The following is a 121,896-nucleotide window of genomic DNA, read 5'->3' on the forward strand; positions in this document are numbered from 1 at the left end:
TTTAGCATTTATTAAGACCATCATATAATTTTACTCTTTAGATTTTATTAACATAATCACTTATATTCATGGGTGAATAAATGTTGAACCATTCTTGAATGAATTCCTAGTATGAACCTTCCATATTTTTTACCGTACTTGGAATATTTCAGGTTTTCTTTGATATTCATAAATGAGATTATTCCAGTTTTCTTATTTGGGGCAATTCTTATTGGGTTTTGGTGTCAATATTTTTTTTGCTTTATTGAAAAGATTTTAGAAGCTTTTTTCTTGGGTTCTTAGAACAATGTAAGTTACACTGAAATTATCTATACTTTAAAAGTTTGATAAAATTTTCCGGTAGAACCCTCTACGTCTGATGATAATTTTGGACAGTAGCTCCTCAACAACCCCACTTGTTAATTCTTAAGTCAGTTTTTGCAGATTATATTTTCCTAGAAAATTATGCATTTTAAGTAGGTTTTCTCTTTTTTTCTCATCTAGATTTCAGCAAAGTAGCCATTTATTTTATTCTTTCTTGTCTGTTAATGTATTCACATCTTTAAGACTTTAACTCTCCTCTGAGTAGTGCTCATGCTGAATCCTGTAGGAAGGATGCACAGTGTTTCTACGATCGTTTGTATACAGTCTTCAATTTCAATTTGCTCTCTGATTCAAGAGTTGTTTGAAAGATTTGCAAGAGGTGAGTTTTGTTTTGTTTTAATTTCTGTATTTTGGGGACTTCACTTTTCTAGTTTTGCCATTAAGTTCTAATTTTGTAGTATTATGATAAAGTTTTATCTGTACTATTTCTAAATTTTTGAAAGTTACTGATGTTTTCCTTGTGACCCAACATATGGTCAATTTTTGTGAATGTTTCACTGAATAGGATGGAACTGGAGATGCATCTCTGTTTTCAGAGGACAGAGTTCAATATGTATATATATCCATTTTTCACATCATGGTTTAGAGTACAGACTCTGGAATGAGACTGACAGGATCCAAATCCCAGATTCACTACTGTGATCTTATGCAAATTACTCAATTTCTCTGTGCCTCAGCTTCTTCATCTGTAAAATGACTGCAATGATAACATTTACCTCTTAGGGTTGTGGCGAGGATTACATGGGTTAATCCGCACAAAACATTTAGAACAGTGTCTGGAATGAAATAAGTACCATATACGTATTAGCTATTATAATTATTTAGATCTGCCTTGTTAATTATTTAGTTCTTCTAGAACAATACTGTCCAAATGAAATATAATACAAGTCGCATGTGCAATTTTAAACTATATAGTAGCCACATTAAGAAAGTAAGGAAAAAACGTAAAATTAGTTTTAATAATATATTTTATTTAATCCAATATATCAAAAATATCACCATTGCAACTTGTAAGCAATGTATAGAATTTATTAATGACGTATTTTACCTTCTTTGTTTTGTACTGTCTTGGAAATCTGGCATGTTTTGCACGGCACACTTCCATTTGGACTAGCCGCATGTCAAGTACTCCATAGCCGCTTATAGCTGGTGGCTACTGTATTGGGTGACACAAATCTAGCAACTGATTTTTAGTATACTTGGTATACCATGAGCTGAGGAAGGTGAAAATAAGTGTCTTATATAATTTATATATTAACAATATTAATATATTCTGTGTATTTCTCCTTGAATCTCTTCTACTGTTTGTTTCATAAATGTTGATGCTCTGTAATTTGGTGCAAAAATATTCGTAATCATTGTATTTTCATTGTGAACTGCAGCCTTTAGGATTAAAATTGGCCTGTCTTTATCTCTTTTTGTACCTTTTGCCTTGAATTTAATTTTGTGTGATACTAGATTTATGACCAATGTTTTCTCTTTGTTTGCATTTGCCTAGTATATCTTTGCCCATTTTTAAGTTTTTCAACCATCTGAATCATTATAAGTCTCTTGTACACATCATAGAACTGGATTTTTCTTTGTTGTCATTCTGAGAATCTTTTTTCTTTTAATAGTTGAGTTTAGCCTATTTACATTTATATGACAGATATGTTTGACCTTAGTTCTATCTTATTATATTAGGTTCTGTTTTCTGTTTTTATAACTTTTAAAAGTCATATAGGGTCTCTGCTTTGGTTTTCATATTTATTCTGATATTTAGAAAGATTTAGAGTTTTGTTCCAATGTTTACTTTTATAACTATGTAGAATTGCTTTCACCTTATGTTTCTTTAAAAAGAATTACTGAGAAAAGTGATCCAAAACCTGGAAATAAGACAAAAAATGGCTGCATGTCCTTTTGAGGGGGTGTCCTAAAGCAATGGCTGACAAGCCTGCCTAAGGGTCATCTGACTTTCTGGAGTAGTGATTCTCAAGTGCAGTACTCAACTAGCAGCATCAGCACCGGCATCACCTGGGGATTTGTTAGAAATGCAAGTTCTCAGGCCCCACCCCAGACCAACAAATCAGGAACTCTGTGGATGGCACCCAGCAATCTGTGTTTGAGCAAGACGTGCAAACGATTCTGTTGCACAGGCAGTGGTTCTCAGCTGGTGGCAATTTGGCCTCATGGAGGACATTTAGAAATATCTGGAGACATTTTTCATTGTTACAACTTAAGCAGGAAGAGGGAGTGCTACTGACATCTAGTGGGCAGAGACCAGGGATGCTGTCAAATACTCTAAAATATACAGGACAGCCCCCACCCCTTTCCAACAAAAAATTATCCAGACCCAAATGTCAACAGTGCAGAGGTTAAAAAAGCTCTCTTCTAGGAGAATTTAACTCTGTTTGGTATTCTCTTTATTTTGAATTCGGGCCCAGATGCTAACTTGAAAAGAACTTGATAAGATGCAAATAATTTTTATCTAGTAGAGATGCAAATTATTTCTGTGCAGTAGAGAAGATAACCCAAAGGTTATGGTTTAATCGCCCAGTAAGATATTGTGTTAGTTATCTATTGTCTAGTGAAATACCCTAAAACTTAGTCACTTAAAACAACATTAAGCATTTATTATTGTCGTGGTTTCTGTGGATCAGGAATTCTTTAGTTTAATTCTTGGAGAAATTCTTAGAGAAACGATTTTTATACGCTTTGTAACACTCTTGTTGGTTGGGTTTTTTTTTTGAGTGAGAGATCTTCTGAGTTTGTTTAACTGTCCTTTTTCCCTCTAGTATGCCCTGGGTTTTTGTTTTTGTTTTTCTTTTTTTTTTAAAGATTTTATTTTTTTCTTTTTTCTCCCCAAAGCCCCCGGGTACATAGTTGTATATATTCTTCGTTGTGGGTCCTTCTAGTTGTGGCATGGCTGGATGAGTGGTGCCGTGTCCACGCCCAGGATTCGAACCTATGAAACACTGGGCCACCTGCAGCGGAGCGTGCGAACTTAACCACTCGGCCACGGGGCCGGCCCCATGGGTTTTTGTTTTCTTAACTCTGTTTTAATTTTGAGTTTTTATCCAAAATTTACGGGAAGTTCGTGTAGGGAAGGACCAGGCTAGAGTCCAGGCCAGGTGAAATTAGTTTTATAACTTACATTTTGCATGTGAGTTCAGTTTGCCTTTACATCCTGGTAGGGATTGGAAACTTGGGATTTTTTTTTTTTTTTTTTTTAATCACAAAGCCTCTGTTGCACTCTGCTATCCTGCAGACTGATCGCTTCTTGCAAATACTCGGCATTTGTGTGTTCTCCCCCTTCTGCTTCCAGGAAGAGCCTGTCACCAGCTGGTATGTCTGTTCCTTCTGTTGTAAACAAAGGATTGAGGATCGGACTGCAGACTGTGCCCCCTTGCTCTAAGAAGGGTATTTGTTGCTGCTTGTTTTTCGTTTATTTGTTTTTATTGGAGCCATTGAATCCTAGCTACTGTAGCAACGCCTCTCCATGTCCTCCTAAATCCTCTCCCATCAATCTTTGATGCTTTTGGCTCTCTGTCCTTTTCTGGGCCTAGGATTTCAGATCGCCCCTCGTTTCTCTGTAAATGAAACTTGTTTTTTGTTTTTCTTCTCGTCGCTTTTTAAATGACTCCCAGAAAGAGCGGTAATGAATTCTTTTTTCCTCAACTTTTTTTTCACTACAAACCTTCAGAGAAGTTTAAGAAAGAGTACAGTGCATATCCATGCACTCTTTTCCTGGCTTCAACAATTGTTAACATGTTGCCATATTTGCTTTCTCCCTCTACACAGACTTGTTTTCTTTCACTGAACCATTTGAAAGTAAATCGCACATATTGATACTTCATCCCTAACTACGGAGCAGGCATCTCCTAAAACTAAACACACCCTCCTACCTCCTACGTAACCGTGAAATCATTGTCACACTAGCACTTCATTAACATTCATTCAACGCGTCATTTAATATATCGTTCGTATTTAAATTTCCCCGATGGACCCCCAAAGTGTCTGCTCTGTTTATTTTTTGATTCCGAATCCAATTAAGGTTTACCACTTTTCATTTGGTTGTTGTGTTTCATTAAATCTCTTTTGATCCAGAACTACCCCTGCTCTCCTTTTTCTGTTTTTTATGACATTTTATTTTTTAAGTGTTCAGGCCAGCTGCCTTGTAGAACGCCCCCAAGTGAGGCTTTCCTTATGCTATTGTGTATAAACTGCAAGTCACTTAGGTTCTGAATGGATGTGGATTCCAACATGCTTGCCAGTAACATTTTTAAAAGAAAATAGTAAATGTTTTTGTTTGAAGTCCAAGTACTCTCGAGACTTCAGCAGGCAGTTTTTGGACGCAGCCTGGAGGAAGCTATTTCCTGATAAGCCTTAAATTCCAAGTGGTTTCCTATCATCATCACCTTCAATAGTTGTAAAATACATTCTGGCTGTCAAATAAATGGCGTATTTTTTATTTTAAAAAAGTTAATTTTTGTTTTTCTCTTTCTTCCTAGGTAAACTAAATTCTTTCAAGAGCTAGCCTCTTAAGCACACTTGTGGTTTGACCTATTTTTCTTTAAACTCATTTGCATTTTACCCATTTGCTTTCCTAATCTCGCCTACCTATTTTCAAACAGCGAGAATGGCCAATGTTAGAAAACAGACCAGACCTAACCCTACACACACAGAGTGCCAGGAAGAAGAAAACCTCTTTGGAATATTTTTCATTTATACTTCTTTGTTTAAATAATTCTTTTTTTGACACAAAACATAGTTAAGTCTTGTGTTCAGAGCCTCCAAACTACACAGCCGTGTAACACATATAGTCTGGGATCTTGAAGACCAATTTTAGGGAAGAACCCTGCTTAATTGCAGACTCATATTAACCTACTTATAAGGTTTTTACAAAGTACTTTTACATATATTATTCGACTTGATCTTTACAACAACTCTATGAAGTAGTTGAGGAAGGTGGTGAAATCTCTTTTTCAAATAAGGAAACTGAGGCTCAAATAGATGTACATGACTTGCCCAGGATCTCATGACCATAACTGGCAGAGATGAGATTTAAAGCTGGTTGCAGATTGCGTGCCAAAGATATATTATGGTAATTTCATTTGCCTGGATTTACCTCCTCGGTCATCCTCGAGTCTTGTGTATTTTGGCAAAATCAATTTGTTTATTTTAGGAATAGTTAAGCTTCCTACTATTAATGACATCTCCCCTCTGTAGGAGTCCTGCCTACGTTGTTAGACAGTGAACCCCTCTGACCTTTGGAGACACTCTGCTACCACGGAAATCTGGGGACATTATTGCTTCAGGAGGCAGCCCTTAATACAGCATTCAAATACCAATTAGGGCCACCCTCTGGTTTAGGCAGATCTTAAAAAGCATCAATCCAATTTACACATCCTTCACTGAAGACACAATCGCATCATCTAATGTACCCTCTTCTGGTACCTAATAATATTCACTGTTAAGCGTTTGGTTTTGCCTTTGCTTTTCACCTAAAAATGTGACCATGATCATCAAACCTATAAAACAAAAGTCTGGAGGAATCAGCTCTAACAGTTCTTTCTGCTCCACCATGGGTTTGCCTATTTTGTTTATTTTACTGATTGTGGGAAATTGATAGATTGGAAACATCGGAGTCGCCATTGGTTATGAGTAAGTGATATAATCAAAATTATAAAGCAGCTTATTATGGACTAAAATTCCTCTTCTGCAAAGTAATAATGGTAGTGTGTGTATATACATGTATATATCTCTCTCTATATACACACATACACACATTTATAGTTTATATACATATATACACACACATGTTTGTTTTATTTGTGTGTGTATTTTTCACTCAAGTTACACTTAGTGTCTTTGTAACAGGAAAGCTGACGATATAAAACTTTTCGTATATATGAAAACTCAAAAACAATCCCAACTAAGTGGCAAGTGCAATCATTGTTTTGAGAAGAAAAAGAACAGTCCAACATTTATTAAGAAGCTTCTTCGTGAATTTTCTTAAAATTAGAAAAAAAACACAAGAAAAGTTTCTTATAGTCAAATTGCCATTTTTTGTTTTTAATTTTGTTAACATGTATTTCCTCACATTTATGGATAGGATAGTGTACATACATAGAACCAGCACTTGGGGATGGCTGTTTGCCTTCCACCGTGCTTGCAAATGGTAACTGTGTTCTCTTATTTTCTAGCTTAATCACAGCTCCCTCAATGAATAACTTCATTGAATTTGCAATATCTCTGCAAACTGATCTCTGAATCTGCATGGCACAGTTAAGCCAGTTCTAGCAAATTTGGAACTGTATCTTAAAGAACTGTCTCACCTTACCACCCACAGGCTCTCAGCTCCTGAGAGCAGAAACCAAGTGTTGCTTGTCTTTGTGCATCTAGCACAGAACCTGCCCAAAGCAGGTGCTCAGCAAGTATTTGCTGAGCGGAACTGTCCTCAACTACCTAATGGAAAAAGAGAAGAAAGGCATTTCTTCACTGGACTGGCAAGTAGAAATGAATTCAGCCTTACCTGAAATAGACACACAAACTCCCAGAGGCGGACCAGCGCACCTCTGAGGGTATGGTTTCTGACCGGTCACTTGGGAGCATCATGCCCCTCACCCACAGGCTCAATTCCATCTCTGTTTTTGAACATCGTGGTCCAAGTTCTGTCTCCTCTCATAATGTAAGAAACAGATCCATGTCTAGTTATTTTGAGTCAATGGAAGATATTTAAAATATTGATACTTTAAAAGTTTAAATGAAATGTTAATCAAAGGTGGTTTGTGATGATTTGCTTTCTATGACTATTTTTTAATTACAGATGGCAATTTCTTAGGAAAAGCACAGGGGATTCTCATTCACAACCCAAAGTTTTCTTTTCTTTTCTTTCTAAGATCTTATTTTTCTCCCAAAGCCCCCTGGTACATAATTGTGTATTTTCAGTTGTGAGTCCTTCTAGTTGTGGCATGTGGGATGCCACCTCAGCATAGCTTGATGAGCGGTGCTGTGTCCGCACCCAGGATTCGAACTGACAAAACCCCCGGCCACCGAAGCAGAGCATGAACTTAACCACTCAGCCATAGGGCCAGCCCCCAAAGTTTTCTTTTTTAACAAACAAAATTCTTAAATCTATTTTGAGTTTCTAAAAATTGCTGGTGGTTTTGCATTTCACTAAGCGGTTTGTTTGATGGTTTGTTTTCCTCCTAAATTTTATTTCCAAAGGCTTGAACTGATTTTTTAAATTTCTAGTGACATTTCTTAACAGTAGTCTTAATAGAAGACTTAAGAAAGATAGCTAAACCTAGTCAGATGGGGCCAGTATAGTTAGTTATCCCCCATGGCAATCATAAATATTAGGAGAGTTTTCACGGCTGTGTCATAGCTTCCTAGTGATGCAGAATTGGTAAGACTTATGTGATATATAAACGTGTGACTTGTTACACATCATAATAGCAACTGTATGGTAAGAACCATGTAAACAGCTTCTCCTTGTAGAGATCATCATTAGAAGAACCACTGCACTCCAGGATCTTAAGAGCTTCCTTGTCCTTCAAAAAAATGCTAAGTCCTGGTCCCATCCAAAAAGCACGTGAAAAGACTTTTAAATTGACTCCTTGTTAAACTCCCTCCCAAAAGTTTATAAAAATACTGAAATAATATTCTCACAAAAAAAGCAAAGTCTGAGTTTAGAGAATGAGTATCAAGCACATGCACAAAAGCTTTCATTTGACCCGTATACAAATGGCTCTAGAGAAAGATACATGAGAAAATTGCCAACTACAGAACACGATCTTCGCGGCACCTGACTCAGGGCAGGGGAGAACGAAATAAATAGTTCATAGGGTAGATAAATCTTCTGTCCCTTAGTCCTGTTAGGGAGACCCCACGGTGGCACAAGGCAGTAAACTTCCAGATAAGTTCCTGAGAGTTGAAGTGTTCTTCAGAGTTTCTTATCTTGCTTCTTCTAAATGCCAACGTTATTGCCTTCAGTATCCTCAGCCTGAAGTCAGCCATCCTGCAATATGAATCAGAATCTGTTGTATGGCTGGGTCTCATTGAACAAAATAAAAATATTCCTAGAAAGTAGTTTATCAGATAAATTCGAGGAAATATCTCAAATGATCCATACCTTGTACTCTCAACATTTAGAGGGAATTAAAAGATTGTGTAGTCCACCCATCCCATGAAATCTTAAAGACGTCCATGCAGAGTCCAACAAGGATGCTTACTATAGTGCTCCCTAAAGGGTGACCCACAAAACGTTGGTCTCTGAAATGTTCTTTGTTGAAGTTTCCCTCTTAGAAATCCACATTGTAAATTAGTATAAGGGCACTGAGAAAATTTGTAAGGGAAAAAGATATATATCTCTCTATGTATAGCTATAGAGAGAGATATACATGAACATATTCAACTTTGTTTAGTCCAGCATTTTCTAGCCCTTCTATGATATTTGTTGATTATATTTAATTTAGCAGAAGATAACAGAAAACAAAGAAACATTATAACAGAAATATACATATTCTTACTGCCAAGAGATTAATTCTGACCTGTCCCTGCCATCCAAGGGGCTGAATGGTCATTGGTGAAATCATATCCACCACCACAGAAAACGTTTACACCCTTATATTTTAAAATGAGTGCAAATCCTGGAACTCTGCCAAAGGAAATGTACAGATTACAAACACAGTCTTTTCTGTCTATCAGTTTTACTTATAGGACTCATAAACATCATCTGATCCTAAATAATAAAATGTGTAGATCATGTCTCCTAGGCCATTCATTGATCTTGCCTGGCAGAAAAATTCTTAAATTTGAAAACTCCTTTGCCTACATATTCATCTCTTGGTATAATTTTGTCACGTTTTTTCCTTCTTGCTTTTTTCCCAAGCCAGAGTAAATGTCTTCTCATTTGTTACTGATATCGATGAAAGTGAGACTGTATCCTCTATGCATTTTACATAAGAACATTCTGCTTTCTTTAATTAGCACAAATAAAATTAAATATTAGTGTTCAATGAATATCTCTATGATTTATGAGATGAGAAAATTGAAAGGGTAAGCGAACACCTGAATATAAAGATCCAGCTTTCAAAGAATAAAATTAAGTTAAATTTTTAAAAACCCAGATCTTGTTTCTATTTCCTTATAGAGATTGGAGAGCAGGAAATCCTACCCATGTAAGTGATTGTCCTACGCCTAACAGGCTGTGAATTTCTCCAATCCCAGGAGCAAGGTTTCCGTAACTTGAACGGTGCTCAGCCAATAGAAGTGAACTCACGGCTAGTTCCACTATTTGTTAAACAAAAGCAGGTACTGCTCTGAATTCAAAGATGGCGCATGAGGTGGGAACCATCCTGAGAGCTCCATCCTGAAGGGGGCATCCTATGTGAATATACTAAAAACCATTGAATTCTATACTTTAAATGGGTAAATTTTATAGTATATAAATTATATCTCAATAAAGCTGCTTTTAAAAGTTGGTGTTATAAGAAAGAAAAAAAAAAAAGGCTCAGCAGGAACTCATAATAACCTCCATAAGACTGAAGATAATGTATGGCCTCCTTATTGTCTTCAGTGAGGAAGGAACTTGAGGAATTTTGGTGAAAGGTCATGGGAGTTTTTCTCATCATGGGAAACTATGGAGAGAGACCGTGTGTTTAGGTCTCCTGAAGAGTGGAATGTGGAGGACCACCCATAAGAATAAAGAGCACTGACTTGATCCAATGGGATCTCTGCCTAACCCAATATTCTGTTTATGAGAATGATTCAGTAGGGAAGCAATGGCTGCCCTCCATGACATTGCTTTAAAGGTTAGGAATATGACACCAATTTCCCTAAATCCTTTTTTCTTAATACACGATGGACTATTGACAAATTTATCTAAGTCCATCTTGAATCAATTTACATTTTCAGCTTGTTCTAACAATTCCATATGCTTCCAATTCACTTTGGATGATTTGAGTGAAATTTCTGTGTAGAGGCAGAACCTGGCTTGTAGAACCTTGAGGTCCCCACGTCTCTGATTCTTACCACTCCCTTCTCCATGATGCTGTCAGAAACCTCTTTTTTCAGTAGGGGCAAGAGTTTCCAACTCTCCTTCTCTGTCTGTAAGTCTTTTGCTTCCACTGCCTCCCCTGGGTTTGAGTCCTGATTCTACCTTGGAAAACTAAGCTGATCAGTATAGTGTATGGGTATATTGGATACATGCCATAGACATGGGTCCCTAGATATCATTTCAGCACACAGACATGGCAACCCTTACTAAATTTTAGAACCTATCTGGTTCAATTTTATCCATGATGAAACTGAGGTCCAAGGAGGAGAAATCATTTGCCCAGGGTCACAAAATTAGGCAACAGCAAGACTAAAAGTGATGTGTCTTGATTTCCAATTTCAAAACTAACAGGCTGCCTCCCAGACTCACTCATGCTCATCTCAGCCCCTCAGCCTCCCACTTCTGATTTTATCACTGGTTGGATCCAGCACTGACCTCACCATCCTGTCTGGTCGCACCCATGTCTGCTTCATCCTGGTGGGGTTCGAACTCGGTGCCCCTGTCAACAACATCCACACCAGCCTGCACCCTGGGCTTCTCATTTTCCCACTTGGCAAAGCCTTTGTCCTTAGCTGCTTTGTTATGGAACTTGGATTTCATTTTGGGGAAGGTGTGGGACCCTGAGTCCCCCCAGCCAGCCTCAGACCATACAGGCTCGGTCTGGGTAGCCTGGCTCGTGGTGGCCCGCTGCAGCCTCACAGAAATCTTGCGAGAAGAGCCTGTAACCAGTGTGATGGCTCTGCTGTCCAGGTCTCGGTGTCCAGCAGCAACACCAGGGAACTCGAACACTTCATCCTGCACTGGAAGGGGAAAGATTGTTGTGATTATTGTGATTCTTCGACATCTGACTGCTTTATGGCAAACCATCAAAGTTGGCGCAAACAAATGGAGTTTGACAAGCAAGATCCTGGAAGAACAGACAAGAGGCAGAACTAAATTGGTTGCAGGTGAGTTGCCCATTAGTGAGCCCTGAAAGCAGAGGGAAACAAGCTTGACTCAAGGGTTTTCCACCTCTGCTCACCCTGAAGAAGGTCTTGGTGTTCATAATGACTCTGGGTTCAGCTCCAGAACCCAACCAAGGTCCAGGTGTGGGAAGGTGAGCAGAGAGAAATCGTGGTAGGAGAGAAAGTAAAGAACATTACCTGGGGGCAATGAGGGGCTTCCAGGCAGCGAGCCAGGACTACTGCCCAAGGAGGGCACCCGGGCAAATCTCCTGCAGGCCAGAACCAGGAGGTCTTTGCACTGTTTGTGACAATTGGCTCCACAGTCTGAAAAACCCAGAGTATCACAGATGATTAGTGGGAACCACATGCATTTGGTGCAGACTGGTCTTCCAGGGTGGCGCTTGAGCTGTCAGCCTCCCCTCCCCCATCTTCATTTCTGTGTTGAATCTGAGTCTGGCTCAGGCACACAGAGTGTGTCTAGCAGCTGGAAAAGGGCCAGTGGGTCACTCTTGCCTTCCTGGCATTCCTAAAGTCTCACATTTGTTCAGCTTCTTCCTCTACACAATTCATTGAAGCGCTGGGGAGCAAACGAGCAGGGGCTAGCCTGAGTGGGGAGTTGCCTTTGCCCAAAACTAAATGCAAGTCATAAAGGACTGGGGTTCTTTCCTAGGCCAAGACAGATTCCCCCAAAGAGGCCCCTGAGCCGGAATGAGGGCAAGAAGCCCCAGCTTCTAGTCTCTCCCAGGACCAACTCTTGTCTCTTTTACAGTGATCGTTTACAGCGAGATGTCCCTCCAAGCAGTATTTGTCTGCACTTTTCATTCTTCTTCATTTCCCAAAACCTTTTCTAGGGCAAGTGACAGTATCTTTTGCTTCCTTTCTTTGCACAGACACAGAAAACAAGGTGGGCACATGCTCAATAAACATGTTCCAGATTTGACTATGGCTTTGAAATGGCATGCGGCAGATTCCATGCCATTTCCCATTAGGATGCTTTAGTTAAGAAAGAATATTAGTTACTACTTGGGGTAAAAAATTTTGGCCACTTTGGAAGATAGCAACACAATTATTTCATATGACGAGGGCCCTGCATTTCCCTTAGGCTCACTGAACAGATATGATCATTTTAAAGAGTATACTTCTCTCTTACCATCAAAGAGAAGAACCATTCTAATTATTTCCAATACCCATTTTTTCCCCAAATGGTCTTGTGTCAAATGGTCTTATAAAGACATCATGGAAAGATCAAATTTTAATACGTTCAGTGTATTTTAATTAGTTTTTTCACTCCATGTGCCTTTAAGAGAAAATATCATATGTACAAAGATGATCCAAGGGTTTAATTGATTTTTATCTTCATAAAATTGTGTGTGTGTGTGTGTATGTGGGTGGGTGGGTCTTTTAGGAGATAAGAGACAGAAACCAGAATAAAACTAATGACTTATGGCTGAGTAGTAAGATATCGCAATATCTTTGCTGCTTGAAAGTAAAAATCCAAAGTTAGACGAAGATAACTGATACAGAGAACTAAAGGGGAAGTTTTTTTGAGCAGTAAAAGGTGATTTCCATCAAGGTTCAGGAAAGCTCTCTGTTCCTGCAAAACGAGGGCCAAATACTGACAGAGGGCTGGAGAGAAAAAGGCATCACAAGGGTATAACATTAGTCTGAAGGCATTCTGGGATTAAGATGTTTCTTTTTGTAGTTTATTCTATTTTTCAAGAGCATTATCCGATTCTTCAAAGAACCGGTATAGACAGTATGCATAAAATATCCAGGAATTTTTTAAATTAAACACCAATAAAGTATAATAATCATATATGTGCAAGTAGCAACACATTCCTAAATGCCTGTTAATATGCATGTGTATTGCATTTATCAAATATATAGTTACTCAATTGTTTATAAATTTCAATTAAATGAGGGAGACATATGAACGAATTCATTGAAAGCGATAAAAATAAGTTTTCAGGTTTCTTTTCTCATCATCTGTGATTCAGTAGAGAAAGGAAGAGCTATATGAGAGCGGAAAGAAACGCGTATATATTACAGAAATGAGTGTGTGTTTTTTTGTCCCTTGAAGGGTATAGTTCTTGTATACAGCATTTTAGTTAGGCCTGTCCTGCTTCAGAATTCCCACCATAACCATATGCTCATGATTAGCAAGACATCTTAGAGATGGGGGCTCACGTATGCAGGTTGATAAGGGTGGTTTGCTTGCTCTTGTAACAAGCTAAAAAACTCCAGTCTGGGCTCTCCAGAATTCCAGGGAGTCCTTTCCTGGACTCATTAACTCTTCAGATGCCAGTGGCCCAAAAGACCCACGTTCTCCATGATGCCAAGAGTTTTCGGAGTTTCACCAGACAAGTTTGATGCCTGCCCCAAATGTCACATTTTTAAATTTTAACCAAGTAACATTTATTTACCTTTGCATTTGTATCCTTGCTTGATTATGCCCCAGAGCTGTAACAAAAGACAAAGGAATGTCAGGGAATCTGAAGAAAAAATCTGGAAAGAAAACAAGGCCACAGAGAAGGAAATCCTGGGAAGCGTGATGACTGGTAGAGCACAAACAGGATGTAACTGCTCCTGACACCCTTCCTGTCAGATAGCAGAACCCTCTCCCAGCCCCCACCCCAGCTGGGGCAATAACAGGAGTTATGCTTCCCTTTTCTTTCTGGGAGCCAAAGGGAGCTGGGATGGGAAACCGATGCTGGTGCATTTACTGGACTTTGGCATAATATGCTCTCAGGGAACTTTATGGGGGAGATTGTCACTCTATCTTTGGAAGCCCCCAGCACCCTCTGCCTTCTTTTTCATCACACTAGCTGCTCTTGACACCCCCTACAGGAAATTTAGCAACCTAAGCAACACACATCCCACTAAAGCATTTCGATTTTGCTAGGTTATTTTCTGAGGAGCATTTGTACCTTGAAGGAATACAGAAGAGAATAAGATCCGCTATTTATTCATGTATTCATTCTCCGTATTTGCTCCGTGTTTGGCCTGTGCCAAGGCTGTGGGAGATGCAGAAAAGGCAGAGATTCTGCCAACCAAGTAGGAAGCAGGCTGTAGGAAAGTGACAAACGACTCAGGAGAGATGAGAGGGCCTACAGTTCCAGGAGGGAGCTTTTGCCCAGCAGTTCAGGGGCATCATCCTGGTGGTGGTGTCTTTGCCCACCTGACACACATCAACTCCATAAAGAAGGGGCCTTCCCATGTTCTTTCTCGTGCCTCCCACAGCACTTGCACATGGGTACCAGGGACACCAGAAACATGCGTTAACAAATATTGATGCATTAAATGGGCTGAGCTCAAGCTGGAGAAGCTCCATTCCTAACCTTTTAGTGTTTAGGTTAGGTGGCTGATATCTACTTAATAAAATGATTTGAAAGAAACAGGGCCCATGGCCTACTGAGGCTGATGGGGGTGTGTTCACAATGTATTATAGGGGAACAATGTCCTGAGTGTCATCATGGCCCAATGAGAAGAGTGAATAGCTGCCAATGTGAAGTGACTCAAGGGCATTAGGAAGGCTACCCCTTGCCTTCTTTTTGACAAGGAAATTCCACCAGCGGAGAATGATTCCGCTGAGCCTTAGAAGTTACTTGGTCCTTCAGAATACATTATTAAGATGCAAATGTCTCCTGGAACAGGGCATTATTTTGCTTTTGGGACAGGAAGGATTATTAAGACAACTAACTGGAAGCAAGTCGTCAGGTGCCTAGGATGACTGGAAGAGGGATGGGGAGGAGTGAACACAGAAAAGGGAAGTGGGTGGTCAGGACAATCACGTGTTCAGAACTATAAGGATCTTTAAGATCATCTAGTTTGCTTCTCTTTTATACAAGGTGAGTGTGATGATCCAGGGAATTAAATAATTTGCAAGGTCTCACATCTGGGAAACTTTGTAGTGTTAAGAAATTGTTTTCTCAGGGAGCCCTTAGTAGTAGTCATAACAATAATCATAATGGCTAATGATTATTGAACTCTCGCTATGTGAGAGGCACAGTTTTAAGCTCTTTATGTGTATTAACTCATTTAATGTTCACAATATCCTTATGGGATAGGTAATAATAATTTTCTCATTTTTACAGATGAGGAGACTAAGCTACAGAGAAGTGAAGTCACTTGGCAAGGTCTCATAGCTAGTAAGTAGGGGAAGGAGAATGTGTCACTTGAGGGAAAGACAAGAAGCCATTGCCCTGGGTGTTTTGTGTGTGAGCAAAAGCTACTGATCTAGGAAAAGAAAGGATAAGATTTAAGAAGAAGCATCCTAATATCTGGATATGGCACGTTATTAGCATAGCTGCAGGAACTGCTGAAAAAGATATAGTCGAGATGAGTGGTAGGTATCAGGAGGGGAGATCAGCGCATCCATCGCTTGCTAATGATTACTTAATAACTTGGAGATGACTCTAGGCAGGAAGAGGCTTTGGGTCAGCGTGCCAGCCAAGGACAGGAGACGGTGACCTCATGTAGCTGGTACGCAGGAGTACTTCCCACAGTCCTTTGATTTGAGACCTCAAGCTACCGTCAGATTTGGAGCAAATGTTTGTGGTATAAGGAGCACCGGACTGGGAGTCAGGAGACCCGGATATGAGTCATGGTCCTGCTGCTAATGATCCATGTGAACTTAAAGAAGTCACTTAACTTCTCCAGACCTCAAGTAAGGGAATTAGCAAAACTCTTTCAGTTCTGGAATTCTAATTCTAAAATAAATACATTTCAACTAGTGTCTGTTTGCCCTCCTTACCCTTAAGATGGAATTTATTTCAAAAGCAGGTGGTCCAGGCACTGAAAAATGGTTCCTCTACATTCTCCCACAATTCCCTCCAAGAACACATCTACTGAGTTAAATTTATAAATCCCTTTAAAAACCAATGGACTTTAAAAAAATGTGTGAGTAAAGATCAAATCAAATTGTACCAATGAAATGAAATATATTTTGAAAAAATAAAAAGGGCTATCAAAACTTTAAATGAGTTAATTTCAATTAAACTCCAAAAGTATCAAGGAATACTAAAAAAAAGGAAACATTTACTCTGAGCTATGTGGCATGCAATACGTCTGCTATCATTTAATCACCACAACAACATGACAGGTAAGTTTTAACCCCCTTTTACAGATAGGAAAACAACCACTCACAGGTGGTCAAGAACTTGGTCAAAGACATAGAGTTAATAAGGGGCAGAATTGAGATTCAAAGCTAGGGTTCCAGACTGCAAGTCCAGAGCTTTCTACCTCATCACAGCTGCCTCAAGAATGTAGTGCCAGCAAATCTGCTCTCATGAGTTGGGGAGAGGAGTGTGGAAGCCCCTGAGAAAGACTACCTTTCTGCTTCTACAGAACCAGTGACTCCATAGAAGGAAGAGACCTCCAGAAGGGCTGGAGAGCAGAGATAAGATCTTGAGATATGATAAGGGCCCTCCAGCTCTCACACCACACCAAAGGACAGATGTCTCAACCTGACTTTTGGCTGAGCAGTGCCATGGCCCAACAGATTCACTGGACCCCAGTCTGAGGGAGAGAGTTACACATGGCCCCATCCCACTTCAGCATTTTTCAGGTCTAGATACATCCAAAAGTTCCCATTGGAAGTGAGAAACAAGAAAAAGGAGATGTATTCGTTGTATGATAAAGTGGTCAAGTGATGCAGTCCAGAGGCAAAGCTGCTAGAAGAAGAACCTCTCCTTCCCCGGGGTGGGCGAAAGGAGCTAGTTAGGCTGGCCTTGCCCTTGACGACATCAGCTGTTGTGACTACCTGAGGCCATTTTTGAGGTAACCACTGCCTCTTATTTACCCATGCTCAGAGGAGTGTGTGCTTGAACACAAACCCCTGCCTTTGGGTCCGTCACAGCCAGTTCTTCAAGCATAGTATGGGAAAAATGTAATTTAGTGGTAGCATATAATATCAGCTATGAATTCAGTATGGGTCACCAGTGAGCCATGACTCCCGAACGAAGCTAACAGAGCTGAGCTCTGGTATCTTAACAGAGGAGCAACAGTCATACTCACCTGGCTGCTGGGCCACCCTCAACTAGAGTACCACAATTTCCATTTTATATAACTTGCGTGTCAACTAGAAGATGTTCAGGGCCCAAGAGTATTTGTTTAATATGAGCACCAAAGCCGGATTTAGTTGTCAAAGAATTACCAAGTGTGGGGAAATGAAGTGTACAATCTTCATTTGTTGCAGTGATGCAGGCAGAGCACAGGATTCAGAGTCAGAACACCTGTGTTTGAGTCCCAGCCCTGGTTCATTATTGGCTGTGAAATCCTGGGAAACTTGAGTTATCCTCTCTGGACCTCTCCATCTTCATAGGCAAATGGGGAGAGCCACATGCCCACCTCAGGGACTAGTTATGAGGATTAATTACACTAACGTCCATGGAAGTACTTCCTTACCGTCAAGTGCCAAGTAAATGTTATTACTATAACCATCTCCTCCCCAGAAAGACTTTTTTTTTCCTTTTTGAGTTATGAATTATTGAGCCATGCTATGATGGATTTCTAGTTACTGACACCATATGAAATAAGAATTGGGAGGAACTGGCTAAGATGAATACTCCCCTTAAATGTACTCATTTATGAGTATTAGCGATGAAGGCCAGGGGCCATTGGGTGGAACCTTTCCTGGCAGGGATTAACAGACACTCCGCTCTCGAGTTATCAGGCCTCATCAACCTTCCCTGTCTTCACCAGCCCTACATTCCTAGAAAGAATAGAGCTAACCCCGCAGATTTTGCTTTTGCTTTTCATTTAATTTTTAATTTCAAGGAGCCATCCTGTTTTGTTTCTGATCTAAGGCAGGCGCTGGACTCCGTTAGTGTCTCATTTTCCTATCTTCTCAGAATGATACACAAATAACTCCATACAAGAGAAAACAATGGAAAACAGACTTACAAATCCTGCACAGTGTTCGCAGAAGGTTGGCTTGAGATAGGTCATCTCCTGAAAATTATGGACAAATCCTGGTCCCATTTTACAGTGCAGTTGGGACTTAGCTCTCAGGAAGTAAGCCATCATTTCATCTTTACTTATTAGGCCATCCCTGTGAAAAGAATCCAAGAAGCGAGGGATCTTTGAATACCATATTGCTAAGTAGTTGCCACGCTTTAATCATCCACCTCCCCAACCTTTGTGGCCAAAAGCAGGTGGGGAATATTCACATCTCTGTCACATCTGAAAGGAAGAGAGGACCTCAAAGGACAGCTTTAAGTGCCAAAGTCATTCTTAGTAAGCAGAAGGTGTGCGTGTGTGGAGACCACATCCTTCTGTGCCAATTCAGAACTCCTTATATCTCATCTGTCCTCTCTTGGGGTGCTCCTGTTTCGAAGGCAGTCATGCTCCCATCCCCCGTTCTCCAGCCTCCACCGGACACTGCTCCTACTAGGTTTTGCTCCATCTCTTTACCCACTCCTTCCTCTGTCTATAAATACACTCAGGACTTCCCCTCTTAAAAAATGTCTTTCCTCATTCTTTCTGCCATCTCCAACACTTGTCTTTTCTCTCTTCCTTCTCTTACTCCCAAAGTTTTCGAAAAGAGTAGTTATGAGACGTTGTTTCCATTTCCTTCAATTACTCTTTACTCCATATAATCAGGTTTCTAGCCCTACCGTTCTATTGAACCTGTCACAATGACATCCTCATGGCCTTTTCTCATTCTTTGAACTTGCTGACCTCCTGGCAGCATGTGACCTGGGGACAGGTTTCCTCCTTTTTGACACTCTCTCCTGCATGGACACCTGTGATTCCATGCAGCCCTGGTTTCCCTCTCGCCTCTCAGGCTCCTCCTTCTCCAGCTCTTCTGCAGAACCCACTTCTTCGTTTCAGCTTCTACTTGTGGGGAGAGGAGTCCCCGAAGCTGCATTCCTCAGGCCCCACGCTCATGTTCCTCTAAACTTTCCCATCAGAATTTGCTCACACTCCTGGGACTCCAGCTTACACAGCTGGGCTGAAGACCTAACAGCTCATATCTCCTGCCCTGACTGTTCTGACTCTTGGTACCGCATCGTCAACAACTTGCTAGAATCTCTTCCTGGATGGTTCACTGTCCTTTCAAAACCAACATAGCTAAACTGTCTGAAAAGAAATCATGGGAGCTACGAATACTCCAAATTTCGTTTTTAGAAAAATTATAGATATTTACATATCTGCTTGGATAATCTCAGTTCTAGCTAAAGAACCAGCAGAGAAAAGAAATGAAGACTAGGAAGTGATTTTAAGTCCACGTCCTATGTGTATGCCACTGACAGAAGCAAAGTAAGGGAAGAAGTGGGTAGTTTGCAGGCAATTTAAATTTTATTTTCTAAGGGAATTTTATGTTTCTAATAATTTAATTTGTTTAAGAAGTTTTCTTTGTTCTAGATACACAATGAAGATGAATTAAGGTTTTAAGACATTTATGATGTCTTTCCTTGATGTGTTGAATTGCTTACCGATTTTATTTTTAAAAAATCCTCACACCAACAAAAATTTAGTGGATTTTAGTGTGATATAATTTGGATATTTCACCAATATGAAAATCCAGCATTTCATTACAGTTGATTTCTAAACTAGGAACTAATTAAAAATTAAGCAATCAAATTATTAATGTCAGGGTTTCTTGGCAAAAACTTTTTTTAATCATTATTTTTTAATGAGCTGGGTTTTAGCTTCTAAAGCCATTTAATTTTTCAGGAATCATTTGAAGCTAAAGAGAAACATATACAACCTTTGACTAGCAAAGAAAAAAACAAAGCATGGCCATCTCTTAGCTATCTGCAGCCATCACCTGCTCTCCTAAAGACCATGAGTAACATAAAATAATCTTACTTACTTGATGAGTTTTAAGATTGCCTTCAGGCCCGCTGGTGCTGAGGACTCTACCAGGCTAGATCTAACTATATTTCTCCTCTATTCTTTTTTCATGGCGGTTTTGGGCTTGATGAACTAGCTAAGCAGTGGAAGTAATATGGGAAATGGAGAGCCAGGTTAACTTGCAAATGAGTACTTGTACCCAACACTGATGAGGCGGTCTGCCTTGTGAGTCCATCCAAATAGTCATGTCAGTGAGCACCAAGGAAACATCAGTGAAAAGTTACTTTTGGCTCGTCAACACACTAAGACTGAAGCAGTCAAGATGTAAACTAAAGATTCCCCTGCTTTCCTCTGAAAATCATTTTCTGCTTCAGGACAGTTGCATTAAAATGTAACAAAATGAAAACTTACTGATCTTTGTCCAGCACACAGAAGGAATCCAAGAAGGGAAAATTGGCAGCTATACTTTCAAAGTCCTCTTGGGAGATGTACCCATCATGGTCATGGTCATAGTTTCTAAACACAGACTGAAAAGGAAAGACAAATATTTATTGAATGACTATTGGTGAGTCAGGCTCTGAACTCATGATTGAGAAAGCAATGATAACTAGCATATTATTCTTTCTATCAAGGGGCTTAGAATCTAGTGAGAGATAATGAAATCAAGAAGCCTCTATGGTATAATAAGATAAGTGCGATGCTGAGGACAAAAACAGAGTGCACTGCGGGGAGAGGGGAAGGAGATTTTAAAAGGTTTCCTGGAGAAAGTGAGGTCTAAACTGAAACCTCAGGGTTGAGCAGGAGTTAGGCTTGTGGAATTCACAAAAGCCAATACTACAACAATAGGAAATGCAGCTTTAAAATGTTTATCTCAAAAATTAAAGCATACGTTAAATGCAATTCCAATCAAATTCCAGTGGGAATTTGTTGTAAATGAACAAACTGACTCTAAAGTTAAAAAAGAGGTGACCATGTTGAGAAGAGCCTAACACTGTTTAAGGTGAGAAGTAATGAGGGAGAATGAGCCCTATAGGAAATCAAACAACCTACAAAACTACATTAATCAAAACATGGCATTGTAACTTACTGCAGAGAGTAAAGTCCAGAAACAGATCCCTGTGTATATAGGAATTCAGAATATCAGAGAGTATCTTTTCAAATCCACAGGGAATTTATGGATTCTCCAATAATTGCTTTTGAGTTAAATGGCTAATAATCTGACAAAATTAATTGCCGCTGAAATAAAGTCTAGATGCATTAAATATTTTAACGTAAAGCAATAAAGCTGTAAAAGTACCAAAGGTAAATAGATAAAAGTATTTTTCATGCTTTATCATCTTTCAGTGAGAAAGGCCTTTCTTAGCATATCAAAGTCAGATGTCACAAACAAAAACATTTTATTACAATAAAATGTAAAATATCTGAATCAAAAAAGCTCAATTAACAAACTTAAAGAAAAATAGAGAAAATTATTTGCAACATATACGAGAACAAAGACACAAAAGGAAAATAGGCGATCACTGAGGTAAAAATGCAAATGACCGATACACTCACGGAAAGATGCTCAGCTCTGCTAATAATTATAGAAGTGCAAGGGAAACTTTTTATTTTTTACCTCTCAGACTGGAAAACATTAAGATAATTGATAATTTCCTAGAGTACGTGAAACTAGGCCCTCTCATATCAAGTTGGTGAAGTAAACAGCCGCAATCTTTCTGGAGGCCAATCAGTGCTTACTCTCTGACTCAGCAACTCCACTTCTAGGAATTGTCCTGAGGAAGTAACTGAACAAGGCTTCTCAAAGGCGTACACGTGTATACGCATGTGTGTGTCTGTATATGTATGTGCGGGGAGAATAAAGTCACATAAGTTCATTTACAAATCATCAGTGGTTATCCCTAGAGAGTTGAATTACCAAGGCCTGAAAGTAAAACTTTTCATTTTCTGTATTTTATGTAATGTTTGATTATGTACAATGATTCGGGCTTTCTTTATAATCAGAGAAAAATAAAACAGATTTTTCCACTGCTCTCTACTAAGTTGGGTTTTCAAAATGGTTTGTAAGTTCTCCCTTCAAACACATGTATGCAAACATATATTTGACCTAGAGTCCAGTTAGAATGAATCTTTCTCTCTTTTTCCTATGGTTTCTGTCTATTCTATCTATATTGCCCTAGGTCACAAGCTGCTTTAGGAGTATTTGGGGAAGTTGGAAAAATATAAATGAACAAATTACTTAATTAAAAATATGGTTGTTTAGCACCCATTGTAAGTTTATCCATAGATAACAGAATTGTGCAAAGTCACAAAGCATTACATTTTTTTGCAAGTCCAATATTAATACTTATCTACCATTAAAATTAACTGTTATGGAGTGCCTACTATTTATAGTCTAATATCCATATTTATACTGAGAGTACAATATTTTTTGTGGAATAATAGTTAGTATGAAAATTCACAATAGAACCTAGTCTTTCATTTAATTAAACCAACAGTAGGCAATTTATTAAACTGGGCCAACCTTCCCCATGAAATTGGAATTTGAGAGAAGAGAAGAGAAAAGAGGTAAGGAGAGAGGGAGAGAGAATGAGAGAGCAGGACGGAGGGAGGGAGGGAGGGAGAGACAGACTTCCCATGTGGAGCAAAGAAAGTCTGTCTGCAGAATGGAGTAAGCATTCAGAGCAAAGCAGAGACGAGAGTAGGAGAAAGAATAGCTGTGTCTTCCATTTCCTGACTCCAGACCTTCCTGAGCTACAACTCCATCCACCCTGGATCCTTTACCCACCTTCCCTGGTTCCAGGTTGGGTCTGTTACTACTGTATCATCATGTGGCCTCCACTGGACCTTATGGCTTTCTTAGCCCCTTCCCTCAACTTTCTAATCTTTCCTTCCTGCCTCAGATACTCCGCATAACGTTTCTTTCAGCACCGCATAGTTTCCTGGACGAACCAAGATGTAGAACATTCTTTCTTTTTCTTTAAACACCTTTTCCTATCAAAAAGCACATTATATCCCAAAAACTTGATCCTATGGCATCAAAGTATGTTCCAATCCATTACAGTAGATGTTTAATCAAGGATCACAGTTTCTAGTACCTAAGATGTCTCCATTTTTCCCACATTGGCACCTCTACTCTTCTTTCTATATGGAAATTCTGACAGAGCCTTGCCCTTCATTAAGTGATGTCTCTGACCTAAATGGCATTGTGCTACTGTGTCACAGACCCCCAAATATGTATAGCCAGAGAAACTACCCAACCTACAGGATCTTTTCCTACCCTCAAGTAACCAATTGTTCAGGCATTTTATTGTGACCTATGTGGGTTTTTAATGAGTAGATTCTAATCCACGAACAGTCCTTAGGTTGAGGGACAATGACAGAGGTGTCAAATGCCTGGGAAAACTAGGAGTTAGAAGTAGATGAGAGTATTTGGGCAAGTGAGAACAGACTGACATGAAGGGGAAAGGGGGCCTTTCTGGGAGATTCTCCTCCAGAGCCCAACGCCAGGTAGACCTAAGTATCTGCTGAATTGTTCCTACCTCCAGAGGGCTGTTTTCACGGACTCCATCTGATTCCTGGACAACCAGAGAGTATCTGGAAAATATTCATAGAGGAAGGGGTCTTCTAGCCCTCACTCTTTACTCTCCCTCAACCACTTACCTCAACTAATTTCCTTATGTGCTTGTTGATGACCGTGGGGTCTGGCTTTGGCATCACTCCTGATGCCCACTCCAGGGGCACCACGGGCTTGGTGGGCGTCGTAGGGGAGGTAGGCTGCTGATAGAAAACACACACATTTTTCAACTTTTTCTGGAGCCTTGAGTAATTAGGACCAGGGACATTGAGAAAGAAACATAAGTTTTTTTATATTAATAATACCATTAAAGACTTATGTTTATGTAGCACTTAAATGTTTTGAAAACAAACGCTGATGGAATGTTTGTCAGTGGAATATTCTGTCAGTGGAATCTAATCTGTAACCGAATACATGCTTGGATTGTGCATTTTGTTTAGCAGCAGCCTAGGTTCTATTATTTTAAATGGAAAAAAATATATTGCTCTCCTAGCCCATCCAAAAATCCTACCCAAGTTCCTCAAATATTACTAAAACATTCTCAAACATGTATACATACATACATACAATTCAGACATATTTTTGTATAATACAACATATATAAAACATTACTTATGCAATTCTTTAATACTTGGTGTTCGTGATAATTTAGTAGACGTGTGCAGTAGATGGGTCCCAGTGCACGGCCAAGTTTATGTCCTGATGCCAGCATCTCTCTTGATATGCTTAATCACTTCTGACTGTTTGGCTAATCATTAGGTCTTTCTAGCCCTCTTAGGTGAACATGCTTTCTCCACAGGTTTTTCCAGGTTCTTGCAAGACATTTTCACTTAATAATGAGAAGGAGATGGCGGCGATAATGCATAACATCTTTACACAACACAAGCATGAAACACAGCCCTATCAGGAGACCAGCCAAGAATGCTGTGCACTTTGCATCCTCCCCCTGGGACCCTCAGACAACGTAAATATTCTTGCTGGCGCATGCATTCAAACCTGTATTAGCAGGGTTTTTTCACTTGATACTGAATTGGGAATAAACATTTTTGCAAGAGGAACTGAGGAGTAACTGTACTGATTTAAGCCCCTAACCACGTTGTGAGGTAGGTGTTTCTGGTCTCCCGTGGGTTACCAACAGGAGCAAAAATTACCTTGTGTCTGGCTTGGTCACCCACACACTGACACACTCACACAATCACTTGCACACACACCTGCACACATCATGGCTCTTTCTATCAAGCTTTTCATCTTGTTGATCTGATAAAGGATAAACCCACAGTTCCCAAACCATACAGCTAGGTGCCCTGCCTGAAGGATTGCAGCGAACTCAGAGCGCACCAAAAGGTGCTTCGAATGTCCAAGGGAAACAGAGCGCTACTCACTATCTGTCGGACACCACACGAACTATCAGCTTGAAGTAGTTCGCAATTCACCCATTAGATCGTGCTACATTTCTTTCAACGATACCATATCTTTACAAAGCAAAAAACTCAATGTGGAACAAGAAATAAGAGCAGCAGAACAAAATTTAATTCCAGAATTTAAGAAACCGTACAGTGCCCAACAGGTACACACATCCTTTAGTAAGTAATTGTGGTTACTTAGGAATGAAATAAAAACTTTTTTTCAATGTATGTGTGTTATTTTTTTCAAATGGGCGCTAAGTCATTAGAACATAAAAAATTTGCTAAGTTGCTTGAATCTAACTGTTCTATAAGTGGAACCGTTAGGTATTTCTTCTGACCTAGAGGTGAAAAAACACAATTTAATTAAGCCTTTTTGGTTAGAAATTCATGCTCAGGTTTTCATTTGGAAGTAGGAGTGTGAAAAATCTGACACGTGAAGTAAAACGCAAAGAAGAGCGAGTGAGGCACTGAGGGTACCACGAACAGAAAAAGGCGGAGAAGCTCCAGGACTAACTATTCAGGTTAGAGAAGTCGACACCCACTGTAAGCACAGTGAGGTGACAGGTTCTCGGTAACGTCATCCTGACTAGATATTGTTCCCTAGTATCAGCACATGTCGATTACTAAGCACAGGGGCCGGTCAGTGGCGCAGCGGTTAAGTGCGCACGCTCCGCTTTGAAGGCCCGGGGTTCACTGGTTCGGATCCCGGGTGCGGACATAGCACTGCTTGGCACACCATGCTGTGGTAGGCATCCCACATATAAAGTAGAGGAAGATGGGCATGGATGTTAGCTCAGGGCCAGTCTTCCTCAGCAAAAAGAGGAGGATTGGCAGCAGTTAGCTCAGGGCTAATCTTCCTCAAAAAAAAAAAAATACTAAGCACAAACTAGGATAACATTTCCCTTAGAGAAAAGACAGAAAGAGATTGCGAAATGCGTTTTAACAGACTCATAGGATTTTAGCACTTTGAAGGGGCTTCTAAAGCTTCTGCATTTACAAATGATAAAAAGACTTTCCATGTTTGATGGAAATGTCTGCTAAAATTGGCAGCAATTTATCTTGAAAATAAACTAAGGTAAATCTAAAGAGCACAAAGCAGGCAAGCATGATAAATGGGCTGTTCCTCCCCTGTTCCTGATACAAGGGTGCTGGGAAAATGATGGGCAGCGCGGCCAGGCAGGAAAAGCACAGACGCTGAACACAGACAGGCCTGAGGCCGAATCCCACCTCTCCCACTACTGGCTGTGTGGCCCGTGTGAGACACTTTTGCTCACCAGACTCAGTTCCTTAACATATGAAAGAGATGACACATATATGATGCCCTGCCAGGCATCTAAAAACCAACTGGTATCAATTCAGGTGCCTGGTTATGGTTAAAGGAGTCTGCAGGTGGAAACGCTGCGTGCGCATATACAGCACAGCTTACTGCACCACGGCCAGGTTCCTCACACCAAAGCTGCAAAATGAGGGTGGAGCTTAGGCATTCCTGTTTTTTCGGTAACTTTACCTTTCTCTAGCTCTGTCTTAGCCATGCTAACTTTGAAGTGTCTGGTCCCCACTCCTCACTTTGTCTGTGCTGTATCTTCTGCAATGTCCCCAGGAGATGGGCCTCTGGGGACTGGCAGGGAGGTGCATGTGCTGATGGAACCACCACACTCACCATTTTAAAAATGGATGCTACCAGGTCCACTGACTCAGACTCAAGTGCATGCCCTCCTGGCACCAGAGAACAGCTCTTGCAGTCATTCTGCCTCTTTCAGTCTGAGGGTTCAGAATCACAGCAGGTATTAACAGATGGACAGACTTAGGGTCTATAGTCACTGGCAACATTCCACAGAGTCCAACTGGTAAGAAGGTAATGCATGAGACCTTTATAAGAAAACTGATCTCAGGATATGAGTACAAGAAGTGAGCACAGGGGCCGGCCTGGTGGTACAGCGGTTAAGCGCACATGTTCCGCTTCTCTGCAGCCCAGGGTTCGCCAGCCTGGATCCCGGGTGCAGACATGGCACGGCTTGGCAAGCCATGCTGTGGTAGGCATCCCACATATAAAGCAGAGGAAGATGGGCACTGATGTTAGCTCAGGGCCAGTCTTCCTCCATAAAAAGAGGAGGTTTGGCGGCTGATGTTAGCTCAGAGCTAATCTTCCTCAAAAAAAATTAAATTAAATTAAATTAAAAAAAAAGAAGTGAACATGGACACTTTTTCCTTCAACATGCAAACCTCATCCTCACTGTAAATTTCAAATTCACCCAGGTATTTTTTAATTAGTGCAAAACATATCTAAGATACAGTCCACTTGCTAAAACTAATGAGCAGTGTACATTCAGTAAAACAATGTTCTCAATCTCATTATAGAATGTTTCTTTACTAAGAGTCAGCCATCAATTAAGTGAGACACTAGTTAATGTGATATTGAAATTCTGAGCTGAGTCAATCATTAGAAGAGGAATTTGTGAATTATGATGAGAGTATTTAAAATTCATTAAATCTAGTTTTATATTGAAGGGGATTTTTTTAAAAGCCTGGAAGCGTCTAAAACATCTTTAACGTTAAGATAAGCTGTGGTTTGTTGTTTTTGGTCCTATATGCAGGTGAGAACTCACCTTCAATCTCTAGATCACAAAGCACCATTGTAATGGGCAATTACTGTAAACGACAAACTGTTGTGTTTGGCACTGATCCTTAGAGAGGAAACAATACCTACCGATTTAGAATTTCTAGGCTCCAGCACCAGTGACAGTTTGTAAATATCGTCTTCTGTGTGATAGAGGTCCAGAGAAAGCTACAAGAAATTAGAATGGATAAATAATTATGTTGGATCACATTTATTTATTTATTTACATTGCTGAAATATTTTTCAAATTGAATGTTTAAGCCCAGTGTCTAATAATTTGAGCGAATGTAGAACAGTAAAAAGATGGCATGCAGGTGTGGAAAATGAAATTTTAAAAAGAAAAGGTTAAACCTTGTGTGGTCATCAGCATCAACAAGAACCATTGACTCAATGCCTCAATAATATTTATTGAGCAGCTATGAAGCGCTGAGCTGGAGATGAGGGATCCTTGATATTTACAGGCTTGAAGCAGGGGCAGAGATGTAAAATAAGACTGGTAAATGCAATAAATGCTGTCTTAGAGGCTTGATCAAAGAATTCTAGAAACAAAGGAGTAATTAATAGATTTCTATTATTTTAGGGCATTGTGCTAAGTCCATGTGATAGAAAATGGTATAAAATCATTTCCTGCCCTCAAGGGCCTGACGGTTTATTTGAATAAATAGGAATTGCACACAAAATGATGTGTTCATATCAACAAAAGGCAACACATGCTAAGTGTGAAGTAAGTTGCCGCACTCTAAGTGCTGTAGGAATTGTTCAGGGAGGCAGCCTATAAAGCACGAGGGAGAGGTTTTCGAGTCAGATAAACCCAAGTTTAAATGCGGAGCCTGCTACTGGTTAGCTCTGTCACCTTGAACCGGTTATTTCCTCTCTGCCACTCAGGTTCCGCATCTGTAAAATGGGCGTGGCCATAAAAGTCCCTACTGAATTGGATTTTTATCAGGATCAAATGGAGTAATGCATGTGAAGTGCCACACGGGATCTGGTACACAGTGAAATCTCAAGAAACATCATTTAGTGTTGTCGATGTTGTTGTTATTATTATAGCTGTTACTAATAATATTATTACGGGTAGGTGCCACTGAAGACAGAAATGATCAGGATGGCATCACAGAGGAATTTATGAACTGGGACCTGAGAGGACTTGGACAAATGAAGAGGGAGAGGAAGATCAGGGTAAGGACGACAACGAGACCAAGACTGGAGAGCACTGAGGAAATCTGTAAAACCTTAAAACGCACAGTCCCCTTCGCCAAAAGAGAAGTCATGAGACTTAAAATAAGACTGGATCCTTCTCACCCATGTCCTTCAATGTTAAACACCCAATTTATCACCCACTTCATCAGCAGAAGATAACCACGTGCTCTCTCTTTTCTTCAACCATTTAGGCATGAAAAATTTCCTCCAACATGTTTTGTCTAAAGATACAACTTAATGTGTATGGGTGCAGAGTGAGGGGAAAAGAAAGAAACAAGAGAAAACTCAGATGCAAAGGATGTCCTTCAAGGATTTATCTTCTTGTTCTACCTTATTTAAAAAAGCAGACATTAAAAAATGTCATTTTTGAATCATTCATTCATTCAACAAATATTCATTGATCACATAATATGTGCCACAGACCATTTTAGTCACTGTTCTAGTGACTAAATGTAACATTTAAATTAAGGATTTCATAGCTCAGGGCATATATGGTTTTCCCTAGACTTTGTCACCTAGAGTTCTTCTCTAAGCATAATAAAATTGACGTGATTTTACTATAAAATTTCCCCAGCATCAATTCAGGTCATGAAAATCCAAAGTTCACAAAGAATGGAAACTATATCCACCCTCCCCTGAACAGCAGTCACTCCAGCCTCCCAGGGGCTCTGCCTTTTTGCAGGAAAGGAACCATTCCCAGGTCACAAACAAATGCCTTGAGGAGTCAGCCCATCGCACAAGAGTGAAGCGGGATGCATGAAAGAGAGATTTTGATAGAGACATCGGTATAAAAATGTCTTATTTGGAAAAAGTGTCTTTGCAGATGTAATTAACTTAGGGATCTTTCCTCTTAGCTTGACGATAAGAAAAATTTGTGATAATAAATGGGATCTGACGCTGGGTCTCTGTGTTAGGGAAGCAAGAGGGAGAGGTGTGGTCTCTGATGAATGGGCAACAACCACTACTCCACTGAGGCAAATTGTCGTCAGGCTGACAACAGTTGCCATATCTTCTAATTTCTCAAGAGAAGTCAAAAATCTGGAGTTTTATATGAAGCATCCCAATTTTTAAACAGTGGAAACTAATAAAAATTTTTATGATTCTACATGGGCCAAACAAAACACACCTGCCATTGGCAGTTGCCCACCATTTTGTAAATTCCCCAAAAGACTCTGCTGGTCTCTCAGCCCCATGAAAGCAAGCAGTGCATGTGTTTTTTCCACCTCTGTAATCCCAGTCCAGCTTGCCGCCTTGCATTGTGAATGCTACACAAATAGAAAACCAAGTGATTTCTTCCTTCTGAATTCCTTGTTATCAGGAGTTAATCCAGACTTTGATGAGCATCTTCCTTTCCTCTTAACTTGGCCTCCAAGGCCTGAGTGTGCACTGATGATTGATGCTGGCATCTGCTGAAGGTGGGATGGCAGCACTGCTGGAACATCTGACCAGAAATCCAGATAAGCTACACACGAAGTGGGGAGGATGCTCTTTCAAAAGAAACAGAACATCTTTGGGTGTTTTTATATGTCAAATGGATAGATATCTGACCCTAAAATGGGAACATTTTGGTCTTTTCCAAATGTTTGCTCTCCATTGATTAGTGAGAACATGGGAAAGTCACTAATCTTCTTCAGTCTCAGTCTTCTGATCTGTAAAATGGGAATCATAAAAAAGCTCCCTCCCAGGACTGTTGTGAAGATTAAATGAGCTCGTATGTGTCTGATGAGGTTTGTTCAGAGGGTCACATGGATGGGGTCTGCAGGGATTGCCTTCCAGTCAATGCAGCAGCCAAACGCCACTGTGCTCATCCACGAATGTAAAGCCAGCCTCTGGGTCACTCCTGGCATCTCTCTGCTTTCCCAGCCATGATCCTACTTGCTTTCTCAGATCTCTTCTGGGCTTTACAGCCCTGCACAGAGTGACCCGTCCTACTTCCTACACACTTTTTTTATAACAGGCAGCTTGTCAATGAGATTTCAAGAAGGTTTGCTTGTGTCTAATATATTTTGAGTTTGGTTGTTTCTGAAAACTGTTCTGAGTCACTATTTCAGGTTGTTGCATTCACGCCTGATCCTATCAGCAAAGATGGGTTGTAGATTTATCCTGCACATTAGAACCTGCATTGCCGTCACTGGAGAATTGTGAAATAAAATACACTTGGTCATCAAATTATCTACATTCACCATTTTTGCAATTGTTCTTCTTCTTTTTTTTTTTATGAGACTGTAAAAATACAGGGGCTTTCCACTTATTTGCATAGACTCAGAATGGTAAACGTAACTGATAGATCTAAAAATACTATCAAAAGAATCAGACTATTTCATATACCACAAAATAAGAAGCCTCAGCTTTGAAAGCTCCTGGTTATGTGAACCGGGATCACAGTGGTAAACGTCTTCTCCAGATCTTCCGTGAAAAGGGGAACAACCCAAATCCCAGGAGTCTGGTGGTGTGCCCCTCCTTCCTTCACACGCCCAGTGCTGCGCAGGGGACTAAGGTTACAACGACAAAAATGGTATACACGGTCCTCGCCCTCAGAGACTTTGTCCTGTAATTAACTCCTTTTCTACACATCCATGAAGAGGGAGAGAGAGAGAGATTAAGTTTTACAGCTGCAAAATAAAATAAATGTCAGCAATATGCCCACTTTACAGAGGAAACATCAATCCGAGGCAAACTGTCCGAGAGAGAAAAAGCCCCAGGCTGGGATTCAGAAGTTTGCCCTCTGCAAGCCTTTGGTCCTTTATGGATCTCAGGTTCTTCACTTGTAAAATAGGAAGAGGAAGGGGTGATGTTATACTCGCTGCTTCGCCCCAGCATCATCTCCCAAACGGGGCATTTGCGAGAATCTACCAAAGAAAGGTATGTGAAAACTGCACTCAGTTATTACAGAAAGTTCGAGCATTGCCGGGCAGCCTGCTGCACAGAGGAGGCATTTAGTGGTTGTTGATTCACTTAAGAGCTCTCATTTTTCATCTTCCAGGGTGTTAATCATGTATAAACTACGTCACCTGGGGCCACGATTAGAATGGCAGAAAATTGACCTACAGTCTACAAAAGAATCGGCCCCTCAGATGCATTTGGGCAGCCGCAGTCAATCGTATGGTTCTAATCCCAACATGTGTGCACTTCATGAAATGCTCACCGGACTCCAGCAAACGCCCCATGGGAATCTCCTCACTCCTCATTCTGAGGAGATTAATCCCCCAGGGGCCAGGAAAAATGAATGAATATTTCTCTGCCTTGAACTTTCTCCTCAGTTGTGGGGAGAGAGGAAGGATCTTGGCTTTAAATAGAAATTGGCTTGATGATCAGTGACTCATATGCGGGACCGTGCTGGCCTGATGAGCCGCTGGGCCGGAACTACGGAATCAGGTTGACTCTTGGTTCTTTATTCTCAAAGCTCCACCATTCCTTACATCTAGAATCATAGAAGGTGAGAGCTGAAAGAGACCTCACAAATGAGCACACAACCCTTTACAAAAAATCCAGAGTCAAGGCTGGTTAGCAACGAGACAAACCTGGGTAACTGCAGAGGCAGGACTAAAAGCCGGATCTCGGATCTAAGATTCTTGCCACCACACTATACTATATAGCACTGCCAGTACTAAGTATGGTGTTTGGTGGCTTCTAAATTTTCCTTCAACACCTCTGAGAGTGAGAGAGAGAGAGATTAAGCTGGCATCCTCTTTGTTTCTTCTTTCCTTTCCAACAAAATGGAATCGTTTCTTAGCTTTTATTTGTAGAGTTCAGATTTTCCATTTGCACCCCCAAAATTTCGTTCAAAATCCTTCAATATTTTTCTAAATATCTGTCATAATGTTGCATGCTTCATTTACAACTCAATTTCCCTGCTCCATCATTATCTTTTATCTGGATGAGACATTGCCCCAGTGTAGGTATCTGCTCTGTGAAGTGATCCTCCACGTCGTGGGGACAGCCTGGATACAGACGCTTGAAACCTGGCTGCACCTTGAGACTAGTCTACAGTTATCACCTGTGTCTGTGGGTTTACAGTCTCATTGGGGCTGCAACTCTGGTCACTTATTCATGGCAACAGATTTACATAGCAAATGATTAATAAATGCAGGTGCCGGGATTATTGAGGTTTTTTCCCCCAATAGAGAATGTGTGTTTACTATTTGCCACACAAACTCAAACCCAAGAGATTGGTGTTTCTGTGTGTTGGCCACTTCTGCTTTATACTAAGGATGCGGCTGGCATTACTGCGTACACTTAGGGGTTTTGTTGTTTGGTAAACAATTTACATGCTCTAGCAATAACTTGTGAGAAGGTCTAGGAGCCACACTCTTACTCCAATGCAGCAGTTCTAGGGCATCTAGGCTCTCAGAGCTTCAGAGGGGTTACTGTTTTCATTTTCCATGGCCGTCAAAGGAAAATAGTCAATTCAGTATTGCAGCCAAGTTTCAGATGCTACAGTGCTATAAACTCAAACAGGGAAGTTGCTCCTCCGCTTGTCTAAGCAAGGGTGAGAGAGTTTGGTTATGCCTCTTCCCCCAACAAAGAAGCAGCCAGTGGGAAATGTTCTCTTCTACACACCTGTTGTGTCTAAAAGTGCTAGGACCTGGAGACCAGCAGAGGTGTGTGCCACGAATGCCAAAAAATAGGAATGGTAGGCGAATGTCTTCTGTCTGATGTACATCATTCCTAAATACAGCATTCAACTCATCTTGTTGAGCTCCTAAATATGCCAGGTACCATGAGAGGGGCTGGGAACGTGATGTATAAGGCAAGTAAACAGAAAAAAATCTAAAGCAAAGCGATACTTCCTATATTTAAGAAAAGGTCAAGTGCAAGGGCGACACATGACAGATGCATTGCTGCTTTGAAGGGGAACAGACAATGCTCCAGAAAGATAGAGCCTTTTGAATTTGAGCTAGTCAGAGGGGTGGGCAGGGAAGGGATTTTCCAAGAAAGTGCAAAGGCCGGGAAGCAGAAGGCAGCAGATAGTGGTGGAAAGTGTAGGTCCAATATTCCTCAAAGGCAGGCGTGATGCGGGATCGAGTGATGACAAATAAGTCTAGACTGACAGAAAAGGAGTCCTGAGGGGCCTCAGATGCCAGGCCGGGAACTGAATCCTGGAAGTTTGAGGAGGTTGGTGGGGGGCAGGAAGATCAGAGGGGAGGTCCTTGCATTACTCCAGGCTTCAGCTATAGCAGCACAGCGAGGATAAGGAGAAGCAGATGAGTGGAGGACGTCCAGAGGGAGCTGATTTAATTAGATGAGTGTGATGACAGAACATGAGGGGCTGAGGACGGGTCTGGAGGGCCTCTCTAAGAACTCCAGAAGTGGGAGCTATAGAGGCAGAGAGCAGGCCCCTCAAATCCAAGGGAATATTTTTTGCCTGGCGATTCTAGTCTCAAGTCATGCTGGTTGTGGGTGTGGGGTTCCCCTCCCCTCATCCTTTGAGATTTCTTCCTATCTACTGACCCTGAACTCAATCTCCACCCCCTACCCGGTGCACTGCTGGCACAGATCTTCCCTGCATCCGCTGGGAAGTGAGGTGGAGAACAGTTACTAGCACAAACTCCAGTCCCCTGGACTCACCGTGAGCAGGTTGATCAAATCCATGTTGGGTTCTAAGTGGTGAGAGGCATTCTGTAGGGAGACCAGTTCACTCAGGGTAACGGAGAGCTGGTGCATTTTCACAATATTCACTTTGTTCTCCTCTGTCCAGTCTGGGAAAATGACATGGACTGCTATCAAGTCTTTCAAGTGGACGCCAAGGATGGGGATTTTGAAGCCGTCGCAGTCGGCAAAGGCTTTGCGGTAATTGCAGTAATTGCCGTTGGAAGAGACCAGCTCTGTCATTTCGTTCCAGTTCTGGGAACAGATGGAAAAGTAGAATTTTCAAACAGCCTGCCCTTCTGCCTACCCTCAGACCCTGCAGTGTGTGGCTAGAAAATTCCTCAGCTACTGAGAGAGGTATCAATTGCACCAACGTTGATGCAAGGAAATATAAACCGAGAAAAAGAAAATTAGAAAAATGTACTAGGCCTGGCTATGAGTTGGACAGTCTGTTCCAGTCTGCTGCAAAACAGAAAGAGCTTGCACCTCTGCCTACGTACCAGGGATGTTGGGATGTTAAGTAGCATCATATATATATATGATTTATATATATATATATATATAAAAGTATTTTGCAATTCATGCAAATATTATTGTCCACAAATACAAGCATGTATTGTATTATTTAAAGTATGTAGTATATTCAGATTTCCTAGTTGTTCCAATAAAGTTGCATTTGAGATACTACTTTTATGGGGTAGGAAAAGTCACACTGAGGTGTGAGATAGCTGTGGTTCTGGACTTTGCCACTAACTAGAAGGGTGATCTTAAGCAAGTCACTTCACTTTAGGGAGCCTCAGTTTCCTTTTCTGTAAGAAAGAGGAGTGCAGATAATTTTTGAAGACATACTTGTAATTCCAAGCCCCTAGGAGCCTACACTGAATTCTCATTCTTCAAAACATTTAAAATGTGTTTTGCTCTTTACTTGAAATTCAGTACAAAGCTAAAGGAAAATGAAACACTTACATAATGAGCCCCATTACACTTGGAATGAGTGCAGTGTTTGAGGTCAGACAACAGTGCTTCTCTGGCTTATATCCTCCTGTTTGTATGGACAAGTTATTGTTGGTTGCCTAATAGCAACCAGACCTTCCTAACAGACCCCAATTTTGATCAGTCTACTCTTTCCCAAAGCAGCTCATGTGACTCAGAGGGAGCTGTTTCCTTGCCCTGGTCCAAGGATGGGTTCTGATTTACCATCATCATCATTCCATCCCTCTGGTTTATGATTGGTTCAGGAACATAGAATTAAGCCAATCAGTACATTGTATTCCTCTGGCAACTGTTACTGGTCCAGGGGTGGGGGTGGGCATGAGACTTGAGATGGTCCAATCTGTCTAAAAAGATCTTTAATTCCATGGGGGCAGAGCTGAAGAGAGTTCTCCCGTCATGAACAAGAGAGCATAAATTTCCTGTTGCCGCAGACAACCCAACCAGGAGGGAAGCCAGTCAGATGGAAAAAAACAAACAAAAAAGAAAAACTGATACTCAGAGGGACGCAGAGCAACTGAGCCAGAGCTCTGATCAGACCAGGCCTGGAGTCGGCCCTGCCTCTAGACTTCCAGGTATGTGAGACGATCCATTTCCTTACGTTTAAGCAATCTCAAGATTTTTTTTAAACTTACAGCTGAGTGTCCTCAGTGATACAGCGAAGTACACTCTTACAAGGAGATCTTTTCATAAGGATGAAATGTTCTTTTGTGCTCAATAAGGAAAAATATTATTTTGGTCTGGAAATAAATATGGCAGAAAAGCTCGGTTTGAGATATGATCATTGTTTGTTTAAAAAATATATTTTTGTTCCTGACAACTCAGCTATAAATTTGAGGAGTTTCTACACAAGGCCCACCTCTCCCCCTTCGTTTGTATCTTCCACTGTGTCGAACACAGTGCTATGAATAGAGCAGGTGTTCAATGACTTCATTTGAGGAGGGGAGGGGAGGAATAATTTCTGTCTTATTCCCTTGTACCCACCCCCCGTGTGTATCACAGTGCCCATCACGTAGTAAGTATCAGATACATGTTTGTTGAATATTTACAAGTGCAATAGGTTAATAGTATGCAAGGCATTCTTATTGGGACGGTTGTCACCACTTTCAACTTGTTTTTCCAGGTGATGTGACCATGCCCTTCCTATTTTATCCCCCATGTGTAACCTACCATTGTCTAAGAAAACTTCCCCCCTCTGAGTGACATCTATTAGGAGGGTCCTTACCCCAAACAATTTACAAATGAGTTTTTCACTTGGGATTGGGATCCAATCCATTGTACCTTTGTAACTTCAGAAGAAAGATGAGAATGGGTCTCTTTGAGGCGTGAAATGGAACTATGACTAAGGCCTCCCACCACCGCCATCAAGGTGTTAAAATTCTTGAGCTGAAGGAGCTTCTGCAATAAAAAAAATTGTTAACTCAATGCTTTGTAACAATTTTTCAATTATTCTGACCTTTCTGAATTACAGGTGAATGCATGCAAAATTTTAATAAGGATCAGGGAAAATAATTTCAATTTAGAATTAAGTACAAATGAATTACACTAGAAAAATATATCAATCATTTCACAGAAAAATAGCTAATTAAATGTTCTAAGTATTGCCAATTAAAAGCAATCTTCTTGCATGAGAGAAGTGTGATTTTGTTTATTAGAGATTTATAGTAGTTTAATTGTCTTTTATATTGTGAACCCCAAATTTCCTCAATGACTTTTCTCAATGAAGTGAATGGACACCTAGAATCCTTTAAGAACCCCAGTTTAATTACCAGAATTACATACCTTGGCAATATTGATGAACTTTGTGATGACTTCTGCTCTTTGCTGGGGAGTTGGTTTGCTAAGAACCATCAACTGGACCCACTTAGAGATTCCATTAAATAAAGCAATAGATCTCTCCAAAGTTGGGTTATTCTCCAGGCAGCCATGGATGACATAGCTTTGGTAATCGGTGAACTATTAAAGGAAGATTCAGAGACTCTGAATTACACAGAGTCTTTGCAAAACCAGAAATTGGAATGTTGCATAGAAGAGGTGAGATGTTTCGTAACAACATAATGATTTCTTTCACTTCACATTTATAACGGTATCTTAAAAGTTGGATATACATGTACACTTGGCATGCTATTTTGTTGTATTTCACTCCCTCATACTCAGAGACACACTTAATATACACATCACAGTGTTGGTGGGGGAGAGGAAAGGACAAGGCTCCAAGTCACATTCCAGTGAGTCCCAAATTTGCTGGATCATAAGATCCATCCAGGGCATTTGCTAAAATAAATGATTTCTAGGAACACCCCAGACCTAAATGGTTAATATCTCTAGAGGAAAAACCTAACTCCATTTTTCACCCACTACTGGTGATTCCAATGGTCAGGCAAGTTGGACATACAAAGGCAAACATTAAAGAAGAGGAAATGAATATAAATATAATGATTTCAAGTCAGAATAATTTTGTAAAGGTTTTCAAGAAAAAATAGTAATTGAAGTAAGGCAGCTCGTTAGAAAACAGACACATTTCAGGAAGTCAGCGTGGATGCTGTCAAATACATACGAGCCTTCTATCATGTAAACAGTACGGGGGTTCCCGCTCATGGCCTGCCTGTGGGGAATCATGAAGGTCCTCTGCAAGTAGGATTGCTTGGTGAAAAGAATCGGTCTTTCAGAAATCCATACTTCTAACCTCATGTTCTTTTTTGCAAGCAATAATGTAATTCCTTCCCCGGCATCTTAGAAAAGAAGGAAGAGGAGGAGGACTGCCCCAGAGCTTGCTGACGTGAAGACAAAGGCTGATTGTGAACTATTGTGGAAATATTATCGTAACGAGTGGAGAATGAGTAGGTGCCGAGAAGCGACCACCGACAGGAGGAAGAAAAGGGATGTAGAGAAGGAAGGCTATTAAGACAGAGCAGGAAAGAAAAGTTTAAATCAGGATCTCCATCCGGGGAAAGAAAGAACCTGAAGTTGAGATTCTCCTCAAAGCCTACAATTCCTATTTTCAACCTATACCCATAATTAGGCATTTATACAAATCCCAACCCAAATAAATATTTCTTCCCCCAAATGAAGGGCCTAAGAAAACATGTTCATTTGGGAGAAGTCAATGGAACGAAATAAACCTTGAATGGTTAAATTTCCGCTGAGAATTTAGAAAATCATGCTTTAATCCTATGAAAGGAGACATTGAAAATAGCGACAGAAATATAGCTCCTGAACCATAAAATAAAAGACAGGATAATATTTATCTTTGGTTAAAAGGGATTGTTCCCGTGAATTAAGGGCACTTTTCCAGGGGAGCACAGTGACAGAGACTGCCAACACTTCAGAGCATGAAAACGCGGCTCTTGGGAAAGTTGGCATGGTGGTTGTTATCCTTGGAAGAATAAATGTCAAGTTTCTTACTGAGATCCTTCTAAAAGATTTATGCTCCAGAAAAGTGAGGTGCTCAGCCAATTCAATGGGCTCCAGATGGTCAAACAGCAGACAGGCTTTTCCCTTCTTGGATACTTTTTTCCTCTGTGTGACTCTTCTCATCCAGTCATAGGAAGGACTATAAAAGAAAAGTGAGTCTGGTCAATGTGCTGAAAGCCCATTTCACTCAATGGAAGTTATTAACCTACTGACTCTGTAACTCTTGGCCTGCTTCCAGGGGCTTGTGCAAAATACACACCCTGTCCTTCATATTTGAGGAGAAAACCGCTGACCCATTGCCAATAGAACATAAACTTCCAGTTATTTTTCCAGACAGGGTGTGTTTGCACTGATCCATCCAGAATCCCTTACTTGGTCTTTCTTATGACCAGTAGGATTTGATCATAAGGGAGAGGTCAGGGCTAGGTATATAAATTTGAGAGTTTATCAATATATAGGTGGTGATTTAAGGCACATGGAAACCACCAGAAGCTGGTGCTCATGCTTTAGCAACATGTGGATTATCTAAAAAGCTTGTTATAAAGACAGAGGCCTGGACCTCACTGCCAGAGATTCTGATTTACTAGGAATGAACCTGAATAATCTGTATTTCTAACAATGTCCCTAATGATTCCAGGATTACTCACTGTTGATAACTCTTAAAGAAGTATTCCAGGAAAATAGACAAGAGTATGAATGCCTAGAGCATGTATTTGCAAGATGGATAACCATACTTAGGCTCATAAAATAGTTTTCTCTGTGCAAAGTTAACTAGTTGATAGAAAATACTAGCCTAATTAGCACCAAGTTCCTAATAACTGAGCCGACCAGTTCATGACACAACTATGGTCAACATTTGCATAGCCTTACGCTGACCTCAGAAGCACCATGTTATAGGACTTCTCAAACTTGAATGAGCATATGAGTCACCTGGGGATTTTATTAAAATGCAGTTCCCAATTCAGTGGGTTTAGAGTGGGCCCTGAGATTCTGCATTTCCATTGAGCTCCCAGGTGACGCCAATATGGCTGTCCACAGACCACATTCTGAGTGGCAAGGGCATGGGAGACATTAACTAGATTCAGTAACTAAATACTGAGTATCTATTACGTGCCAAATGCTTTCACATGATATCTTATGTACTTTGGGGATGCTCATAATAATTCCAGGAGAAAGGTACTATCTTCATTTTACAAGTAAAGAAATTGAAGCCTGGAGAGATGAGCTATGTCTACTGGGACTGCGCTCATTGCAGTAAGGCTTTCTTCAAAAAAGTACAGCTTGACTCTAAAATGGCATGAATTGAGGTCAAGTGGGGTCATCACTACTCCCTCCCCCAAACAGTGGACTCATCGTGTTTAAAGAAATGTGTACCACCCTTACATGCTGGATATGTCGATGAGGCTGATGTGTTTTTCATATCCTAGTTGACTAGCTACTTCCCGGAATTCCTCAGTCATATGGATCAAACCAAGGTCCAAATTAAACTCCGCAGGAAACTTCAGAATCCAGTACCTGAAAGGCATCAAATATTTTTGACAACTGGAAGATTTCAAGTTAGACCTCTATGGGAACCATTGTATCATTTTATAGATTACATTTAACAATGAATCCAGGACCATAACTCAGATTAGCAATCGCCTATCCCCCATCCATCACACGGAGTCTCACACTTCCCTCCTTAAATCAAGGACCCAAGTCCACCAATCTCACTCTGAGCCTCTCTTTCTGACCCTCTAGAACCATAGCTGAGAGGAAGTCTTTCTCTCAATTCATGGGAAGCAGGTGGGAATATGAACAGTGAAGGAAGAGGGAAAAATGAGCTGGTTTCATTCCCTAATCGCCATTTACCACTGCTTGATCTCTAGTCCAAAAGAAAGATAAACAGTACCCCCAAGAACAGAGGTGGACCAATTTTAACAAAGTCAAGAGGATGGGGATCTGAGCTGATCCTATTGTCAAACTAGGTCTGCTGCTTGGGGAAAAGGAAATTGTCAACAACTCCAGAGCGAGAAACTACAATACAGTTAAATTTGTAAGTATATTTACCTTATGAAGTAGCAGATCTTTAGTCGAAATTCGTCACAGTTTTCTCCACTGGCACTTCGATACGTACACTAGTTAAAGAAAAAACCCTTGTACTTTGTTTCCTTTGCTCACACCTGCAGCTGTTTGATCCGTTTAGATGAATTCCTAATAAGAGGGCCAGACTGGGCACACTTGGGTTATGTGGACATTCAAATGGGGAGAGAAGTGGGTTCTGATACATCAACACTGAATAACTGAAATTTGATGTATTATTACCCTGGCATGTACTTTTTGGTCTGGAAGGGAAGCCACTTTTAAAATTAGTTTTGCCTTCCTGAGCACGTACCAAGTAATGACTGTCAACAGTAATTACTAATATACTGCCAACTATAGATAATTTAAAATTGATAGTACCTAGAAGCACCATTTTAGCCAAAAGGATTTGGGTATTTAGGATTAATGCCTTATCTAAGTACTCTAATTTCTTTAGTATTTGAAAATGTCATTTTTAGGTATATTAATACACGGGTTGTATTGTAACATATCCTTAAGTCTGTTTATTCATACTCTTGTTAACAAATTTTTATTGAGCTCCTTCTATTTACCAGGCCCTGTGGATATACAGTGAGCAAGAAATCAAAGGGGGGGAAATCTAAAGAAATGTTGATTCACAGGCTGTTTCAACTTTTCTACAATCCGTACTTTCAGACAGTAGACTTTACTATGCCTAAATATCTTTTTCTACTTGTGTTTCATACATTAGTGGACATATTAATGAAAACACTGTTTGTAGGCACATTCTTGGATCGGATCCCAAGACGGGATAGGGCCAGACTGAGTCAATCCTCTCCATCCTTCCCTATGCGCTACCCGTAATAGTGGGACCCATGGAACCCTTGGACCCCTGTGGACTAGGATCTTGCTCACTTCCAGGGATCTCTGTTTGGGGTGAATGTCCCATTATCCTCTCTAACATCCCCTTCTGCCCTGAGTTGTGGAGAGGACAAAGGGAAGAAGCAGAAAGTGGGGGAAGCTTAAAGTGAGCAGGTGCCCCTAACACTGAACAGGCCCTTTCCCTCTTAGGCTTTCCCTGCATCTAAGCTGTATCCTCTAGGTCCTCCATTTTGTCATCCTAAAAGAAGTAAATTAGGTTGTGAATCGGTGCTAAATATTCTCTCATTGTACTAACAGCAGAAATGTTTAAGACAAGTTAGAAACATTCAGCCTACAGCTCCTGTTTCATTTTATATCTAGCAATTATTTTCAAGTAGAGCCAAAACATCCAGATGGATAGTCAACTATTTGGTCCATCTTCCAGCTGTTTTGTCTAGCCACTATATATATTCTCAAAACAGCTGGATCACTGACTGAAGGCTGTTTATTCATCTTAATTTACTGGCTTTGGTTAGACACTTTATCTAAATACAGAACTTGATTTATGATTGTAAAAATTACACAGTAGTTGAAAAGATATATGCAGAGAAGTTTTTCTGCCAGTTCGGTGGAAGATAAATACCATCGGTGCATCAGTAGAACTATTCTTGGCAAATAACTCTTATTCAGCTCTCCATTGTCATCTGTTAAAAAATAAAATACAATGAGGCGGGAGGAGACAACAATACTACTCTTCTCTTTTCCTAATATCAGTAGAGAGACATTAGCATCAAAAATTTCTTGTAGACTCAATTATCGCTTTCCTCCTCCTTCTGCCAGTATTTCCTCGCAAGCTAAGTGGGTCGGTCTCATTCTTCCTCCAGTTTAGGGTTGCCAGATTTAGCGAAGAAAAATATAGGACACTTAGTTGAATTCAAATTAACATAAACCACAAATAATTTTTTAGTGTAAGTTCATCCCATATATTATTTAGGACATACTTATGTTAAAAATATGGTTTCTCTGAAATTCAAATTTAACTGATCATCCTGTGTTTTATCTGGCAGCCCCACTCTGGTTTAATTCTTCCTACAACAATTAGTTCAGCATACAACTCCTTTATGATTCTGTCTGTGCAAGGAATAATCCAAAATGCTGAGGTGGATACATAAACAACATAAAAAGCATGTAGCTGTAAAGTCTAAAACCCAGTAGGAGATATAAGACATACATGCAAATATAGAATCCCACAGATTGTGCTACCCACACTTGTCTAAGGCAAAAGACCAAGAAAGGATCACAGCAGCGTATGCCATGTGCTATTAGAAAGTTACAAGAGGCTGTGGGAGGGTGGAGAAAGCAAGCATCATTCCTGAATGGGAGGCTGGGAATGGTTTTCTGAACATCAGAGATGACATCTGAGATGAGCCTTGAAGCAGAATTTCAATGAAAGGAGTATGATAAAAGCAAGGAGGTAGAAAGATGCAGGGAATGTTCCAGAAACATTAAGTAGACAGTGTGGTTGGGGTATGAACTGTGGGCAGTAAAAGGAAGGAAATGCAGAGAGCAGTGTTACTGGGGAAATGGATTGGGGTCAATCAAAAAGGCCTTAAATTCCAAGGTATGGAGATTGAAATCTGTTCCACAGCAACATTTGCATCTGAAAAGGGGGAAGAGATGGTGTCACGATATACAAAAGAGAGAAAAGGCTCATACCAAACATCTCAATGCAAGTACTCAGCAGTTCATCTAATGTTGCTGCTTTCCCAAGTCCGCTGGACCCCATGGTTATTTAGCCGTTGTCAAAACACTAGAGACATTTTCAGCATCAGACAGACCATCTCTGTAATCATGCAAGTTGGGGATGTTTGTGCCTAGTGGTGGTCTCTGTCCTTAGTTATACTTCAAGACTCTAAAGAAACAAGAAAAGAAAGTTATCAGACTAGGCTTCAGACCCCATTAAAGCATCACTTTCCGGGACCAGCCCGGTGGTGCAGCGGTTAAGTGTGCACATTCCGCTTCGGCAGCCCAGGGTCGCTGGTTCGGATCTCGGGTGCGAACATGGCACCGCTTGACAAGCCATGCTGTGGTAGGTGTCACACATATAAAGCAGAGGAAGATGGGCATGGATGTTAGCTCAGGGCCAGTCTTCCTCAGCAAAAAGAGGAGGATTGGCAGTAGTTAGCTCAGGGCTAAACTTCTTCAAAAAAAAAAAAAAAAAGCATCACTTTCCTACCTGAAAAGATAATGACTTTCATTGACTGTATCTTTCTACAAGTATCAAAGTGACAGAGACTGCATCAACCTCCATGATGGCAAAACGCCTGCTAAGTTGTTCGTTAGCATGTGTGGTGCTCTGAGACCGCAGAGATGTTCCCTATTAAATACCCCGTTTTGCAGCTGAAATGTTTTTGATACAGATCTCATATTTTCTTTGCATTTTTAAGTGGTAAGACTTTCAGGAACATTATAAACATGGTTTAATATTATTAAAAATATATAGAAGAAGATAAATTTTAAAGTCCAAATATATTTATGAGCATTATCCTCAGTGATCACATAAATGCTTGATAACTGGTAAAAAAAATATCTTATTTGTCAAAGTTTTCCAATAGTAACATTAGTAGTAGTAGTAAAAATATTAACAATAATCCGTTGAACACCCAGATTATGTACCAGGCACCATACCAATGATTTACATATGTTATCCAACTTCACCTTCAGAACAATACTGGGAGGTAGTGATTATTATTCCTAGTTTATAGATGAGATCATGGGATTCACAGAGATTCAGTAACTTGCCCAGAAAAGCACACAATTATTAAGGTCTAGAATCAGGAGTCTATTATCAAATACAGCTTTGGGGTTCCATTTTCCCTTTTATTATTCCCCCAAGTGTGAATATCACATGCTGTCATAATTTTTCCCCCTTAATCTAGTGTGACAAATATCACTCCTCCGCATGGTCTCAGAAAGAAGATATAAACCAGATTATCTGTCACAGAGGTAGGAAAAAAATGTGGGGATGACAGCTGTCCCATTTTATAGCACTGTCGGGAAAAAGGGACTGGAAGCAACCTCTTAGAGTTGCTTATACTGAAAGCATCCCTGTCGGGGACACACGACCATCTTATTTTACAGAGCAAGTCTTTGATGCCGGGTCCCTACAGGGCTTGAAGTCCAGAGGTCACCATGGTATAAGACAGTTATCCACTTTGGACAATTTAGTAGGTAAATGTGGCCCTTGGGAATTCATCTCATAAACTGTTTGAAGTCAATGTCTCTTTCACTTTCAAAATGTATTCAGTCAGCTGGTAATCACTGATCACCTGACAAATGCTAGGCACTGGGCTAGGCCTTGAGGCTGCCAAGATGAACAGGTCATTGTTCCATCTCTGCCTTCAATGGGCTCATAGTCAATTTCAGAAAGCAAACACATGAATGAATAGGAAAAAAGCTAACGTCCATACATACAGTTATACTAGTTCAATAGGACCACTGAAGAGTGACATTTGAGTGAGTCTATTCACCAGGCACATAACTATGGAGGAAAAATGTTTACTGTGTATCATTTCCATGTAAGAACCATATTCTTGTGCTGAACCTACCACTCTTAGAGCATAAAAAGAAGGGTTGACTCACATGTGAAACAAAAATAGTAGAAACCCTGGATCAATACTCTCCCACTTCTGCTGCTCAAATGATCTGTGAAGGAATATTAAAGTTGCCTGGAACCATCTCTTTTACCAAGTTACCTTGTCGGGAAGGCCTTTCTTGACCATTTTATTTAAAACAGCACCACTTCTCTCTCCGTACCCACCTCCCATCTGGCATACCCTACCTCACTTCCTGGATTTTTCTTTATAACACTTATCCCCATGTAACATATTATTTATTTTATTTGTTTGTTCTTTAAATCTCCCTAGCACTATAAACGTAAGCTCCATGAACTCGGGGATTTTTGTGTTTGTTTTTTGGTTTACTCCCCAACTCCCAAGATTTTGCCTCTCACATAGAAGATATTCAGAAAGCATTTGCTAAATTAACAAATGAGTGAATGGATGGATGAAGAAAAGAATAAAATAAAAATTGTCAAAAGTTTGTCTTTGAATAGGTGTATATTTGTGTGAATGTGTACTATAAATTTTTGAGTCTATTTTTTAAATTTGTTTTACTAATTTAAATCAGCTTTTAGTAAACATCACTGAGACAGAAGTTCCTACCCACTTTCTAGACTTAACAGCATCTGCTTACCTTCATAATAAGAACTTGGTACCTCTTCCAGGACATTTTGGGGCAGCACTTAGCTGATTTCCCTAATGTAAGTTCTGCCAATCCCATTAAAAGTCAAGATTAGACAATTGACAAGTTTGATTACCTTTGGATAAATACAGACATTTTTTATCTTGTTAGTTCCGTTACTGAGTAGTAAATATATTACTTAGAACCAAACAACCTAGATTAACTAAACTAGTTTCTCAGGTCCAAACCGAAATTATTCAGCTGATCTGTTTGGGGAACGTGCCAACCTTCCACAAGGGGTTAGAAAGAACCTGCAACCAAAGATCTGTCACTGTTGTTTGGAGTTATATTTGCGATCTGTAAAGAAGCCAGCACAGGAGAGCCAGGTGGGCTGGGCTATCCGGTTACAATCTGTTTCTGTAATCAGTAGATGTGTCTGAATCCCGGCTTAGCATTCTGTCGCCTGTACATATACCTGAGATCTCATTTCATGCGTGTGGATATTATTGTGTCTACAACTGCTTTTTCAAAAGTAAACCTTCTTTACTGTAAAAGCAATATACATCCATCATTTAAAATGGGACAGTAAGGGAAAAGAAAAGGAAAAAAAATTACCCATAATCTCATGATCCAAAAATAACTTGTTAATATCATGGCATGTTTCTTTTAGTTTTTCTAGGCCTATTTATTTCAGTGTGTTCCTTACATAATCTACAATAGTTTAAAGAAATACTTGCCTATCAGTTTCACACAGATAGATATCCAGGTCTGAAAGAATTTTAAGGGCACTTATCATCATTGGAAAATGCAGTGGGAACACAGTCTACAGAACTTTTTATCCATCTTGAATAATAAGTAAGTTGGAGAACCTGATAAAAGAACAGAAAGAAATCCCCAGACAGAGTTAAATAATAGAAACCCAAAAGAATTCACATTATGTTAAAGACTTTTCAAAAACCTTGAATTATAGGTGGTTTTTGAGTTTTTGTCTTAACTTCACCCACAAAGTTAATTAAAAGACAAAATATTCATAGTATCTGATGACATGATATTTTTTAAACCAAGTAGTTTTAAAAAAAAATTCAACCCATTAAAAACCTACAAATGTAGCAAAACCAAAATTTATACACATAGTACAAAATACTATTTTAGTCCAAATACACATAGATCGGTGGATTACTCATTAAGAATTTCCAAACACTGACTTCGGAATGTTAGTATCTTTAAAACAGTTTGTTGTAGTGATCATCAAACTCTGATCTAAATCATTCCTGAGTGTCTCAACGTGAAAGTCAATGTTCTTTATTCCAGGCTGTTTAGTCTCCCAATGGTTTAGGACTTGCTTTAGTGTTGATAGGTACTCTCTGGCTGCAATGAAAATTATTGCTCCCCAGCATCAACATTTTCCCACAAATCTGAAAAGGACACAATAAGCCAAAATTTCCCCAAGGCTTGAATTAGTTGTAAGAGAAAATTTCTCACTTCAAAACGGCCATAGAGTTCCATTGAGTGTGATTGCCAAAGGCCGTGATGTGTTCATGCAGCAAAAGACTTTCATTAACACGACTGGCAAAGCCTCTGTCTTCAAAAAACTCCTTGTGAGGTTGCCTAGGACAATAGGAACTATGCTCCCAACTTTAGAAATAGTGGAAAGGAGCCAATTCCATGCAACCATCCATTAACGGTTATAAATTAGCACCCAGACTATTGACTCAGAACTTTTAGAGTTTTTAAAGATTGGATTTCAACATTAGATAAACAAATGAGGAAAGTTTTACTTCCCTCTGAGTAAAATGTGGATAATCCTCTTTACTCTACCAGATTAAAGAGTTAGTGAGGTAACATAAAATGTACCCACTGTGTGTCCTGCAAAACACTGGCTGCTCAGGAAAGTTGTCTCTCTCTGCCCACACTACCACTTCCCTTCCAATATTTAAAGGCTTTTAAGTTGAGAACTTAAAGTGATGTGGAGGACCAATGTGTAGAAGTGAGAGGAAAAGAGTTGTTAGTTTAGAGAAGGTAAAATAAAATAGGAGAAAAAATATTGTGACACTTGAGCATCTAGTGGTGGGGCAGGTGGCCTCATCAGCAATGGAATCCCATTCCTGAGAGCTCTTGAGCCAAAGTAAGGTAATGACTATCAAGGATGTTGTAGACTAAATTCCCAGACGGTGTCTAGGAAGCACGCCAAAATGACAGCGAAGGTTGCTCCTGGCTCTAGGATTGAAGGATTTATAAGGTGAAATATAACATCCAGTAAGAATTCAACAAATAGTTTTAAAATGATATTGGCCGCATAGGATCTCCCGAAGATAGTCTTGTCTATAGCATTATCTCTGTTGCAAGAAGAAACAAACAAAAAACCTTGAAGACTCTTCCCGCCTAATGGCAGATATTGTCTTTATATATAAACAATCACGTGTATGTCTTCACATTCATACGACCTTCATATAGAGACAAGGGAGTGTCTCTAAATGCCTAAATCCTTTGTGAAAATGAGTGGTAATTATCACAAATCTTTAAACATTAAGGACTAATGACTAAGATGTCATAGCATTTTTTTCTTCTGGCAACATTTAAGCTTATCTCCCTTCATCACCATAGACATGAGATTTTGAAAGTGCTGTGATCATATTCTCTGAGACTCCATGGGGGAAATCAGGACTACTGAGTTCAGTAAGAGAAATGATAACAAAACTCTGAAAGATAATTAATTTATTTGACAAATCTTACTGAGGATATATTAGACACCAGATACTATGCAAATTACTAGAATGACTGGTAGAGGAGTTTGAGGGTGAGCAGAGAGGACAAATTGGCGAACAAGACAGACATGATTCTTGCTCATATACTTTAGCAAAGAATTAAACAAGTAATTATAAAAGTATCTTATGAAAGGACGGGGCACTAATTCAGTCTAGGAGCCAGAGGAGTTTTTGTTCGGCAAAGAATGGGTGAAAAGATGGCAATTAAGAAAAGTTGAAAGACATTTAGAATGACTGAAGTATTAAAAGCAGCAAGAGATGAGACTAAAAAGTCAGTAGGAGTAGCTCAGGAACAGTATCGTAAGCCAGATTATGGAGCATGGACTATTTGAAGGGCAATGGGAAACCAGTGTTTTAAAGGTGAGTAGGAGAGTGGCAGGATCATATTTGGATTATTTACAGATCCCTCCAGCTGCAGTATGGAGAATAGATTAATAAAGACCTAGACTGGTGATTGAGAAACCAGTTAGTAGTCAATAATAACCGTCCAGACAAGAGATGAGTGTTGTCTAAACCAGCGTGTGACCATGGAGATGGAGAGAAGTGGTTGGTTAGAGAATATATTTTGAAGACAGATCCAGCAAGATTTGTTGATCCATTGGCTACAGGGAATGAGCAGAAAGGAGGAATCAGGGATAAACCCTGACATTTGGTTGGGTTATGGTGCCATTCCCCTAAACTGAGAAATTGAGGGGAGGGAGGATGAGTAGGAAGTTCATGGCAGGGAGGGGACAAATGATGAGTTCACTTTTGGACATGCTGAGTTGGAGATGTCTGAGATATCCAAGGAGAAATGCTGACTTATCTTATGGATGTCTGTTACAGACTTCTAGGTTGATACCTGAGCATATTTAAGTCCTAAGAATCAGTAGAAAGGGGAATTTAAGGGACGGGAGAAAGAGAATTTGATCCACATAACAAGGTCCCTGGGAGGACAAGAGTGATAAACTCATGCACAGGTGGAAAAATTTCCTTGGATAAAGTAGCGGGTCATCTCTTTCACAGCAGGAAAGAGGAAAACATGGGTCCAGATATGGGCAGATTTGTCCTTTTGATAGCAAGAAGTCCAGGAAGTTCTTGCCTGGTGACTTCTACTTACTCTGAAAAGGAGTCAAGGTCATGTCCTGGAAGGTATGATGGGGACAGGTCTGAGGTTTATCAAGAGGAGAAAATATGCAAAAGATATTGTGAATAACAGAAGACACCAGAATTATTAGGATTATCTTCATCCAGAGTAGAAGGCTGATGCATCTCTTCTTCTGGAGTTTGCTTTGAGAAGTTTAGCGTTCTTTGTTCCTTGGGCTGTTACACCTCTCACTTGTGTCATGTTTCTGAAACTGTTCAAGGTAACTTTTCTAGAACAGGTCATATGGCAAGTTTCTTCTGTATGGAGCAGACATTTCTGAGTTTCTGCTGTTATAGTCTAGTTACACATGGTTTCCATAAGTATGAACCTCTGAGCTAAAGCATGGCTGGCATTTGCAAGGTGGTTTCTTCCCAATGGCATGGATCCCTGCTCCCATTTCACCTAGCCTTGCTTGAAATGGGGAAGAGGAAGATAGACACATTGGAAATGAAATAATAAAAAAATCATGTACCTCTCACCCCTTTGGCTTGATCCAGGATATTTCATTCTGGCAATTACAACCGCAGCCACCATCCCCACATTCTCTACCCTGCCAGCCAGGATTTCTGGATCTCTGCCCCACCAGACACATTCTCCAATGCCCTCATCATCTGTTGCTTTCAAAAAACTCATAAAACGTGCGAGATACATTACTGTTTTTTCTCAGTTCACTCTTCATATTTAGTATTGTTTGGGTGTTTCTGCATTGGTCTTGTTTTAACTTTAATTTTCTTTTTCTTTCAATTTCACCTGTCAGTTCTTTGAAGATAGATATCTATTTTATTTCCTCCAATCAGTTACTTTTCCCAGTGTGCTCCATCGCAGTCTCATTACCAGCACTGTCACAGTTGTTTCTACCACAAACCAATTGGGATGGTATGAGGTTAGGAAATGAGCCTAGCGCTTAAAGCAAAGTTAAAACATTATAAACGGGCCATAGTGATGATCCAGAGAATAAACTATCCCACATTTATGGATAGTGGAGCAATATCCCCAGTGGCCACCCCGTGGCTGAGTAGTTAAGTTCGCGCACTCCACTTCAGCGGCCCAGGGTTCGCCAGTTTGGATCCTGGGTGCAGACCTAGCACCACTCATCAAACCATGCTGAGGTGGCGTCCCACAGAGAAGAACCAGAAGAACCTACAACTATGATATACAACTATGTACTGAGGAGCTTTGGGGAGAAAAAAAAGAGAGAAAGGAAGATTGGCCACAGATGTTAACTCAGGGTCAATCTTCCTCACCAAAAAAAGAATGACAGTAGGGAGTATGCATGGATAATACTATAATTCTCAATTCTAAACGTAATTTTTTTCATTCTTGCCTTGGATGGGTTTATTTAACGTGATAATGACGTTTCCCTGGGTTTTAAATTTCTAGTTGTTGTTGTTTATTTGCTTTTTCCTGCAAAGAGGTTTTACTAAGTTAATGGGGTATTAATAATCAATGTTCTCCTGGATTTTAGAAAACAAAGTAATTATAGCCTCTACATATACTACTTGGTGGTGGCATATAATGTGATAGACATAATATTGGGAAAATTACCTATTTTATGTTTAAATCTTATAACACCCTGAAAGCTAAGTATTATTCTCATTTCATAGATAAGGAAATTGAGGCCTAGAGAGGTTAAATTACTTGTCCATATCATGTTACTAGTTAAGTTGCAAAGATAGGTCCATATGACTCCAAACATTTGTATTTTTTCCACTACCACACAAATTTTAGCAGTTGTTAAGGCTTGCCTATTGGATCAATTTCTAGGCATTGTCTAGAACAAATGTTTACTATTCCCTGTGCTTAGCTTCTAAGCATGCTATCACTGGCCTATTGTCTGAAAATGAATAACCTTCATTATTACAGCAAGCCTCACAATTCAGGGACTCACTGGTACCAAATACTGAACAGATGTCAATAACCAGCTCAGAGCTCATCTCTCACTACCTCACTGCATTTTTTGGTAACAATTAAGTAACAAGGTTAAGCTGCATTTTATTTATTTTTTCTTGGTTACTGGTATTTAATATTGATGATGAAACTAACTTATTTAGAGCTTCCTGACGAGCTGAATGAAAAATGAAAGTCTTGAAGAAGCTCTAGTAATAAATGCGATGAAATGCCAAAGTCCAACCAAGGAGGTATTTTCCTAGCATTTGGCCAGAACTGAACACGAAAGAGAACTGAAATATACACATATCAGATATTTGCAATCAGATAGTTTCCAGCTCGAGATGTGCAACCACACAGAAAGGTTATGACCTACTACGGCAACTCCAACGTTCAAATTGTAAATAATATCCCAAAATAAAACCCAGAACTAGGAAATGTTTTCCTCAGAAGTCAAAATCTTAAACTTTGGTAAAATGATTTTTTTTAAAGGTCAATGTTTTCTTCTCCTGAAGATGCCAGTATTATATTCACCAGAACCCTGTCTGTGGCACTAATGCTCTGGAAGGACCTTGTTCCAAATCCTCTGAAATAAAGTCACTTCCTTCCTCTTTGACTGTTCATTTACTTCAGAGTGAGTTTGATGATGATGATAATGATGGAGGAGGAGAAGGAGGAAGAGAAAGAGGAGGAGGAAGTCATCTTTTTTAGTGCTCCTGTGTTAGTCACTGTGTTGAGTGCTTTACCCAAAGAACTCTGAGATGCCAGACCCCACCCCAGAAATCCAGCAATAAATAAAATACAGCTAAACCTTGTTACTTAACTGTTCCCAAAAAATGCAAGGAGGCCTTGTGAGATGAACTCTGAGCTGGTTATTGACCTCCGTTCAGTACTTGATATCAACACTAACATGCTCACACCTTATGCGTCCATCGTGAACAAGAAGACATTTTCAATAATTGGCAGGAGTAAGTAAAACCCTTAGAGATCCTCCTGCTGGGACCACATAACAATCTCAGGGGACAGAATCTGTACAAAGTGAACTCCAACAGAGTGAAGACACTACACAGAAAACCTCTAAGAAGCAAGAGAATGTGAACAGAAGGCACAGCCTGGAATACAAAATCTCTCTCTAACCTGCGTTCTGGGGGTGGAAGCTGCCTGTCTCTGAAAATGTCAGGAAAGGGTTTTAAAACCTGAGTTCTAAGTTGCTTCACAGGAATGCAACAAGAAGCACTAACATAATGAAAGATTGCCTTCAAAAGTATCTCCACCCTCTCAAAAGAAGGAATTTGTTTGGTTGAGCAAAAAGGCCAATGAATCCCTATTAAATGTTAAGCCCTGTGCTACAGGCTGGAGATGTAAAGAGCCGTTCACAAGGGCCCATTCCTATGTAGAAGACGGATTATAAACTGGTTATTATAACACAATGAACCTGTTAAGTCCAGTGTCATAAATGTATGCCCAGGACATTATGGGAGCACAGAAATGGGACCGAACTCAACTGAAAAGATCTAGGAAGACTTCCTAAAAGAGGAGACACCCAAGAATATTAAGTTTTATGGGTCACGAAACTAAAACAGAAAATGCCAGCTAAATTCAGTGGTGTCGGACAGAAAAGTGGCTGGAAATATCTGAGCATGATTCCAGAATTGGACACAGGATAGATATCACCAACCTGCTATCAAGAAACTTCTCACTTAAAAAAAGAATAGGAACGCACAAAAGACAACACTTAGAACAAGATCTGATGATGGTAAAATGATTGGGGTCAAGTAAGGATGCGTTGAGTTCTGAATTGTCTTTGGATTAATAAAAAGCTTAAGTAAATGAATGCACCTGGACAAGCATGGGGGCTGCACAATGCTTTATTATTATTATTGTTGTTATTCATCTTACCATCCAATTTCACTATTGACAGTGATAAGCTTTAAAAGCTAAATTTCTTACACTATTTTAATGCTAACTTTCATATAGCTAGATACAGACCTGCTTGAAGGTGTAATATTAATTTCTCTTCTACAAATGAAATTGTACTATGTTATCATCTAAGTAAAAACATCTTCCTCTTGTTTAGAAACCGATATGTTTATAGTAGTCTCTTATAGGATGGTAAAGTCTCAGTTTGAAATTACTTCTGAATCAGAGATTTGGAGCTAGATTTTTTATTGGAACCAATTAAAAGTAAAGTATAGTAACCAAAGGAAAATATGCTTTTGAAATTATTTCTGTACTCTCAGTTAAATTTACACAGCTTGAAGCCCACAATGAGAAGGCTCCACTTAATAAATTTGTCATTCTATTTTATTTCAGATGTTTCTCCTACAGCAAATGTTTCTTCCTTTCTCTAGAAGGAAAACAAATCTCAAGAAGTGCTGACATTTCTCTTCCTCCCTTCTAAGACATTAACTAATTTCACCTTACTCTTGAAGAGAAATCACAGTACATATTGACAAAAGAGAAAACGTAGATGACTAGAAAATTTCAATAGTATCTTAGGTCCCATTCAAATTCTCTAAGGTTCACTTTCATCATCTTTAACATAAGAGAAATAATATTACTCTGCCTTCCTCAGCAGAACAAAAAAAAAATTCATTTGAAAAAAGTTTTAAGAGTACAAAGCACAATGAGAAAAAGGAAGTCCGAAAATTACAAAATTTCCAAACTATATTTGTAAAGTGCTTATTCAGAATTTAGAATATATTTCCCCATTAGAACAATATTATAAATCAATCAATAGCGTATTATATATGGAGGACACGTTACATATGGTGGGGATTTGTCAAAAGTGCTGAAAAGAACTTTTGGAATTCTCAAGGAGTTTAGAGGTTCATAGTACTGGTTCCTTAGAAGACAAATTAGCCTTCACAAATCGTGTGACTCCTAGATACACGAATCTGATGGATACTTTTTGCTCATTAGTAGATCTAGAAAGACAAAGGAGGAGAAAGAAATAGGAAGAGAAAGACAGCTTTTCAAAAGTCCACTGTTAAAGAGAGGAGGCGAAGGAATGGTAATAAGGATTTTGTTGGTACAGTTATAAAAGAAGGGAGGAATTAACAAATTGGAACTAAATTGTTAGCAGTTTAAGTAAACATGAGGTGTCTTTTCTGGCCCAAACAAAAAAAAAATGAAAAACACCAGCTGTCTATTGGCCATGTCTCCTGTCTCCCCATCCTTCATAGGCAAGTAGAATTTGCTGGCTCGATTCCATCCCCCTTCAGACCACCAAAACCAAGCTCTGTCCAATTCTCCCTCCACTTCCCACCCCCACACCTCACCAGAACCACTCTGGCAGAAGTCACCAAGTTCTGGCAGAAGTTACACTAAGGCTCAGCAGCTGTGTGTTATCTCCTGACTACACCCTCTGTCAAATTCTCCCCTCAGATGGTTTTCCTGGCAACTTCTCTTCTCTGGTTTTCCTCCTGTGCCTCTGGCCACCCCTTCTCAGTCTACGTGCAGACTTTTCTCCTACCACCGAGAGTTCACAGCTCTCCATGCCTGGTCTTTTCCTCCTGCCTCAAACTCTCCATGGTAAACTCATCCACAACCATGGCTTCAATCATCATCGATGTCGGTGACTCCAAACCAAAGGGCGGCCAGCTGTGTGGTGTACTGTAGAGGACAGAGTGGGCTCTGGAGCCAGGCACACTGGAGATCACATCCTAGCTCTGGTACTTACTAAGGTGTGACTTTGGACAAGATTTACTTAACTTTTGGGTAAGTGTTCATATACCATCATACATTGTTAATGGAAATGTAAAATGATCCAGCCACTTTGGAAAACAGTTTGGCAGTTCCTCAAAAACTTAAACATAGAGTTACCATATGATCCAGGAAATTCACTGCTAGGGATATACCCAAGCGAATTGAAACTTACATCCACACAAAAATTGGTACACAAGTGTTCATAGCAATATTATTCACAATAGCCCCAAAGTGGAAACAAGCCAAATGTCCATGAACTGATGAATGGATAAACAAAATGAAGTATATCTCTACAATGAAATGTTATTTAACCATAAAAAGGAATGAAGTACTGATACATGCTACACACGAATAAACCTTGAAAACACTACGCTAAGTGAAAGAAGCCAGACACAAAAGGCCACATGTTGTATAATTCCATTTATATGAAACATCCAGAATGGGTAAACCCATAGAGACAGGAAGTAAATTAGTGATTGCCAGGGTCGAAGGGGCGGGAGGAATAGGGAGTGACTACATTGAGTTCAAGGTTTGCTTTGGGGATGATGAAAATGTTCTGGAATTTGATAGTGGTAGTTGTACAATCTCGTGAATATACTAAAAATCACTGAACTGTATACTTTAAAGGATAGATTCTAATGATATACGAATTATATCTCAATTTAAAATTTTTTAATTAATTAAAAAATATATCCTGTTCACTTTCCTAACTTGCTGTATCTCGTATATTGCCTTCCTTAATTTATGGCTCAAGATGCCTCCCAATATTCCATGCCAGAAATTTGGGACTCACCCAAGATTTCGCAGCACCTTCTGTCACCATCCCTCCATATCCAAGCCTGATCATCTGCTTCTCAATTGTTTCTCATATGCCTCCACTTCTCTTCACTGACCCTTCTAGGTTCAAGCTGGCATTACCTTTCTTCACTGACACTCTTGGGTTCAAGCTGGTGCACTGCGATGCTTACTCATCAGGCTTCTAGATCGACTCTCACCTCCAGTTTCTCTCTCCTCTCTATTGGTGCCCAATCAATCTTTCCAAATTATCAGATTGATCACACAACTCCCCTATTCAAAATTCTTCCACCGTTCCCTATTGTGTCTTATTAAAATCTAAAGTCCTTTGCATGGCATACAAAGCCTGTCATGAATGGCCCTCACTCTCTGTCCATCCATACCCTCACACCCCTTTCCTCACCTCTGCTTTACTACACCACGTGTTCTATTGCTATATAATGAACTTCTTTTTCACAGTGCCCATGTGAAAAGGACTGAATGTTTGTGTTCCCGCCAAGTTCCTGTGTTGAAACCTTAATCCCCAATGTGATGGTATTTGGAGACCTGGCCTTTGGGAGGCGATTAGGTCATGAGGGTGGCTTGTTGTTGAAGTCGCCCAGTCAATGGTATTTTTGGTATAGCAGCCTGAACTGACTAAGACATTGTGCTTTGCACATACTGTTTCTATTTTTTAGAACGTCTCCCTTCCCCCCAGTATGTCTGCTTGGCAATCAAATACTTACTTTTCAAATGTCTCCCTGAATTCTCCTCCTCCCTCCCCAAAGTCCCAGGCAGACTTGGCGCTCAACGTTCTGACTTCATTTAGGATTTGTATGATTTATGTTACCAACTGGTTCTGTCTCCCTAGTAGTTTCTTAAGAAGCAGACTGTGTCTTTTGTCTTTCTAGCCCTCAACACAGAAGTGTGTCTGATAGATTTATATGGTTATCTTTCTCTGCCATCTTCTTCTTCCAACATGGGCTTCAAACTTCAAATTTGTTTCTTCTCCGGGGCTGGCCCCGTGGCCGAGTGGTTAAGTCCGCGCGCTCCGCTGCAGGCGGCCCAGTGTTTCGTTGGTTCAAATCCTGGGCGCGGACATGACACTGCTCATCAAACCACGCTGAGGCAGCGTCCCACATGCCACAACTAGAAGGACCCACAACGAAGAATATACAACTATGTACCGGGGGGCTTTGGGGAGAAAAAGGAAAAAATAAAATCTTAAAAAAAAAAAAACAAAACAAATTTGTTTCTTCTCCAATTTTCTTCTCTAAACTTATTCTTGTCTTGAACTTTTTCTTTTGATTATTGAATGAATTTACTCCTTTTATATTAACATGCCCATAATGGAATTTCAAAATGTGGTTCCAGATTTTTATTATTACAGATTTATGTTAAAGAGAATAAAAATGCACTTGCTTATTTCTTCTGGTCATTTTCTTATATATTTAGTAAACTCTTATTAGTGCACCAAACACTGTGATTAACCCATGGCAGAGGTACAAGTAATATATCAGGCTAGATTGTGATCCCAGAGGCCTTAGGACTTAAAGAGGGGCACACATGAACAGAAATTATGATGCAGGGCATTAAGAAAGAGTCAGGAAAGAAGTAAAAACAAGTTCAACTCATAGAATTAAGCTGTGCCTCGAGGCATGAGTGGGGTTGCTCTGAGCAGAGGAAAGAAAATGACACTGAAAAAGGCAGAGACATATGAAAAAGCAGGAATGCTAACCTAATGGTGAGGTCTTAAAATTGGAATTAAAGTATGCATGTGTTCATTCTTTCACTCAACAAACACTGAGAGAGGAAGAGAGGCACTACCATGCTCTAAGCATCAGAACGAAAAGGCTCTGTGACGGTCCATGTGACAGTCCAATGCAGCCCTTCCTTGTGGGTATGTGTAGGCTTTATACATTTTACTCATTCTATGAGTTCTTTTCTGAGTACAGTTTAATGGTTAAGAGCATGGACTCTAGAGCCAGACCACTGGGATCAAATTCGCCTTCCAGCTGTGTGGCCTTGGGCAAGTTATTTAATCTTACTGTGTCTCTGTAATTTTATCTATATAGTAGGATAATAACAGTATCTATGTTGTAGGATTGTTATGAGAATTAAATGAGTTAATACAAGTAAAGTACTTCTTAAGTGGCACATAGTACACTCTAAATAAGTGTTGGCTACCATTATTATTTTCCTAAGTGACCAAAAAGTGTCTTCTACACAAGGGATAAAATGATTCCTATTTATGTCAGCTCTCTCAAACTCATAGGCCACATATATTTTACCTACTTATACCCATTTTGCAAAAGAAAGAAAGAAAAAAGAGAAAGAGAGAGAGAAAGAAAAAAGGGGAAAAAGATATAGGCTAGAAATTTGAGTCATGAAATAAGAAGTAGTTTAAATCCCATTTCTACCAAATGTACCTTAGTCCCATATTTTCCTGAATGAAGATTCTACAATCAACTTCTTACTCTGTCGTGTTCATTATTTAGGGAGGATAAAACTAGCTGTCTCTAGATGTAAAACCCAACCTATTCAATTATATTTTTATTGATCAGTTACAATCTATTTTTGTTTGTTTGTTTTTAAGGTATGCTTTTTCTTGGTGATGAAGATTGGCCCTGAGCTAACCTCTGCTGCCAATCTTCCTGGTTTTTTTTTCTCCCCAAAGCCCCAGTACCTAGTTGTATATCCTAGTTGTAAGTCATTCTAGTTCTTCTACGTGGGACACTGCCACAGCGTGGACTGATGAGTGGTGTATTGGTCCGTGCCCAGGATCCAAACCGGTGAACCCCAGACCACCGAAGCGGAGCACGTGAACTTAACCACTCAGCCACCGGGCAGCCCCTACAATCTATTTTTTAAAGAAATATTTATCAAGCATATAAGATAGATCCTTAAGGGGACACAAAGACACTTACGTGCCACCAAAGAGCTTAAAGCCCAGGAGGTTTCAGCAGATTCATATAGAAATGCCAGTAGTCGCTCATGTGAACTAATGAGTCAGGAAGGGGATCCAAGTCTGGACATTGCATTCACTCTTCTGTGGCATGGAAATAAACGCATGTCATGTCCCTGACAACAATCTTGAGAATGGATATTGCACAAAAGCCTTTCCACCCAAAGTTTTGCTGATGGATCTACTAGTCACAATAAGGACGTTGAAGAGTTGAAATAGTAAGTGAAACCAAGCTGGGCACTAAAATTAGAAGGTGAACCTCATCAGCTTCTGTGGTAATTTGTGGGGATTTCACAAGTCTGCATGTTAACACAGTCTCAGACCCCTGCCAGTTTTCATCTCACCACAATATCTCATCTTTAGTAGCTTCTTTTCAACACTTGCTTCCAATTTTTAGTCCAAGAAACAGGGCAAGTATTTATTTATTTAGTTATCTTAGCACTCTTTAAGTATTAATCACATGAAACCTGAAAGTATTCACCAAGCGTTCAGCTAAAAAGATACTTCCTCACTACTAAATGCAACACAAATCAGTTACGGCATTTTTAAAACAGAAAAATACAAATGAAAGTTTTTGAACCTCTGCTTGACTTATTACAATATAATAATATAGTTTGGGAGATAAACACAAAAAGCCACCCTAAAAACATCAATGACTGGGGAAAAAACACTGGAATCTCTGAAGCAGTATTTACAAGGAATAATCAAGGAGTGTTCAAGACCCAAAATGTATTGCCTCCACGCGTCTAAAGCAGTGTGTGAGGAACCCAGGTTTTGTAAAAGCGTTTTTGTATTTTAAGTATTATAGTTCCTTTTCCAAAATTTAATTTTGCTTTTGGATAAGGATGTCTTTACTTTTATAATGTGCTGTCTACAAAGTGCCAAACATCTATTTTATAAAAACTGGAAAATTCCTTATGTCATCTAGATGTATCCAAATGGCCATGTCTTTGTTGTAATATGGAGCAATTGGAATCGTTCCAATGAGTTTTTTTATTGAGAATCATATTCACAGCAAGATGACTGAACAGACGCCATATGCTTGACATCAGCAACATCTCATATAGATGTGCTTGTGGGTCCCAACACAAAATTATGCTTCCATAATAACCAAGAATTCTGGCTCTGATGCTATAGCAATTAAATATAAAAGTACAGTGGTTGTTCAAACATTATAAACATTGTTGTCAAATGCCCTTCTCTTTTAACACTTTTCTCTTTATAAAGACATGCATGCCTATTTAAAGACATACAAATAATAAGCCACAAATCTTAGCTTTTTCTCCAAATTGAAGATGGTGCAAGTTAACAAGTTCTTCCTAACTCATCATCCTCAGGTTACAAAACGATGACTTCTTGGACTTCTTTGACATCTAGCCCGTAGACGTATTTTTTTGTTAGGCCTGCACAGGATTGGCTCTCACAAAGTTTCAAAAATTTAGAATTAGATGTAAAAATGTACAAATCCAGACTTTAAAAAATCCAGTTTTCCAGATTCTTGGGGGAAAATTGATCTGCCGGTTTAGGGCTACATCCCAATGGGGCAACATCTAACCGGAGCTCAACAGCAAAGGCCTCCTGGTCCCCAAAGTCCCACTACCTCTATTGTCTCCCCAAACTGAGGCCAAGTGTCATTGCCATTTATTGTCCCACTATGTGCCTTTTCTTGCTTAGAAGAATTAAGAGGAATGAGAAACAGCACTTGTCTCAGACAGAGAGTTTTTCATATCTCTAATCACTAATCCCACTCATTATGGGATCTTCCTGGCCCTGCAGACATTCACATTTGTGAATCCCTACCTCAGACTCGTCAGGTCGCCTGCTGACATCTTGGATGCTAAGCAAAAGCTAAGGAGGAGACTTCAACACGCAGATCTCCAGAATGTTACTATTTTTGGATTGAACAAGGAAGAATCACAAGACAGCTACTATGCTTAAGCCTTCTGGTATATTTTCATTCAAAAAGTAGGCTCAAATTGCAAGACAAATTTCACCTCTTCCCCAAGCAAGAAAGAAAGTTTGGGCATTTCTGCAGCATTTGTCAAGCTTGGCTAGGCTAATAAACTATTATTTATTTCCACTTACAATATGCTTAAGTGTCTAGATAACCTCCAAGTTTTGCAATTTCCTCAGATTTTTGTGGTTTTCTTTCACAGAAACTCTCAAAATCAACAAAATACATATTCACAAATGATTCCCAAAGAGCATGGGACTTGATGCCACTGCCCTCTCAACACTTTATTTTGTAGATTCTGGAAAGATTAAGGGAAAATAGAGTGTTTACTGGGCTGTCTCTAAAAAACATACGTACCTACTCATGCTTAGAGGCAAACGCATTTTCATATTCCACACACTGTCGTATCTAGTTTCACTCTCTCCCACTTCCTCTCTATGTTGCTTTGGATTCGTTGACTACAACTAGTAACAACTTACTCCTTCATGCCAGATTTGAGTAAATCACAGGTACTTATCCCTCTGGACTTTTCGAGATAATTTCCTGTGGATAATTTCCAACACTTAGGTAATGAGTCACTTGGATAATTAGCGACTATACAAGTTGAGCTGGTAGTCTTCCTTTGTTGTTGTTTACTACTCTAAAAAGAAACCAGAAACCAGGGAAGGGTTATTTACTGGTCAGTGCAGCTGCAAGGATTGGTCTCTAAAGACCTGATTTCATCATCTTGCTCATTCAAGTCTTCTGATTGTGCTTTTTTGGTCTACTCAGAGGAAACTCTGTGGTTCTAATAGAGAAAGAGACTGTGGTAATAGGAGAGACAAGGAACATTTCCACTTTTCAAGGGGACCTTTTATTTACCAGGTTAATGATCTCATGTTATAAAACAGAGCCCCAGAGTCTGAAAGATAACATAATTTTCTCAAGTTTACACAGTGAGTTAGTGGAAGAGAGGGAAATATTCCAACACAGTGAGCTTCCATAGAATCCAGACTCATACTGGGGTCCCTGGGACATAAAAAGTGCATATGTCAGAAGGCTGATTTTGAACTAATGCATCTGCTTTAAAGAGTCTAAGGTTTCTGAGATGAAGCAGTCCTTTTGGCATTTAGATTTGGAGAAATGAAGCAGCTATATGCTGTCAGCCATGAAATTTCCTCTCACCAATCTGATTTCGAGGAATTTGGCTCTTTGACTTTGCAAAAACTATTCTACCCTAATCATCTCCCTTTGTCAAAATAACTTTTATATTCAGGGGTTTAAAATGATAGTGCAGGTTTTAGCAAAAAGCTAAAATCCCTGGGTGGGGGGTGCTGGGTATCTGAAGCAGTTCTGGGTAGCTTTGAGATGGGCAAAGATGTGTTGGTAAAGGTAAGCTTAAGAAGGTGGAGCCTTGGAACTCAAGATGGCTCTTGGCACAAATGGCTGGCTCTTTTGATCTGATCCTTGGGTCATGAACCTTGTCTAGTCATTTACTCCTGTCACATGGAACCCTATATATTTTATGGGTTACCTTTTGTCACTGAAACATTGGCTTCTCAAGTCTTCCAGAAAAGACCTGCACATGCTCCCTTGCCCTAGTCTAAGCTTACTCCTAAACTTGCTCACCGCAAGGCTTTGAGACTCTGCCCCGGTCTCCTAGGTTTGGGATCAAATAGTTTGCAAACTATAGCTCCCATTGTCTTCATCCTCGAATTCCACCCACACCAAACAGGAGCAGCTTTTTCAAGAGGGACAAGGATGGGGTAAGTTAATTTTTAAGAAACAAATCCTTCCCATATTCCCAGCGGTTTGTTTAGGGCTTGGGTGGCTCTGATCTTAACTGTGGGGAGACATGTCTCTACTTTACAAAATGGGACAATTGTCCTCAGGGGGATACCTGCCTCTCATTAAATGCTTGAAAGATATTGAAAGAGGTCCCTGGGTTCAGATGGACAACCTTCCCAGGATCTCAAAGGAGTCTGCCAAACACTACTCGAATGCACAAAGACTGAATGTCCCAGAGAATTTGAGAAGAAGACAAAAGGAAATCAGCATTCCCTGAGGTTCCACCATCTGGTATCATTTTTATACCTTAAAACAGAAGGACTTGCCCCATGCAAAAGGAAAGAGAAAACAACCTCATTCGCTGATTCTCACCATCAGCTTTTTAGGCAGAAAAATCTGAGACACTAAAATTTTCTCCCCCTCTCAAGAGTCCAAGGGCGGCCTCAGACTGAACATCCAAGATACAAATATAAGGGTTTCCTTTTTTGCAGAGGCATCTATGACCCTATCTAGAGACAATACTCCTTACTGCTCCCCATGAAGTTGCTTCCTTTGCCACTTTGTTCACCTCAGTCATCCTTCAGTACCTTGGCCAGACACCATCAGCCAGGGGCCATTGTGCTGTGCTGTCCACCAGCTTCGTATGGCACTTCCGCACTGGGCAGGGCAGCCGAGGGGAGGGCTCCAAGGCTGCATAGACAATGATATAATTCTAGCCACTTCACAAAAACACTGTCTTATAGTGTCCTTTACTTTGGGCTTATAACAATAAAGACTGATGACATTTGGTCAGCTCACAAACCACAAGAGTTCAGACATTAGTGCAGCACAGGCCTCAGGCCAAGGACATTGGTAGTACATGTAATCTCTGCACCATCTCACATGGGACTTTGTATGTATTTAATGTCTTTCTTCAAAGGAGATTAAAGACCAAGAATCTAACTTCACCCTATGACATAATTCTGAAAAAGAGAGTTAATGGTATTATTTTTATGTTATAAATAAACAAATTGGAATACAAAGAAATTAAGTGAATGTTCTATTGGTTAATCAATCTACCCATCAATCAACAAGCACTTATTAAATATTTTATTTTTTTCCAGGTGGTGTTTAAATGTTATCTTTTAATATAAGTAAAAGTATGATTCTAACAACAAATGGACTAATTCTTATCTTGGCAGGAAAAAAAAAAGTGTTTTAGGCCCAGTATCTAAATAGTCCTTTATTGACTCAACAAATATCAACTGAGCACATACTTCTTACCTTCCAGACATTATGCAGGGGCCTGGGTATCCAGTGGTGAATGAAACAGACCAGGACCCTCTCCAATGGAGTGTACAGTTTAGTGAGGGGAACTGACCCGTAGACAGACAAATTGATATATAATTACAAATTGTTATAAGAGCTATGAATGAAAACCCACACAGGCTGCTAAGATAGAGAATGACAGAAGGGATTATTTTAGGTGAGTGGTAAGGAAAGATCTCCTTGAAGAGGTGATATTTAAGCCAAGAGCTAAAACTTGGAGATTAATTTAGTGAAAGATGTGGGAGAATGTAAAGCTTGAAAGCTGGCTGGATCATAATTCCATTTACTGAATTGGAGAAGATTGGCAGGCTGAAAGGAGTGGGTATATTGGAAGGAATCTAGGGTTGTGCTTAAGATGTGCTAATGTTGAGATGCCTGTGAAACTCCTGCATTCAGGTCTCAAGATACAAATTTTTATTTATTTATCAACGGAGTTCCAAGGAAAGATCTGAGATTGAATTTAAAATTGAGAGTTATTCCTATGTGAATAGCATTTAAAGCCATAGGAGTGGCTCAGATCTCTTAGGAAGAAAGTATAAAGAGAAAAGACAAGAGAGTCCACCCTTAAGCCTTGGGCATTCCAACCTCTAGAGGTCAGAGAGAGGACGTGAAGCAGCGAAGCCTCATGAGGAGGAGCTAGAGAAGCAGAAGGAAAACTTAAAGCATGTTGTGCCGTGGGGCCAAGAGAAGAATGTGCTCATGGATGTTGAAACCATCAGCTGATTGAATGCTACTGAGAGGTGAAATAAGAGAAGGGTGGAAAACTATCTGCTTAAAAAATTTTTGCTACAAGGAGGTCACTGGTCACCTTGACAAGAGCAGCTTTAGTGGAGCTATGGGCAGAAGGCAGGGTGGTGTGAGCTGAAGAGTAAATGGGAGGTAAAGAAAAACAGCAGCAGGTGTAGAATACGAATCGAACACATTTGTCCGGGATCGAGGTGAAGAGAAATTGGCGGAGGAGGTGAGGATCAAGGGCTATTTTTGTAAGTTGAGAGTTGCTGGAACATTCTGTACACTGATGGGATGATCCAGTAGAGAGGAAGTTAAAGACGCAGGAGGAGAAGGGGATAACCGAAGATGAGAGGGTACCAGTTGTAACAAGAATAAAGAAAGAAGGAGAACATGTTTGCAAACACAGTAGAGTATACATAATTAGTAAGGGGAAGATGAAGGGAAATAACACAAATCAGAGACATATAATCATCAGGTTGGCAGGAGGAGTTCATTCAATCCACCTGCTTCCAATATCCTCAGTTCTCATTCCTGAGTTTTTGAAGAGGAAAGAAGAGAAAAATGAGCTCCCCAAGTCCCAGAGGGAGAAGTCCTGGGATGAAGTGTCCCATGACTTAGGATCTAATGATCCTTTTCCCTGCTCCAGTAAACAATGTGGCTCTAGTTCATTTTAACACTTTTCTGCTAGTTAAATATCTGTATTGTCACCTGATAACATTTGATGCTCTTGGACACCAAAGCGTGCTGCCAGCTTGTGATGCGAGTCACTCAGCTTGCACTTTCATGAACTTATTCACAAGAACTAGTTACTTTACAGTTAATTTTTGCCCTGGAGCTGATACAGCAGTATTTCCTTAAGTGCATTAGGTCTTCACGACTTACTGTTTAACAGCAGTTACGAGAAAAAATGGCATGTGTCAATCACATAGAGTGTTTCGAAGGCATATTAGAGTAAGATTTGTGATTGACTCTTACAGATCACGGTTTCTCAACCTTGGCACTACCGGTATTTCAGCTGGATAATTCTTTGTCGTGGGGGTCCCTCCTGTGCATTGTAGGATGCTTAGCAGCATTCTTGGACTCAACCCACTAAGTGCCAGGAGTACTCCATCCCGACTCCCACCCCTATGCCTGCCCCCCTCAACGTATGGACAACCGAAAATGTCTCCAGACTGCCAAATGTCCCCTGGAGGGTAAAATTGCCCCCAGTTGTGAATCGCTGATATAGATTGGTGTCATAACATCAAAATAAAAACTGAAAAGTCAATCAAACACCTAAAATTTCTCCTGGTATCAGAATGTCTGCCTTCTGTATAGGCAGATACCTGGCTATTTGACTGAATTTTTCAGTTTTTAAATGAATCCTAGATATCTTCATTAACAAAAAACATTTGAATGCATGCACTTTCTAGACGTCATCTCAGCTTGATTTTCAATTCTTGAGCTAATTGGCAGGATTTAACATGTCAGAATTTGGCTTAATTTAGAACATTTCAGAGCTTTCTAAGTTTAAACTTGTCCCTCACTCTACATTGGCATATTTGGGCCCTTGTTTTATTCCTATGTTAATTGTCTTGGTTTGATTTGATTTGATTTTTGCTGCTTATCATAAGCTGTTTTAATCATTTTTAGAGGGTGTCAGAGGATAAATATTTATGAACACAGGCACAGTTTTTTCACTATGTGAAGACAGAGTTCTGTTTTGTGAGAACAGTTTACCTCCTTTCCCAGTGCCCAAATACTGGCTCTTCTTGCGAAATCTCAGGATGACTTTTTGTAGAATGAATTGCCTGTGTTTCAGTTTTTACTTATAAATCATTCACTATGTTGTGTTGTTACAGGAAGAGAGTCATGCTCAGTGTGAAACTATTAGAGGTGATTTGTTCTCGTACCAGCTCTATCACTTACTGGCAGATAGCTTATGCTTCTGGGTGTCAGTTTCATCACATTCGAATTCAATAAACATTTACTGAGAGGCGTGTGGTTTTGCCAAGTCAATACTTGACAATGCCTCAAAGGCTGTTTTGTGGTAGGGAGTGGCTGCTCTGTATGGCAACAACTTTTGAGGATCAAGAAGTTCGCTAACAGCTTCTCGTTTTCATAAATAACCCTGTAAGAATCAAACACGAATTATGTTAATCCTCCTTGAATCACAGCCATTCCTTGTAGCAAAATAAATGTATAAATTTAATCTCTCTTGTTCAAAATGTGAATTCTGCATAAACAAATATTGAACTCTAGTTAATGATATGTATGATGAAGTATTTAGGAATGAAGTGTACTGCTGTCTGCAACTTCTTTTGAAAAAAAAATGGACCAATGTATGGATAGAGTAATGGATAAATGGTAGATGTGTGAAAAAAGCAAATATAACACATTGTTAATGGTAAAACTGAATTAGTGGTATACAGATATTCACTATACAATTCTTTCAACTTTTTTCTTTGTTGAGCATTTTTATCATGAAGTATTAAAAAAAATTCTTCCATTATTTTAAATGCACATGCTTCAAACCTTTAGTGTTTGGGGATTTGGTGAATAAGTCATGTGTATTAGCCTTTATGATTTTGTAACTATTAATCATATGTAAACTGAAGAGATCTCAGTTATCAGCCTGCCCAAGTGGCTGCTCAGTCCCCTTGAGCATTTTAGATGCTATTCTTCGTATGTTTTCCAATTTTTGTTAATGACTTTCTTAAGGAAGAGCAATCAAAATTACTCCAAATGGTCCAAGTCTCAAAGTTTTGTTTGAGAGTAATAGGAAGATATTTTGGGATTTGTTTCCAATCATCTCTGGCTAATGAAGAACCAGGCTAACTTGCTTTTCAAGGAATCCCCACACCGCATCAGTTAAGGGCATATTCATACACTAATTATGCAAGTTAGAACCTCCGAATTTTCCTCAGCTCCCTCTTCTCCTTCACTCCCATATCTAATGGCTCTCAAAAACTATCAATTTTGCTTTTTAAATATTCTGAAAATTCTTCCACCCTCTCCATTACCATTGGCTTATTTCACATCCATCTCTGGAGTCTTCTATTGGCCTCTGGTATTTTTTCTCTCCAATCTGTTCACCTCGTTGCCTCCAGAGTTTTCTTTTCATAATGCAAATATATTCATTCACTCCTTTACTTGACAAACTTCAATAAGAGTTAAGGATTACTGTTAATTATTTTAGATGTATTAATGACAAAGGAGTTCATAGGAGAACTTATCTTTTAGAAATAAATAACAAAATATTTACAGGTGAAATGCTGAAATGTCTGGATTTGCTTCAAAACACATGAGAAGAAGAGAACATGGGTGGCAACATAAATGAAGCAAGATTGGCCACTGAAAATTGTTAAAGTCAAGTAATGAATACATGGGAGGTCATTAAATTATTTTGTCTACTTTTATATATGTTGGAAATTTTCTATAATAAAAAGATATTTTTTCAACTTTAAATGGTTTTCAAAAATATCTAAATGCTTCAGAAAGGCAAACATCACCCTTAACCATCTGGATCCACTTTATCTTTTGAGCCTTTTCTCCAATCTCTCCTCCAACATGTACCCTACGATTCATCTCTACAAAGCTACATGTTATTCCTGGAAAGGAGTCTCCCAAAGCACAGTTTTTTCTTCTTGACTACGTATCTTTTTATACCCAGTTCAAGTGTCACCAACCCTAAGGAACCTCCCCTGACTCACTCTGATACAGTCATCTCCTTTCCTCAGACTTCCACAGAACTCTGTACAAACCTGTTTTATAAAACAAATATTTGTATGTTGTAAGATTATTGTCATAATGATTTTTTTAAAATGTTGATGTGCTTATCTAGGTGCTAATATCCTAGGGTAAGGTCTGTGCCATTACTTATGTTTGTGCAATATGCAGCACAAAGAATGTATTTAAAAATACTTGCCAAATGACTTGTATGAAAATATATTTTGGATTTTTTTTCTTTTGCTTTTGTTACCTAAGTGTAAAGTCTGGCTTCTACATAAGGAGTCCCATAAACCAGTCTGTATTTATGGAGATTTTAATAACTTTTGGTTGAGTAAAACTTCCAAATCTGAGGATTAAAACTCAAAACAATTTTTCAAATATATTAGCCTCTCTTCCACAAGCTTCACGTGAGAGAGTATTCCAAATAGTTGCAGAATTTCATGCATGACACATTTCTCAGTCATCCTTACAAGTGAAAAGATAAAGCCTCAATTCTTATGCGATAAAACCACCCTCACTGGTTCAAGTCAACCAAAGTCCCTGCAGCTTCCAAAGAGAGCTTGAAAGAAGTATTCTTTTAAAACATAGAGAATTAAAATAGAATGAGACGTGTTCCACTGGTCCTGCTTCAAAGTCTGCTTGGCCCTTTTATCTATCTGTAACCACGGCCCCAAGAAACAATTTATGGAGTGAGTATGATTGCCCATCTTGGTGCCAATATTATGTCACTTTTTGTAAAAACCAAATATAATTTAAAGCAAACTGTCACTGCTGGTTCATCAGCCAGTTCCTATAGTCATGGTCCTTTTTTACATCTGTCATCATCTAAGATACTATAGTGATTTTTGAGTGTTGCCAGAAGCTTAGCTCTGCAGGAGCACCCTGCCCGAGGTGGAGACCACCACAGTTAAGAGAACATCTCAACGATAAAAACAGGATGAGTGTGTTCTGGGTAGGGCCTAAAAGGAGACTGCAGAATGCAATCATGAGTCCACAGAGTTCTAGGATGTTTGTTTGTCCTACAGCATCCTTCTAATGGAAACGGCTATGTATTGGGCATGACATAATATCAGTTGCATGCCAAGGACAGAAGAATCTGAACTGCACAGAATGACTGCCCTTTCCACAGTTTTTAACATAAATATAGTGTGAGATGGGGTGGTTTAAGAGAAAAGGCATGCATTTTGTTTCCAGGCATACTAAGACTAGAATCCTGGCTTTGTTACTCATTGGCTGTGACCTTGTGCGAGGTACCCAACCTCGGCGAAATTTAGTTTTCTCTTCTGTAAGAGCATCAGTAACATCAACAACAACGTCTACCTGTGGGTATTGTGAAAATAGACATCAGTTTCTTTCCTTACCCAGTGGCAGACCCAGTTTAAATGCCTACTTCAGAAAGAAAATAGAAAGAGACAGATTCATCTTAGAATCAGAGTGACTGGGGAGAGAAAGAGATTACAGAGAAATCTTGAGCACCATCATTCAGATTGAGCACTGTCCTTGCCATAAAAAATAACAATCTCTAAAACATCCTGTCAACTCATATGATTTTGAATGGCATTCATTCCATGCATAAATGAAATACTTTCAACTTTTAAAAAGCAGAACTGAAAGTAAAGCAGAATCCAAAGTTCAGTCAAATTGAACTCATGGTATGAGTTTTCCAGGACCAAATATGGAATTATACTCAGTTCTATTTTAAAACTGCTTTAAATTCTTGAGTAGATTATGAATTCCAGAAATCTATATGAACTTGAGATTTGAGAACATTCATCTTTGATAGTCACAGGGACAGTTGTTAGAGTGTGACTGGAAAAGGACATTTGTCCTTCCCAGCTCCTTGATTCCAGGTCTAACAAGTTCTGTAAAACCAGGTTGGTTTGGAGTGTATAAATTCCTAAAAGGGAATCTCTGGGTGGTACCTTCCCCAAGTGAACTTATGTAAAGGATTCCAAGGAAACTTAGTTCCACCCATTTTGAACTGTTGGATGAAAGGAAAAATATTACTTTCTGAAAATAAAACAGAGGAGTGACCAAACAGCTCTTTAAAAAAAATGTGGAGTCTGATTCTGTGGCTGGATGACGGCCTCTTTGCCTGAGTTCTTCTCCAGCCCATGGCCTCCCTTTTGATCAGTTCATCAATCGCTAAGGTCTCTACCACAGTACAGATGTCTTAGAGGGGAAAAGAGAAGCAACTCAAACCACTTACACACATTCAAATGCAGTTACCTGTCTGCAATTTTTGAAACAGTTAAGCAGCAGCAAAGTTTCTGGAATTAACTATGAACTTAGTTTTTCCATGTTGTTTTTCCCCATTACTACTTCTCTGTTAAAGATTATGTCTGGACACATTCAAAGACAAAACTCTGAGTACACTTACGATACTAAAGCAAGTCAGTGGCATAACGATCTATGCAAGGGTCTTGGAACGTTGTATGGGGTGGGGACAGGTCCACCTAAACCAACGCTGAGTTAAGTGTAAAGATAGGGCAGCAGTTGGCAAATGGAGAAGACTTCAGAAAATAAAATTACCAATCTGAGCATACAGAAACTTCAAAGATGTTGGGATATCGGCAGCGACATAAATCATGCAGATATTGAGTTGAACCCTCCATAACGTTGAGTTGAATTTGTTCTCTTGAAAGGTGCAGAAAGTTCTGACTATTACGGTAGTCACTAAGGAAAAATGCCCTTTGAGTTGATTCATCAATTAAACGTTTTTTCAGAATTTTTTAAGTTCAAAGAAGGCTAGCTTTCACATTCATACTCACAAAAAGCTACTGCAGAAAGAAACACTGTAATAACTGTTATTGTCATAAAGCTGTACACTTGCTTCTCCACCCTCCACCTCTAAGCCCTAGCTGTTACAATGTTCAGCGGCACTGTAAAATCATCAGGCGTCATGCACTGTCATTTTCATGACCTTGCCAACATACTGATAATGCTGTTATACAATGAACTGGATTGCCATAACAGAAAATCAACCAGTAGTGAAGATTCTGTTATTCCAGCAAGCTAAGACTCTCTCAGTTGTGGGTAGATAAATCTGCAGAGGGAAATGGTCATAGTGGACACTGTTCCTGGTGTTAAGAGTACTCTATTTCCCACGAGAATAAGGATACTGTAACCAGGCGGAACTTCCAAGAATGCTGATGGTTTTGTTGGATAAGGGGAGTGCACACTTGACATCAGACTGCACTTTTTTAATTTCAAAAAACAACAAGATCTCTTCTAAAAGCTGAATGTTACATCATGCCATAGTTGGTATGATTCCAACTTAACCACATTGGGTCTGCAGGGGAGGAAAATAACTACCAAGTTCCTTTAAAAATATTACCCTAAGCAAATATTATTGTGTCTGTAACTAAGCGGACCCTGTTTCCGAAGCCAAATATCCATTTGTTTGGAAATACCATCATTGACATGCATGAGATGGCATATCATAAATCAGTCATCCATTTACCTTTTGCCCATCAGAAGATAATACAAATTACAGCACTTGTGATCACAAAGGACAATTCTAAGCTATCATTCAGAGTCAGAAGACTGAGGACTTAGCTGAGCTCCGCCAGTTACCGGTTCCATTACCATGGGCAAGTCCCTCACTTTCTCTCATTCTCAGTTTCCTCCCTGTAAACAATGGTGATGCTGTCTTTCACAGGATTGTGGCAAAGTGCAAGAAAGTGCTTTATACCAGAAAATTCCCGTACAAAGGCAGGAGCTTGCCTTCTCAATACCTTAGAGGGGCTTAAAAAAAGATCACAGCACAGTGGACCTGCACATCACAGACTCAAGAGGGACTATTGTGATCATTTGAAGGAGCAAAAAGCCCAAAGACTTTCAAATCTCATAGAACAATAGGAACGTGACACTCAAACAACTCATGGACTCCAGGAACTGTAAATGAGCAGTCTATACAGAGGGAAAGTGGGACTCAAGGGAGCTAACACTTTGCAAACAGGTTCTTTGGAACACACACAATCTGGCAAAAACAAAGAAACAAAACGAGCTGCATCACAAAATTTGTCTCCTTATCCTAAAAGGTCCCAAGAAAATAATCATTTTATTTTGCTTCAAACCTGCTCAGGAGTAGTGAACTCACGTGTGGACTCTGCTGCGATTTCGAGTCCATCTCATGTGTTTCCATGTAATGCCCGCTGGACTATGCCAATTGCTATGAAAATAAACAATTCGCAGCAAGAATAGGAGGTAACTTCCAGTGGTTCTGCTGTAGCAGACTATATGGCTAACTACTCTTGAGTTAGGCTTGGTTTTAGATGCATCAGGCAGGGGAGGAGTAGATTAAAAATTCCCTTCTTACCATAAATGGCTTGATCTTCAAAATATGTAATCTTGTCATAACATTGAAAGAACACTGATAACTTTCTCAATGATATCCATGAATGGTCTACTTACTTAATTTTCCTCCTGATTAATCAAAGGACCCCTCTGCTACTTATGTATTCCTCAGTGCTCTTTCTCATCGCCAGCCCTAACTTGGACATTTAACCACACGGAGGATGATGGATAGCCAAGTTAAATTTCTAGAAGGGTTCAAGAAATGGGTTTCTCCTAGGGCTCTGTCTCTGGCTGAAAACGCAGAAAGGCTGCAGGTTCATAGTCCACAAGTAAGATGGCCAGTCTTTCGCTTGGCAGCAAGCAGGTCGGGGAGAAGTGTACCCCCGGGCAAAAGTGGGTGCAGGCAGCCCCAGTCAGCAGAGAAAAGCACACCTCTCCTCCCTCCCCTCTCACACCCAGTACCCTGGCCTGTGACCCTTCTCTGCAGCTCAGAACAAACAGACTAAAAGGAGGGAAGGATTGCATTGTTTCTATCCATTAATAACAGCAACGTACTTGGACAATCAACCTTCCAGGTTGAGCCACAATGAACAAATCTGCTAATAGTTTTATCACCACTAAGCTGGCTATTTGGGGTGGGGCATGGGTGGAGTGGCTGTGTTCCAAAGGAAAGGAGTGACAGGAAAAAGTGAGGAGAAGGTCAGAAGGGGCAGTGAAAGCAGTGTGTTTCAGGACAACAATAAAGCCCTCGACCGCTGTTCGCACTGATGTGAGGGCCATCACTGAACTACACCAGAGAGAAAAATGTGCTGCCGGTCCGCGAGTCTATGGAGCTTGGGCTCGGACTGTCACAGGGGGAAGCCTCGCCCTTCCTGCCATGGGGAGCTGGAAAGGGCCATAACACACATTGTGTGTCTAATTGCACTGTGCTGAAATATTCTCATTTGCACTTCACGAGCTTTTAAATTTAAACATGTGGGATTAGCGTACGTGTTCCACTTTTAGTTTTTAATGTGTGCATGTTCTGGAGTCAGATCTGAGTGCCACTTCTGCCTGAAGCATGTATAGTTGAGCGGCTAAGGGGGTCTCCAAGCTTCAGCTTGTCTATCTATAAAACCGGAATGATAATATACAGCACCGAGACTTATTGTGAGGATTATAGGAAAATAAATACACTTGCTTAGCACATCATTTGGCATACACATTAAATGCACAATAAATATAAGTTATAATTATTAGTGTTAATATTATGATGGTAACAGTAGCAGAAGCCTTGAGCTTTCTTTTCTGGCCCTGCCACTAACTTGCATATGAGCCAGATAAATTTGCTACAATTTCTTCATCTTTGAAATGAAGACATTAAATTGCACCTTTTGTAATTCTTATCCAGATCTAAAAGTCTTTGATTCTAAGGACATACTATCTGCATCAAAAATAATTAATTTTATTATTCTGTTATTAATATTTCAGAAGTCAGGGTATTATTTGGTTTTTCAAAATAATTGGTGGGCATTCAAAAATTCAGCACTTGAATAATTCAAAGGATACTCTGACTGCCCTTTAGACTCCCCTATTTTATCGTGGGTGGCTCTATTAATCCAGAGACACGGTTTCACCGGAGAGTTCTTTTCCTCTATCGGCCTGTGGAAAAAGTGAAACCAGCCAGAAGTGAACACCCTAAATGGCCCAGCGGGCAGCCAGCGCCCTGCAGTCAGACAGGGAAGTCACTGGCCACGTGGCCACATGCTGACCCAAGGACCTCTCACAAATGGCATAAAGAGGAACGGAGGAGTTGGAAATATATTTCTCACTGAACACTCTAGGTTTTGTGGATTCTTCTATTTCAAGGAAATGAAGGGGGAAGACATTCCAATGCCAGACTGGCCATTTTTTCAGATGGGGCATCCGAAAGGGCTTCCATCCCAGATCTCTGGCTGATGTGGTACTCAGGACCAGCTGTGTTGAGGAAACTGCGACAGAGCCAGCACATCCTGGGTCATTTTCAATCCATTCTCCACATACATCACAGGGTGGTGAGGGTGGGGTGGGGGGGGCTGTGCTCCCTCTCAGCAGGGGGCAGAAATGGCAAGAAAATTATATGACCTGAGCCTACCTGACAATCCACCAGCCACCTGGGGATTGTCACAAGCAAAACAAGTGTTTAAGTAAGAATTCAAAGAAAAACAAGCCCTCTCTGCCCACCCTCCAGCCCCTCTTAACATCCAGGCGATCCAGAAAAGGGAACTTGTTTGGTTATCTCTCTGCAACGCTCTGATTCAGAGGCCAGTCACTTCCAGAGGTTTACATCACTGATTCAGGGTTCTGCCCTCTCCCTTTCCCCTTTTCTTTTCTCCTTAAGCGTTCTGTCTAGTGACTACCACGGAAGGACACAAGGAAGGACACTGTCATGGAAGGACACAAGCCCTGAACGACAGCTCCGTTCCGGTACCGTGTCTGCTTTGCTGCTCTCCCAAGGGCAAGCTCCATTCTTGCCAAATGAACCAGCAATAGAACAGGTCCTCTCAGCTATTTGGGTGCCAGGCCTCCCAGAGTTGATAATCAGCTTAAGGCAACACTTCTATAATCCAGACCATAAACAAGGAAGAAAGACTCTGAGCCTCATAAAAACATGAACTTTCCCTTATCTAAAATAAGACCAGGGGCAAGTCAAAATTTTAGCTTTAAAGTAGTCAAGGTGAATTTGCTTGTTGAAGAAAAGAGCTATAAAATATATCTTTCAATGAATTAGAAAGCGTGCCTGAAATCTAAATGTGATTTCAAACCTAAATATTATTTTATTCATTGTGTCTATTGCAGATTGTTATACACAGTTAAATGAGATAGTCTTGAAAATTGACTGGGAATGGTCAAGTCAAACATACAATAAATTCACAAGTTATTTCTCAAAACACTATTTTTCAAGTTTCAATAGTAAAACTAATTAAAATCAAATCTAGCCCTCGACTCACTTCAATAGGTTCTCTACTTTAAAACCTGAATTTTGGTTTTGAACCTAAACACCACAGACCATAAAAATCCTGGATGCCAGGGAATAAACTCGATGTTTCCTATATAGGAATCAAACAAAATACCTCATTCATCCTTAAAGTTAGAAACAACGTTGCTGAAAATAACAGATTCTAAAAAAAAAATCAGTAAAAATACAAATGGCTATTAATAACAAGTACAAATAAAATACGTCGCTTACTGCCAGAGGGAGACCAAAATCAAGATTAAAAATTGTCGGTAGCTTGCAAATACACACACACACACACACATACACGCACATGAAAGTTCTCCAGTTACTTACTGGGGCGGTTTTGTTGCGGTATTCCTCACATCAGCACCCTGCCTGTCCAGCTGCCAAGTCCGAGCATGCCGCCAGCAGCTGTTTCCTTCAAGCTGGGGCTGTGTGTCTTAACCAGTCACATGCGCCTCCTGATAAATACTGCTGCCGTGCCAGGAGGTCAGAAACCGAAGATCATTATTCTCTTAATTTGCAAACCTTCTCATAACCCCTGAGCTGGCTCAGCCATTTCGTTAACATGCAGAGCAGTACATTCCACAATTTGTTTTCTATTAGTGACAAACCCGGAACAGCTGATAAGTCACACTGGCAGACAGGTCACTGTAAGTGGAAAGTTAATGTGTTTGTGTGGAGGGTGGGGGTGCAGTGGGGAGGCTGGCAGTCCCTGCACTCTCTCATCTCACTCAAGTTTTCACTGGGGCTCTTGAACAGCAGGAGGAAGGAATCACAGACTGGCCAAGCAGGTGGAACTGCTCTGTGTTCCAGGTGCCACCGGAGTACTCAATCTGCCACTCCATCTTGGTTTCACTTTCTCAGCATCCCAGGCTCCAGTTTGTTGGAGAAGCCACAGGACTGAATGGACCCTTCTGGAGGCGGACTAACACTCTAAGAATGCTTCAGTTTAATTTCAAAGGTCAGGGCTGCTGTGCAAGTGATGCTCAGGGGCAAATGTGTGAGGGCTTATTGAAGAATATCAAATGCGGCTTTATGTAAAGAGCTAATGTAAATGATTTCGGGTAGCTAACAAGCAAACTTCCGCATAGCTGTCTGTTGGATTGTGTCAACATTTCGGGGCACCCCAGAGCACTTGAGATTATCAACGAACGAGAGTAGAAACAGAAATTATCACAAAATTTACAAGGCATTTTACAGATGCACTGCTGCCCCCTTTGGTGTGCTAGGAAGTTGGACCAACCTGTTTCCCGTGCTGCTCACAAAGGTGGCAAACCATCCTGGATGCTTTGGTGAATTCATCTCACCTGAGCTGATTTTCCCACCCTTCCTCTTCCTCCATCTCACCAAGGAAAGCCCTTGGACTATCTGACTTTGGATAGTATTCGACCTTGGGTACCTGACTTTTTGGTATAGTAAGAGTGACACTTCTAAAATCAGTGCCCGGGCAGGGTAGAGTGGAGATATGACAGGGAGTCAGCTCATTTGGTAAAGCGAACATCCAAAAAAGAGTTTAAAATGTTAAAATGCCCCAGGGGATTTCTGAACCATAATGAGCCTGTTAAACTGTCAACCCTGATTTTTAATAAGTGAGATCTTACTCAGTTGAGGAGCCTACGTGGGCAACCTCTCATATCTGGGTTTTGTCTCATAATTATTTACAGTGTTAATCAAACCAGAAGTTTTCCTTCATGCAGAGGATAGAGTGTTTTTCCAGAATAACAGAAAAAGACCAAAAAACCCTCAGTCTTGCCATTCCCTCAGGGGATTAATTTATCAACATGTGAGAGCCCAAAGTGCAAATGGGAAATTTTTTTGCAAGCTTCGAAACATATCCCTTTTTAAGGGTTCAAAGTTAGTAATATAAATAAACTACAGATATCAAAAGACAATGAGCTAAAATACACGTCACCTGAGAAACATTTTTCCTCATGTGTTGATGTGACAATCATTAATCAGAAACAGAAAAGGAGGCCTATTGAAGATTTGAAATATTATTTTGATTTATTTATGCTTTGTATTTACAGTTACAGAAGCTTTTGTGACCTTATGGCATCCATCAATCACTTTATTTGCAATTGATTGTATTAATTATTCTGACGATCCATTGCATAACACATAGTTGGCGAGAGACTTCTGGAAACCCTTCACTGACCAATAGAAAAAACAGCCTTGGGAAAGTAAGCATAGAAATTCTTCTCTTGCTGTATTGGCCGAGAGGAAGGGATGAATCTTGAGTCATACCTATGAAGCCAATGACCAGTGCAGACCAAGACCCCGGACTCTTCCAACTGGGTCCTGGAGTATAACTGAAGTTTCTACAATGATACCTTCTTCCAGCCTTGCAAGGAAATGGGGAGATCCCACATCTCTGCCCAAACTACCTACAAATATCCATCATTTCCTTCCACTCAGAAAGATGTGCCCTCCTCCTGTCAGAGGCCATCCACCCCCTGGGCTGTGGGTCTCACCCTGTGACTCCCACCTGTTCAGGACCCTTTCACCAACAGTCGTGCCTTCTCTCCCTGTCCGATCACCCTCCCATTATCTAAACATGCTCACCTTGTTTTGATGTCCTAAAACAATCTTTTTTGATCCTTTGCTCCTTTAATTACTGCCCTAACTCCCTCATTCCCTTCACAACCAAGCTTCTGGAAAAACACTTCTAGTCTCCAACGTCTTGTGTCTCATTTAAGTCTCAGCCTGCATACAGTCTGCTTCTTCCCTCACTTCACTGCAACCGCTTTCCCCAAGTCACCAAAGAGCAGAGCTATTGGACGCCTTTTTTGCTTTTACCTTACTCGACCTCTCAGCTGCGTTTAACTCAACTGACCAACCATTCCTTAAAATGTTCTTCAACAGCTTCTGTAAAATTTTACTCCTACCTCCTCCTTCAGCCTCCTATGTGGACCTTTCTTCTAGTTGCCCCTCAAATGTGAAAACCCCCTCTGTTCTTCCTGTTTTCTGACATCTCTCATCTGTCTTAATTTATTACCGAATGACTATGATGGTTTCCTAATTAGTTGCCTTGCCTCCAAAAGCCTATCTCCGCCTTCAATTTACCTTTTTTTTTTTAACACTTGGACTTAAAGCCTCTCAGGGGGCGTGTGGTATCTTAGGCATCTCTGTATTCCCAGAACCTATGACAGGGCTTGCATTTCTCTTTTGTACATTCCACTGCTGTCATGTTTCTTGCTCTATATTATAATCAGGTCTTCATGTGTCTATGTTCCATCTAAACTTCGACAACCTTGAGAAAACTTATGACTTGTTCATTTTATATCCTGCAATGCCTAGTACAAAGCCTCACATGTAGGTGACACATAGCTGAAACAGTGCTGAATGAATAAACGAACGATTAAAGAGAAGGATCTTCTATCTATTCCATTAAGAAGAGATACAAAAAAAGTTTGCAAAAATTAATTTTATATTAGGCCACCAAAAAACTTTAAATAATTTTGCCCCCCAAAGAAATTATTCTGGCCACATTCTATGACCACACAGTAATAAAACCATAAATTAATTACAAAAGTGTAAGTCAAAAAAGAGTTAAGCTTTGGAAACTTTTTATAGCTCTTCTTTTAAAAAAAAAAATCATTAATTGGAGAAGAAATCCAAAAAGCCATTACAGAATGCTTAGAAGTTTTTAATAATGAAAATACCACATATCAAATATTGTGGGCAAGCCAAAACAGTTAATTAGAGGCCAACAGACCCAAGAAGAAGTTGAAAAACAAGAGATCAATAATCATGAAAAAATATATAAGTTATTGAGAAATTGTTTCCAAGAAAAGTTTTTTGTCCAAATTACTTACACAATCAAATTCTCTCTGAGCTTCAAGCCACAGATAATTCCCAGGCCATAAAATGTTCAAGTGGACAAAAGTAACAGAAAGCTAACAATACTCCTGACTTAAACCGATAAAGGACAACAAAGGAAACCACAGACTAACCTCACATACAAACATAGTTTACCGTAGACAGGTAAAAATATCTCAATGTTAAGAAATACGTTAGCATAATGATATACATAAATCAACAGAGAAAAGCTTTTGGATTAGCACAATAGGTAATCTTGAAAAAGTCTTTCGATAAAATTGAATATCAATATCTTTTAATTAATAAAATGGAGTTTGGAGAATTTTTCTCAGCATGATAAAGATTATCTATCTTAAACCAACCACAGGCTGCATACATAATGGTGTAATGCTGGAGGTATTAACATTAAAATCAGAAACAAGAAAAGGATGCTCGTTGTCACTATCGTCATTTAGCACTCTTCTGGACATGTGAGCCATTGCAACCAGACAAGAAAAAGAAACTGAAGAAGAATTATGAGAAAGCAGGACACAAAATTTTCCAATTTGAACATGTTACAATCATTTACTTAATAGAATCAACCTAAAAAATATTTTTAAAAATTAGAAACATCAGTGAAGTGAACAGTTACAAATAAATACACAAAATTAATGGAATTTTTCATACAACAACCAAAACTGTTAGAAAACATAACGGGAAAAAAAATTTCATTCATAATAGTAGCAACAACAACAACAAAATTTCTAGGAAAAACAAAAAAGTGAAAAACTTATTAAAGAAATTTGTGAAACTCTATTGAGAAAACATTTCAACAAATGGAGAGTTGTACAATTTTCCAGCACTGGAAGACCCAACTTTGTAAATATACCAGTTCTCTCCTATTTAATTTATATGATTAAACTTTGGTTAAAATCCCAAAGAGATTTTTTTAAAACAGGCCAAAAAAGAAAGGCCAAAGTTTGTTTAAAAGAATAAAAAACTGAGAATGGAAAAGAAAATTTTAGAAAAACAGCAAGGGGATACTAGGTATTAAATAGGCTAAAAACATCAAGAATTAAGTTTGATACTGGTACCAAAAGAGGCAGAGCAAAGGAAGAGAACAGAAAGCCCGGAAAGATAAATACATGCACTATGTTAAAATGTTATTTTGTTAAATCTGGTATTCAAACCCGGTGGGAAAAGAATGGGTTACTCAATAATTGGTTGAATAGTTAATTATTAGAAAAAATAAAGACGCAATTATTACCTCACACCATCACTAAGGAAATGGCTAGTGGACTAAAGAGTTAAATGTGAAAAGAAAACCATACACAAACTTGAAGAGAATCATGTCATTGTTTTTATAATCTTAAAACTATTTTAACCATGATTAAATACTTTTATCATGAAAACTATTTTAATTATGATCACAAAAGCAGAAGTAATAAACAAAAAATTGTAAATATTTAAATGGATAAAATGTAAAATTTATATATGTCAGAAATAACCTGCCATAATCAAAATTAAATCACAAATGACAAAATGTGATTAAAAAATGAAACCCATATGGTAAAGAGTTAATAGTGTTAACATATAAAGAGCATTTATAACTAACAATTGGGAAAAGGGTAATTCAAGCATTTCGTAAGAGAAGAAATATAAATGACCAGTATGCATATGAAGAAAATATTCAGCTTCCTAAAAAAGAGAACAAAGTAAACGATGATACGATAGCATTTATTATCTATAAGCTTCACAAAGATGAAAAATTGATCATTCCCAATGTTGGCAGGAGGTTTATAAAATGGCTCCTTCACACTCTGCTGGCAAGAGCATAAACTGGTACAACATGTGAGGAAGATAATTTTGCAATATGTAGCAAAAGTTTTTTAAAATAAGTATGCTCATTAATTCAGCAGTTCCTGTTCTAGAAACATATTCCAAATAAATAATATGGATTTTCGTAGGTGTAAGGATGCTTCTCAAGCATTATTTATGAGTGAAAAATTAGAAACAATCTGTGTCCCAAAAAGTAGTTGAATAAATTATAACACATTCGTAAGATGTTGCACTGTACAATCATAAAATAATCTTACTGACATATATTATTAACATGAAAAAATATTCAGCATAAATTAAGTGAAAAATTCAAGTTACAAAACAGTTTATTCAGTATGATCTCATTTTTCAAAGAAAATACGTGAATATTTGTAAAAGTCTGAAACGTTACATATCAAATTTTTAACAGTGGTTATCTTTGGGACAAGGGGTCACATACAGTTGTTTTCCCTTCTTTAGGCTTATTAGCTTTTTTCTACTGTTTCCATGATAAATATGTATTATTTGCTCATTTTTAAATGAGATCTTTTATATAAGAAAAGAGATACTAGATCTATGATCATAAAGTACTTTAATCATCTACACAAGAGGAGAAAGCCATTGACAAGAAATGTGATCAAGAAGAAAGGACCCAGAGCAGAAAGCCTGAGCATTTGTTAACTAAACCGGACACTTCCTCTCGACTAAGTCTCGGTTCTCTGACTTACTGGTCCTGGACCCAATATTTGATAGCAAGTCACTGGAAGTGCTTGAACTACCAGGCTCAAAGGATGCAAGAAGAGGAGGGAAGCACAGTCCCGCTCGAGCACTTTGGATTCAGTTTCTCAGAGACGTCCTGATGGACCTTTGTGCCTATCTGAGGCATTTCCTTAAGTAGAAATTCCCAAATGGTATCCATCCCATGCATATGCGGTCAGATAGCATAAACCCCTCCTGAAGCTGCACCTCCACCTGCCATGTCCCAAACTGCAAACAAGCTGCTCCAATTTGGTGACACACTGCTGGTCAATTTGAGGTACTAACACCATATGGCATCCCGACCGCACCTTCCTTTCCTTTTAAAGGGACCTTGAATGCAACATTACTCTCTTATTTCTCCAGATTGGCAAATTCTACCTGGTCATCTCTTTCTCACATACATACACTTTTTGGACCCCTTTCCTCCTTCTCTTTTTTCTTCCAACATTTGTCTAAGTACATGGGGAATTTTTCTCTCCCCATCTTGTTCTTCTTGTTCTTCCCCTTGCACCATGTGTGAACCAAAATAAATACCAGTCATAATCAGTTATCATAAGAGCTGTGCTAGCTACATGCCTGTAACAAACAGAAAGAAAGAAAAAATTGTGAAAGAGAGTAGAGTTCTTAATCTCTAAAGCCCTTAAACAAAGCAAATAGTTTGAAAAAGGATAGCGTTTGTGTTGAATGTGCATTGCATTTAAGGATTGACCAAAGCACATGGCAAAAATCTCTGCTCTCAAAGCTGTCATCTCGCTGGGAGAAAAGCTGGAACATGCAGAAAGCCATATACAAGAAATAATAATAATTATATATGAAAACAAATAAGTATCTATTAATATTATCACGTTTATATTAATAGATTATGATTAATATGTAACAAGCTAATATCTGTGCAAAATGCTCATTGAATTCTCACAGCAATGCTCTAAGGAGATGCTATTATCACCCTCGATGACCTTTCGTGCCGTTATCTAGCCTGTCCACACTAGTAAGCAGCAAAGAGAAAGAGAGAGAAATATGGAGGTGAACTCAAGTCTGTCTGGCTCCAAACCCACACATTTACCCCTAGAATGATTTAATAGGCATAGAAGTTTTCACAGACTTGCACGTCCTTTCCTAATCAAACCTGCTCACCCTCAAGCACAACAGCCAAGCCAATTGTATTGTACTTTTGAGTCTAATTATTGGCATGACAACAGTAGTCTGCTACTATTATCCATTGCAAAGTGTGATATTTCAACCAGTGATACCCATTAAGTGGTTGTGGAGCGGCCTGGTAGACTGGGTGGCATTTATAACATTGTTCCTGTGGCTCGTGCCTTCTATGGATTAAAAGCATTTTGAGTTCCAAATAACTGATTTATAAGCGAACATTTGGAACACAGGACATTCATAGACTAGAGATGGGCTATACACAAATAAAAAGGACAACAATGAAGGAGGACAGTCTCCCCCAGACGAGGCCTCTGCAGAAGGTGTCCCCACACCCCAGTCTCTGTGCCCCTCCCCCCTTTCTTCAGCATCCCTAGGGAAACTCTCAAATTTCTGGACAAATTAGTCCCGATTAAAAACAGACTTCCGCTTTCATTCTCTTTCTTCTTCCTGTTTTTTCTCTTCTCTTTTCTTTTCTTCCTTTTTATAAAATATCATTTACTTTTTAAAAACACACTACACATTAGGATAGTTGCGTTTACTTAATCTAATTCATTTCAGTTTACCTTTATGGCAGCATTTTTCCCTCCATCTAATCAGTTTCTTAGATTAAGCTAGATTTATAGCTGAAGCTGGATTCAGTAAAATACGAAAAGGAAAATTTAGCCTTCACGGCACAAAGCACCTTGCTTAGCATAATTACTTACATAATAACTTTTTCCCCTAATAGCTCTATTTCAAAACCCTGATTTGACCGCAACTTTCATTAATCATTGAGGATCTTGCTCTCATAAACCTCAGACTAGCGGTAAAGTTAATCTGAGTCTAAATCTAAAATGCGACTGCTGTTTCCAGAATTCTTTTAGTTCTTGAAAAGAGTTGCTGAGAGTAAAAAAAAAAAAATCCCTGAGACTGCCTCTGTGCATTTTTCTGATAATCCTTTAATGTGCAAAGAATAATGGAAGGGCCCTTTTCAGATTTATGATTTCCTTTCTCGTCAAGTTTCAGCATGGTTGCTATTTCAAAGCAGAAAGTAAAAAGCTGATTCAGGGATAAATGAGGCAAAGAAAATATTTAAATTTATTTTTTCTCAAAATGTGTGATAGCTAAAGGCATGAGGTAGAGTGCAGTTTGATCTTCGTAGGAATCAATGGAAAAGCGAAGTTAGAAACTCCAAACCCTCTTATTCTCCTATGCAAACTAGAGGACCCCACTGCCTCGCTTCTCCCCATATTCCAAGGGCTGCTTCACTCTCCGTGACACTGGCCTCCTTCTGAGTCAGCTAAGCTGTCCTGGGTCCACACCACAGCCCACTGGCCTTGGCTGGAAGATGACACTCAGTGTACACTTTCTGAATGGATGAATGAATCTTTACACCATGGTTGTAATTATAAAATAGCCTTATTATTTCGATACCAAATCCTTCTGCTCAAAATTGTTCATAATTCTAAACAAGGCCAATGTTCTACTTAATCGCTTCTGCTTTTCACTTTAACTGCTATGTTATCCAAACCCAGCTAGCTGACTATAGATCCTGTTTTCCAGTCCTTACTGCCAAACTACTCACTCAAGTTTTAATCCAACCATTACCGCCTCTAGGTTATAAATCCATTAGGCCTGAGCTTCTAACCTCATTTCCATATCCTTTCCTAAGGTATCGCTGCCTTTATCATCCGCCTCGTGGAATATCACCACAATTTACTTACTCTGTGTTTGCTCAACTTTTTGGCTGCAGTCTTGGAATTCTTAGACTCTTTGTGCATAGAAAGTCTTGGGATAAGAAATTCTTTTTTATGACTTCCTGGGAGAACACAAAGGCAACCACAAGCAGAGTGGGAACCCGCTAAGGAAGGAGGATCTAGAGTTCTTGCAACAGGATTTTCTTTTTTGTAGATCAGAGGGAGTAAACTAAGCAAGCACTGTTAGAAGCACATAAAAAAAAAAAATATGGCAGTTTTCCTTCATGTTTTAATTAAACAAGGAGTGTTTGTTCTCAGGGCTCATCTTTGTGATTGCCATGCTTTTTTGTGAAAAGCAGATCAATTTCTACATGGTAAAACTCTCAAACTGAGGGGCATCTGGAGGGGAGGGGTCAGAACTGAGAGGGGTGCTGTTTCCTTAGCGGAACCATAGGAGGATGAAGCTCAGCAAAGAGGCTTGGCCGGTGGAGAGAAACACAGGGTGGTGAGAATTCAGTGCAGGGGAGCACTGAAAAATAGTTGAAAAATACCAACTAAATAGAGAGGCTTCTGTAGGCATTTGAATGCCTGTAAGTTCTTTTTAAATGTATATTCCAATGGTCAGAAAAACTAAATTATCATATGGAAGAATAGACTTATTTCCTTGTACAAAATAACAAAAGCAGGACTTCTGCGTGTGTTTTTTACTTTATACGATATTTAAATTTAAAAAGCAATAATGCTCATTGTAGCAAGTCAAACGACACAGATATACATAAAGAAAAATTTATAACCTCTCTTCCCAACCATTCCTATCTCATCAAGATAACACACACTTATGAGAAATGGATCTCATACACACAGATACGTATGGGGTTCTGTTTCTCCGTTTAAAAACAAAACATTATTCTGTAATTTGACTTTTCCCCCTAACAATGCATCATGGTCACATATATTGGCTCCAAGGTCAATAATTTAGTCTATTTAATTTATTCCTTTTAATAGTTGTGTACTCCTCCACAGTGTAGTTATATCATAATTTATTCACCCTATTAATGAATATTCAAGATGCTCCCAGTGTTTTGCCTCTATAAACAGTGTTGCACTAAATATCCTTGACGTATATCTTTAGTTTCTGGTGCATTTATTTCCATAGTATAGATCTCCAACACTGGGATTATTGGAACTGCAAAGTTATTCATTTTACTATGCATTCTTTTATTTTCCCAAAACTAAACTAAAAGCAATGCCTTAAAAAGAATGATAAACGTCAACTTAGGGGATCAAGATTATAACATGAGAGGCACTAAAAATTCATTTCAGAATCATATCCCATCAAGCATATTAACTAAATCATTTCTGTTGAAGACGCTTGCTTGCTTTTCATGTATAATATTTTTTTTAAACCAAAGCATCTGAAGACAAACTGACTAAAATTTGTCAGTTAAAAGTTGGAGCCTATTTCCCTCCAGCTAGTCCTTATTACCTGCAAACACTGGAAATTCCATGAACCCTAAAGGCCATTCCAGTTGTAGAATCAATTATTGATTGACTAAAAAAATTTATGAGCAAATGTGAACTGATATGTTATGAAGAATGAAAATGTTAATGTTGGACTAAAATTATTTTACTGTACTTTCAAAGCATGCAATGCTGCTAATGCGGAAAAGGGTCAGTCGCACCCTCACTTGTTTCTATCTTGTTTTCTGGACTCTAGCCTTAGTAACTGAAGAGCCAGCTCTTCCACATGCCATCTCAGTGTGGCAGGAATGGGGCCCACAATCCAGAGATAAGGGTAGAAGCACCTGCTGTCTACAACTGCACTCCTCCTGGCATGGGGTGTTGAGTTAAACCACCTCTTATAAATTATACGGTTTCACCATGTCATTTGGTTTGGGACTTCGGAGTGAGAGGTTGGAGTATATTTTTAACAGCATATATATTTCGTATTACTGTTAACTGATATGACTATACCAGCCAACACACTCAAAGACACAAACAACTTAGCGTAAGGTTCTCCGCCCTAAGAACAGAACAAATAAGTTATAGTTAACATAAATTAAGGGAAATTTGTTCACATTACCAAAGCATTCTTTGTTTTAGAAAGCCACTCATTGCAGGATTACAAGACATGTGTGCACCCCTGGTGCATTAAAAATGGCATTCAACCAACCAAAATTCAAGTCATATTATTCAAGAACACATTTATTAACTAAAATAAACATGAGTCCAATTTTGGACCCAACTTACTGGATCGGGTGGTCTGTGTCCTTTCCTTCAGAACAAAAAAGTGGGCAAGCAATTCCTAGCTGCCTGTGATAGACAAGTTATTTCACAACCTCCCCAGAGTGCTTAAAAGCAACCTGCTAAAAATACCCCTCAGTTCTCACATTAGCGTCCTCAGCTGAAGGGCCAGGGGAAAAATATAAACTGCCTGAAATATGTCCCCTGCATTCTAATTCCACAGGACTATTTACTATTAGCTGAAAATCCCCAGTAATCCTCCTGACAATTCCAACATTAATAACCTTTTTCTTTTTAAGCGTTTTCCAAACTAGTAGTAGTGTGGTGAGTAGTGAGGATGTTGCACATTGGAGAACTGGGAAATCAGGATTCTCATTCCCCAACCAGCCACTCACTAGCTGGGTAAGGCACTCAACTCTTGAAGCACAAAATTCCACAATTGTAAAAGGGAAAAGATACTACCCAACTCAAAGGGTGGCTATCTAGGTTGGAAATAATGCATTGCGCTTCAGGGTTTTCTCCTATAAAAATATTCAGTAAGTGCACAAAGATACATGTAAGATAAGTTCAATGTGACACTTGTAATAACAACAACAAAAAAGGGAAACAACCTAAAAATTATAGGAGAATAATCAAAACAATCACAGTGCATTAATTCATCATGCATCCATGACATCATCAGCCATGAAAAGCATGGAATGGGAAGATGACTTTGATGTAATAAATGAAAAAAGCAAGCTGCAAAAAACACTATGCATACGTGGTTATTGTTTAAGCCAAAAAAAAAAAAACTCCGCTATGCTTTTAGCACCATTTTTATTATAATCACATATGGTTTCAAATGCATAGAAAATATATGTAGTGACAATAAGCAGTAAACCTGTATCCACTCTGAGGACAAAAAGAGGGTTGCAAGACTCGCACGTCTTTCCTTTTTTATGCTATTCATTTTGGTATTAAGTACCTTCATTTATAGCAAACTTTTATTGGTTTTATAATCAAAAATTAAGGACAATAAAGAAAGCAATGAGAAATAATTAACATAGAGGATTTAGCACAATGCCTAGTGGGTTTTGATGAATGATGATTATCATAGTTACTCCTGTCCAGAAGCTACAGAAGACCTTAAGTAAAAGGAGTTTACAGAAAACTAGCTGACCGTGAGAACAGGCGGCAAGCTATGGTCATGTGTGAGCTGGATTGTTTTTCTTAAGTGGTTTTTTATTATCTCGATTGTAGTGATGGCTTCACCGGCATATACATATGTCAAGATATCAAATAGTACACTTTTAATAGGTGCCACTTATTATATGTGAATTATACCTCAACAAAATTGTTTAGAAAAAGAAAAAAAGTGAAGCTAAAATTTTCAACAGTAATAACAGGAAAGATGGTCGAATGAGATCAGAATTAAAGGTTTCTAAGGTTTTATGTTATTCGGAAGATTTCTTGATATTATTCAGAAGAAGACGTCAATATGAAGATATTAACATTAGACTCTGTTAAATCAAATATGTATTTTAAAATTTTAAGAGTAACCACTAAAAGAAAAGAAATAGATTATGTAACTTCCAAAACACTAGAGAGGAGAAATTGGAATAAAGAAAACTTGAAAATCCAAAAGAAGGCAGGAGAGAAAAGAATAGTAAATAGAAAATAAAAAATAACATTATTAATACCTTAACAATCACAATCAGTGTAGATTACCTGAACTCACCACTAAAGTGCAAAAACTATCCTTACATTACAAACGAAAAGATGGACTCATTTTTAATCAGTTCAACTCCACAGATACAGGGTGCTAGCGTGTGTGTGTGTGTCTGTGTACACACACACAAGTAAGAGGATCAGATGCTTCTCCCCAACTCAACTTCTTTTAACTGCTTTTCTGAAGCCTTGAAATTAATTGAAGGAAAGTTCTTTATACCAAAAATAGCAAAGGGAACTGACTTGGTGGGGAGAGAGAGGGTGAGGCGTCTACTTAGAAGGGAGACAAAGAGAAATAATGTTTTCCTGCTCTAACCTCAGCAGAAGGAGAAGTGGAATGCATGTGAAGTTGTCTAGCTGATGCCCAGCTGGCCTACTGAAAATGAGGCAGCTCTTCCTACTCAAAGTGAGGTCCTCAGGGCAGGGTGGGGCTCATGTCTGGACTTCCCAGCTCCTCTTCTCTGTAGGATGTCTGAAGGTAAAGAGGCCTTGCCTGCATGGTGGAGCTAGAACTCTTCTGAGAAAGTGAGCTAAACTTAACCAGGCCAGACGGTACAATTCATCTGTTCTTTCATGGAATCTGCAAAACCGAATAGATGGTTCTAATCAATCTTATCTGGAAAACAGATGGAAAATTCTCCCCAGACAGTAATTCTTTAGTCTTATTCCAAAAGGAGGCCACGTGGCTCCTCCGGGCTGTGTGCGTTTGGCAGCGTTCTCTCAGCTTCTATTGATTTTACACGTGTTGGGGTTGATGTGCAGGGAGTTGGGGGCGAGGCCCTAGGAGACTCTGAACAGTCACACAGTTCATTGCCTGTAAATAGCATCTTCAAATGTCCTTCCCAGCCCAATTACCTAGGAATCTGTGATCCTGGCATAGTCACTAGGATGCTAAGATAGAAATCGTATCAGACTAAGAATCAAAAGACAGGCTTTCTCATACCAACTCTGTCTTAATCTAGTTGAAGGATATTGAGTGAGTCCATCACAAGGCCATTATGAGTCCCCCTTAATAATCAATAAAGTGCAAATGACAGTATCTCTCTCACAGATTTTTCTGGAAAGCAAATAAAATAATATAGGAAAAAAGTACTTTGAAAACCCATATTGTATTGTAGAAATGTAAAGTGCACTCATTTCTTACATTTGTAAGACAATTTTAAGCCTTCATGGTACCTCTGCTGACATGACATCATCTCCTATGGAGGAGACTGATAAGTTTTACTTGACATTTTGACACTGTCTGCCTAACATGCTCACTCTCCTTTATCACTCACCTCAACAACAACCCCAACTGCCCCTCCTACCTTTGGAATGTCCTTGATCTTTTGACCAAAGTTCATTGGTCCAGGGATGAGCATATGATCCAAACTGGGCCAGTCACAGTGCCTCTCTTGCTTTGGCCACATTTGAGTGTTTCAGGGGTGAGCACCCAACTCAGGCAGATGATTCCCTAACCTAATGAGTCCCTTCCCCATGCTTTTCAGAAATGGAGCCAAAACATCCCTGTTGGCTGGCCACTTCTCAAGATATGAACCCTAGAACCTATTAGCAGTCATATTTTCTGCTTTGCCTACACTTCTGGGAGCTGAGTGGAAGAAGAGTGCTAGGTCTCAACTTTCAATTAATTATCTGGTTTTAAGTATAAAATGCCTGTCTTCAGCTGGGCCTCATCCAAAGACCAGGGTCCCCCATTGTAAACATCTCATGTTTTGTCCTCTTGAGAGAATAAACCTCTAGCATCCTGCTATGGTGGGAGAGGGGCAATCTCCCAATTGTGTAAAGTAGGGAAGGAGATCTAGGAATCTAACTGTGCTTTAGGAAGATTTTTCTGCCAGTCTTCCTCATTTTAGCTTCATCTTCACCTGCAGTTTCAATGGTACCTAGTGCCACGAATTCCTGAGTCTTTGAAGTGTTCTCCAGTACAAATTAGATTGCTTTTCTGATTTCCACCGTTGAATTAGTAGTCAACCATCTGTTCTCCAGCTTTCAAAATATTGTCGCTGTGTATTTGTGACAAAAAAAAATGCAACCCTTTGATCTCATTTTAATAGGAGTTCAGAAAGAAACAGAGATAGGTAAAGGTGTGTGTTAAATCACTTTTAGCTGAAAACTCAAGGTCCTTACAATACACTCATCACTCTTTAGAACATTCTTAGCTGCTTTGCTGTTTCTCTGGTCCCTGGGCCCATGTACTACCATGCCTGCTCTCTGCTTTGGCCACCTCTTCCAAGCTTGTGTCCCATATTTCAAAACTATCCCTCTTCCCATACAAATTCCCCTTTCTTAAGTTACAGGATTATATCAAACCAAAAAAAGCATAGATAACCAACTTTGTATCCGGGTATCAGGGACTGATTTGCTCCTATTTGGAATGGGTATGGTTTTCAAAAAATACGCTGTGTTGATTTGTATGTGTGTGATTTCAAAACTCATGTATGTTCACCATAAAAAATTAGAAGAGCACAGGAAAGAAAAATAAGATCAACTCCAACCACATCACTCTTAAAATTTTGTTTTGGTGTGTATGTGTGGTAACCTGCAGATGGTCCCCAGGGATGCTCACATGCCCTTGTGTGATGTGACCTTGCCCACACGATTCAGGACTGGCCCTGGGGTGACCAGTAGAATACAGGGCAGTGATGGTGTACGACTTCTAAGGCAAGGTCATCAAAAGCACTGCAGCTTTCACTTTGGCCTCCTGGATCTCTCCCTCTGAAGGAAGTCAGAGGCCATGTCTTGAGGACATCCAAGCAGCCCCACTGAGCAACCCAAGAGGAGAGGAACTGGGGCCCCCAGCCAAGAGCCAACGTTGACCTACCAGCCTCATGCGTGAACCCCCTCAAAAGCAGATCTTCAAGTCCCCATCAGGTCTTCAGGTGGCTGCAGCCCCAACGGACCGCTGATGACAACCTGCTCTTTAAAGGCACTTAGCTTTGGAGTGATTTGTTATACAGAAATAGGTAGCTAATAAAATATCTTTCCTGTCTTTTCTAAAATTTATAATGGCTATAGATTTTCAGTCTGCCTTTTTAATTTACCATATCTCATAACTATTTCCAACGTCATTAAACATTTTTAAATATTCCAGTGTCATTAAATATTCCTCTAAAATATGATTTTTCCCACGTGGCTGCACAATATTTCATCTTAGCTACATAGTATAATGTGTTATGTCTTAAAAGTAGGTTTTTGAAAAAAACAATGTCTCGGACCTAAAGAACAAATCCCCAGTGGTGGAAAGTTGGTAGCAGAAAAACATATATATATGGAAATTCTATATACTTTATTAATACTTTTATTCATTCTTTCACGAAACATAAGATCAGTAAATTGGTATGTGCAATATCTTATAGCAGGCACTCCAGGAGAGGCAAAAATGATAAGGACAGAATTTAGGATCTCAGACCACACCTGGACAGCACCTGGCATGTGTCTAAAGACCTACCTTAGCATCAAATAGCAAGAAATCATGTTTTACCTGGTATACATAACTGGGGAAACATATCTGCTCTCTCTCACATAAATTTGTGTCCTAATGAATCTCATTACAACAACTAACACAACAAATATTCCTTAAGCACTTATTATATGTAAGGCTGTATCTGGTTCCCAGAGGGAATTTTTAAAAAATAGGTTTAATTCACATACCACACAATTTATTGGTGTTTGGTATATTACACTATTAATTTTTTAAAATTGTGGTACAATATACAACAAAAAATTTGCTATTTTAGCCATTGTTAATTCAGTGGGATTAATTACATTGACAATGTTGCGCAACCGTAACCCTCATTTCTAAAATGTTTTTATCACCTCAAACAGAAACTTTTGTAACCATTAAGGAAGAACTTCCATTCCCCTCTGCCCACAGCCTCCAGTAACCTCTAATCTATTTCTTTCTCTATGATTTGCCTATTCTAGATATTTAACACAGGTAGAATTATACAATATTTCTCCTTTTGTGCCTGGATTATTTCACTAAGAATAATTTTTCAACGTACATCCACGTTACAGCATATATCAGAGCTTCATTTCTTTTTATGGCTGAGTAATATTCCATCATATTTATATACTACGTTTTGTTTATCCATTTTTCTGTTGATAAACACTTGAGTTGTTTCCACTCTTTGGCTATTGTGTGTAATGCTTCTATGAACATTGACGTACTCCAGAGGGATTTTTTTAAAAGCACAAAATGTGGCTCATACCTCAAGGAATTTAAAATTAAGTTGATGAGAGAAGAAATTCCTGGAAAATTAACTATAGAGACAAATAAAGGCTGAATAAATGAAAGAAATATCACCAAACTTCATGTGATTAAATATATTATATAGATAGACAGTGTGTTACAGCATTTTGGAAGAGAGACTCTCACTGAAGATCATCACTGGCTTCATCAAAGATGGCAGTTTGTGCTGTGTCTGGAAGCATCAGTAGGATTTGGACTGAGAGAAAGGAGGAGGAATTGGTTAAATCAGCACAGGGAAATCCATAAAGAGGGAAAATACACAACACATTCAGGGAAAATTAGAAGACACGTTGCTTAGGGCCTGAGAGAGAGAGAGAGAGAGAGATCAGAAAAAAAATATACTATTACACCTATGCCAGATGTAAGAGACAGCTTTGGGGGCTCCAGCTCAAGGTCCTCCTCGCCGAAAACTGCTCCCATCCTCAGGACCCCACTCCCGAGACTGTAATGAGATGGACAAGGAATTGACACCTGAGGCAAGCTTAGGCCGTTCTGATAATCATATTCTTTCTCAAGAGAATTTGGAATTGAGAGCAGAAGATTTATCCATTTCTCCCAATGCTTGAACAAACAGGACGTTCAAACTGGGGAGCTGATGGACATCCACCTTCTCCCTGTGCATGGCGAGGTAGGGAAAGTGGGAGAGGGAGGGAGAGAGGCAGACGGAGGGAGAGAGAGAGAAAGAGAGAGGCAGAGCCTCAGAGAGGAGTGGAGATGAGATACCATCAAGTTCTAGCAGTCATGGCCTCAGGGCCATGAGCTGCTCTTTCTGGAGGGAGGCCCTCGCCAGTCTCAACTTCACTTCTTGTGCTTCTATGAAATAAACTTTTTTCTTATAACCAATATAGCTACTTTGAATGTATTTCCGTTCATTGCAACTTAGCTAAGATCCCAGGCAGTTTGTGGCCGTCTGTCAAGAGTTCATCGAAGCTACTGCATTGTGTTGCTACCTCGGCATCCATTTTATTTGGCCAAGTGGCCTGCAGCTCCTTACTAAGGGAATGTCCTAGATAACAGCCAGCAGAGTCACAAGTAAATGTAACCTGATATGACTTTCCTGAAGACCTTTGTGATGAACAGTCTCTCCCCAGCCTTCCAGAGCCTTCCTCTTCTGCTCCCTTAGATAAGACCCACATGGAGCTTACCAAAACCCTCACTCTTTTTGGTTGGAATTGACCAAGCTGGCCTTAGCCCAGGAGCCCCAAAGCATTTCACCCACAGACCCTACCCTAATAAAGGCATGTGCCCCAGGTCCTGTGCCTGCACCCTGCCTTGACCTCCCCATGCAACCCCTGGAGGCATGCTGTGTATTTTCTCCAGGACTTTTGAGTAATAAACTTCTCTGTTTCAATTTCTCTTGTGGTCTTTTATTTTGCTCACCATCCAGCACCTGGGGCTCTACTGAACAAATGTTAATTTAACAAAGTCGTAACACCCTCCAAGAGATTATTCTCTCAGGAGTGTGGAGAATCGAGCGTGTGCGGAGGGAAGACCCTGAGGGAAGGAAACCAGCAGGAGGGGTACTGAGAGAGTCCTTGAATGAGGTAAAAAGAACAAGAGTGGAAGCAGTAACAACAGGAAGGGAGGAATGGGATGTGAGACACATTTAACAGGAAGGATGATCCACTAGGTAAACCGGGAGGTGAATGACAAGATGGAGGAAAGATGGCACCAACCCAGGTGGGATGATGTCACCATCAAAGGAAACGACACGGAAGCCAAGTGGATATGATAAGAAGGGTAAGATTTTTATCTTGGACGTGCTAAGTTTGAAATGATGACAGAACATCAAGCAGAAATACACTACAGATAGTTAGACACCTGGTCCTAGAATGTAGACTAAAATTCTCTCAGAGCTGGATAAGCAAATTCAGAGTTATTTACATATTGAAGTTATGAATCAGCTCTCAGAGAGAAAGGATTTAGAAATAGAAAACAACAGCTCTTGGTAAGTAGCTACATTTGAGAGCAGAGAACAAAATGATCATGGAGATTGGAAGTAAACAATGACAACAAAGCATCTCAGAATTCCATAGAGGAACATTTTAGGATATTAAATGGTGCAGAGATCAAGAGCGATAAAAGTTAGAAAACCATTGTTCACTGCATCATTTAGAAAGTTTCTGACATAGTTTTGGTGAGGTTGAGGAAAGAGTGTCAGATTTCTATGTGTTTCAATCTTGAAAGAGAAGTGAGAAAATAAAGGTGGTAGGTGACCAAACGTGCACAGAGAATGTCAGCAGTGAAGTCAGAGAATTCAAATGGGTGACTAGAGGGGGCAGCAGATTCAGGCAGATTGGGTCATAGTTTTCCATGGCAAAGAGGAAACATGGATGTTTTAAAGAAAATGTCCTAGAAGCGAAAGAAATTGAGAGAGAAGATACTGAGGAAGGATGGATTAACTCATAAGGAGGCTGGGGGAAGTCAAGAGACAGGAAACAGAGAGCTATTTGCCTCTTTGAGTAGCATGTGGCACAGCCACCCTCTCCCTGCCTTGGTCTTTGTTAGCGGACCTCCATTACCAGTTCTCAGCTCCAGTTCTCAGCCAGAAGAAATAGAAAAGTGTTCCAGAAGAGGTAAGTCACAGGAATACACTATTCTCCTGACCTAGGCTCCTGTTCCTGGAACTACATAGATAATCTCAACTCACCCAAACGTCCCTGAATTCTTTTGCTGATTTGTGAAACCAGCCAGTGGCCCCACTCCACCCAGATTTCTTGACCTTGCCTGAAGGCCAGTTGATGTGTGACTTTGCCACTTGCTCCTCATTTACTACTGCTTAGAAAGAGCAGTGGTCGTATCTGCAGGATCCAACAGTTAATGGCACTCACGAAGATAGAAAAACTGTCTCAGAAAGCACACTCTACATGCAAAAGTCAGCTGCACACACCTCCCTCCCCTCCTTTTTCCTGCCCTGGAGGCTGCAAGGGCAAATTTAGAGAATGACCCAAACCCCAGTCCCCTAGGGCTCTACCTTTCTTTTCCCCTCAGGAGGACTGAGCAATTTTGCATGATTCTTTTTCTCAAGGGCCCACGTATTCTCTTTCATTGTGACCTTTCTCTCCACCTTCCTCTCTTCTACCTCTCCGCCAAATGTTACTCAGGAAAACCTCAAATAGGGAACCAAAAAAGTTCCTAACTAGGGCTACTCCATGAGAGCAGTGCTGAGTACTTTGTCCTTAAGGAAAAAGCAAATCCAAAGTTTGGAAGTAAAATTAGAGAGGTGAAATGGCCTTCTCCTCCTAAAAGTCACATAGATAAGGCATAAGAATTCCACCTATTTCCTCATTCTTCTCTAGTGAATTTGCTTTCCTACCGACGTTAATGGACAAATAAATGATTTACCTTTTATGTTTGTCCTGGCACGTGGTACAGCACCTGGCACTTCCAAAATTCTCTGCCAGCACTTGTTGCTTTGGATAAAAGGTGATTGTGAGTTGATTCAGTATATTCTATTTGTTTTGGTTATTTATATTATTAATTAATGTAATTATTAACATGGTATTAATGTATGATATAATGTATTCAGGTAGAAACAATATGTTAATAATTATATTTCATTATAAATGTATTATAATAATTTAATAACTAATACATATTCATAATAATTTTTAATGATTTAATAAGGAATTATTTAATGTAATACATTGTAAATACATTGTAATAATTTCATTATAAGTATATGGAATTTAGGTGCACATACCCACTCACTATTTATGACTTTGTTCCTATGGGAAAATGAAATCAGAGGCCCAAGAAAATTCTTAAAAACAAGCTTTCGGAGTACTATCAATTTGTAAATCATGCGATGGATGGTCATTATTTCTATCTTAAATGTCTTTAACTTTTATTTTGATTTTAGAATTTTCTGACTTCTTTCAATATAGCTTCACAACCAAAACCTCATGGAACACGAAATAAATCCAAAATGTGATCGTTCCAGCTGGCTGCGACTCGTCCCCAGGACTTCAAAGACCCTTGTTTCCATGTTTCTGCCTCCGGCAGGGCCGTGAGAACCTACAGCGTCTCTTAGTTTTATCCACTTCCACCAGGTCTATTTTTGCATCGCCATATTTAGCACACAGAGCTATCTTTATCACCCCAGCTGACTGGCATGAGAGTCCCCGGGGCATAGGAGTTACACAAGATTATTGAAGCACGCTTCCTACCCTTCAAATAAAACAATGCAGAATACAGAAAAGACATCAGCAAGTGGTCACAATGTTAGGAGGAGGGGTGTGTGTGTGTGTGTGTGTGCGAATTGCTAAAGATTTTTATCTTTGTACTATATTTTATGCATGATTAAGAGCACAATTTCTATAACACCTTCTGGAAGTTAGTTTTAGGCTGTGTAAGGTAATCTATTCCAATGCCTAAATTCGCTTGAAAACATCATGATAAAAAAGTTTCTTACAACCACATAATCCAGATTTCAAAAATTAGGAGTTTCTTAAAACCTCTACTACACTTCTTCTCAATTGCGAATCCATAGTTACACAGCCTAAACGAACAGTTGGATTGTTCCAATAGACCAAAACTCAAAAGCTGCCAAGCCTCGCGTTGCCTTGCTTGCTACTGTCCAGTGCAGTAGCCGCTAGACACCTGAAGCTATTGAGTGACATGAGGCTTGTCCAGACACAGATATGCAGTAAGTGTAAAATGCACACTGGATTTCAAAGACTTAGTACCAAGAAAAGAACATAAATAGCTCATGAATAATTTTTTTATATTGACTGCACGTCGAAATGATAATGTTTCAGATATATTGGGTCCAATAAACTAGATTCTTAAAGTTAATTTTACTCGTTTCTTTTTATTTTTTTAATACGACCCTAGAAAATATAAAATGACATACGTAGCTCATATTTGTGGCTCACGTGATATTTCTATTGGACAGCACTGGTCCAGAGGCCTCCACAATAAATCATATCACCACTAAGCGGTCTTTAAAATTAGAAGTCAGAGTTGCTGCAAAATTTTACCCCAAATCAGGCTAATCAGAGGACAATCTAACTTGGAGTGAAGGTTAAAGAGCCCCTGCGCGCTTAGTTCTCTCATCCAAAGAATTTCAACAGGACCCAACAGGAGAGTTAAGTTTTGTCTATGGATACAAGTCACTAGGAGAGAGAAATGTTACTACAATATATGTAATACTTGCCTCAGTTACCTCTTTCCTAATTGGTAACACATCCCTCATTTTCATCTCAGTGGTTATTAATTGTCCTCATTTCATAGCATGAAAACTGGAGAGTGAATCATGAATTCACTTGTTTTGAGTTCCCATTGCTTGTTTCCTCTGCCAGTGCTGCTGAAATGAAGACTAGGAATCATTTCACCAAAAATAGAGACATGATTTTTTTTTTTAAGTTTAGTGGAAAATAAAGCTTTTAAGATTCTATGTATGGGCAACAGATAACTAGTTATTATTATAGGAGCATTGTTCCTGGACACACGCACAGGGAGAAGTTCACACTGACCCTGAATATTAAAATACATAAAAAATTCAGTACCAAATCCCTGAGGTGGGATTACCAGATTACTGAATTAAAAATGTACTGGGGATCACCGCTGCCAGCAATGAATTGTGTAACTGCTGGTAAAAACAATAGTGATTTCAGGAATAGATCGAGAGCAAAACAATAATATCTTTGTAATGTTCTGAAACTGTTTCATGAATAAAACTGAGACTGGCTCCGTTGCATTTCCCAGTCTGATTTGCTGACCATCTTGTCTGCCCATAATTGTTTTCTGCCATTCATTTCCTCCAATTGTCAATTATTACTAAAACAATCATGAAAAAAAAAAAGTGTGTGTCTTTGTTTCCTGTTGCAGATGGATGCAGTGAAGTCATAGACGAGGCTAGTGCATCATAATCTTTTCCATTACAATGAATTATGCTGTCACAAACAGGATACAGCTCCTTACTGGGCAAAGAAGCAGTAGATGGAGCTGAATTAGCACAAACATATTATTGTCAGCCGTGACAGCAAGATTTCAGAACACTAGGACTTAGCTCTCCGCTTTTTAAAAACATACTGGTTTTTGTTTCTGATTATAAAAGTAGTATATGCTTATCCTAGAGAATATTCCCGGAGACAAAGTAGAAAGTAAAAATCACCCTTACCCCACCAGCCAGAGATTCCTATTGTTAACCTTTTAGTACACGAATTTTTATTTCTTCCTTGATATTTTTTGTGTGTGTGTGAGGAAGATTGGGCATGAGCTAAAGTCTGCTGCCAATCTTCCTCTCTTTTTGCTTGAGGAAGATTGTCACTGAGCTAACATCTGTGCCAATCTTCCTCTCTTTTATCTGGGATGCCACCACAGCGTGGCTTGACTCCTGGTACTAGTTCCACGCCCGGGATCTGAACCTGCAAACCCTGGGCCGCCAAAGTGGAGTGCATGAACTTAACCACTACGCCACTGGGCCGGTCCCTGAATTTTATTTCCTAACTCCTTTTCATATATAATTTTTAAGAAAATGGGATCACACCATGTATATAACTTTGTTGCCTTCTCTTTTTCACTCAACATTTACCATGAACAGTTTCCAATGCCATTAAATATGTTAACGTAATTTAATGGCTATATAAAATTTCACATTGTGGAATATTATTTAACAATTCCCTTCTTTTTCTATATTTAGGTTAAGTCAAATATTCGTCTGTCACAAATAGGTAAACATTCTTTTATATACATTTTTGTCTCAATTTATGAGTATTTCCTTAGGGTACATTCCTAAAACATAGACTATCCACTTTTTATTAAAAAATATATTGTATATGTAGAATAAAAGGTCTGGAAACTTCTTAAGAATAGAGACACATGTGTGCATTAAAGATTTAACAGCCAAACTTGCTACACGTGTCTTCTTAACAGGGTAAACAAGTGAAATACTTTTAATGATTACAGAGTTTAAGATAAATCTAAAACTGGTCTATTCAAAATGCCCTTCAGGCCAGCCAGCTGTAAGGGTGAATGTAATTCCATGAAGTCCTTTTCCAGAATCTCCTAGCACAACTCGCCTGCACACCATTTAGATGATTCTGCAGTGTTACTGTGAACTCTTGGTTTCCTAAGAGCTTCCTTCTAGCTGCTGGCTGCGCGGTCCCTGGCCTGGGCTGAGCATTGTTATCAGGTCCTGCCACTAGAGGGCAGCCAGCGACAGAGACAGGAGTTTAACATTCTTTTTGGTCCTGTTTTTCTCTTCAGCGTAATCTTTATTTTACCAGATAGCCGAGGAGAAATCGAAAACTGAAAGGAAAACAATTTAGGTAGTAAACAAATGTTCAGATAAGTAAATAAGAAAATCTCTGTGTATAAGCGATTCCCTTTTCCTCAGAGAGATTAACCAAAAGTTGCAGAATTCTAAGGGTTACCACAGTTAGGAGTAATCAGAGACGAGGAATCCAGTTAAAAATTGGGTTAAAGCATGGACAATTGGTGCCCTTAGAACTTTGCAGATGGAGAAATGGAATCCAGAGCAGATACTCAACATTCACTATGGGAATTAGCAGGAATATGAGCTTTGACCTCACACACACCTGGGTTCCATTTTCTATGTGTCTCTCACTAGCTAGGTAATCATGGACAAGTTACTTAACCTCTCTGAGCCTCAGTTTTCTCATCTATAAAATGTGGCTTGCAATGGAACCTGCCCATAGGTGGTTGTAAGCATTAAATAAGAGAATGGATATAAAAGGCTTGGCATATGGTAAATGCTCAATATTGGCCATTGTTATCATTTCTGGTCCTCACTGCCCTCCTAAGCTGTTTCCCATTTCCAGCTGTCCACTCACTATTTCTACCTGATTATCCCATCATTGTCTCAATTTAATATGTCTGCAACCAAAATCCTGATCTTCCTTACTAACTCCCTGACTTGCTGCTATCTCTTTGGCTGTTTCTTTGAACGGACCATAAAACATAATATCCTCTCTAACACATCATCTCCTCCTTTAATCATATCCAATTAGTTTACAAAACATGTCGATTTGTTCTCTAATGTGTCTCCATCTGGTTTCTTTCTCTCTGTTGTCACCAGCACCCGGGGCTTGGCTGCCTGCTCTCTTAGCCCCACCAGGTCCTGCCTCGAATGGGCAGATCTTATTGATTCATTTCCCTTTTCAAAACCCTCAGTGGCTCCCAAGTGTCTTTAAATTAGATTATAAACTCCTTAGTCTGACATGACAGTCCCACCAGTCTGACTCCAACCTCTTCCAAATGTTTCTCTCTTGCCCCACATGCTCATTGCCCCTGCTCCTGTCAAGCTGCTTGACACACAGTCCCCAGGTATGGTTGCCGGATTTAGAAAATAAAAACACAGGACACCCAGTTAAACATGAATCAGATAAACCACAAATCATATTTTGTATAAGTATGTCCCATGCAATAGGCCTCGCACCCACCCATGCAATGGAACATACTTTTACTGAAAAAAGTATATGTTGTTCATCTGACATTCACATTTAAATGGGAATCCTGTATTTCATCTGGCAACCCAAGTACATTCCTATCTCTGCCCTGCACACAGCTCCCTTCTTGTCGTGAATGCCCTTATCTCTCGCTGTCCCCATCAGATCTCCTTCTGCCCTTCAAGGCCCAGCTCAACTTCACACCTCCACAAAACCTGCCTGGATCAGGCCTTCCTTATCTGGCACTTGTTATCTACATCATTCATTTGGTTCTACATACAGGATGTCTTCTGTCCTATATAATTCCCTTTCTCCAAGTAAATGTTAAGTTTATCAAAGGTAGAGATTGTATTATAAGTAGAACTTAATAAATATGCTTCGGTGGTGAATGGTGCTGCCGCTGACCCATAATATAAGGTGCAAGGGGATGAGAGAGTAAGAGAAAGAGAGGCTCCAAAGGCCACTAATCTGGATTTAAGGTGCTCACAGACACACAAAATCAACATGCACCTCCTCCTCCCCGGGTAGCAGGAGGCTGACGGGTACGGCTGCCTGACCTCGGCACACTTCTCCCCACAGCCCACTGCAGGACACCCTACAAGCTGTGGATTCTATTTGGTGACATCTAAATTCCTCACCGCTCCACACCATCTCTTCAGTAATCTGTTTCACTTACATTTAAATGTGAGGGCAAGGAGTGGCTATGCTATGCAACCTGTAAACATGTAGCTCTTACAGAAGTTATGCTGGAAACCAAGCAATGGATTTCTATTTAATTCATAGAAAAGCTTAAAAAACATTGACAATGTTTTTTCAAATTAGCTAACTCTGATCATGTAAAATACTCTTGGAGGCTTGAAAACACATCAAGAAACATGTAAAACTTTCAGGCAGTTCCCAAGAAATCTATTTTCAATACCTGGCATTTCATGAAAACATTTATAAGTATCTATGGGCAGCCAGAAACCAATGACCAACAATAAGACTTCTAAAACTGAAAAAAAAATTCTTAGAATAAAATATATACCTCATAATTTTATCTATTATTTTAACCTTCAATAGTGTTTAAAACATTTTTATTCTCATAATGTAAACACACAAATGTGTCAAGTGAGAAAGTTGTTTTAAGACTGTAAGGAGAAGGAGTTCAACATTAACAGAAGCCAGCATCACTGTAAGCAATATCTCCATCACTGGACCCACGCAGAGTGGCAATTAATTAGGTTACCTTAAATTTCGCTTTCTGGAAATAATAAAATGGATTCAGAATTGACATTGCAGCACTGGAGTGTCCTGGAAATAAGCCCTAAGAGGTTTTTATCTGTTTCTTCAGACTCATCATATTTATCCAGATTACTTGTATTTCCCTCTATTTTTTAAAATCTAAGTTCAGGTAAGATATATCGCTCTTTTTATTCAAGACCATTATGCTTTGCTACAGTTTCCATGGAATGAATTATCATTTTCTAATCAGAAAAAAATAACCCTGAGTTCTCCCAGGAAAGAGAACAGCCAATGAGCTCCCCCCTGAGACAGAAGCTAGCCTTGGCCTCCTGCTCCAGTCACAATCTGGCTGGCTCAGCTTTTCTGGCTTCCAGCTTTGCTATCTTCTTACACCAGACTCTAAACATACCAGTCTCAAACTGGGAGAAGCCAAAATGACAGCAACACATTTCCTCCTGCTCTTCCTTTTCAATAAACCCCCAGAACCTCATTCCTTTGTTTGACATTGTCGTGACATTAATCAAGTTACTTCAAGACACAAATGTGGATGTTAGCAGCAGTGGATTCAAACGTGGTGCCGCATTTCAACAAACGTACTTGTTGGATGGCAGGGAACGTTAAAAGAATTTGGAATGTCCCTTGGAGCTTCCTAAGTTTTTGTGGGTAGCATCAACTGTTCTTGGATTTAATCCATTCCTTTTTGACCTTTCCACTTCCAAACCCGGTGACATTTTTCAGGTCACTCAGAAAATACATACTGAATGAATGTTTTGAAATAATAACTTAAAAATGTAAACAATTATTGTGGACAGTTTCTATCACTGGAGCTGTTCAGTGCAATATTTTGTGCTTCTAGAAGGTTCTCCTCTGTCTGAAACTAAATGTCCAGGAGAAGAAGCTTTGTATTAAAAAATGACAACAACTTTATCTTCACTTAATTTTACACAAAATTTAAATTTTAGTTCAAATAACTGTTCTGAAATTAGCCATTTTTGCTTGAGGGCCTACTAAATGTGTTCTAAACCAGTAAGGAAATGGTACAGGGATTATTAATCAGCACTTTCAAAAAGATAGAAAAACAGACAAATATCCAGAAATTATTTTTCAAAAATGATCTTCAATGAAATTATTTATAGTATTTAATCTCCTGGTGATTATGAAACTGAGGAAAACTTAGTGGAGATAAAGTTATCTTAAGGAAACAACCGCTTTTTAAAAAATATTTATTATTGTTAAAAACTGAATATGTCCTGACTGAGGATGATTTCTACATGGCTTCAGAGACAAGCAAAGCTCAGTGAAAAGCTGCATTAGGATCTGCCCTCAAATCATATACACTTTCTACAGCAAATATTCATAGTTCATGATCTGCATGGAGACACAACAATGGACAGGCTTAAAAATGACACTTACCTTAACTCACAGACGTGTAATCATTTCAAGTTCATCCCTCTGTTGAATCGTCTCTTTCTTTCCACTTCACCAACCCCGAACAGTTTTCTCTTCCGCGTGTCTAAACACCTAGAGATTCCTATTCTCTCTTCTAAAATGCTGTCATCACCTCCATTGCCCAAATCTAGTTCAAAAGTGGGGAGGGAAAAAAACATCAAATTTGCAAGCTGTTTACGCCTAACAACGACAGCGAAGCTGCTAAGCTTTGAGCTCAATGAATTAAAGGTTGTTTGGCTAAATGGCCGGCACACTTCCTCCTATTCTTTCTGAACTTAGTTTTCCTGCCTCCAGTGGAGCTTTTTCCTTTCCTGGGCTATAAATAGGCTGGTCGTAAGGATCCTGAGGAAAGAAGGCAGGAAATGCATTTGATTTCAAAAAGCAGCCTTAGGTGAATGTGTGTGTGCCTGTTTCTTTCATGTGAATACCAATAAACAAGCTGAGGAAAATTCAGCTTTGATATGTGCATCATAGTCAAAATTCTTTTTGTCTATAGTCTCGGTTTGGCAATAAATTGTTGTTTCCCATAAGCAAAGCTTGGGTTTAGAGATGTCTCATGTTCTATATAAAATGCAGTGAACAAAACTACATCTAATCCTTCATTTCCCAAAGGAATGCCACATAAATTGAATGTCCTGGGGGAAATGAGGCAGAGGGCAGACAATGGGGGTTACCATACTTGTTTCTTTTCATTCAAAAGGAGGTGAAGTACTTTTAGAGGCAAGGTTCAACAAAAGGAAGATATCATCAGATGAACAAGAAAAGCAGATATTTTGCTTAAAAGAAATTATGAAGTTGAGTTTATAAACCAATCATCCATCTACACTAAACTAATAGAATGTCCTAGCCTTGCTACTCAAAGTTGTTTAACATGTCTCACGATTATACACAACCCAAACTAAAATAAAAATTCGTTGTCATCTTTCACATATCAGATGGGTAGATCAAAATTTTGGATATTGTCTGATACCATTGAAGTGTGGAGAAATAAGCATTCATATAATAGTAGATGGAAGTGTGAACTGGCATAAACTATTGGGAGGGCAATTCTCAACTTCTTTCAAAACATTAGGTACACATTCTCTTATAAGATATTTAAACATGGGTGGCTCTGCAAAGTAAGAATGTAGATCTGGAATGGCGGGAGAGTTTAGTTTGTGATATACATATTTTGTGCTCTTTTAAACTTTATATGGTGCATGCCATGCTTTAAAAACTTATTAGTTTTCAAGACAGATTTTTTAAAACTATTATTACTTCATATGATTCTATTAGATATCTATTATCTATTTATCTATTTATCATCCACCAATGATGCTACACTTGTTGTCTGCCATAAGGGGTTCTTTATGTTGGAGTAACATTTTGAGAAGCAGTACAAGGATAGCTAGCAAGTCTCTTGAAAGGAGAGGCTACTCAGAGCACTGTTCACCAAACAGCAACCATCAGAATCTCTGGCCTGGGACCCAACAGTCTGCATTTTGACTCCAGGTGATTCTGAGGCTCATCAAAGTATGAGAAGCACTGGTCTATAGAATTATTTTGTTTGTTTATTTATATCCCACTTTCTAAAAAGGATTTGAGACAATTTTTTTTTTAATGTAAGAATAAGGAAAACTTTTAAATGCTTGTTATGCTGAACACTTCTATTTAGAAGGCTAGAAGACTTTTTACAATAAGGTTAAGAAGACACTTATTTCCCAGTTACTTTGGAGAAGCTACCTGAAACAAGACAAAAGCAGGGGAAAGAACAAGCTGATGGTATTTAAGGGAGAGACAAAAGAGCTCTCACATCTGGGGTAGTCGATTAAAATGGGTAAATTCAAAGCAAACTTTACTAATACGTATATTTGAAAATTATAAGTTGCCCAAAATAAGACAAAACCAAATAAAACATGAAGGAATTAAATTAAAAGTCCCTAGATGGAAAAAAGAGTCCTACTCCCTATTTTTGTTTAGTGATTTGATTATCGTTTTCTGACTTAGACATTATCCTTTTGTAGCCTTAATGCAAAGCCCTGTATATTAGGAACAATAGGTTGGACAGTAAGCTCAGCCAGAGCTGGTCAGGGAAAAGCAAGAGTATCTACGTCCCAGGCACAGATGGGGAGGAAAAGATTTCTTTAAAAAGAGAGAAAGGAGTGAATGACCTCGTTGTAATAGCAGAAAGGAAGAAGGAAGTCCATGGTGGTCAGGATATAACAGCTGCAGTGGATTGAAGTGGCTAAAAGCTACATGAGTTGACATTGGCAAGAAAATGGCTGGCAACAGGGTAAAATGTTTCTGGGAGCAAGGATGCTCCCATATGGGAAGAATGAGCTCTTCTAAGAAAGTCCAAGTGCGTTAGCAGGCTTTCATTGTTCTCTGGAAATGTTCCTTCCCTTTTTGTGGGGAAATATTTTACTTCTCAATAGAACAACTTCACAGAGCTCCCCATATAGCCCATCTCTAGAAATGAAACATTAAAACACTTATAGGAACAGAAAGACTCTGTACTCTGAACCTAAAATTAATGATAGACTCTCTCAAAAGGCATTAGGGGAAAAAGTCAAAGGTCTCGTGAGGAAAGGTAATGTAAGAATTTCTTCAACTGTTTTAGTTCTGCATGTGGAGGAAAATACATTTTTTTCATTGCAGTCACAAAGAATTTCAATGTATACAATATAGAGGAAACCCAAGCAAAAGTCTTCAAGGAAAATGCAAAAAAGTCAGCTTATTAGTACTCAAATGGATCAAATGCACTATATGTATCTGAACCCGTATGTCTTGCAGGTATTTTTAATAATAGCCTATCTTTGCTCACAAAGTGAAGGAGCTCTAGGTGATTACCGAATTGTGGGAAATCATGTTCCTTTGACATGAATTACGTCAAACTAATGAAAATAAATCAGAACTGTTGGATGGGCTTATTCAAAGGAAGCAGGTAAAGATGAGTCTCTAAATTTTAGCAGGAACATTGAAAAGATAGTTGAAAGTTAGGAAGGAGTTCTACATTACAAAACTAAGATGTTAAAATTAACAATTCTTCGAAGGAACTAGAAGACTTAGTGGAATAGAAATGAAACTTTTCCGTTAATCTCATTAAAATCAAATCGTGTACATCAGTAGCTTATTTTTATTCAGCCTAATTCTCAGTAAACAATAAAGTTACCTTGCAAAACTACAATAATCCCCACACAAATAAAACAGTTCATACTATCTCCCAGGAGAAGCCCAGCCTTGGTATAGTTTGGTGGGGAAAACTAAACCAGAACGCCTTCACTGGATGTGGCTTTGGCCTCTGATGGTACTCTGTCACTTTGCCGTGTACCTAAAATAAAACAGCACTAGTTTCCATGTAATGAAGTTAAAAAAAAAAAAGGATCTTGAGACTCTCTGATAATAAATGCCTAGAGCTTGTTTAGTTTTGTCAAGACTAAAATCTGATGCCATAATAACTAAAGGATATTCTAATAGGTGTTGTGGTAAAAGTTTTCCTATTAATTTTGAAACATGGACACTTCCGTTTTGCCGTTTCTGCCAGTTGTGAGTTCCTTTGGGAAAAGCCTTTGGACTGAACCATAAAGTGGTTTGTGAAGCTAATCACTGCTGGAGGCAGGAAGAAGCAAAACCATCCCTGGGAGGAGAATATGCAGAAAAGAAAACAGATCACCGTAGGGATGGTGCATGGCACACTTTTGAAGGCAGAGGGAGATTACCATGAGCTCTAAAAGCATGGGTGCCCAAATATTACCTCATTTTTGTGTAACATTTGGAAGGAAGGAAGGAATTAGGGGAGAGAGCATCACAGTGAAATTGATTTGCCTATCAAAGATTTAAATTTATTGATTTGGCAGTCTCTCCAGTCTAGTAAAGGCCAAGTGATAGGTTGGTTGCTGATATAATAGTTCATACAGGCTCTTTGCTTAAAAAACAATAGATCAGTTTGATTTCACAATACAGTCAATATACTCCATAATCCCCTGAGCCACATAATTATGCAATTAATGAAAAAAGCTTAAACTGAGTTTATATTGGTATCATCAAGGTGAACATAATCGTAAGCTTTCGAATTCTAACAGAAATCATAGGGTGCAAACTTCTCTCAAATTAGATGCAGCAAGTTAAAATAACTGAGTCTTCTGGTTGGATCCAATATGACTAAGAGACTCTGTCTCCCTTGCTGACTTTGAAGAAGCAAGCTGCCATGTTGTGAGCTGCCTCTGGAGAGTGCCACATGGCAAGGAACTGGATGCTGACAACAACCACAGGAGATGGACGCAGATCCTTCCCCAGCTGAACCTCAGATGAGACCAAAGCCCCAAGAGATCTCTTGATGGCAGCCTTGTAAGACTCTGAAGCAGTGGACCTAGCTAAGCCGTGTCTTGCCAGGCAGGCTAGAGGAGAGTCTCCTATCAAGATAGTTTACAGTTGTGTGTAAGGTAATCCTATACATATAACCATGTATATCCCATCATCTTTGCTGCAATCTATCAGTTAGCAGCAAGTCACAGGTCCTGCTCATACTCAGGTGGCAAGGATCAAAGGGTGTGAATACCAAGAGGCAGAGGATCACGGGGGCCACCCTAGAGTCTGTCTGCCACAATGGGTAACTGACCTAAAAAGAAGAAATAAATACACATAATCTGTTGGATTACTAAAGGATAGCTAGGACAGTGTTACTCAAAGTCAGAAGAGATGAAACAACTTCTTAATTTTTCCTCCTTCAAAGCAGTGGGAAGTGCACTGTCTTGAAAGAGAAGCAAGTCATCTCTCTACCATTGTGCACTGTTGAGTAACTCAGTAACCTAAATGTCCTCATGCTCCATCTCAGAGGTCCTTTCAGTTCCAAGCTTCTCTGACTGGACGTGCCCTTCAAAGCCTCTCAAGACATTTTCGAATGCCACAAGTCCTGGTTGTATTCATACGAAGCATTCAGTGACCTCTGTGTTACTGTTGACGTCTTAATAGAAAAATACAGGAGAGGAAGAATATACGATAGATTAGTCCCTTAGAAAAGTTAAAAGCCAAATCTATTGGGGTGTTAGTATCTGATCCAACTTTTGATTTTCCATTTGGATGTTTGTATTTCTAAAGTGTGATGTCGTTCTAAAAATACACTGAGATAAAACTGTTATGAAATTCACTTTGTACAGTCAAATTTTCAGCTAAAAACTTTGCTCTCTGAGGAGCAAATTATATTTCACATTACCTCCAAGTGATACTGAGTGCATCAAGAAATTACTTTGGCAGTGTCAATTCACAGACTCTCAAAGTTAGAAAGAGCCTTCACAGACATTTGTCCAACCACCCACCTGATGGACAAAATTCCTCCAGAATATGGAAAACAAATTATCTTTTTAATTTCTAAGTAAAAAGACTGTCATTGCATATCCTTGTGATGTAATAAATGTAAATGACTCTATTAAAAATAAAATTATTAATTTAATCTAAATGAGGCAACTCCAAATTGCTTTGCTCACTAGATAAATGAACTTTTCTTTTTCTTCAGGCAAAAAATTAAATTCTAAAGTATATGGAACTTTAAACATATATCTACAGTTATTCTTGTGTGGACAGACTACACAGTGAAATACATTATAAATGTTCTCTAAAACTTCATTAAGAACACAGATTAAAAGTTGTAACTAAGGTTGAAATGAGAACTGGTTCATTTCCATTTAGAGGCTGAAGAGGTATAAAAAGTTAAAGAAGGAAATGAGTTTTTAGAGCCATATGAGATCAGAGCATCTGAGACTGAATTTCAGAATACTAAACACTAAAGCCACATTTTTGGATCTAGCATCACATTATAGCTCCTTATGATATGGCTTGCTCGAATACAAAATATTAATGCACAATTAATTTTGAAAGAAACCACATGCTACAGATTGTATTTTATTTGGACAAGTCCACCAAAATACTTTTTTTTTACTGTATTTTTTTCAACCACATGTAGGTCTCTAATAAATACAAAGCTCTGATCTTGAGCCATAGAAGAAAAAATAAAATTAAACATTTAGTTCTTGCCCTAAACGCAGCATGCCTTTTAAAGCAGAATTTTTTTTTTTCTGCTTCATCTCCCCAAACCCACCCTGTACACAGTTGTATATCTTGGTTGCAGGTCCTTCTAGTTGTGGGATGTGGGACGCCGCCTCAACGTAGCCTGACGAGTGGTGCCATGTCCGCCCCAGGATCCGAACCCTGGGCCGCCACAGCGGAACGCGCAAACTTAACCACTCGACCAGACCCAGCCCTGTAAAGCAGAATTTCTCAAATCATGGTCCAATGACAGTCTGTATCAGAATAACATAGAGTTTATTAAACATGCAGATTTCTGGGTCTCAGCCTCAGAGAATTGCTCATTCGGTCGGTTTAGGGTAAGCCTTGGAATATGCATTTATAATAAGCCTGTGATTGTTATCGCACACTGAAGTTTGAGAACCAGTGATCCAGGCATCAAAACACACATTCTTAGCTAATATAAGAGAGTGATCCAAGGAAACAGATTATGCAGCTACTGAGTAAATTCTGATTATAGCTGTAGCCAACGTCAAGGTTCTGTACTGGCACATGTGTTATGGTATAAGCTTCCTTTAAAGTCAATTCTAATTTGTGCCTTTTGGTAGCAAATTCACTTTGAGCCTCTTAGAAAACATCTGGATGGAGGGACCATTTTTTTCCCCTGGGTGTTAAAAAAAATTTGTTTTTGTTTGTTTGTTTGCTTGGATTTTCGTGAGGAAGATTGGCCCTGAGCTAAGATCTATTGCCAATCTTCCTCTTTTTGCTTGAAGAAGATTCTCCCTATGTAACACCCATGCCAATCTTCCTCTATTTTTGTATATGGGATGCTGCCACAGCATGGCTTCCTGAGCGGTGTATAGGTCCATACCCAGGATCTGAACCCATAAATCCAAGGCCACTGAAGCAGAGTGCATGAACTCAACCACTACGTCACTGGGCTGGCCCTCAAAATTTGCTTTTGTAGTAGAAAACATCTAACAAAATTTACCATCTTAACAATTTTTAGGTGTACGGTTCAGTAGTGTTAAGTATATTCACGTTGTTGTGAAACAGAACTCCAGAACTTTTTCATCTTGCAAAACTGAAACACTATACTCTTTAAACAACAACTTCCCGTTTTGCCTTCTCCCAAGCCCCTGGTAACCACCATTCTACTTTCTGTTTATATGATGGAAGGACCATTTTAAAGACCCAATCCAATGACAAAGTGTCATGTCTGAGAAAAAAGAGCAAGGAGAGCTGAGTCCAAACATCAAAATCAAGGGTTAGATTTAAGAAATGAGATCATAAAGCAGCAGGAAAGAGCAAAGCAAAGACAGATGGATGTAGAAGCAGAGGCATTTTCCAGAACTGAGTTGATAACAGTTTGGCCATCTGGCTGTGGGTGTTGGGCGTTAGGGAGATGTACTCTCTGAAGCCAGAATATGAACCGTAAGTCACTGTCAGATATCAGATAATCCTCCTACGTCTTTGGTCAGCAAACGACTATGATGAAAGTACGCAGACATTTCCCCTTTCAGAGGCAATGCGTGGCTGGCCCGGCCCTTGTGGTTCTTATTATGATTGCAAGATGCACCTCAGAAACAGCCATCAAGGAACTTTGAAAAAAACAAAGTTTATTACTCACAAGTCCTGGAGGGTGCACAGCATGCCAGGGCCACACTGTGAGGTTGTGGGGAGAGAGAGAGAGTGTGGATCTGCGGTTCTGCTTTTATTAAGGTCAAGGGTGAAGGCCTAGTGTTTTGTGGGCTCATTCTTTCTTGATGAATTTAAAACTTAAGAGAAGTAATTAAAGCTTGGGAAGGGAAAGGGAAATGGTCAAATAGTCAGTTTAAGTCAATGAGAGCTTTCCAAAAAGAAAGGGAACTTGATGCATGGGGTGGCCTGACTCTTACCTAGTTGTGTAGCCAGCAGTGTGCTTCTTCCAGATGGATATCTTTGAAGTGGATGCCTCGGCAATCAAAAGTTTAGTGTCAGGCACTTACACTACAATCAAAAAGGTTAACTGTAGGGTGCTTACACTACAAGGAGTGTTAGGAGTCTGGAAACCAACACTGAGCACCATCAGGACTCTTTCTCTGGCTAAAATCTCAATGTCAAACTCTCAGACTGGACTCTCCACAAGACCAGAAACACAGATCTTCTGGGCTCACATCCTCACAGTGACCAGAGAAGAAAAGAGCTCCTTTCTCCCATGCCCAGTGAGAAAACGCCCGTGGCAGGACTCTGATTGGGTTGGGTAACTTGCCCACCTCTTGTAGTAATCACTGTGACCAGGATGAGGTCATATGACTGGCTCAGCCTGTCTCATGACCATCAGCAGAGTTAGAGAGGCTGACTCTGCTGGAGAGGAAGTGGAGGAGGGGTCTGGACAGACAAAACAATGGAGCCACAACGTGCCTCCTGTTCCCATTCAGATACCAAAGGCACAGGTTCTAAAGATTGAGGGAAATGCTAGATCAAGGTAAGCCAAAACAAAGATGAAGAATCTGCAGTTCTCAGAATTCTGGTCTGGTGGCTGGCATCTAAGAAAAGATAGCTCTTCTTTTTGTTGTGCTGGTTAACAGGACATGGAGTGGGAAAACTCAAGAGTGAAGTTCTGGGCATAGAAAAACCTGGGAATTAGCTGATGACAAAAAAAGGAAGCTTCTACTCCAGGCCTGTGGATACCAAGGCTGGACTCATGCGCTGTCCCAGCTAAACAGAAATTAGCTCAGGAACTTCATTTCTGGCTTTCTGAAATGGTATTTCTCAGTCTGGAAAGGATGTTATTGCAAATTGGGTAGAGTGCATCAATACCAGGAGTACACATGATTTAGGTTGAAACATCAGTATTTCTTAAAAATGGGGTCCATGTGTAGAAGTCTACACTCTCTATAAAAATATTAATTTTGTGTTTTATTTAAATGATGATAATCTTTAAAGAATTAATATAAAATATTTTAGATCATCTGATCACCACTTTTAACTAGGTGTTGCCATATGATATCAGAGAACCAATTTGCATAAGTAAATAAGTAAAGGACACACTTGTACCCAGACAATAAATCAGTGGAGAGTTGTATGAACCAAAATTCCTAACAGAACAGTGAAAGTTGGTTTAAAAATAAATAGCAATATTGGCCAGACTTTGAAGCCAGACTTCGAAGAATGTACACCACAGCAGACAGTCTAACGCTTATGAGTAAAGGGAAATTTAATCTTAGAAGAATGTCAAGTGTTGTATTAAATTAATGATATTAATTTTAAATATATTCATTTCACTGTTTTGTTTGCTTGTAATTGGAAAATTTGTTTTGGTTTTATGCTTGCAACGGAGCTACAAACATAGGGAGTCTGCGTTTTACATTTGGATATTTAAGTAACATAATAAAAAGGAATTGTTAAACACTGGGAAGCTAAATGGAGGGTTTTAGGCTGTACATTTAGAGTGGGTTGACTAGTGTACCCCCAAAATTAATGTTCACCCAGAGCCCCAGAATGATACCTTATTTGGAAATAGGATCTTTGCAGACGTAATTTGCTGAGGATCTCAAGATGAAATCATCCTGAATTTAAGGTTAGCAGTGAATCCAATGACTGGTGTCCTTACAAGAAGAGGAGAGGACACACAGAGACACACAAAGATGAAGACCACGTGAAGATGAAGTCAGAGATTGGAGTGTTGCAGCTACAACTCAAGGAACACTTGGAACCACTAAAAGGTAGGAAGAGGCAAGGAAGGATTCTCCTCTACAGCCTTCAGAGGGAGCACAGACCTGTCAACACCTTGATTTCGAACTTCTAGCCTCCAAAACTGTGAGAGAATGAATTTCTGTTGTTTTAAGGTATCCAGTTTGTGGCAAATTGTTACAGAAGGACCAGCCCTTTGCCAGTTCCCGACAAGTGCACCAAGAATGGCTTACAGGTTACCAAGAAATAGAAGCCCTTAACCCTCTGGACAGCAGGGTGGGTGGGGTTTGAGGTTAGTTGTTTCCCAGTAGGCCAGAATCTTCTGTTTACCCGAGTAGGCTACATACATATTATTTTTTAATTTTTATTTTTTTAACACACAAACATGTGAAAAGTGTTTGGAAGCTCCATAAAATACTTGTCTAGGAGCGTGGCATCATGCAGGTCCGTGAGTTCTTCCAGTATCCCACTTATTGGCATTCAGAAAATGTCTGGGAAATGCAGAGGTCATGACCATTACCAGGCACAGAGACACATCTGAGATGTGGCTTTTCATTTATTGCCCTCCAACATCCAGACAGTGTTGCCTCCCTTCTATAATGGTACAATTGTATGGAGATCCAGGTACCAAAGAGCAGGTGTAGTTGTCAGTGGTTAGAAAACAGACATAGGCTTGGAGAGGAATTTTCTAGAGGCAGCTGTCAGGTGAGAAGAGTTGGCATCCTTCTTCATAACAAAGAGCATTGGGAGGTGGAGGGTCTGATAAACTCTCAACACAAGTCTGTGTCAATGGTGTTATGGAATTCTCAGGCTCAGAAATCAAGCACACCCATTGAATAAGAACTTGGATCCTAAGTGCTATGTAACATTATGAAGACGCTCTCCTCATGCAGAGGCACAATTTCTCCTCTCAATGATGAAAGCATCCTGCTAAGAATTGGATGTGGTAAGTACCCTGAGGGTGAGAAGGAAGGCAAGAGGTATGTGAAGCCTGAAAAGTCTATAACTTTGGCTAATAGATTGGTTATTGAGCTCCCTAAGCCATGGCCGGGTTTTGAAAACAACATGGTGGCCCAAGTGATGGCACTAAGGGGTGTCTTTAGTGGGCCATTTGCCCCCAAAACAACCATTAGCCTCCACCCTCAAAGTCATTCCAAATAAACATATAATCTAAGTAAAAGTAGTATTCTTGTTATGCAAAAGCAACTTCATGACAAACTCCCTAGCTAGCCCACCCAACTCCCAAGCCACATAAAGGAATTTCAATTCTAAGACAGGTGCCACAGATTCTACCACAGCTCAAACCTGGAGATGTGGGCATGGATCACTCTGATCTCCATGGGTAGGACCTGACCAGCCTCATTTTCCCATTGTGGATGTGTGCTGCTCAAATCAGACCCCAGATACGATGTGACATGCGCCAGCACAATATGTGGACAGCTATGCCTGCCTGGAGATGCCAGCAGCGAGTAGTGACTATAAACAGCTTGCAACCTGCCCCTGGAGCTGTGTAGGCTTGACATGGCAACTAACTCTTCAGGCAGCAATTCTCATTTGTTTTGATTTGGGGTTGGTGAGTTCCAAGAGCAGCTCGCAAAATGATTCCTAATGTATGTGGTCTAAGGTTGTAGAATTAGACATGGAAAAGAGTGCCTTTTTTGCCTCGTAGTTCTTTCTGTCCCATCATGTCTACTCCAAGGACTTAGACTGCCCTGAGACCAAAGTGGTGAGACCACTTACTCAATATAGCCTCAGTTGTACCGTCTGAACGTTGCAGGGTACTAATCCCAGTGGCTTCTTCAGCTCCAGACTGGTCCATCCCATGGATTCTCAACATCTCCAACTTTCAATATCTTGGATGCTCTGGGCATCTCAAACTCATCATGTTCAAGATTGAATTCAGTCTCTTTTTCATTCATTTTCCCCCAAGGAAAGTAGGTATGAAGCACTAGCTTCCTTCAATGCAGCTACCAAAACCAGAAATCTGGTGTCATCCTAGAATCGTCTTTTCTTCCTTCTCTCTTACTGGCTTCAAACAGTTTGGAGAATCTGTGTGGCATATCAGTGAATAAGATAAAATCTTGTTGCCTAGTTGGGAAAAAAAATCAATAAAAGGTAAATCTGGGAAAGACTTTTTATTTAAATGTCTGTCTTAGAAGGGAGTCATGAGAAACTGAGCAAATGGGGAAGGTGCTGGTGCTTAGGAACATGGGGAGGGAATTCTGAAGATGAGAATTCTGATCTGCAGGAGGAGTTTGAGAACAAAGACTCTAAGAGCTGTTTGACTCCTGTTGCCTGATTCTGAAATGCAGAAGTCCTCTGGCAGGAAACCCTGTGGAGACTACAAACTAAACCATCCTGCCATTGTCAGCCCCACTAGGAGCAACTGGAGCAAAAGGAAGTTGTTTTATTGTGGTGTTTTGTTTTGTTTTTGTCTTAAAGAGAAACCCTTCTCCACATTTGCATTAATGTCTTGAATAAAGATGTAGAGGGTATACAAACTGAAAGAGAGAGCAGCCATATTGGATGACAAAATCAGAATCTCAAAGGATCTTGACAGGCTAAAGCAAAGTGACAATGAGAGAAGGTAAAATTAATAGGAGTAAAGGTAAAATTCTGCACTGAGGTCCAAAAAACCACTTACACAAATTCAGAATGGGGAGACACAGCTTAACAGGAGCCCATACTTTTTTTTTTGGTGTGTGTAAGGAAGGTTGGCCCTGAACTAATATCTGTTGCCAATCTTCCTCTTTTTTTGCTTTTTGGCTTGAGGAAGATTGTCGCTGAGCTAACATCTGTGCCAATCTTCCTCTATTTAATGTGGGATGCTGCTACAGCCTGGCTCAACGAGCGGTGCTATGTCTGCGCCCAGGATCCAAACCCACAAACCCCGGGCCACCGAAGTGGAGCATGCCAACCCAACCACTACGCCACCAGGCTGGCCCCTAGGAGCCCACACTTTTAAATTTGTTATTGACGTTATATCAATCAGGGTATGCTAATTGCTATAATTACAATTTCCAAGCCTTACTGGTTTTAAGATATCCAATGGAGAAAAAAGTGCTGAGGGGATGACAGTGCTGGCTCAGTCAATTGATTGCATCTGGCTAGTCTTCAGACATTTCCATTAACGTGTGTCCAGTAGGGGGATTTTTAGATAACATTATCTCCTTTTAACTAAGTTAACACTCATATTGGAAAAAATGGCTTAAAAAGATTTGTGCAAAAAAGTAGCAGGTGAAAGAAAGATAGCAAAATAAACCTAAAGAAAATGGCAGAGCAAACCTTTCACCTCTTGAGTACAAACTCTTCATCACCCACATTATGGTAAAAAAAGAATGAGGATATACTTAGAACAGCAAGAAGTAGTTCCTCTAAATCTAAAATTATCAAGAAAACCACTTGAAATATGGATTTACATCCACTGCCATTAATGATCAAATTCTCCCTAGTTGGCTGGTATATTATGTCTTGAGATATTAACAAGTAATAATATGAAGTCCAGTAAGTAGCCAGACATTTAGAAGCAAAGCATCCAGAACTGGCAGACAAACTGCGGCAGTTTTTCAGAGATGTTTCAAGTTATGTGAAACAAACTTGGTTCTTGACAAGCTGACAAAACCTACTGGTAATTGCTTAGATGCTTCTTTTGAGGTTTTTCACTTTACAACTAAAGAACAAAAGCCACAAACCATAGCGGTCTCTGGTTCCTCCTGCTATAGTAAAAAATGGTTGAAATAATTGTAAAACAAAAGACCAACCAACTAAAAGGCATCCCTTTGTCAGCAATTTTTTGAGGAAGTCACATAGAAAACATCGCTGAAGATAGGAAGAAACAAATGTTAGAACAGATTACTCAGTATTGGCCATGCATTTGGGTGAAAGTACAAATGTTTGTAATGTGTCTCACCCTGTGGTATTTTTTAGATTCTATTTCAGTAGCTACATCTCTGAAGAACGGTTTTTTGGGGGGCATTTTAAAGAAAAATCTTACTGAAAAATCCTACGGAAGAGTGTCCCAGTGATAAATGAATTCATAAATAAAAAAAATATTTTATGGGAAAGCTGTTGAAGTGTAACCACTGAATTCAGATGAATAAAAGGAAGGATTTCAGGAAAGCTTGACAGGGATGTTCATTTCCGTGGTGTTTATCCAATGTTTCATTCTTTGGGGAGCTAACGCCACAAAGAAATTGATGCTAGAAGTGCACACGAAACTACTTGATGTCACTGATGTGGTTAGTTTTAATGAAAACCTTTAAGCAGCAGAACTTTACAAGATTGCAATGAGATGGAGAGTCTGTTGAGATTGCATTACAACCCATTTTCTTCTTCTACCTAATAGTGCTTCCTTCTCTTCCCTTCTACAGGCATTGTTCCCAAGAACACTCACCAATTCAATTCTTCTGTGCTAATTCCCATCTCAGAGTCTCCTTCCAAGGGACTCAACTTGCAACAATGGCAGGGGTGGTCTAAGAAAACAGATGTTCATATGGGATTTTGAAGCTGCCACCCACCAGCCAGCCAGCAGTGAGGACCCTGATCTTCAGAAGAAGGAGGGCAGTTGCCACATAATGGAAGAGAAGAATGTGATGGCATCCTGGTGATCCACTAGGGTGCCTCTTTACTTTCCCTTGCTCATCCTGATGATAAAAGGATAAATGCAACAGTCATGCTTAAGAAGGGTATGGAGATCAGGAACTCAGAGGTCTCAGGAATAAGGATCCAAGTCATGCCAACAGGTAAACCATCTACTCAACAAAGATGGTGGCTGAGAATGAGGCAATCTAGAATGGGTAGTACATGATGAGTATCTACTCATCAAGCAGTTGTGGCCCCAACGGCTTGGGCTCCAACTACTTACAGCCAGGGCTGTAACTTATCCTACTAGCCTTCTTATCCATTTTCCCCAGGAAAAGAGGTCCAACACAATTTTGGAGGAACTCTTCCCAGAATTTACATGGAGAAGTGGATTTGGGCAGTGCAAATGGCGGACCATAGTGGAAGCTGTGATGTGCCACTCTGGCCCCTTTAAGACTGAAGGACTTATTTCTCCAGCTATTGAGGGCACTATTGGCTACAGGTCTCAGTAATTACCCTAGGTTGGAGAGTTCTGCCTTCCACAGACTCATGCCTCCTCCCTAGGGCAACCCAGATCCAATAACTGGTCAGTGTGTAATATTAAGACCCAGACTCCTCAACTTATCTCAGGACAACATTAAAGGGCGTCACAGCTTCCGGGTCCCCAAAGGGTTGGCCTAGTCTTTGTTGAAACTACGTCACAGCCCAATTTCTTCCTCTGTCCCATACTGACTGCTTCTTTCTCTTCCTTTCCACAATGGTGATCCCAAGAGTGCTCCCTACAAAACTTCCCTCACGCTAGTCTCCATCCCAGAGTCTGTTTCCCAGGAAACCCATCCTTCAACAAGAATATTATAGAAACACCTGATGAAATTTGAATATAGACTCTTGATTAGATAATGGGATTGTATCAGTGTTAAATTTCCTGATTTTTGACCATATACAGTGTTTTGGTTTTTTTCAAAGATTTAAAAATTTTTTTTTCCTTTCTCTCCCAAAGCCCCCCGGTACATAGTTGTGTATTTTCTAGTTGTGGGTCCTTCTAGTTGTGGTACGTGGGACACTGCCCCAGCACAGCCCGATGAGCAGTGCCATGTCTGCGCCCAGGACTCGAACCAGCAAAACCCTGGGCTGCCTAAGCAGAGCACGGGAGCTCAACCACTCAGCCACAGGGCTGGCCTCCCATATGCAGTGTTTATATAAGAGAATGCCTTTGTTCTTAGGAAACACACACTGGCGTATACAGGGATAAAGGCACACAATATCTACAACTTAATCTCAACTGATTTAGAAAAAATTGTACATGGAGAGGTGGAGGATCAGAGAGAGAAAGAAGAAACTAGGGCAAAATGTAAACAATTAGTGAATCTGGGTAAGAGGTATAGGGAAGGCATTTCTACACTTCTTTCATCTTTTCTATAAGTCTGAATCTATATCAAAATAAAAAGTTACCAAAACAAAGTGACCAGACTTCATCTCATTCCCAGAAATTCTGATTCACTTGGCTACGATTATATTCCCAAGGCTCAGCCCTAGTCTATAGGTGTTCAATAAATATTTGTGGAATAAATGAATGAGTGAATAAATAACCTTGGAAGTTAGGATAATGAGTTCAATTTTGGATAGGGAGAATTTCAAGTGCCTGTCAGTCCTCTTTTGAAAGTCCACTGTGGGGCTGGTATAACTTTTTGTTCAATTCTGAAGGTAACCAGTGAAAAGACAACTCCTGTGTCCTTATTTTGAGACGATTGTTCTCCCTAGTGTTTAGAAGTTTGAAGTCCCAATAAGATCTTGTATAATCAATATCCCCTCACTTTGGACCTAATTTGGTTTTAAAATGACGTAGTGACTGAGTATTGAGTCTAACTAATGGGGAAATTGCCTGGCTTTTGTGGTCATCTAAATTTGTTTATCCTGTTTTGACCACAATACATATAATTATCTTTGCTTTTAAAAATTTTTTTTGTCTTTGAACTTAAGCCTAACAGATCATACACATATCACATTAAGGTGTTCTGGCAAAAGTTCACTCTAAAAGCATGACATTTTTAAGTGGACAAGAAGGACTAGTGAGTAGGAAAAAAAAGAAAAAATAGAAGGAAATCCAAGGATTTTTACTGCCATCCAGTGGTGGTGCTCTCAGACAAATATGGTACAGAACCCACAGTTAATCTCTGTTTTCCATAGCAAAGTCCCAATGCTGTTCATCCAAGCTTAGGGACTAACCTGCAATATTAATTGGCCATGAAATTTGTATTAAGTTTTCCTGATTCTAAAGCAACAACTTCAGTTGGTCCTCTAGTGGTCCTGAAGAAGATCACAGGTTCCACAGCAACCAGTTTGCTTTGAGAGTGTAGTCGGTGCAGGCAGAATCTAGCCCATGAAAGCCCTTGTCTTGATGACACACCAACCCCCTGTGGTGTTCTCCCTAGCCCACGCCACACACACACCGTCCTGGAGAGTGAACCTCACCGACTCCACGTTTCAGTCCCCACTGGACATTCCAAGTCATCTTTTATCTGTACTCTTACAACTGTGAGCTCCTACACTGACGGACTGCTTAGAGCCCATGGCAAAAAAAAAGGGGAATTGGCCAAACTCCAACTCATTGATTTTAACCAAGCAAGAGCCTATGCCAACCCACCGGAGGACAAAAAAGAAAATCGTTGTCACAAAATTTAGAATAAAAGAAAATATTGGCCCAAGTCTATCATGTAAGTTTTATATAAAGCATACATTTTGGCCTTGACGAACTCCATCCAGTTTACACAAAGCTCATAAAAGTGTTAATGTTTCCTTCTTTTAAAACACACATATAGTGTTCTCTGTGCACTAATGACATGGCCTGTTAACCAAGGTTTGACCTTTTTGTGCTATAAGTCCAAGCCCCCCCACCAGCTTGTCCAAAGTCATAATCTCTGGCAGTGATGTCATTCCTTGACACTAAAAACAAACACCACCCAGATCTGTTTCCTTTCTCCGGCAGGTTTTTAGTCCATTGTAGAGGTGCCAATGGGTAGGGGCTCAGGAGATCATAGGGCTTTGCTTGCGCCCACTGGCTTGAGCAGCTGGCTTCCAGGAACTGGC

General features: G+C 39.6%; 1 protein-coding gene and 1 long non-coding RNA gene across 14 annotated transcripts; one reads left to right on the forward strand and one right to left on the reverse strand.

The window, feature by feature from the left end:
- Positions 1 to 7,946: 7,946 nt before the first annotated feature.
- On the reverse strand, positions 7,947 to 104,845 carry RASGRP3 (RAS guanyl releasing protein 3). Of its 13 annotated transcripts, XM_070512264.1 has the most exons (20): positions 104,518 to 104,744; positions 98,634 to 98,774; positions 96,812 to 96,879; positions 46,819 to 46,950; positions 43,556 to 43,751; positions 42,441 to 42,543; positions 40,988 to 41,050; positions 40,322 to 40,453; positions 38,930 to 39,077; positions 37,307 to 37,480; positions 36,806 to 36,922; positions 34,514 to 34,789; positions 27,836 to 27,913; positions 23,809 to 23,925; positions 20,560 to 20,675; positions 18,253 to 18,400; positions 13,773 to 13,809; positions 11,548 to 11,673; positions 10,841 to 11,205; positions 7,947 to 8,365 (listed from the first exon to the last, which is right to left on the reverse strand). In XM_070512264.1, exons 5-20 carry the CDS (start codon positions 43,623 to 43,625, stop codon positions 8,357 to 8,359), a joined length of 2,079 nt encoding a protein of 692 aa, XP_070368365.1. In that variant the 5' UTR covers positions 43,626 to 43,751; positions 46,819 to 46,950; positions 96,812 to 96,879; positions 98,634 to 98,774; positions 104,518 to 104,744; the 3' UTR covers positions 7,947 to 8,356. The 13 variants fall into 13 exon arrangements, with proteins under 13 accessions (XP_070368365.1, XP_070368364.1, XP_070368371.1 ...); XM_070512263.1 differs by lacking the exon at positions 98,634 to 98,774 and having other exon boundaries at positions 104,518 to 104,769; XM_070512270.1 differs by lacking the exon at positions 98,634 to 98,774 and having other exon boundaries at positions 23,809 to 23,922; positions 104,518 to 104,752.
- Positions 104,846 to 112,889: 8,044 nt separating this feature from the next.
- On the forward strand, positions 112,890 to 120,261 carry LOC123286525 (uncharacterized). Its single transcript, XR_006528978.2, has 4 exons — positions 112,890 to 113,020; positions 114,059 to 114,260; positions 115,039 to 115,174; positions 118,599 to 120,261. It is a non-coding gene; the product is annotated as an uncharacterized lncRNA (long non-coding RNA).
- The last annotated feature ends 1,635 nt before the right edge of the window (positions 120,262 to 121,896 follow it).

Source organism: Equus asinus, chromosome 6 (assembly GCF_041296235.1).
Source record: "Equus asinus isolate D_3611 breed Donkey chromosome 6, EquAss-T2T_v2, whole genome shotgun sequence".
NCBI classification, from domain to species: Eukaryota; Metazoa; Chordata; class Mammalia; order Perissodactyla; family Equidae; genus Equus; species Equus asinus.

What these genes read in the sequence shown, in the direction of transcription:
- RASGRP3 (XM_014854927.3), bottom strand. Translation starts at nt 43,625, where the DNA reads ATGGGGTCCAGCGGACTTGGGAAAGCAGCAACATTAGATGAACTGCTG. An exon ending in TACTTGCATTGAGATGTTTG is followed by an intron (nt 42,544 to 43,555) that starts GTATGAGCCTTT and finishes ATTTTTTAACAG; the next exon opens with ATGACAATGGAGAGCTGAAT. An exon ending in CTCATCGACATATCCAGCAT is followed by an intron (nt 39,078 to 40,321) that starts GTAAGGGTGGTA and finishes TTTCTTTTATAG; the next exon opens with TCCTTCCTATGACTGGATGA.